General features: G+C 41.4%; 2 protein-coding genes, 1 non-coding gene and 1 pseudogene across 7 annotated transcripts; 2 read left to right on the plus strand and 2 right to left on the minus strand.

Moving 5' to 3' along the window:
* Window positions 1-6,019: 6,019 nt before the first annotated feature.
* On the plus strand, window positions 6,020-44,993 carry RASSF4 (Ras association domain family member 4). Of its 4 annotated transcripts, none has more exons than XM_016137614.2 (11): window positions 6,020-6,134; window positions 17,239-17,332; window positions 19,171-19,246; window positions 29,882-30,024; window positions 31,371-31,465; window positions 32,152-32,309; window positions 35,934-36,035; window positions 36,330-36,381; window positions 36,992-37,113; window positions 37,878-37,975; window positions 41,304-44,993. In XM_016137614.2, the coding sequence occupies exons 2-11, from the start codon at window positions 17,271-17,273 to the stop codon at window positions 41,602-41,604; spliced, it is 1,209 nt and encodes a 402-aa protein (XP_015993100.2). In that variant the 5' UTR covers window positions 6,020-6,134; window positions 17,239-17,270; the 3' UTR covers window positions 41,605-44,993. The 4 variants fall into 4 exon arrangements, with proteins under 4 accessions (XP_015993100.2, XP_015993101.2, XP_015993102.2 ...); XM_016137615.2 differs by lacking the exon at window positions 41,304-44,993 and adding an exon at window positions 39,312-40,816; XM_016137616.2 differs by lacking the exon at window positions 37,878-37,975 and having other exon boundaries at window positions 41,304-41,531.
* On the minus strand, window positions 20,578-26,287 carry DEPP1 (DEPP1 autophagy regulator). 2 transcript variants are annotated; one of them, XM_016137620.2, is made up of 2 exons: window positions 26,107-26,287; window positions 20,578-25,496 (listed from the first exon to the last, which is right to left on the minus strand). In XM_016137620.2, exon 2 carries the CDS (start codon window positions 25,492-25,494, stop codon window positions 24,871-24,873), a length of 624 nt encoding a protein of 207 aa, XP_015993106.1. In that variant the 5' UTR covers window positions 25,495-25,496; window positions 26,107-26,287; the 3' UTR covers window positions 20,578-24,870. The 2 variants fall into 2 exon arrangements, with proteins under 2 accessions (XP_015993106.1, XP_015993104.1); XM_016137618.2 differs by having other exon boundaries at window positions 20,578-25,521.
* A 4,403-nt stretch (window positions 44,994-49,396) lies between the features above and the next one.
* On the plus strand, window positions 49,397-53,729 carry LOC107506759. The gene is made up of 2 exons (XR_004951502.1): window positions 49,397-49,659; window positions 51,343-53,729. It is a non-coding gene; the product is annotated as an uncharacterized LOC107506759 (transcript).
* Window positions 53,730-75,945: 22,216 nt separating this feature from the next.
* LOC118603920 lies at window positions 75,946-82,780 on the minus strand (annotated as a pseudogene).
* Between the last annotated feature and the right edge of the window lie 61,399 nt (window positions 82,781-144,179).

Here is a 144,179-nt window from a genome sequence, read left to right on the forward strand (position 1 = left end):
ATTCCTTAAGATATCTCTGTCTCTCTCTCTCTGTCTCTCTCTCTCTGTCTCTGTCTCTCTGTCTCTCTCTCTCCCTCTCTCCCTCTCTCTCCCGTCATTCTATCAGTTGATCTCAATAGGAAATATACCTATCTCCTATTAGTTCTATTTAGCTGGTGAACCCTAACACACTACTTATCCTAATTCTGTCCCAGCTTTAAGTGAACATCTAATTTGTTATACCAAGAATTTTCAAAGTGAATAGCCAGAGATGGTTCACAAGTGAATGCAAAATTTCTGAAGTTTGGTAATTATATGGCACTATCCTTACTTAAACACAAAGGTCCTTGGTTCACAGTTACAAAGGTTGGAAGGAAACTTGGGGATGGCTGCCCCTGTCACACCAGGGACTGAACAGGGGTGTCTTTGATGACAGGTTTGGAGGTGAGGTCAATTCAGCTGCAACATCTTTTTAAATACAGGGTTAACAGGTCAACTCTGGCGGGCTTGCCCTTTCCCCATTGGGGATGTCTTACATTCCTTGGGAAGCTGCATGCTTGGAAAAAAGGGGTAGAGGGTGCTGCTCTCCCCTCCAGGACATAGCAGCAGCCACATTCTCTAGCTGGCAAGTCTCCCCAGAGTGCCCTGAGGCTGACCTGTTTTGAAATACACAGCCCAGGAGCTGGACAAACGGCCCTTGTTTGTGCAAATGCTCTGTGCACTCAAGGTTTCTTCTTTTTCATCTGGAAGTTTTCCACTTCCTTCAGCCGTTTAACATCCTGGCTTGAGGGAAGGTCTTAATTGCTCTCAGCTTTGAATGTCAGTATCTTGCTATTCATAGAAATTCTGGCTCCCAAGCAACACCAGACTCTTTGTGGAGATAAATCCTTAGTTAAGACATTCTCTTCTGAGAGACACTGTCCTGTAGATCCTCCTGTCCTTGTACTGTTCATGCCTAGCTCCCTATGTCCAGCAAATAGTCTTGCTATGTTGTTCTATTATTAAAATTAGTTATATTGAAAATCCAGTTTGTTCAGGAGTATTGCATCACCATAATTATTTTCTTCTTATTTTTAAGACATTATCAACTCATGGCCATTATGACATCCATTCAAAATAATAGACTTTCTAGCAACCCCACATTGACAGCAACCTCTGGGAGTATAGCCAAGTTGAAGGTGGAAAGATTTATGAAGTGTGGATGAGTGGGGATGCAGGAAAGGCCTAAGAAAGAGAGTTATTCCTTCCCTAAGCTTCTGATTTGTAGTGTTGGATGAACTGCCCCCACCCCAAATTATATATGTCCAGTGTCAGGAAGATAGGAAGAGAGGGTGACAAAAAAGACCTTTGACTCATTGATAAGCCAGGCCTGTTTCTGCTGCCTATAGATGTTCATGCCCTCCTTATCTTTACCTAGGTTTTTGGAGCGGACCTCAGGACAGTCACACGCTTTACTCAGTACCTAGCGGAGAAAGAGCTTGAGCCAAGTAGTTATTTTTTCACAAAAAGACATTTCAGCTGCAAGTTTTACCTTTAAAAGCAACTTCTCTTCCTCCTAGGAAACCTGGCTGGCACTTATTAGTTCTGCAGGGTGGGATGCAAAAGCTTTTCCAAATCACAATCATAAAGGACAACTAATACGTAAAGTGTGTGTGTGTGTGTGTGTGTGTGTGTGTGTGTGTGTGTGTGTGTTTAATGAGAAGGCACCTGTGTGGTATATGCCATTAAAATTTATGTTCATCTGGAGAACAAATTCTCATCTGGTGAGGGTCGAGGAGTTCTGTATATTAACCTGAAGTTATTATTGATATGCTAACAAATGGAGTTCATGGAAATTTTCATATAGGAAAGGATAGGAAAGGAGGTATGCAGATTGTTTGAGAAATCACCTGAAAACTGATGGAAAATCCTTCTGTATGTTAAGATCACACAACGGGATGACCTCACTATGCAAGGATTCCACCAAAGCAAATGGTACAAGAAGCATTCTGTAAGTGGTCTCTTCCTGCTAGTAGGTTTCATAAAACGGAGCCCATTAAAAGCAAAGACAAGCTGCTTGGTTTAAACTGGATCTTACAGATCTCAATCAAGTGCAATTTTCAATTGTGTTCTAAAGAAATACATTTGGAATCATGCAGACTTTTGAAAACGTGCTTTAAAAAGTCACTTGTTCTGAATCTTATGTCAGAGACGACGAAAGAAAAAAAATCAAAGCCATCGATAAAAGGCCTTAAGCAATTGACTAGTAATTTTAATTCAAACTCCTCTTTACCATTTTAAGGAAATGGCCTTAAAAATGATCATCATTATTGTTATTTACATTAAGATATATAAACCTATTTTTCAAAACTCAGAAAAATCTAAATTGCACCTCAATAACATGTGATTATACCCAGACATTTTCATGACTTGCTTCTAGAAGCACCAGAAGGAAGAAGGTAATTTCTGTTTTCTTGGCCCTGATGCCAAGAAGCCTCAAGCAAAAGTTAAGAACACCCTGCCTAGTGGCAACCTTACCTGGCTTAAGACATCACGTATGTTTTATAAACTATTAGGCTCCTTTAAGTTTCCCCGCTTGCAAATCAAATATAAATTCACTCTGCATGATTCTTTCTTGACTAAAAATGTTGAAACATAAGTGTTTTCATTTGGCTTTTTATGGATCTTACAAGTCAGTCTGGACTACTCACAAAATAATGGCTTTTTAAAGACTTTCTGATTCAAGAATGCTATAAAAAATGAGACTGCCCAAGATGAACAGGATAATGCCTGATTCCCTTAATGGATTCCCAGAGGTCTCCTTTATTGGGATGATGCCCTAGAGCAAGGAGTCTTGTAGAAACTTCTGTGTGGCCTCAGCTCCCCTGAGGCTTGATCTTCCGATGGAGGTAGAAGATGTTCTCTCCTCACTCCCCGATGGCACAAACCTGACTTCCTAGGGCCATAGGGTACAAATACAGATTCCACCACTTCACTTGCTGTGTCCCCTTGGATAGGGTAATGAACCTCCTTGAGTATATTTTCTTACCTGAATCCAACAGAAAGAAAAAAGAAAGTCAATTATAGACCAAACACTGATTAAACATCATGACATTCTAGGCAGAGTCCATATCTAAGGATACAGACACAGTCTCCCTCCCTCAAGGAGCTCATAGTAAAGAAGTGAAATATACAGCATGCCACAGAGTAGTACCTGTGGGCTAGGGAGGGGCATTTTAGTGAGGCAACCAGGAAAGACCTCAGAGAGAAGGCAATTTGTGAGTAAAGAGCTGAAGGAGGTGAAGGAGCAAGTCCTGTGGACATTTGGGGGACAAGTCTTCCAGGCTAAGGGAACAGCAAGTGCAGAGGCCCTGGGATGGAAATGGACTTACATGAGAAGCATGTTATCAGAGCAGGATAGGAAGTAAGAGGAGATGCAGTCAGAGAGGCAATAAAGGAAGCAGGATCATCGAGGTAAAGAGTTGGCAAACTACGGCCCATGGGTTACATGTAGTTGCCACCTGTTTTGAAAACAGTTTTATTGGAACCACAGCCATGCCCTTTGGTTTACATGTTGTCTATGGATGCTTTCAAACTACAACAGCAGAGCTGAGTAATTGCAACACAGACCTTTTGGCCCACAAAACCAAAAATATTTACTATCTGGCCCTTCACAGAAAAGACTTAACCTCTGGCCTAAACAAATACGAGTTTAATTTTCTCCATGGCAGAGTCTAGGGCAAGCAGACATGGTGCAGCAGCTCTATAATGTTAATAAAGACCCAGACTCCTTTTATCTTTATGCTTCACCAGCTTTAGCATGGGGACATGTTGTATCATGATTTCGAAATGACCTTCAGTCCTCAAACATGACACATTATATCCACATTTGAGACAAAAAACAGGGGGGAGGGGTATCTGTTCCTCCTACCAGAAAAGCAAAAGTTGTCTTCTCCTTTCCCCAATCCCTTTCCGCCACACATTTCCCCTTTTTGCCCAAAATTGGGTCATATGGCCACTTCCAGCTTCAAAGGAAGCTGAGAAAGCCATGAAAGGGACTGACTTAGACAGTGGCTTTCAAATATTTTTGACTGTGGTCCACAGTGAATAATACATTTTATATCACAACCTAATACATGCAACCAAAACATAAATAGTGCAAACAAAACATTTCATAAAATAATACTTACATTTATTATGTGCTGTACATTGATATTTTCTCTTTTTTAAAAAAAATACTAGTCACATCAATTACTAACTTAATTTCATGACCCACTATTGGGTTGTGAGTGCAGGATGAAAAATAAAAGTGATTGTGATAAATCACTAGTGATTATAATTCACACATTGCTGCTCTAAACAAGTTGCTCCATTCGCACATACACTCTCCCTCTCCTTCCTTTTCCTTTACTCTCCTTCTTTCCTTCATTCTTTTTTCCAAAGAAGAAAATAGATATTGGGTTGGCAACTAACAGTATCCACAACACCCATCGTAAGTGAGTTGAAGGCCAAATACCATTCCAGTGAATTAGTGAAGAGAAAGGTGATCGTCTTCCTGGAGGAACTGAGGACTCTGAAGATGGACACTTGTGTTCCATGTAAAATGCAGGTAGTTGCATCCGCTCCCCAGGAGTGTTGAGTAAATTGTGTGGGACCCCTGATGTAAAGCTCCTAACACAGTGCTGACACAGTGGGAATGCAGGACACATCAAGTTGCTGCCTCAAAGCCAATCCTTTCTCCTGGTCTTAGGGATAGCATCAACTGGATCAGAGAGAATGATTCACTTTCAAAGCTGGAGAGCACCTGGGAAATTGTATGTTACCTGGTGCTACGTTTATTTACCCTATTGAGCATGAATGAATTCTCACAGGTTGAGGGCTACATTGCATTTTACTCACTGTTAAAAAAAAAAAATAGAAGCACTTAATTATTGGCCTTAGCTTTGATGACCAGACCTTTGGACTGTGCAAGAGAAGAGGTCTACGACCCCAGGGATACCCTGACCTGGTAGACAATGGGTCATTTTCCATGAATTCACACAAAAGTATTGCTAAAGGATCCCTGGACTGGTCATCTTTAGCCCCCTCATTTTTTTCAAGTGGGGAAACTGAGCCCCAGGGGGTTGCAACATAGCAAGGTCACATAAAAGTAGATGGCACAGCCCAAACTCTTTACCCCAAATCCGGCAGTCCTAACAATGATTAGCACAGCCCCTCTTAAGTGGGGTCCAGGGCCCACAGCCTTAACGCAGCATATTTTTGCTTATGTGGGCACCTGCATTTTTCTAGAAGGTCCAAAATAGCCACATGACTATTCTATCTGTGGTTCCAGTAAGAACCACAGATAGAATAAAACTAAAACGATTTATGTTGGGGGTAGGGGAGAAAAAGTCCATCCGACGTCAGGACTGGGAATCACCAGATAAAACAGAAATTGCAAATGTTTCCATTAACTTTTTCACCCTGCCCTGCTATGCCCACACCCCAGAAACACCGAACTGTTCAGAGTTCCCCAAAAGGCTTTTTGTGGTCTTTCGTGCCCTCGCCTCCACGCAGGCAAATCCTCCGGGAGCAGGCGGTGACCAGAAGAGAAATTACCTTTTTTTCTTTATCATAGGGTCCTCTCCAAGAGGCTACGCCAAGCAAACGACAGGACTGCACACAGGTGCCCCTTGAGTAAAAATTAACAATGCTCAGGCTTTACTGATAAACTCCTCCCCCGCGACTGACACTCCAGTAATAGCGGCGCCCACGCAGTGGCCTTTGTTGGAAAACCCCCAAGGTTCCCGTACCCTCCCAGCCAAGTCGAGGCTGCTTCCTCCGCTAGTCTCCGGGCGTTCTGGTGGTGGTGGTGGTGGTGGGAGGAGGACATACCGCGGGCCCGACTCCCCGAACCTTCCGCGCAGGCCCTTGGGTACCACCTGGAGCCGACCCTGCCCTGTGCGGCCGGGACAAGGTGGTACCATTGGCTAGCGCGGGGAGAGAGGCGGGGAGGTGCGGGGCGGAGAGAGAAAGATGGGCGTCGTGATTGGCCGAAGAGGAGCGAGGGGCGGGGCGGGGAGATCTCGACGTGCCGGACACAGGAGGCGGTGGGCACCGGGTATCATAGACGCAACTGCGGGTGCCAGCGAGGCACAGCACTAACAGCGGCCTCTGGACTGTGCGATGAGTGGACGGTGAGTGATAGATGGGCAGGAGAGTTCGGGGGAGTCCAGGGAGCACGGACACCTCCGCCCCTGAGCCCGCCCCTGCCACAGGTTCTGGAGCCTGGGCATAGGGTTCTCTTGGCTGCAGTGCGCAAGGTCCCTCTCGCTGCCAGCCTGGCGCATCCCGAGCCTCAGGCCCAATGCTGAGTTGGGAGTGAGCACTGCGCCACGCACTTCCTCCAAGGGGAGGGCACCTTAGGGGCTAAAACCTGAGCACGATAGGTGACACAGCTACAGGCTGTACCTTTGCCCACATTGTCTCTCAGCCAGTTTCCTAGAAGCGTTTATCTGGGAATTGGGAAGAGAGGCTTGAAGCGCCTCTGGCACAACTCTCAGATTTCATAGATGGAAAACCAACGCCAAGGTGATAGCAGAGGGAGGAATTTGCCTCACAATCGCCGTTTTTAGAGAATTTGCCTTGTTCTCAAACTTGTGTTAAGGGCTTTTTATCACGATATGCTCTCTACTTCTTATAGTCCCAATAGTTTCATTATCCCTATTTTCAGATGAGAAAATTAAGGCTTAAAGAATTATGGAAGTGTCCAGTTTGCCCAGATGAGTCAATGGTGGAGTCAGGATTTGAATCCAGGGTTTTTTGTGCTAAGCTTCATTCATTTCATCCACTGAGAGCTCACCCTGATTTCTCCCATGCTCCTGACTCAGTCCTGCACTTTAGACTCAGACACCTCAGTGTTTTTATTAACCTGACACAGCCCTGTGGGAGGGAGGGCCTCCTCTCACACCAAGATGAGAGCCAGGCCAGTGCCAGTGCTGTCTCAAAATCCTGTAAAGAAAGCTTTAGTAACCCCACTTAACAAACGGGTTAAATAAGGTCACAGCCAATAAAGGATGGAAGTCTGTAATTTGAAGCAAAGCAGGCCAAAGCTGTGCATTTGCACTTGCAGAAGAGACCCTCACTGGCTACTCTGTAGTTCAACTGCCCACAACACAATCGAGACTTGTTGCCAGAAGCCATGATTTAAAAATAAAATAAAATTCTGTAAGTGAATTGGTAGAACTAACCGGTACATACAGATCTGCCTGCCTCCTGGTCCCCTGTGTAATTCCTGAGCTACTTACTGCCACCAGGATGGGAGGTGCTAGGGAGAGGGAGGGAGGAAGGAGAAGGTCGGGAGAAAGAGAAAGGAGGAGAAAATAGTGAGAAGATGGAACATGTTAAACTTAAGTCAAAAAATTGCTGACTGTAAGTGGTAATGGGGTGTGTTTCGGCACTTTCTCAGTGTTTGTTAAGTCTATTTTCTTTAGTTCTTGTCATAATTCTCTGTGTGTAGTGCCGGTAGTTCAGTACTTGACAGTGAAAGTGAGGTTGAAGCCACAGATGACAGCATCAGTGTAAAAGTCACTAAATTTGGGGTTGTATTTTCACCATGAAACTCCAGTGGGTAACCTGGAGGTCATGAACAGAGTGAAGGTCCAGGGTCCTCCTGGGTAAGGTCAGCTAGACAGTGAGTCATAACATTGAACATAGACAGAACTCAGGCATGTCACACTTTGGATCCTGTAAATGCAGTTTCAAAGAAGAGACTCTGGCTAGGGTGTCTACCAGAAAGCTCTCTAGACCAGGCATCTGGGTACTTGAGGCCTAGTTTTAACAGTCAGTTCAGACATATGTACTTGCTCAGAGTTGCCCCTGGTGGGAGGACTGTCATCCACTTTAAGTTCCACATTCGCATCCCGTTGCCCCGCTGTCTCTCCAGAGCCCCTGACTCCTATTATGACCTATAGCTGGAGTTTCTGTTTATTTTGTGTTCGCCCCATGTAAGGCACTCCTTACATGGCTTGTCATTCATCTTTACAGCTGTTAGTGATTCAACTAATGAGGAACCTGAGGTTCAGGGAGGGAAAGGGACTTGCCTAAGGTCACACAGCTAAAGAATCACAGCAGAGCTTTAAACCCAGGCTGAGTGGTTATTCTGTCACAGAATACATTGAAGAAAATACTTTGAAATTATTTTAAAGTACGTTAAAATAAAATAGGAAGTAGCTGCAGTTTTTTCCCAAAGCTTCTGCAGTTTTTTTCACTCTTGTTAAAGGGGAACTTGCTGTTTGCTCAGTTTCATCTTCTGGCTGGCTGACCTCCTTTCCCAGGATGCGCTGCTCAGGGAGAGATTTAGAATCCCCCCCCCCCCTTCTCTTTGCTTGACCTTGAGAGGTGGGGCGGAGGATGTCATACAGCCCCATAACTGCAGAACTCAAAAGAGCCCTGAAGGCACTCTAGACCAACTGACAGTACAATCCAGGCTAGACCAGGGTGAGAGTGATGGCACAATGTGCTAAAGTCACACACTAAGTTGCTACTCCAACAAAACTCACACCCAGACTTCTCTCCACAGTGCCTCTTGTCTCCTGTCTTTTGCTGTGACACATTTCAGCAGGAGTTCTTAACCTGGGATCTGGGGAGCCAGGGGTACATGATAACCCTGATAACCCTGCTGTTGTATGTAAATTCGGTGTGTGCGTACATACACACACACATACACACACACACACACACACACACATACATTTTTCTGGGGAGAGTGTATTAAGCTTTCAAGAGACTCCAAAGGGCTCCATGACCCAGAAGATTTGAAGGCACACCATGTCTCACAGGAAACCGCCTCCAGCTGCACATGGCACAGAGGACTGGTGCAGTACAGGTGGAGGCAGCTGTAGAGAACACCCAGTGTAGCCTGTTGCAGCTGGCCCCAAGCACTCAGAGGGGCTACACCACTGGCCCCCAGCCTCAGTGGTCATTCTGAGCACCTGTTTGGCCCAAAAAGCTTAGCTGAGAGGATTCCTATTTCCATAGACCCCTTCTTCCATAGAAGAAGTGAACCTAGTTTGGTGAGGAGGGTCCCACAGCGCCAGGGAGTGTACATGTGAGGGAGAGCCGGAGGATTGGAAACACCTTTCTTGCCCCAGGCTAATGTGCCCTGACTGAAAGCAAGGACAGATAGCAGAATGCAGCTGTAGAGGTCTGGGTGAGAACTGCTTCTGGGCTGGGGCTGTCAGGAAGCTGGGAGGAAGGGCCTCCTGCCTGGGCACAGAGGGCCCTCAGAGGAAGGGCAGCAGTGTCTGGGAGGCCCGGGTGCCAGAATGGGCTCAGGAAGAACTGTCAGTGGGATCCCAGGACTGCAGGTGTGAAGGAGACATAGTAAAGGCAAGCTGCGGTCATGGGGTCAGCCCAGGGAAAGGAAAAGAATGGAGGTAGCCAATGACTCTATGGAGCACAGTGTCATCCCAAGGCTTCCTAGCCATCAGTACTGGGGCAGGGAGGTGTGTGGCTGAGCCAGAGAGATGTGATGGTGGCATTGGGAGGAGGGGGGAGGACAGCAGTTTGGAAGGGGGCAGGATCTGCAGCTGCCTTTGTCATGCACATCCCAACAGTTGGCTCTCTCAGCAAAAACTGTGTTGCTGAGGAACGGCCTGTGTCTAGCCAGACCCCCTCTTGGAGGCAGCTGGTACCAGTACTGCAGCTTCTTTCCTAGCCAAGGTCTTGCCATTTGCTGGTTAACGGGTGCCAGGGAGGGCCTCTTTAAAGGTGCCTTGTTTTCTGTACCTTCCTGCTGGCCCTGGCTGGCATTTGAAAGCTGTAGCCTCTGGTTGTGGAGCAGGGAAGTCAGGCTTCCCAGGAATGCTTGGCGGTGTCACCAGCACCTGCCCTCTCCCTTGGAACCTCCTACTTCCTTTTAACGGGAACAGACTGGGCGGGAACAGACTGGGCGGAGAGGCTCCCAGCTGTGCCCCACATGCTCTCTCCGCCTTTTGCTTCTCCTGTCACTTTCTTTATATATTAGATTTTAATCATGCCTAAATAAGAAAATGAGAACCATAATTTTATAAAATGTTAGAACAGAGGTTACCAAGCCCTCAGATGTCCCAGAAATTCTCATAGTATTTTATTTTGAATACTGACATATTTTCCATTTTGCCAAGTAAGGACAATAATGACCATCCTTTTTTTGCCATTATTTATGAAAGAGAGAGCATTGGAAGACTAAAAAGCAGGCGGCGCACAGCCTTGAAATAAAAGGCTTTCAAATGCACTCAATTTAGCTTCAAGAAAATTCCATTTCATTAGCCTTCTTTTTCTCCTGCCTTTGGCCAGTAGGAGTTGCGCTGTACTGGTAACCTGAAAAACTACAGAGCTACCTTCTTCTATGATAACCGGCTTCATGACCACAAAAGAGGAAAGCTGAGTCACAGGCTAACACTTGTAAAGCCTCCATTGTCCAAACCAAAAGCCAGGGACAATAACGAGGGCAGGCTACAGTGCAGGCTGTCTTCAGGCGCCCCTCCCCAGGGCTGGCAGAGCAGCCCCTGAAGTGGAAAGTGAAAACAATTCACTGCTCATGCACTAGGGACAGGTTACCAGGGCTGGCATGCCACCCTGGGGCTCCTCCTCTGGGGCATAAGGAGCCCTGGCTACACCTGAGCCCTCTGGTTGAGAACAGAGCTTCCTCTGAGAAGCAAGCCTGGAGGCCTGAGCTATGTGCCCTGGGGCTGGGGGTGGGGAGCAGGCCAGGACAAAGGCTGGACTCCCAGGGATGCAGGGCTTGGCCTGCCTAGCTACCTGTCTCTTTGTGGTTTTTAGAGTGTGCCTGGGTGGCAGGCCATCCCCCGCCCATCTTTTCCCCAACTCCTGCTTCAACCAAGGCAGCCCCACTTTAATTCGTTTGTGTATTTGTTGTGGCGTGTTTAAATCTGAGACCCACGGAGCCAATTGAGATTAATTATGAGCCTTTATTAGCCGGCCAGCGACTGACTCTCCCCACTAGAGAATCAGCCCCGAGCTTCCAGAGGAGGTAGCTCATAAAACCTAAAACTGCATCAAACAAGCAAGCAAGTTTACAGAAGCAGAAGTTAGCTATTAGCATATCTTTGCACAGAATATCTCCTAGAACTACACCGTGGTTAAACATTAAGCAAGCAGAAGTTGGATATTTGAAAATTTTCCCCCCTTAGCATATTGACCTTCTGCCTAGTGTTTTAATTAAAGATAAGATTGTGCTTTTTATTGAAGATTTAAAAACACTCCATTAGTTTACCTAATGTGCAAGAAGAGTGAATGTTTAAAGGGCAGTTTCGGGAACATACTCCAAATGAAGAGAAATTTCCATTCACTTTCTTGCTGGGGTTTTCACATTCATATTCTCATTCATTCATTCTCTCTCTCTCTCTCTCTCTCTCTCTCTCTCTCTCTGTCTCTGTCTCTCTGTCTCTGTCTCTCTGTCTCTGTCTGTCTGTCTGTCTCTCTCTCTCTCTCTCTCTCTCTCTTTCAAATTATCTCTAGGACATCCCTTAAGTACATGTGTAGCTTAACTCAGAATTAAATAGGACACTGGGATTATCAGAATGAATGAAAATCCTCTCAACCTACAGTCTGATAAAAGAGACACAAATGCAGTGTTCAAATTTGGAGTGGAATTCTGTGAGTGACCCCAGAGATCAGGGCTAGAGCTCAAGGAGATGGCAGTGTTGCTTACTTGGGGTGGAAGGATGGAACATGTAGGGGCCAGAAAGACCACGTGATGTGCTTAGGCCCACATAGATGATGAGTGCCCGAGGACCCAGAAAAATATGTGTTCCTCTCAAAGGAGAGGCTGTTCTTCTTGTGGGTCCAAGATTCCCACCCTATAAGGCTGGAGTCCCAGCCAGGCAAGTTGGAAGAATCTGCCTTTGCTGAGGTTGGCCCTTTATTACCTCCCCTCAGCCTTCCTCACCTGAGATGGCATGCCCCATTCTTTGTCCCTCCAAGCTAAGCTGTTTTCCCTTTGACCCACATTTCCCTTTCTTCACTCATTTGCCATCTGCAATCCAGGACCTGCTTCTCTTTCCTCCTGATTCCCTCCTCTGTGCAACCTCCCAGCTGATGCCACCCAGCTGCAGCTGGAGACACTCAGCATCTTGTTTATGGTCTTTGAATTATCAAGCTCTCGAGCAAAACACTCCTGAAGGCCAGTGTGGTGAAGATCTCATGTGTTGCTCAGCACAGTACTTTGCAAATAGTATTTGAAGCTCTAGACAAAGCTCTGGTTGGGGCTCCCCACTACCCACCTCACTGTCAACCAAACTTGCCCCCATCAAAAGCCAATATTCCCATTGTGTAGATGGGAAAATTAAAGTGCAGAGAGGAAAAAGCATACAACTGAAGCCACGCAAGTCTTTAGCAGCTCCCAGCCCATTGCTCTTTAGGAAGCATCTTCTATTAATAACTAATCACTCTTTGACTTATAGAGAAGTCCACTTATAAGTGTTCCTGCTACATAGAATAAAATGGGCATATTCCCCACATGCTATAGGAGAATGAAAATATTGTAAGCTGAGTCATATTATAAGTCAGAAGTCACAAACTAGAGCCCCACTAAGGGCATCTGTCTTACAACTGTGCTTCATCTGGCTATATTTTATTTCTCTCTCTCTCTCTCTCTCTCTCTCTCTCTCTCTCTCTCTCTCTCTCTCTATATATATATATATATATATATATATATATATATATATATAATTGGAATTATTGGAATTATTTACTGTATTATCCACTGGAATTATTTACTACAGTAGTCAGGATAGTCTAAGTTATGTAATACTAACAAATCCCTAAAAACACCAGGGGCTTATCACAGCAAAGGTTGGTTTCTCCTTCCCAGTCCATATTCACTGTGGGTTGGCAGAGGTTTGTAATTCACAAAGGCATTCAGGGTCCCAGACTGACCATTAGGAATCTACACCAATTGGGACATGCGACTTTCAAGGTCACCATGGAAGGGGACAGGAAAGCTACAAGGTTGTAGTGGCTTAAATGAGCTGGCCTATTTGCAGTTAGTCACATGGCAAAGGGCTGGAGACTGAGCCATCAGTGGTTATTCCAGGGACAGTAAGTGTCTCTGCCACAATCACTCAACTTTAAACAGTGAAATATGGCCCATAAAAATCCAGATTTCTGACTTCTCATGAAAGACCAGAAGAGCTGCCTTTCTAGAGAAGGAATGTGTCCCCCAGTTCCCCCATGGACTCCACTGACCAGTGTCTCTCAGTCCTTGGTCCCTGGAGACTTTTATTTCAGTTATATATGTACAACTCTGAGGAAGTTGACTTTCAGGGACCTGTGAGGTTTCTTGTCTTCATCCACCAATTTAACAGCCATTTATGGGCTTCCTGCAATGTGCCAGGCTTGTATTTGGTGCTGGAAGCAAGCGGTAAGGCGGTAAACCAACATCTCTGGTCTCTACCACACCACACGCCTCTTTTCCTGTGGGAGTCAAAACAAGACCCTGCAGGGTCCGGCAGAGTGGGAAGCAGGTAGCAGGAGCAGGACAGGAGAGGAGCTGCTCCTGATACTGGAGGAGGGGGCTCCTCTGGCAAGAGGCTTCTCTGGCAAGGGCCTCCTGGAGGAGCTAACATTGGGAAATGGACAGGGAGGAGGCTGTGTTATGAGCAGAAAACAGCATAGTAAAAGCCCAGAAGGAGGAAAAGGCACAAAGTCCATTAGGGGACCTGTGAGCAGATCAGGAAGGCTGGAGCTCAGCAGGAAATGGGGAGGAGCGAGAGAGAAGCTGGGTACAGAGGAAGGCAAGAGAAAAGCAACCTCCTGCACTGGGTAAATGCAGCCCTTTCTATAATAAGGTTGCTAAAGCAAGACATCCTTGAGCCGTGGGCCCACAGAAACAGTGTTGAATGAGAACTCCAGACACACAACCTTAAAGTTCCTGAAACTAGCTGCTGTTTGGGGAGTGTTTGAGGAACTACCCTGAGGCAAAGCCTGGCAGACCACTTTTTCCACAGGAGAGCAGAGTTGCTGAGGAACTGAAACCCTATTTTGAAATAGGCAGTAGGAGTTCCCTACACCAGGCCCCATTGTTCCCTACCTTGTGCCCCATGGAGGTAGGTCCTTCTACTGGCTACAGCTAGGGGCTTGTCCTGCAGAGGAGCCTGACGTCTACCCAGGCCACGATTTGCCTCACTCAAGACCAAGGCGAAGAGGAGGTATTTATAAGATGATTCTGAGGTCAGGAAGCCCACCTGTCTCAAATAATTCCACTTCTCCATACCAACTATGTTTTCCGTGCCTCTGGAATCAAGCACTCATGCCAATACAGAGGCAGGCTCGTCTTGTCTGTGCACAGTGTCAAGCAAGCAAGGAGAGAGTGGTCAGAGTCAGTGCTCAAGGAGACAGAGCACTCTGCAGTGACAGACTCCACTCCAAGAATATGAATAAGGCAGCAGTTGGGCCCACAGTAACATTTTTACACACACACAGGTCAGGAAGATGTGACTGAGCCAGGTTTATGTAAACAGATGTTGGCATTTTGTGAAGGGACTTACCTTTGTGGTGTGAAAGGTAGGCTGTGTACTCTGTCTGTGCCACCTCCCAGTGTAACTTAACCCCTAACATTCCTGGCTGCAACTTGGGAGAAGGGAGATGGAGGCAGGGTCAAGATTGGAGAGTGTGTGTGAAGCTGTGGCTCCCTGCTCACACACAAAGAGCCTTTATAAGAGAGAGTGTTCAGCCAGACTGATGTGAAGAGAGTTCAAGAGGGAATCTGTGCAGAAGATACCAACAAGATAGAGCAAGTGCTAGTGGATTTACCCTCCGTGAAAGAAACCTTGGAGCGTTTGAGAAGCTCTACAAACCTTTCAGGTTGTGAATGGGAAGTTTCCTGTGTGAATCCACTAACAATTTTGTAGGGCAGAGATTACCTCCATTGTACAGATGAGAAAAAGAAGGCTCAGGGGTGTCAAGCAAACTCAAAAAGAGTCTGGAAGCTTTGGTAAAAAGAAAAGAAAAAGAGAAAGGAAGGGAAGGGAAGGGGAGGGAAGGGGAGAGAAGAGAAGGGAGAAGGAAGGAAGGAAGGAAGGAAGGAAGGAAGGAAGGAAGGAAGGAAGGAAGGAAGGAAGGAAGGAAAGAGAGAAAGAAAGAAAGAAGAAAGAGAAGAAAGAAAGAAAGAAAGAAAGAAAGAAGAAAGAAAGGTCCTTCATTCCTATCGTACTTCCCGCCTAATCCCTCCCTACCTCTAAAGATCCTCCTCCTAAACTAACTCCATCACAGCACGCACCCTCAGCCCGCTCCTACCCATCCCCCTCCACTCCCTCACTCCCTCGACCCGCCCTCCTCCCTCCCGACGCTCACGAAATCAATGCCTAAGGAATCCCCTCTGGCAGGAATAACTATTTATTCATGTCTTGCATTTTGCAAGCTGGAAACATAGCTAGGCAAAAACCCAGAAGTGTTCCAAAGAAGAAAGGTTAAAAGTTCTTACAGCAAAAAGTACATTCTTAAAAATTATCAGTCCTGTGTTCTTAGCCCTAGGGTTGCTCCAGAACAGTTATCAGTGAGGTGACAGACAACCAAGATGATGGGCACCAGGAGGTCTGATCACATCCATAACGGGTGTCCACCTGAATTAGTCCTTCAGGGAGTAATTAGAGGGTTACCTGGAGGTCCAGATGTATATCCAGGCATTGATGCAGGACTGGAAAGTTCAAAAATGTTTGTTTCCAAGCTGTTTAGAACAAGAATGTTTCAACCTTGTTCATGCCTCAACCTTCATAATGTTGATAATTTTAGCAAAGTAACTCCATTTCACATATTCCCTATCCTTTTTGGGGAGGGAGTTAAGTTACTATCCAAGATCAATATAGAGAAGGGTTTAAGAACAAAATCTGGAGTCTAAACAATGGCCTTGCCACTTATTCACTGGGAATCTTGGACAAAGTGCTTCTGTCCCTGTTTTCTTACCAATAAAAGGGGGAAAGGATGGTACTTACTTCATAATATTGTTGTAAGGAGTTAGATGAAATACAGTAAGTCCTCACTTAACACCATCAGTAGGTTCTGTGACTTTAAGTTAAACGATATATAATAAAACCGGTTTTACAATAGGCTAATCAATATAGACAAGAGTAAAGTTCCTATAAGCATCTCATCAATAGTATAACAAAACAACATTGAACAAAATAATGTTATTCAAAGACCTGCTGTAATTCATAGAAAATGCTCAACACAGTTTCCAGCACATAGTAAACAGATGCCAATTAGCCCATCGCTAGGAGAGCTGGCCCAGGTGTGCTGACTCCAGTAACAGCAATGGGGTTCAGTCGGAGTAGAGGAGATAGGCCCAGGCTGCTTGGGAGGTTTGGAGGAGTAATCGAGATAGAAACCATTATTCAGGGTGTCCCAGCTGTCAGCGCCAAGCTTGTTAAGAAGTGAAGGTTTTGATGCTGAGACGCCTACTTTAAAGAACAAGGAGCCAACATGAAAATGAAATGGCATTGGGGGACCGCGTGGGCTAATATATGCCAGGGAACAATAGTGGCATTCTGCCACACATGCGTGATGCAACGAGCTGAATCATTCTTACTTAAGCTAGGCATAGGCACATTGCTACATTAATGTAACAGACTAAATCTGGGGTCCTATCCCTAGCTATGAGCCTGGATCACAGCCAGACCTGGAACCAGCCAGGAGAGGGAAGAAAACGTAGCCTGAAACATTTAGGACAGCGGCCCCCAATCTTTTTGCTATCAGGTACCAATGCTCCTTTGAGAATTTAATGCCGGATGATCTGAGATGGAGCTGAGGCAGTCATGCTAGCTCTGGGGAGCAGTTGCAAATACCAATGAAGCTTCATTACCCCACCCCCTGCACACCTCCTGCTATGCAGCCGGGTTCCTAACAGGCCACGGGCCAGGCCAGGCCGTGGCCCAGGAGTTGGGGACCCCTGATTTAGGAGACTGATCCTGATTCCTAGGAGTTATGAAGAGGTTCTGAGAGGGAGCTGATCAGGCTAACAGCTGCCTCAGCAGTTCTGACTTTGCTCCACCAGGTGGCACTTGACTGACACATGTGGATGAGGGGCCCCATTAAGTCCTCTGGGCCTAACCCTTCAGCTGTGGCTTGCCCTGTGCCAAAGAGTAAGCGTGGGTGGGAGACTGGAGAGTGAAGGATTGGGAGGGAGTGGGAGGTGGGAGGTGAGGCCAGGCTACTGGCCTCCATACCAGGGCTCTGGATGCTGTACTAGCTGGTGCTCCTCCTACTCACCTATCTGTGTGCCCTTCCTGGTCTTTCTGGCAGGTAACTTCAGAGTCTGCAAACAGGAAGAGAAGATGAAGGAAGATTGTCCACTCAGTTCTCACGTGGCCGTCAGTGACAGCAAGTCCATTCTAAAGTAAGCTTTTGTGTACAGAGACAGGTTCATGCCCACATCTCCTTGTGGCCACACACCCTCCCTCCATGGGCAGCGTTTGAATAAAGGGATTCTGGTTATTTTTCATAGATATGACGTATGCCTGTCCCTGGGACAGTGATAGAGATGCTTTTATTTTATTTTATTTTATTTTTGCCTGTGTTATTGGAGATTGAGGATCTCTTCAGGGTATGGGTTTGACCTCTGCTCTTCCCGCTTACAAAAACATGGAAAGCATAACGATGCCCTCTGCAACTCTGCAGAGATAATATTTAATTTATTTAAAAACTAGAGTAGTACCAACACTTATTGTGTTAAACAGTTAAGAGAAAAAACCCTCAAAACATATTTTAAGTTTTTACTGAAAAAGTGTGTTTTCTTGACATGATTTTTAACTTTGCTTATTTTTATTTTGTTTACTCTGTATGTTTAGAATACTTTTTCAAATTTATTTATGAAGAACAGAAAAGTATAGTTGCCATTTTATCTCACTTTTTGAGTCTTGAGTCTAAATATTTTCTAAATTTGGGAAACTCCTATCTGCCATCCTGCAAACAAGCCAGCCTCCTTGAAATGGACTAGCTTCTTTGCTGAGGACATGCCCCCTGGGGTCCTCCTATTAGAGACTGGGAGAAAACAGACAGCATTCCATTGTGTCATTTCACAATACTACCCTGATCATCATTTTTCTTGTTTAAATTTATAATGAGAACAACATTAAATCTCACTTTGGGAAAAGTAATCACCATAACATGAATAATTTCGTGTATATATCCTATTAAATTTGTTTCAGCATGTACACCCTCATAAGCACAGTGAACATGCAACATCGAGTCCTGCTTTGTTAATACCATGAAGTTGTAAATCACTTCCCCTGTCAGTCACCATCATTTCACATCACACATGGGTGTCACATTGGAGCATCAGAGCAGGTTTTGCTCATCTACAGTAAGAAGGTGGCAAACACTTCTTACAAACTAAAATAATGAGCAAGATCTCATTAACATTTTTATATAGATTACATGTTGGCATGATAATATTTTAAATATATGGAGTTCAATAAAATGTGTTATTAAAATTAATTTCACCTGTTTTCATTTTCCCTTGTATTGTGGCTACTAAAAGATTTAGCATTACATGTATAGCTTGCATTTCATGTCTGTTGGACAGTGCTGCCTTGAAGAGCCCAGCTTAAGTACAGGGAACTGTCCTTGTGCTCTTTGCCACACACCCACCAACACACAAGTGTGGCCTTCCCTTTGTTCTGGGGAGAAACCGTCTGGGCAGAGTGGCCTTCCTAGGTCCTTAAAGATCTCACTCTCACTGCTGTCACCTTCATCCCTTGACCATATAAGGCAGGTGCCACTCATGGTGCCCTCACGGCAGCCACACCAGGCCCTTGTAGGAAGTAACATGGGGAAAAACAGGAGTTTTTAAAATGCCAATAATCCAAGCCCCTGGGGATTTATTTAAGGAAGTGACTTATATGCAAAGTACATGGAGGCTATCAGGAACTCTTGTCTGCAATAGTGAAAGTGTGCAGACACCCTGGATGTACTATAATGTGGCCCATCTGTGATTTTCACTTCCATCTCAGCCCTAACTCTCTGCCTTCCATGAGGGCTGATATGTGAAATCCTTAAGACCAAAGGGCATGTGTCCAAGGGTAATCTGGTCTTTTAACTGATTATATGTGGCCAGTAAGACATGTACTATTACTCCCATTCTACAAGTGAAGAAACTTGAAGCCAGTGAAAACAAATGCCTTGTCCAAGGCCCAGACACACTCCAAGAGTATGTATGCATCTCCCCATTCTTAGGTCGGAGCTGTTAAGCCTTCTGAAAACCTACAACTGCTACCATGAGGGCAGAAGCTTTCAGCTGAGACACCGAGAGGTAAGGCCTGTTTCTCTTCTTTATTCATAGTCACCATTTGTCCTGGTTTGCAGAAGACTGTTCTGGTTTATACCTGTTATTCCAGGTAATTATTAAGACCATCCCTTTCACTCTCAGAAGTGTCCCCATTTGGATAGTGAATTATAAGGTCACCCATCCTCTGAGTTGGGAACAAGGGGACCAGTAACCAGGATCTCTCCTTTGAGGTCCCTGCAAGAGGTAGAGAGGGCCAGAACATCCCTATGAGAGTTCAGAGCAAGTGGAAATCACCTGTGGGCCTTCTCTTTCCAGCTGGGACTTTAGGTGCATTGCCAGAACATTGGTGTTTGAAATCTTTGAGACCACCCATCCCAGAGCACAGATAAAGAACTTAGCACAGGGCTCTGGCTTGCCCAAATTCACGTAGCAATCAAGGAAAGTCTCTATCAATCAGAATAAACATCAGAGGAAAGCCTTTAAATGGAGGAGAGCGTCCCAAAAGATGCTCAGGTGTCCCGGCAGAGTCACATATGAGAGGCAGGGGTCATATGTGGAGGAGAAGACAAAAGAGAGCATGGGTCCCATCTGCAGGCTGCCACTGCCCATCAAATCAATTTCATCACTGCTGTGCAGGAATGTGGGCTGGTATAGTCTGACCCTTTCCAATATTTCAAAAGAAACTAGATATCTGGAATTTCTTGTGGAATTTCCCAAACCTCAAAACCCCATGTGAGCTAAACAAAACATGTCTATAGGCCAAAAACATTCTGTGGCATTGGCTGGACTCCAGAGAATGGCCAGCAGGACCCAGGCTTGGGGAGCTGCTCACTGGGGAGATCAAGTAGAGGCCTGGTCTTGCCACTATCCAGAACCTTTATACCTCTCACATGGGAACCCAGGTCAGGGCATTGGGCCCCCATATTGGTCTAACTCAATTTATTTGTAAAGCCTACTAAGGAATCTTATTGTAGTAAGGTTTTATTTGTGAGGGAGGGGGGGGAAGTCCAAGGTTAAGGTCAGGATGGCTCCTAGACTTTCTCTGGCCTGTCAGTGTCTGATGAGAGCCAGTGGCTTCTGAGTTCCCCTTCAGTTGTTAAATATAAGAATTGACCCTTGTCAACCCACAGACCCTTCATCCAAGTAGAAACCACTCTGCTCTGCTCACTAATCCTCTCTTCCTTTAGTTATTCAAATAGGCACACATCCTGCAGTTCCCAGAACAGAGGATGAGCCCCAATGTCTGGGAAGCTCTGGGAAGCTGGCAGGGGGGGTGTCACCTGTCAGTGACACGTGCCAGTGGCATGAAGGAGAGCCAACCAGAACCCACCTGCCAGACCACACTAATCAGCTACCTAGGATACCCACTCAGCCAGGCCAAGTGTTCAGGAGCCTAGACAGGAGAGAAGCTGCTGGCTCCTGGTCCACACAGTGCTAAGGCTTCCTGTGATGACAGGGCACAAATCTCATGCTCTACCTCTACCTGCCCACCCTGCACAGGGCCTGCAGCCACTCCTTTGTGCTGCCACATGCTTCTTAGCTCTGTCCTTCCCTCTGCAGAGAGGCAGCCCCATTTGACAGGGTCAGTCAGACTGTACCAGCCTACATTCCTAGCTTGTTACTACTGCGGAAGGGCCCTGATCCTACTGTCCTGTTATCTCTGGTTTTACTGTCTCTTTTCTTACTTTAGTGTAAGCCCCCAGAGCTGGGCCCAAGTGCCCACCTGGGTCCACATCCCCTGGGCCAGGCACAGTGTGGTCGTGGGCACAGAAGCTGGATAACTAGGCAGCAAGCCTGGAGGAGTTGGGCTGAATCCTGAGCTCCAGTGTTCTGGGCAGTTTTGATCTGTGCTGCTAAGTGAGGAGTTGGGGCCCACTTCAGTTCTTTGCTGAAAGCATGGGCTGGGGTCATCTGGCTGGGCCCTGCTCTTCATCCCTGGGCCATTCAGGGATTGATCTAAGACCATGGTAGCTCTTAACATGCAGTCCCCAGACCCACAGTTTCAGCGTCACCTGAGAACTGGTTAGAACTACGATTCTATCACCCTCCTCCCCCCAATCCTGCTGGATCAGAAACTCTCCATAGTCCCATCTGTTAACAGGCCTCCAGGGGATCCTGAGGAAGGCCAGGAAGAACTGCTGGTCTAAGAGCACTTGGAGTTCCCTCTGACAATCCCCTCTGTAAGAGCAGCTGTGTGGGCTAGGAAGTCCCAAAACTCTGCCGTGTTTGTATGTGATGGGACAGTCCACACGGAGAAGTGAGGAATTCCACAATGGGAAGAGGTATTCCTGACAGATCGCAGTAGTAGGAGGTAACATCCCACAGGCAGGGATTTTTATGTACCTAACACTAAAAAAAGCTGTGAGGCTCTGATGTGATCTCTCTGGAGCCAGAAAACTCCTTTCAAGAACCTTCTGCAGTCTTAATAGCCAAAGGGTGCCAGCCTGAGGGAGTGTATCTTTTCGGAAATGACAGCCACCATAAAGTTGGGCTACAGCTGTGGGAAGTGTGGAGTTCTGACACTGAAATGTATGACTGGTTCCTGGGACACCAAGTTTTTCCCATAACCCACCCACAACCCAACATCCAGGCCTCTGCAGTTTCTCAGAATGCAGACCTGGGGCCTCCTGGGCTTTGAGGAACTCACCGTTCCAAGCATTTCCTACAGTGCCACCTCAGGCCATCCCCTCTTTGGGCACTGCAGTCCGTGAAGGCACGGCAGACAGATATCAAGCACTTTGCCTCCATTTTATTTTTGTAATACAAAAACTTTGCAACATAGGAGCCATCATCTCCCCCCAAAAAAGAGACTGAGGCTCTCAGAGTTTAAGCCTTCAAGCAAGGTGACACTGCAGTAAGTGAAAAATGCTGGTGTAGCTTCAAGGCCTGAGCACAATGTTTATAATACATCAACACTATCACCAGCATTAAGCAAGGACACCTAAGCTAAGGTGCCCTCAGGCTGCCGAGGGTCTCAGCACCAAGTGTGCCCTCACAGAGCCATGTGAGGCCCTTGAAGAGAACCGCACCCCCAGTTGTCCCTGGGCCTTCACTGGAGCAACTGCAACCTGGCTGCTACAATTTAGGGGCAACTTCTTCCCTACTGTCTCATCCAGGGTCCATAGAACTTGGAGAAATGAAGTGTGTCAAGGGGCAGAAGCCTCTCCTGGGGTATTTTTCCCTGTGAACTTACCTCCAGCTTCCAAAGGGCTAGGTGCAGGGATCCCTGCCCAGAAGACCAAGGCACTAGCTTCTTCTATTGTGAATTTTGCCTTTGGGATAACTTTGCGTATATTACAATGAAAAACTGAGCAACTAGGAGCAATCTGTACCTTTTAAAGACAGCAGAGCGTCTTAACCAGGCTGGCAGGTATCTCAAGAGAAAAAAATGGACCACCTGAAATACCAGTGGGTAAATACATTGCTAATTACTAATTGCGTGAGCAGGAGGCAGGGATAGTGTTGTGTTCTGGTGTGTACATACTTGGCCCTCTAAGGCAGGCCTGCTGCCCAGCCTTGCGCTCATCTCTCAGTGGACTCAAAGCGCCCCCTGGTGGCCTGAGCGACACTGTACCAAGTCCCCATCCTCAGCCCCAGGACCATGCTCATCCTAAGGTGATGATGTCCAGTTGACAGACCACTGGCCCCTGGGTGAGTGCTGAAGTAGTGGACATGTTTCCTGGGACCCCTAAGTCGTCTCGGCTTGCCTCCCACCCGCCATCCCCCGGGCGGGTGGGACATTGTGTCTTTTTCTACTCTAGTGGTGTGTGGGAGGAGAGAGAGACTGCTCTGTATATTCTCTCTCCCTTGGAACAGAAGCCCCTTCCACCAGCCCCTCCTTGAATTTTTTGGAACCTTATGAAGGTTCCATTAACTTCTTTCACATTGAGAGGTGTTAGCAGAGGAGCCCAGAGCCCTCACCCCTGTCTAACCTCCCCAAATACAGCAGTGTGATTCCTGAGCTTGCAAGGAATTGGCCAAGTGACCCTAGTTCCCTCCACCTGACCCAGTTTCAAGCTGCCTCACAGAAAGGGCTGCATTGAGGCTGGGCCCTGGGAACCTGCCCATCGGTCATCGGCCAGGCACCCGACTAAGGTAGGTAGGTCAGCCCAACCCTACCTTCTCCTAAGAACATTCTGTCTGAAGGCTGCACATTTTTAAATTTTTTTTTAAATTTTAATTATTATTATTATTATTATTATTATTGTTTTTTGCTGGAGAAGGTTAGGAACCTGCAGCTTGGAGCTGGTTAGAGACACAGCAGGTTGTGACAGATGCAAACATTGTATGAAGTACTTATAACTCCATCTTCAAGTTCTTTAGTCCAATTTTCCCAACTCCTATAAGATATGTAGAATAGACATCCGTGTCCCTGTTTTAAAGATAAAGAAACTGTGTAAATTTCTGAAACTTTTTCTTTTGAATTTATGGTTTACATTCTGCCTCCCCACAAAACACGTATAAAAGAAGACAGATAACATTTTTAAAATCCAAGGAAATTTAAAAATAGCTGAGAGGGAAAGGAGGAGGGAAGGGCAGGGCGGGTTAAGTTAGGTCGATAGCCCACAGAGCAAGGTGATGGAGGAAGCCGAAGCTGGTGTGAGCTTGGCTGAGGCTCCAGCTCTATCCTCCTCCTCTCCTCTCTGTCCCCTCCACCCTGACCAGGGTCATCCAGCTCTGGCCCAGCCCCAAGAAACAGGGTGACAATCTCAGGCCTGATTCTTTTGAGTTCTCTGATGTTTCACTTGTATCTTGAAGGAAGGAAATCCTTCCTCTACCCTAATCCTCACCCTCACCTTACCAGTCTCTGGGGCACTTAGAACTGGCCCAGGCTGGCCTGGGCCATAGGATATTTGGCTCCTGGACTTGTCTGAGAACAGAGTGACTGGACAACATTCTGTACTTCATTCCACAGCGGAGGTCCCCTGGGTGGAGGCAGGTAGGGGTGGGGATGGGCAGAGATAGGGCTACCTGGGCCAATCATTTGGCACCCTGCAGACTGAGCTGGTACAGGTTCTGTCTTGACCCTTAGCTTGGGAAAAGCTCTCCTGATGACACAAGACTTTTTAGCTGGAGCCATTGAGGTACTCCCTGGTACCATAGTGACAGGTCCCCCTGAAACAGAGTAAGGGCATTTGCTGAGACCTCATGTTTTCTCCTGGGCATCACGGAACATAGGTTCTGAAAGTAGGGGTCCAGGGGCTTAGAAACACCCTGGGTCTTGCTCTGAAACCTCTCAGAGTCTGAGACCTTGTTTCTCCCCTTCCTGCAATCTCGTTTCCCCACATAGACAACAGCTACAGGTGCCCCATGATGTGTGTCGACTTTATCGCATTTACTTGTCATAACAGCTTAGGAGGCAGGTCCCATCAGTTATCCCCATTTTACCCATGAAAAAACTGAGAGAGAATAATTTGCCTTAGGTGGTCAACCAGCAAGAAGCAATGCAAATGGGATCAGTAATATACCATGTGAGATAAGCTGTTCTCACTATTCAGAGGTCTCACTATGAATTTTCAAAGCAGGCCTCCCATTCAAAAAGGCGTTTTCCTCCCAGAAACCTGCCTGCAGCAGTGCCCACCTCAGGGGAGGGAGAGTGGAGACATGAAGCAGACCAGCTTGCTCCAGAAGCTTTTATTAGGGAGGGGTCAGAGTTCATGGATCACTGGGAGGTGCAGATGGAGAGTCCTGAGGACACTGCTAGGGCAGCAGCTTGTGGGGAAGGCTGCAGCCTGGTCGTGTTGCCCGGAAGCCCAGGAGCCCAGGTGCCAGTCCCTTGATGGTCTCTCCAGAGAGTGCCCCTGTACCCTGGCATCACATAGCCTCGTTCTGTGGACCCCCTGGGCCTTCCTGCTGTCCATCTGTCTATGTAGACCCCAAGGGTCAGCAGAAGAGCCAGTCCTCGACGTGTCCCTCCAACTGGGCTTTTTTTCCTGGGACTTCCCAAAGAGCCAGTCCAGAGGGTCAGCAGTGCCAGCCTCAGGCAGTGTGGGATGTTGGGTGCTGGAGTGGGTAGTGATATCATATGGGGACCTGGTGGGAGAGCTCTCCTCAGAGGCCCAGGCTGGCCAGTGGGGTCTTCTCAGTCGGTCCTTGGCTGCAGGCTTGTCCAGTACTGAGGTGGGCTGCACCAGCTGACAGATGGACCTCACATAGTCATCCAGGCTGGGGGATGTTGGGGGTTCCTGCCTAAAACCCCCAAGCAGCATCTCCTCCTGGCTCTCCCGGATTGTGGGCAGGTGGGCCACAGAAATCAGAAGCTGGGACCTCATGGCTGCTGGCAAAAGGGAAGCAGCAACCTGTTGGTTGACAGAGAACTGGGAGTGAGGAGCTGCTGTGCCACCCCTCCTATGCTCCTCTTCCCCAGCCGAGGCTGCCCATGTGAATCGTGCCCCTGAAAATGGTTTGAAGTCTGCGGATCCAAGACCAGGCTCAAACAACTGGGCCCCTCCTTCCCGCTAACATTAAAAGCCCACGTACTTAAGACTGTGTCATTACTATTGTTTAAAAACCTGTACAAATAAGAGAACCCAGTCTAATGGACTGGAGTCAGAGGAAACCTGGATTTAAAGCCAGGCTCTGCCACTTCCTGACCTGGGGACCTTTGGCAAGGTCACCTCTCAAAGTCTCCACTTACACCTCTATAAAACAGGATTGTAGATACCCGCCTCACAGGGGTGTTGTGAGAAACACATATAATGACACCTCATGTAAAATCCTTTTATAATATAAAGCCCTCTGCAGCTACTATCACTGCTATTAACTGTACCCCCAGCCTCTAACCCACAGTGAGGCTGTGCAAGTCCTAGGCTGAGAACTGTCTTTGAAGGTAGACAAAGCCTTTTTGTTTTGTCCCAGGCCAGAGGGCAGTTGCTCTCTCTTACCTGTAGCTGAGGGAGTCTAGTAGTAGCTGGGATGCTGGATGAGCAAGGACAGTCTGCAGGAAACCCCCAGGAAGCTTGAGGCAGAAGGATGGGGGTCCAGCAGTCAGAGCCTGAGTGTCTCGTATCAGATTGCTGGGAGGATGGTGAGGACGTTGTGCCACTGTCCAGGGCAGAATCCTCCCCAAGCTGTCTGGCAAACCTTGAGGCCCAGTAGCTGCTTTTATACTTTTCCACCAGCAATCAATTACTGTCAGGAAGGCCTAAAATAGCTGCTCAGGAAGGCTCTCAGAGGAAAACAGCTTGGAGGGCGGGGCCGGCCCAACTGCCAGCCTGAAGCAAGTGTTTGTGCCTGTGGGAGGCACTGGAAATGTTTACTCTGCAGGGTGGGTAGGGGTGAGCACAACTCCTGGTCACCTCAGGCCCAGGCCACTGGGAGAGATAGGAGTCTCCACAGGGCTCCCAGAGGGAGCCCTAGGGTCTGCCACCGTCACCTAGAAGTGTTCCTCACCAGCACTCTGCAATCCAAGCAAGGAACTCGGCCTAGTGCTAGTTCTGGCAGGGCACTGGGCAGACAACTGGGAGGAGGCCTGGCCAGACACGGCAATGCAGGGCTCAGCCTGGAGAAGGCTGAGACCAAGCTCCTTGGGCCTGCTCCAAGGTGAGACATGCCCACTTTGGTGTGAGACCAATGGCAGAGTGCAGGATCCTGGTTTTACTACTTCCCAGATGTGATGCTTTCAAATGAGAACTTGCTTATTTCCTTGTTCCCAGGTATCTATCTAGTTCAAGCTTCTGTGCACAGTAACTGCCCAAGGTACAGGGAGCATAGCAGTGAGCAAAGTAACTGCATCCTAGAGCTTTCCTTCTAGTAAGAGAGACAATCAGGTGACCAGTGGATAGGTGCTGTCATTTCGCATACTGATAATAGGTGCAAAGAAAAGTACAGCCGCTGCTGTGGCAGGGTGGTCTAAGAGAGAATACTTCCCATGTGGGAAGAAATCATTGGACCTTGGTGTGAACACTAGGTTTCCTTTTGAGGCGATGGAGGGACACTGCAGGGTTTGAGGAAGGAAGCAACTGTTTTGGCTTCTGTTTTGAAGGATTGATTTAGCCGCTATGCATGGGCTAAAGGAGCAACTAACAAGGAGACCAGGAAGTACCTGGGCAGTGTTAAAAGCCACATGCTTTAGGGGTGAGCATGCCAGCACAGGAGGCAGCTGAGGACCAGGTGGGTGACTTTTGGTAAAGAGCTGAACCATGTACTTCTCAGGCTTCAGATCTGCTTCTCAGCCATGGGCCCATGGTGGGGTACAGAAAAGTCACTGAGACAGCAGCTTAAACCTGAGGTCTGATTGTTGAACAGACCCCAGACTCCCAAGGCAAGCAGGAGGGGCTGGCAATCCCAAGATCTTGCACTCTGGATGGAGTATTCCTGATGGGCAAAGGCATGGAAAGGTGCCGAGAGGTGGGATGTGAGGTTATCAAGATTTCAGTTAGATATGGCAATTCCCACCTTGAAGCTCTTCTGTCTGGTTGCTCATGTAGGCCCTTGTTTCTCAGGCTCTCTTCTAATTCATTAGCAATTAGTAAATTAGCCAATAGGCTGAACTACGGAGGTAAGTATTGACTGGGACACAGAATTAAAAGGCCCAGAATGACTTCTTAGTCTGTAGAAATTTGAGACTCTGGGACCTGAGTTCTGGTCCCTCCATAGGCAATGTACTTGCCACCCATATGTTGTGGGCTGTCCAACAGCTAGGAGGTCCATCTGCTCCGGCCTTGGGGTTCTGATTTGTCTAGAGACAGTTGCAAGCTGACAGGGCCACCCCTCCATTCTCATGGGGCCAGCTAAAGGGCGATGGAATAGTGAGAAGGGTCTAGTTGAGGGCATAAATGCTGCCTGCACATGGACACCAGACCTGAGTCACCAGTCCCCAACACAGCTAATCTCTGACCTCAGAAGCAGCAGCTTTGCCTCAGCCCTTTGCTCCCAGTCCCAGAGAAATTCTTCCTGCCTCCTCCTCCTCCACTGCAAAGTTCTAGAGGCTTCCTATGGTGTCTTTGATGAAGGCCTGGCCTCAGTGTGTCCAGTCACATTGCCCCTGCCCCATCTGTGCCCTCTTTTCCTCCTCCTGGAGCACTTAATGGTCTCCTGAGCCCCCTCACGGCCACAGCCACATCTGCTTATCTCTCCACCCAGGGTCGTGCGTGGGGCTGGTTGGTCTCTATGTGAACATTACAAAATATTCCAGGGGAAGCAGGGCCTCTCTCCAGCAGTGGTTGACATCTGACAGAGACATCTGAAGCCAAGGCAGAAAGCAAAGAACTGAACTCATCCTTAGGTTTCCTTACTATTCTTATGAGACCTTTACCCACTGTGGATCAATCTAGCTTTTCCTTTACAGGGAGGGTTAGTTATCTGTGCCTATATAACATCAGTGGTTATTAAAAATAGTTCTGTTTTATTGTTGTTTGTTTTCTTTTTTAGCAAATCATGTAAGGCAATTCCAAAAGCTGTGTGTATTTTTGATAACCTCGAACAGAGTAGAACTATTTTCTCTGGATGGCAGGATGTTTTAAACTTGCTAAGTAACCATAAAAATGACGCTGTCAGGACACCTTTGGAAGTGCTGCCACAGATGTGGAATTCTCCACGAGGTCTCTGAAAAAAAATGGAATTTGTGAATATAAAACAGTGATTGAAATAGCAATGAGAGAATGGTGTTTAAGGTTAACTGCCAGAAGACTAGTACTGAGCAGATGAGGAGCGGGTAGCTGGGAGGACCTTTTGGGGAAGGGTGAGGCTGAGAAGTTTCTGGTAGGTGCTCTGAGGGTGCAAATAAGGCAGCCTGTCTGGGCATACACATGAGGGCAGTTGCCCTGGGCACAAAGAGCCTGGAGGTGGACACACAGACAGGAACCTAAAAAGGGTCAAAGAAACAGAATCAAGGGCCTGAAGGGTGCGAGTAGGAGCTGGCGGAGGTGCCTCTTGAGGATTTGATCATTAAGACCGCAGAGTTTGGTGGCAAGGGAATAGCCGTGCCATCTGCAGATATAATCAAGGATGGTTGGAGACATGGATGAGAGCTGTTGTAGATATTCTGAGTGTGCGTACCCATGTGGGATGTCGGGCTGGCCATGTCCCAAGTGGTGAGAAGCAAGATTGGATTTCAGGAAAGAAACCAACTTGAAAGTATGAGAGTGGGTTCAGCCCACTAAGGGGAACAGTATGGGGAGAAGGGTGAGGCTGAGACGCAGCTCCAAGGAGCCGCCAGCTCTGCTCTGATGGGCATGGAATCCAGCACCCTCAACATATGCCCAGTAGGACCTGGTGACCATGAGACCCTGACCCAGGAACAGTGTGGGCAGAGAAGCACCCTGCGTTGTCTTGGTATTGGTGTAGCCATGCTTGCCTAGACTATGTTGCCTTGGCGCTGTGTGGACGAGCTTGCGAGATAGCCAGCAGCTAGGTTCCCATGAGACTTAGCAGCTCTATCTCCAGCCATGACCCTGGCTAGGCAAGGGCTGAGCAGTGGAAGGACATGCCTCTGGCTTCCCTGGCTTGGACCCATGGCCTCGAGTCTTGGAGCATGTAGAAGTTCATGGGTTTTCCCCCACGGGAAGACAGAACTGCAAGGAGGAGAGTTTGCATTTAGGGACTCGAGGAGTCTGATGTTCAAGAAATTGAGCCCTAAGATAGCTCAGGGAGGGTTGTCAGTAACTGCTAAGAGAGGCCACTCAGGGGGAAGAGACTGACCTTTGTGGGTCCCCACAGGAAGAAGGAGCTCTGATCATCGAGGGACTCCTCAACATTGCCTGGGGACTGAGGAGGCCCATCAGGCTCCAGATGCAGGATGATAGGGAGCGAGTGCATCTCTCCTCTGCCTCCTGGATGCCCGGACGGCCCAGCTGTCACTCGTGAGTGCTGGGTTGGGTGGGGCGAAGCCAGGTTGCCTCCATGACACTTGTTCAACCTGAGCTTATTGTTTGGAGTTTTGGAAGGGGGTAGTTTCTTCAGCCTCAGGGCAAAACCCCTGCTCCTGTATGAAGCACAAGCATGGGAGCATAACCCAGCCTCATCCTTGCCACCTCATGACTGCCTCAGCCCACAGCCTCACCTGCCAATTTGCAGCCTCACCTCAGGGTGGTCTTTCCAGATGACAACCAAATCACTTCCCTCCTGGAGAATTTTCTGGGATCCCATCACCTCCAGTAGTGTTTCTCAAATATTCATATGAGCCACCTGTGCAAGAAGAGAAGGCTATAGACAGGGGAGATCCCTTTGTAAGATAAACATTTCTCAGCATATCTGTTCCACCTTAAAAATGCTCATGGATTAAGCCTCTACTGCTCTGCATTTATTTAAATATCAAATTTATTTTATTATCACAAGATTATTTCAATCGGCATAAATGGTTCCCTGTCTTATTTAATGTTTGCCCCCACCAGCCCCCAACCCCAATAAAGAACATTGAGCCGAGTTTTACTTGTTTCTACATGTAATAAATTCTTCTATGCAGCAGAAGTTCAAAACTTTTTCCTCTTCAAGTAGTCAAGCAAAGTTGCTGCTCTGAGGACCTTTAACACTAGGTGCCTCCACAGGTGTCCCTGGTCACTGGCCATGAATTTTGAGCCACATAGGCTTAAAGCATAAAGTTCACTCAGATGGGCTTCTTAGCAAGGCTGCAGCTGTGATTTGTTTCGCACTCCCCAGAATTAAAGCTGTCATACATGTAGTCACAGACAGCAGGACATTCAGAGGCCTCTCAGCATGGATTCGGCTATTTTATCTGTCCCTCCTTTGCTCCCTTGGACTATGGGGCTAATTTCCATTAATCCAATTCCTTCTTTAGCCTGGGGGTCCAGAAGTTGGCCCCCTCAAAGTGTCCACTGTCTGGCTTTCCTCCAGGCCTGAGGGATTCCAGAGCCCACTCAGAATGAGGCCATAGGCACTGGCTTGCCTCAGCCTGGTGCTCAGGCTCACACAGGCATTGTTGTGTCCATGTGTCTTTGCAATGTGGCCAAGTACAGACCACTCAGGTCTATAGAGCTGGCACCCCCACCTTCCAGCAGAAATTGTGGTGACCTGTGCTTTTCTTTTTGTATTTTATATTGACTCTCTTGGTGTGAAATCCCAGCCTCAACTCAGCCTGCCCTGCTCCTCACCTGTGTCCTGTCCACAGGGGCAGCTGGCCTCTTCTCTTTGGCCTGAGATACTTTGGTCTGCCAGTATCCCTCTTAACATTATGATTATCTCTTTTCAGAAGGGAGCGACCTCTTCAGGATGGCAATGTAACTGCCCTGGAGCCAAACATTCAGTCCACCAAGCGCAGGGCTGAGAATTCCAGAGACAGCTCAGGTAAGCAGTACTGTGAGCTGCCCTGAACCCTATCTCACTCATCCCAGATAGGAGAGGAGGGGCTTGGCTCATGACCACCATCTCTGAAGAACAGCCCTGTGGAGTGGCGTCATTTGTCTTCAGGAGCAATACGAAGCATTCTCACTGACCCCTCACTTACAGAAAAGGAAGCAGAGGCTTGCAGATGATGTAGATTGTTAGTGGGCTGAGTCTATGCTGTGTAACAGAAAGGGGGGAATGTCAGCAGAGAGTGTGGAGCCCTCCTAATCTCAGAGGCCTCCAGGACCTCTTTCTTACTCTCTGGAATTCATAACTGTTTGTCCTCATTGTGTCCTCCCCTCACACTCAGTGAAGGACCTGTCCCAGAGTGGATGCTCACAGGACAGGGCTGAGCTGCCAAAGACCTGCCCTAGGTACCTGAAGATGGAGGTTCACAGACTTAGGGTAGTGTGATGTAGTAACACAGATTATCATATGTTGGTGTCACCTTTCCTCTCTTCAAACTAGGCATCACCCAAGCTGGACCCAGCCTCTGTCACAGAAAAAGCATTCATATTATTATCTGCTGCAGTGGGGTGCTACCACGGGGCCAGCCCCAAACACAGCACAACTGCTGGAGCATGGCAGTTCTCTGTCACAGTCACTCCACCTGGACTTGCCTCCCCCCCATCCATTTCTTACTGCAGAAGCCCTCGAGGAGGACGAGGAGACCCCACAGCTGATGCGGACCAAGAGTGATGCAGCCTGTGAGATCCAGAGAAGGCCCAGACGCCGCACATCTGGAGAGGCCCAGAGAGTCCGGCGACACCGGTTCTCCATCAATGGGCACTTTTATAACCACAAGGTGATGTCCCATCCTTGCCTCACACCTGGGCCCTAAAGCTAAGGCTGCAGGGAACCAGCCCCGAGCATGGGCACAGCAATTGGGTCTTCTTCAGGACAGGCCCCATGATAGCAGAGTTAAGAGTTCACCCTCAGCACAGCCCTGTGTACAGGTGTGGTTGTCCCCATGTCCTCATAGAGAAAGGGAGCTCAGGGGGAAAAACATCTTGCCCAAAGTCACATCAAAATTATATTCTAGTTTACGACCCAGAAGCCTGTATTTTTTCTACCGCAGAGTGACTGTTAACCCATTCTCATAAGTTTGTGGATTCTTGGTGAGTCTATCTTTAGTCAATGTCCTGTTTATCTGGTAGTTAGACAATTTCCTATGAGGTTTTTACCTGAGCTCAGCTGGAAGTTTTGTGGGAACACCACATACCCCACTGGCATCCTTCCTGGGTAGACTGAGCCCAGTAGGTGAAGATGTGCCCAGGGGCACGTGTTTCCGCGTCCAGAGAACCTTCACTGCTCCTGATTCCTAGCATTCAGCCTTTTGTCCAAGTATGCACTGTACTGATCTCAGGAAAAGATCTCCTTCCCCAGATGGCATCATTCTATAAACAAACTGAACTGTAAAGGAGGAGTTTGTCCTTACTATAAATGGCAGGAGTGGCAGTTTGAGTGCAGCCCTGGATGGAGTGTCCTGTGACGGGGTCATATCCTATAGGGCTGGGAAATGGAAGCAGAGGCTCTCCGTTTCAGCAGCAGCCCTTCTTGACAGGCCATGGCTAATCAGAGGGGAAAGGTCTCCAAATCAGACCTGAAGAACAGATGAGGCCTGCCAGGAGCATTCCAGCAACTCCTGGGGTGCCCTGGACTTCAGGGTGTGCATGAAAGGTGGATGGGACACAGCTTTATTATGAGGACCTCCCAGCCACTCCCTGCTGAGTTTGCAGTGAGTGTTGATGAGTGGCAACAGGTCATCTTTGCTCAGTCCAGGAAAACCCAGGACTATTTGAGATTAGTTTTCCAAAAGAGTAAAGGGGTAGCCAGGCCCAAAGTTGAGCACAAGTTAAGAATAGTGATAGGATTGTATGTAGTAAATCCTTCTGAGAATTTGGGTGTTCTTTAAATCTCGTTCCAAAGGGGGTTAGTCTGTAAAGTGTTAAGTAAGCACCTGTTAAGCATTAAATAAGTCTGCTGAGTGTTAAATATTTGAATACATAGTGATATATTATCTTAAGGTGTTATTCTATATATATATGCACGCATAGGTTTAGGGTCATTCTGGTTCTACGTTTCTAAAAAAAGGAGGCTTTTGCTCTATGACTCAAGGTACTGAACAGCGTGGTTTATCTTTGGTATGTTTACCCCTCCTCTAAGGGACTCATATCTGAGAGGTATATCTGGCACATTAAACCTTATTTTAGCCATTATGGATGTCACAGGGCCATGAAGATGTCTGAGCGCTCTGTAGCCTTTGAAATACACAAAAATGAGTAGGGAGGACTCTCATCATAGTCTTCCATGGCCATCGGAGCCACCATGCCAAGAATGGCTCTTCAGCCAGCCAACCCAGCACTCGACACACTAGTTTATAACCCAGTCAGGATGTCTAGCTTTCTCTCCTAGTAACAAATTTACCTGCAGAATGTGGGTCTGTTATTCCAGGCAAATTGACTACATTCCAGGACATGAACTAGTATCTCAGGTATGTTGGACAATTGATTCATATCTCCTGGGTGAGTAAGGGGCTCCCAAGGAGAAAGCCCATACAAAGTCCTCTTTCTCACTTTGCTCTACATCCATTCAGAATTAGTATCCTTAGAAATCAGGCAGCAGTTGGTATTTGAGTCACAGGCAACACTGGTTTTTTTTGTTTTGTTTTGTTTTTTAATTTCTAGAATTGACTTCATGGGGTTGTTATTCCAGGCTTTATTTCTTAGAACCAAGCATTATTATTTTACTCAATCATTTTCCAAAGCTGTTCCTGATTCACAATAATGTTGGTTTTATTTCCAGACTGGGTAAAAGTTTACCCTTCCCCCTGCTTTGTGCTGGCCTGTCAGATTCAAATGTGTTTGATGAGAAAGCATTGTGTTTAGATATGGAAAAGCAGCCCCAGGACCCTTCTTCCCATTTGGCACTGGTTGGTATCATCCTGAGAAAAGGCTTCAGGCAGAAGAAACACTAGCAATGTCTTGTGACGAGACCTTTCTTTTCTTTGAAATGGCCTGGCTCCTCTATGAATTCTGTATTTACTGGGATCTAAAAGCCTAGTCTGACCTTCTGTATAACCCAGAGTCATTCTACGTCTCAACTGTGTAGAGAGCAGGTCCAGATTTGAGTCTGGTTCTGGTACTTGGGGACCAGCTGGGGACAATGAGCAAGACTTTCATGCACCCCGGGTCCCAGTTACCTTCTAAGACAAGTGAACTTGGGCCATACAGAAGGATATGGAAATTTGAATTTGGTTTTGGAAAGCAAAGAGGAGCTCACCTACAGGGGAGTCAGATACACAGGGAGGCCCCAGAAATACTGGGGGAAAGCATGGGGCTTTGAATGGCTCTGCCCTTTCTATAGGAGACTCCAACAAGTTACTTAACCTCTCCAAGCCCCCATGTCCTCTCTAAGAAAAAGGACAAGTGACAGGTACTTCAAAGAGCCATTGTGAAGATCAAGTCAAAGATGATATGTTAAGTAGTTAGTAGGTTTACCGCCTGACCAGTGTTCATTGAGGACTTAAGCTTTAGGCAGTGCCCTGGTTTGCTTCATATACATTGTCTCATAGACAAAGGTGATACCTGCAAGAATATAATGTAACCCTATGCTGTGAAGAAGCCATGTGGGTAGAGCACAGGGTGCTTAGGAAGAAATCATCATATCACACGAGTATAATACTAAGAGGAGCCACAATGGCATTGTGTAGGCAGTGGGAAGCCTTCAATACTTTTACCTAGAACTGTACTTTAAGACAATGCTTTTCAAACTGTACTGTATACATATCATTGCCTTGGTTTCTCCTCAAAATGCAGGTTCTGATTCAGGGGGGCCTGAGGCTGAACACTGATGCAGCTGGTCCAGAACACACTTTGATTTGCAAGGTTTTCAAAAGGTTGTTCCTTTGGGTAGCAGTGTGGTGAACAGATGGAAAGGGCTGAGCTTGGAGGAGGAAAAGTTGAGAAACTATTTGTGAATTGAGGACCTCTACTCAGGCACCACTGGGAGAATGGAGAGGAGTAAACAGATTTGAGAACTTTCAGCCTTAGAGTCAACAGGCTCTTGGTGATATGATGGATACAAAGAGTGAGGGAGAGACTTGTCCCCCTCCACCCCTGTGAATTGCTTCTATAGCAGTGGTTCCTAAGCTCAGAGAGCTGGCCCTTAGAGCTTAGCAGGCATCTTTTTTACAATCAGTTCTCAGTAAGATGTGAGATGTTGTAACTACCCCTAGTGTATCCAGATCTGTGCATGGCTTGCATGTGGATCTGTGTGAATGGACAGGCACAGGTATTCCCAGAGCCCAGGTTTGCCTTCTGCTTGGGTTTCCTCAGTACCCTCTAGCTGGTAATATGCCTGGCCCCTGCATGATGTCAGCTCTGTGCCCCCTCCAGCCTTGCCTTGAACTTCCCTTCTCCCTGTGCAGACCTCCGTGTTTACCCCTGCATATGGGTCCGTTACCAACGTGAGGGTCAACAGCACCATGACTACCCTTCAGGTGCTTACCCTGCTGCTGAACAAGTTCCGAGTAAGTCTGTCCATGAGCAGCATTGTCCCTGTGATGGTGGTTTGGTGTTTTATTGGGTCAGGGAGTGGGGGAAGGCTGGGGGAAGCTGCCTCAGGCACCTGGGTAGAAGGTCTAGCAGGGTTTCCTCTGATGAGCTAGAATCTCTGGGATTTGTAAGAGAAACTGATAGGGAGTTGGAGGGGGAAGGCTTGGGAACTTGTGTCTGTGGCACTGGGTGTGTGGTTACTGCTAGGGATTGCTTTCTTTCTCTCTTGTCTCAAAAAGCCATGGTCTGACTTCCTATCTCTGCTGCAGGTGGAAAATGGCCCCAGTGAGTTTGCACTCTATATCGTACATGAGTCTGGAGGTAAGTGTCTGCCTTTGCCTCTAGATCATAAAAACAAAAGACTGACAGTTTGGCAGGCTCACCAACCATGTTCCTTCTTTGAAGGACATGCCAGCTTGTGAGGCAGGCACAGAGCAGCTCGCCCTCCTGGCCTTAGAACCTCCTGTGCCCCCACCACAAATGCCTCTCCTCAGCCCAAACCTAGGCACACTTGTCATCCATTTCAGAATCCCACCACAAGCACATGGGAAGCCACCATCTCCAGCCTCACAGCTGGGAGGAGTAGACAGGGATTGAAGTCTACGAGGTGGAGCTGAGGCCCCTCGCCCACTGAGAATTACTGTTGCAGAACCTGTATGTCCTTCTCTGCAGCACTCACGTGGCAGAGTCTGGTGACTGGGCAGGCCTGGCCTCCCCATGTGACTGCTCCTCTCCTGGCTGGGCTTTTGCCACATGACATGAACTCACATCATCCATGGCAATGTTCTCAGCGAGTTCTGGAGAAGGTTCACTGGAATGCCTGGATATTGTCTTTCATGTTACTATCCTGGAATAAAGAAAGGCAATCCTAATGCCCCCCGCCCCAAATTTTGTAAACCACCTTTTTTTCTCGCCCCCTCCCCCCCTCCAGAAAGGACAAAATTAAAAGACTGTGAGTACCCACTGGTTTCCAGAATCCTGCACGGGCCATGTGAGAAGATTGCCAGAATATTCCTGATGGAGGCCGACTTGGGCGAGGAAGTTCCCCATGATGTGAGTAGGGGCTGAGGGTTCGGAGGCCTACTCCTGAGGTAGGGCTGGCTGACAGTATGGGAGATTCTCAGGCACTCCGAAGATGACCTTGGCCAGAGACCTCTCAGGTGCTGTCTCCAGGGACAACACAGCTGTCTTAAAGGACCCGAAGCCCGACATAGTGATGGCTCCAACCCTCCCTCTGCCTGCCAGCCACCACCAGCTCCATCAACTGGCTTATGACCTCTGCTTTTCTCCTCCTTGGCAGGATGAACCTTTTCCTTCATTGCAATGTGTTCTGTTGTCATTGTGTTAAAGACTCACATGAGGACTCCTTAACTAAGGCCTAACTAGGTCCTATAGAAGATAGCCAGGCATCTAAGTCCCCTCACAGGAAAAAGCCCATAAGGTTTGAACTCCAAGGAGAAGGTCCAGTGACCCTATGTCCCATGGGCCAGTGCAGTCTCATTCCATTATTAGAAACAATGGTGTTCCCACCACTCCCCACCTCCACCCCAGGGAACGCCCAGTGTGACTCTGCTCACTATTGAATGCTTTTCCTAATATTTCCTCCCAGGGATAATAGTTGCTTTTGAGGCAAGAATGAGCTCCATCTTCCTGTCCTGATACCCACAGAGCAGTGTTAGGGGTGGGTGGAAAGAGGGGCAGCTACTTCCATGTGTATAAGACATTGCTGAATTGGCCACTATGGAAGCCATGACGAAAAGAAAACATGTTTTTGGCTTTTAATTTAAAACACATTAAAATGTTCTTGGATTTTCTAGGTCGCTCAGTACATTAAGTTTGAAATGCCGGTGCTGGACAGTTTTGTTGAAAAATTAAAAGAAGAGGAGGAAAGAGAAATAATCAAACTGACAATAAAGTAAGCAGCACTTAATGGGCCAGTCATGGGCCCTGACCATCAGGACAGGTCTGCAGGGTAGAGTATCCAGGTCAGGGGCTGGGAGAGTTCTGTCCTCCAGGTGTGCCAGGTGTCATTGTCTGGCTCAGGGAGGCCTGACCATCTGGCCCCTTGCTTAGTATTGACACCAAGCTTGGGGACAGCCTGTCAAAGCGGCAGGATGCAGCCCAGACTGCCCATCCAGCCTTAGCACTTCACCAGCACGGGATGGACACAGCTGCTGCAAACGGGGCAGTAAAATCAGGCAGGAGCTTGAGTGGACACCAGACCAGGGTTGTGAGTTCTGCTGGTGACATAGTTCTGGAGTAGCAACTGAGGAGATGGCCTGCTTCCTACACAGTCAGCCTGGTCTGGGCCTTTCATGCTAGTAGGAATCTGACCCTGCCAAAAAGGAGTGGTTGTTGGAACTCCCTGCATCAGCTGATATTTTCAAGTGCAAGGGACCAGTTCAGTGGAAAGGTGAGCAGGTGTCACCTCCCAGCTGCTGGAGAAGCTGCATGAGGTTAGCCAGAAGCTGCATGGCCCAGCTGTATGAGGTTAGCCAGGTTGCACATCCCAATGATTTGTCTCTCCCTCTGCAGAGTGAAGCATGGAAAGGATATGTGGAAGGTACTCAGCCAGGGCTGGGGTCAAAGTCTCTCTTAGGTAGGGAAAGAGGGAAGCTGTTCACTGCTAGGGCCCACAGCTGGGGACTAGCTCAGATTCTGGCTTCTAGCTGAATGATCCTTGGAAAGCCACAGCCCCACCCCCCACCCATGTCCCTCTGTGCGGTCAGGCTCCATGTAGGCAGGCAACAGAGACCCCATTCAGAGGGAACAGTCTGCCATGCAGTCAGCAGTGTCACGGTAGGATTTTGGAGCTGGAAGGAACCTGGAGGTACCTGGTCAGTCTGTTAAGGGTACAGAGAGGAAACAGAGACCCAGGATGAGGAAACTTGCAGCACAGGTTATTTCAAAGTCCAGGCTTGAATGCAGGCCCCCTGATACCTGCTCTGTACCCTACCCACTCCAGCATGCTCCTGTGGGTACTAGTCTTTGGAATAGAAATAGCAGCACTCGGCTTTGAAACAGCAGGATCTGCAGCCCTATTTGACTGCTTCTAGCAGCCAGTGGTCCTGCAGGGTATGGGACTGGCTCTTCCCTGTTCCCTCTCATTGGCAGAAGACAGATGGTAGCACTAATCAGCCAGTCAAGAGCTGTGTGTCTCCTGGCCCAGGCATCTGTGGCTCCCTTGCTTTGCTCCCCACTCCCTGTCCCCTGCAGGGTCAGTGAGTCTACTTGGCTGTGTCTCCCTCCAGGTTCCAAACCCTGCGTCTGACAATGCTGCAGCGCCTCGAGCAGCTGGTAGAGGCCAAGTAGCCAGCCAGTGCCTGCTTCTTCCAAAGCCACAAGCAGCCAGTATATAATGAATGTCGGTGGCCGGGCCCTGATTAGTCATACCGATTGATGACCACTGCCTGAGGAATTCAGCACCCATGTTTCCACATGTCTACCTGTCTATGTACCATGAGACTCATGCCCCTGGTTCTTGGCTCCATAGTGAGCGTTCACAGGACCCAGACACAGAACTAAATAGTAGGAATTTGCTGGGTGGGGTCTGCATGAGCAGCTGGTCTGGGCAGTAAGCAGCCCTGAAGATGGCACCAGCCACATTCTGTGGCTGGATGGCATGGTCTGTCCTGTTCATGCCACACTTCCGCTTGAAATAGCAGTACCTAACCAAGCACCTGGGTACGTCCTCGATTTGCTTTCCCAGTGCCTAACTCAGAGCTCATGCAAGGCCACAGCTTGTTTCCTCATCATCCACATGAACCACAAGAACTCTGTCTACCTTTACCTTGTGCTGCCATTCAAGAACTCTGCTAGGAAAAACAGGGGATACCAGCAGCTATGGGATGTGTCCTGCTCCCAACCATCACTTCACCATGGTATCCCTGGTCCCTGGCCTTTACGTCTCTGATGTCACCCCATAAGTCTCACACGGCCCAGTGCCCCAGGGCCAGAAATCATACTGGGAATAAGACTTAAGGGCATCTCATCTTCAATCTGAGCACTAAGTCTGAACTTCCTCAGCAAGACCTGAGGAATTCTTATAAAGAGCTTGCTGCAAAAACATGCCAATTTGATCACATGGAGGAAGTGGCCCACATGACATTGGAAGAATGACACCGCACATAAGCAAGATTCCAGGATCCAGGGTCTGTTGAATAGTGGCTCGTGAAGGCAGTACTCAGTTACCATCTCCACTGTCCCTCTCTGGGCTTCTGTCCCTTTATTCTCAATGTTTCCCACAAGAAAGGGGTTAGATAAAGAGAAATGTCAGTTTGAGGAGAAAGGGCTTTGAAATCCCTGGGGCCAGATACTAAATTATTTGGATTTGTCAGCTGGGAGAGAATTTCTGGAATGAATAAGAGGGCTTTTGCAAAACTATGCAACAGTTTACATCAGTCATGTCTAGTGTTTGTCAGCAAGCTGAAGACCAAATTCTTCTCCCTCTGGGGCCTGCAGATGGCAGCCTTAAAGGGAAGAACCATAAAGGCTTCCAAATATAGGTGAGAGTTCATCTCCCCTTCATGCAGTGGGTCCTCACCAGTGCACATAAAGAGCAGAGCTTGGGAGCAGCCATGCCATGCAGACTCACTTTTGGGGGTGAACTTCATACCAGGATGTCCCCCATATAGCTTCATGGTCACAGAGGCACCCAGAAGGGTGCCCAGGGGTGACCCACTGCAGTTTCTGTTGACTGTTGTCCTTTAGCAGCAGTTTCCTAGGTGCTCAATAAAGGTGTACTATACCAAACCAAGAGAGTCAAGACCAAGCTTTCTTTCTATTTAGGTGTATCCTCCCTGCCCCCACCCCCCCCCACCCACCACCGCCCTAACTTCTAAAACTCTTATCCTACAGTGTGTGTGGCCAAGTTTGGCAAAAGAACCCCAGAGGTCCTGATGCCAACATGACTCTTTCATTTCCATGCATACCCTGGGTATTGATGTGGGGCCTGAGAACAGAGGTGGCCACAGGTCACAGAGGAGGAGTCAGTGGTGAGGGTCTGTGGGCGGCCTCGGCAATGATTAATAGGATCACCCAAAATCACAGACTCTCAGGATCAGGATAACCTCAGGGATCTTCTAGACAGGGGCTCAGGTGGGATGGCAGCAAGGCCTAGGAGAGGGTGGAAAACAAGTAGGACCCCCTGGATCATTTTACTCCCCGGCCCATATTTCCAACTTCAGGTCTAGGACAACAGCTATTCATTGTTCAGCAGTAATTGAGTGACTGCCTTGTGCCAGGTCTCTACTTATCCCTGGAGGGATGAAGACAGCCACAGTCCACCCCAGATTCCGGGGTCTCCTCATCAGGAGAAGCAGGCTAGATGCCTGGCAGGTCAGAGGACCAACTGAGCAGAGAGCCAGTGGAAGTCCCTGGAGAGACACCTTAGTCCCTGGAGAGACAGTGTGTGTGGCATTCCAGCCCAGGAGACGCTTGCCAACCCAGGAGCAGGACAGAGAATGGCACACAAGAAGCCATGGGATCAGGAGCCTCTCTATAAGCACTCATTGGTTTTGGGTATTTTGGGAAGTGGAGGTTTGAGGGTTTTTTGTTGTTGTTGTTTTGCTTTGTTTTTGCAGTTGTTAAAATATTATTTGATTTAAGGCCTGTCTAGATAAGTGTCAGTGTTAAAATAGACATTATCAAAACTAACCTCTGAATATCATAGCTAAAATAAATCACTAGCACAGAAAAAAAGAAAAATGCAGGACAGAGGAAAATGTACACTTCTACAATCATCTCTAAGGGGTTATCAATCAATCTTTATCAATGCTGTATTTGCTTTTCGGGGGCAACTTGAAAAGCTGCTCAATTCAGCTTACTGTGATCCAATAATTTCAGACTTTCTCTGCTAGGCTCTGTGATTTCCTGCTGGTTTATGTTAGAGCTCCACGTTCCTCTTTCCACAGACCGAATAGTATATCTCAGATGCTCCTTCACTAACTAGTATCTCAGGTAGTAAATGTATCCAAAGACAAATGAAGAGTCCTGTGAGAGAGAGAATGTCATCTCCTAAAACAGGACTGTCTTTCCAGGCCAAGGCTCAGGAACCAGAGAAAATGATAAACAGAGGACGAAATCAACAAGATTGCAAAAGAACAACTGGACTCAGGAAAACAGGGTGATTTGGCCAGAACAAATTACCAGAATGAGTAGAAAAACAACTTGTTTTTCCTGTGGTGACAACCATGACAACCATATGCCACCTGTTTGGGATGTTTACCAGAAAATGAATTAAAGACCTTCCCATGGTCAAAATAGAATAAAGTAATGTGTTCACCCAGGATACATCTGGCCCTTTAGTCCCAGGGAAACAGCTTGGGACTTATCCAGTCTGATGGAGCTCAGGAGCCCGCAATGCCCAATATTCCCAGTGTGGACTGGACAGAGGCATCCTGCAGCTGCAGAGCAGGAGCAAGAAATCCTTGTCAGGTGCCCTGGTGGGCAGCAGACCGCCCCCCACCTTCAGTCCCTCACCATGATCAGATAGGAAGCACAGAGCCAAGTTGTTCAAAGTGTAAAAACAGCTAAACACACATGGTGTATTTAGACCCCAGGAGTTATGATCGTCTGGAAGAAAGCCAACTGTTGACCTGCCCCTAGACTCACAGCGTTTGGGGTGGGGCTCCACTCTTCTGGCTGGGCTTTTAACAGAGATGTTTTCTGCAAACCAAAGAATGGGAATTCCCTGAGTTTCCTTTCCCAGAGAACTCAAAGGAAACAAAGCAAAGCCTCAGACTTGGTGAACAGAATTGTTCAGGGTCCCTTCTCGGAAGTTGGACCACTCTTGTTACTGCACTTGGGCCACAGGTGTGACCAGCATCCTTCCCATCGCTGCCAAATGCAGACCCAAGGCAGCAGCACTTCCTGTTGAGACAATGCCTTTCTGTATGAGTGTTCTATGTGTGTTCATGCAAGTGTATGCATGAGCATGTGCATGCAAAGAAGTGGAGATGTAGGGGCCAAAGACATAGTAAAAGGAAGCTGTCTTGCCAGGACTTTTCTCAGCCCAGAAGCCTCTTCTTCCTAGAATGAGCCCTTCAAAAACCACAGTGCTAAGGGGCACACTGCTGGGTGTCAATTGCAGAGGAGCCCTAGATATTAAACGTTCTGGTCTATAGGCCCAGTTTCTCTAGAAAGATGTACTATTAGGAGGAGGTGGTGGCATAGACTCTTAACTGCCCTGACTGTCTAACCCTCTACTCTCTCCCCGTTTCTTCTTTGTGCTTCTTAAATGTCATGTGTGCCCATTTTTGATAATTTAATTTGTTTAAAAATAATCTGGGACCCCATTTGAGAGATACTATTATGTAGAGGTTGAAAGCATAGGCTCTGGAGCCAGTCTGTCTAATTCTGAAGCCTGGCTCTGCCACTTACAAATGTGTAACCTTAGGCAAGTTACTTGCCTCAATTTTCTTATCTATAAAATGAGGACAATAAAAGTTCCTATCTTTTAAGGTTGTGGGAGGTATATTAGTCAGTTTTGCTGTAGTAACGAATAACACCAAACATTTCAGTGGCTACAACCAAAACATTTACTTCTCTCACATTTCACATGGGTGGCCACAGGTGGGCATATGTGTCTCTACTCCATGTGTCTTCTCTCCTGCATCCTAGATTGCATGAAGGAACAGCCCGTACTTGGAGCACAGTATTCTCAAGGCAGAGGGAAAGAACAGAGTGGTAGCAGAAACAGTGATTCAGAGCTACTTCTGAGACATGATATACTTTGTGTCCACTCATGTGCAGTTGGTCAATGCTAGTCACATGTAAAGTCAACATCAGTAGGATGGGATTTTGTTCACTAAGAGGCACTGAAAGTCATAGAGCAATAGGCAGGGATGTAAAATCCAGGAAGGGCAAAGCAAATCATACCTTGGGAATATTGAATGAGGTACTGCAAGTGCTCCACACCAGTTCCTGGCACATAATAAGCACTAAGACTATTATACTATTAGAGGGTGTAAAACCCTGTCTGTTTTCTCTCCCTCTCTTTCTCTTTTTCCCCTTATCCTTCCTCCTCCTCCTCCTCACCTAATATCCTTGTCTGTCTCTTGCCTCTCTCTATCCTTACCTCCTACTCTGTCAACTCTTGGCCATGCACACCCTTTTATATCCTGACTTTTATCTCTCTCCTTTTAAAAAATTCATCTTTCTTTACCCAAAATCTACCTTTCTAATCTACACATCTTTGGGCCTTCTGTAGTTGGCCCAATTGTTTTCAGGTACAAGAAAAAGGGATAATCTACTATTAAGTGGGACATGGAAAGAGTTAGTTTTAATTAATGGCTGTCTCACTAATAAAATGTTTTTGAATAAGTTTTGTCTTATTGTGTTAGTGTACATAGAGCAAACAGTCCCAGAAATTCATTTGGCTCTTGAAACTGTTCCTAAACAATCTCTGGCCATTGCCTCTTAGCCTCTTCCCCTCCAACTACCAGTATCATCAACTTGTAATAAAAATTTAATAATGAAAGTAATAGCAATGCCTCACATTTTCTTGTGTGTTATGCATTGTGTTAATTAAGTGCCTTGCATTGTCTTATTTAATCTTTACAACAGTCTAGCTATTTCAGATTATTGAGTTGGCATTCCTTGTACAGATCTTAGTCTCATGCTTTGTCACCTGCAGAACAGAAAGCTTGAGCTTCAGCTAGTTTGGCCTCTGTCATCAACTTGCTATGTTACTTCAAGCAAGTTTCCCTCCCTCAACCTCATTTTATTGATCTGTAAGACAGATATAATGATCCCTGCATCATGAGACTATAGTAAAGGTGAATGACCGGAGAATAGATATAAAAGGAGATTGTGAACAATTAGGCCTCTTATAAATTCATTCGTTGACTAAATACTTGCTGAGTGCCTGCTACCTGCTGAACACTGTCCTTGGCACTGCAGACACAACAAAGAACGAGAAATAGATTTTCAAAAATGGTGTAGATGATAGTGGTTTTGTTCATCTGCTCTTGCAACCACATAGAAGTTGTGATGGAAACATGCAGCAAAGGCCAAACAGAGTCACCTGAGGTCTAGATAAATACACTCTACAACTAGGGAGAGAGATAAGAAATCACTCTGCGAGGGTTGGAGGTAGGAGGGGGTGAAGACACGAGGCTGACAATTCTGGAGTGACTGAGTGGGACAAAGTCTACAGCAGTGGTAGCCAGCAGCTTCAGAAGCCTCTTAAAGGGGCCATGTCTGCAACTTGACTTTCGCAGTGACGAACTCATTTACTCTGAGCACCAGCTCCCAGTTGGCTGTTGTGGGGTGGGGGTAGAAGCACCAGGGACTTACAGGGGACACTGAGTTGTCGGAGCTAGGGCCAGAGGTGAGGCTCTCTCATCGACAGAAGTGCTGGCAGGATCCATTGTTCATTTGTTGAGCCACCCCCCTTCCAGTGTGTGGGCATAGCACTGCCATTGCTGAAACATCATCAAACTGGATAACAGACATTGCTCCACCCAGGGGATTCCCTGAAACTCTGCCTCCCCTAACTCACAGCCCCACCTAAGCCACATCCAGTTGTGTTGTCTGTGAGCCCTGAGCAAGCTCCAAGGGCCACACTAGTTGCTGCTGACCTGGGTTTCTGGAGTATCTTCTTGAGGCAACTATAAGCACAGCATCTGTGGATTGCTTGCTGAATCTTAACAAGTGACTCTGGAGGGACACAAGATGGGGCTAAAATTGGCCTGCTGCTGAATCCCTCTCAGGACTGTATTACTGGACATTTACAACACAAAGCCATGCTAATAAGACTGGGATACTTAGGAGCTTTTCTTAGAAACAGACACAGAAGGACAGCCAAAATGGGAAGACAAAGAAGCAAAAACTATATAAGAGAACAGAAAAGAGATCCAGGAATAATAGGAGCCAAGCAATCTAACAGATGCAGAGTTCAAAACACTGGTCATAAAGATGCTCAATAAACTTAAGGTAAGTGTAGATGAATTCAGTGAGAACTTTAACAAAGAGATAAAAAAAATAATGGAAATGGAAATTATAAAAGGGAACCAGTTAGAAATGAAAAATACAATATCTGAGATGAAGAGTATATTAGAGGAAATTAACAGAATGGATGAAGAAGAGGATTGAATCACCACTATAGAGGATGGGGAAACCAAGGACACCCAATCAGAACAGCAAGAAAAAAGAAACCAACAATATAACAATAATTTAAGGAGTCTTTGGCATGAAATTACATGTAAAAAAATCTGTGTAATAGGTATATCTGAAGGAGGAGAGGGAGAACAAAAGTTGAAAAGCTATTCGAAGAAATAATGATGGAAAACTTCCCTCACCTGGTGAAGGAAATAGGCATACAACCCCAGGAAGCGCAGAGCATCCCACAGAAGATAAACCCAAAGAAGCCCACACCAAGACACATCATAATTCAAATGCCAAAGGTTAAGTACGAAGAGAGAATCTTAAAAGCAGCAAGAGAAAAGCAGTTAGTTACCTACAAAAGAGCACCCATAAGATTGGCAACTAATTTCTCAACAGAAACTTTGCAGGACAGAAGGGCTTGGCACAAAATATTGATATGATGAAAACCTGGGATCTATAACCAAGACTACTTTATCCAGCAAAGCTTTCATTTTGAGTGAAGGACACAGATGAAGAGCTTCCCAGACAAAAATAAGCTAAAGGAATTCACCATCACCAAGCCACTATTACAGGAAATGTTGGAGGAACTTCTTTAAGGAGAAAAAATATGTACCAAAAACAGAAATAAAGAATGGTAATAACTACATATCTATCAATGAGTACCTTGAATGGAAAAAAATAAGTGTTCCAACTAATGGATAAGGTGGCAGAATGGATAAGAAAATAAGCCCCCTACATATGCTTCCTACAAGAGACTAACTTTAGATTAAAAAACACACACAGACTAAAGGAAAGGAGATGGAAAAAGATATTGCCTTGATGGACTGATGGACCTAGTTGGTATTGCACTGAATTAAGTAAGTCAGATAGAGAAAGACAAATACCACATGATTTCATGTACATGTGGCATCTAAAGAACAAAATAGACAACAATAACAACAAACACAGAAAAAAATTCATAGATACAGAGAATATTTTGAGGGCTACTAGACAAGAGGGGGAGTTGGGGAAGATGGTGTAAAAGGGAAAAGGAGTTAAGAAATACAAATGAATAGTTACAAAATAGTCATGAAGATATAAAATATAGCATAGGGAAAATAGTCAATGATGTTGGAATAAATATGTAAGAGGGAAGAGGAGTACTAGATTTATTGGGGTGGTCACTTGAGCTCAAATCACTATGCTATACAACTGAAACTGATATATTATTGTATGCCATTTATAATTGAAAAAAATCTCATTGAATTGTACAACATAGATATGGGCAACTAATTGTCTATTATATTTCAATAAAGCTGAGGGGAAAAAATAAGCCAGACAGAGAAAGGCAAATACCATATGATCTCACTTATATGTAGAATCTAAAGAATAAACTAAACTAAACCAAAAACAGATTCATAGATATAGAAAACAAAATGTTGATTCTCAGATGGGAGGCGTATTGGGGCGCTGGGTGAAAAAAAGTGAAGAGATTAAGAAATACAAATGGATAGTTACAAAACAGTCACAGAGTTTGAAGTACAGCATAGGGAATACAGTCAATAATATTGTAATAACTATACATAGTACCAGGTGGATACTAGACCGGGGGATCACTCCAAAAATTATATAAATGTCTAACCACTATACTATACACCTGAAACTAATTAAAATGATATTGAATGTCAACTGTAATTGAAAAATCAAAAAGTGGGTGGAGGTGAAGAGGAATAAGTTTCAAACTTTCAGGTATAAAACAAGTCATGGGGATGTAGTGTACAGCATAGGTAATATATTCAATAATATTGTGATAATATTCCATGGTGTTAGATGGTTTCTAGACTTATGGTGATCACTTCTTTAGGTATGAATGTTGAATAACTATGATGTGGACCTGAACCTAATGTAATATTGTATGTTAGCTATATTTTAATAAAAAGTCTTTAACAAGAAAAAAGAAAGAAACAGATCATGATAGCTCTGTTGGCCACTGTGAAGTCGGGGGCTTTGGTTCTAATGATATAAGAAATCTATGAAGGTTTTGAACAAAATGAATGACTTCAGTTTTAAGTGGATCCCTCTGGGGCTGTGAGTAGACTGTGGGGAGAACAGTGAGGAAACCAATGCAATAATGCAGGCAGGAGATGACAGCAGCTTGCTGGAGGTTATAGCAGTGGAGGTGTTGAAAGTAGCTCAGTTCTGGATATATATTGAAGATAGAACTAACAGAATTGTGATGGATTGGATTTGGGTTTAGGGTGAAAGAGAGTCAACAATGACATCAAGATTTTTGACCTGATCAACTGGAAAGATAGACTTGTCGTCAGTTGCTGGAATGAAGACTGTTAAAGGAACAAGTTAGGTGAATATCAGAAGTTCCTTTGGGGGTGTGTTAAGTTGACGTGCCCATCACACATGCAAATGATGCTGAGTAATCAGCTGAATATAAAAGCTGGATATCAATAATATTACATCTCAGGGTTGAACTGGAGTTACCAATTTGGAAGTCTTCAGCACATGAGGATAGTATTTGAAGCCATGAAGTTGGGGAGTTCCACAGGGGAATAAGGGCACTTAGAGGAGCTTGGCTGAGGGGGAGGATCTTGCAAGTTAAGAGAGATCATTAACTCATTTCCTGTTTGCCCCAAGAATACTTACAGGTGGCACTTTTGGCTGCAGCATTTAGCCCTAGATAACTTGCAGGATAGAGTCCTAACCTTACCCCCAAAGTTTGCCATGAAATACTTTGCTTTCATTATTACTTTCGCATCACTCTAGTCTATAGATAGTCTTTGGAAACAAATGACATCGTTCTATTCACAGCATTATTTTGAGTAGTGTACTTCTCAATTGCTGAAAATGTCAAATCCTAGAAAACAACATTCTTATAGGTGATGGTAACATCATTCTCAAATAGTTACCAGAAGATTTATTTGATAAATCCGATGTATGTATATATTTCTGCTACATTAGGGTTAGAGACAAGTTCTGTTTAGAAATAACTCCAGAACCATTTTTATACTTTATTTTCACATTGAAAAACTGTCAGATTTGCTTCAATCTCAAAGAGCGCGTTTACATAAAATTAATGCTGGCAGCGAGCTGTACTTCTTCTCCTAAACAGGAAACGGGTTAAAAAGAGATGGGGATGGGAGTGGAGGGTAAAGTGCCTCTTTAAAATTAGTAAGTGATCGATATTTGTAGAAAGAATTAAGTCTCCAGTTGGGGAGGCTGGTGTTGCAGTCCAAAAGTCCTGATGGACACTGGCTGCGGTTGGCAGCCCCTTAGGCCTCTCCTCCGCCACCAAGGGAGGGGGCCACAGGACGCCTTCTGAGAGGCTGGTGTAGAAAACCACCAACGAAATTTCTTTCCTCCAGGGGGCTCAGGATCATAGAGGCTCTCTCCGCCATGTTCCTAGAGCGACCGATGCGGCGCGGACAACCGGCGCGGCCCCTACTTCCGGCGACGCGAGGCTCCCCGAGCGAGGGAGCCAGGTCGGCGACCCACGGCGCGGTGAGTAGTCGGCCCGGGTTATTGGGCCAAGTGCTCAGAAGCCAGACTGCGCGAGCTGGCGGTAAAGGGGCAACCCAGACCCTGGCGTCGAGATGGTGGGTGTGGCCTCGGCCTCCGCTACCCCTGCCGCTCGGAGGGCGATGGGCTGGGCCTGAGGGCTATGGCGGTGGGAGCGGCGGGACCCGGCCCGTGAAGAGCAGCCGTTGGAGGCCTAGGGATGGCAGAGGCCTTAAGGGGAGCCCCAGCAGTTGGTGCAAGAGGCGGACGGGTCGGGCCGTGCGCTGCTCCTTATGCCTTCCGGTGGCGCATTTTGAGACTAAGCATTTAACAAACGCTGTTTGTTAACAAACAGATGTTGACTCATTTAAACTTCTAATCCCTGATGATGGAGTATCTTTATTGTCATCCAATTTTATGTATGAAAAACATACACGTTCCTGTTACCCATGTTCGCATGACAAGCGGCTCCTAGCCCTCAAGTTTACTTTGATAACAGCACCTGCGTGTATTGATGCTGGGCATTGGGCTCAGAGCTGGACTTGGCGTTGGAAGTTGTGTCACATCAGTTCTGCCACTAAGAGATTAGGCTCTGGGGTCAGGTTGCTAGGGGTTGGGAACCTGGCCGAAGTATGTCTGCCTTTTCTTAGCCGTAAAAATTGAGATAATTTCCAACTCTGTTAATGAGAATCAAAATAGCACGGCGTCTAGCATACAAGCTATCTGTTGGTATGATTTCCTCATTTGTAGTGTTCTAGGTGGATTAGATAGTTTCTGCGTTTCTTACTAGATCTGACTTATACTTTAAAAAAAATAAATGTTTTTTCAGTGTGTAAGTACTATTATAATAAGTACTATTACAGCTATTTTTTTTGAACACGAGCACTATAGACCTAACAAATGTTTACTTTTGATACTTTTGATAAATGTTCTGTAAATATTTACTAAAGTTAAGGAATTTTGTAGTGTAAGCAGTGTGCTCTTTCTGATACCATAATTATAGCAGATATAATTATTCAGTATCCACATTAATTCCTCAGCACTGTCAGGCCTGACGTTTCGGTTATACAGGAAGATAAAGAAATGGCAAACAAAGATGTAATTTGTGTTTTCAGTTATTTGCTTTATAAGCTTGTATGCAGAGACCCAGAGTAATTATTCCCATTTTAAGGTCTACTTCTGACAAATAATGTGGAAAATAGTTCCAATAATTTTATTATTTTTATAACCCAGCTTCTATGTTTTCACCTATTTAGAGTTTGCGATTTGTTTCTTTGTTTATAGCCACTATTTTAGATAACATATGTAAGTAAATGAAATTAATATATTTTAAATTTTGAATTTTTGCAGCATTTGGATATTTTAAAAAATTCTAGCCTATTTTTGCATGTAAACTTAATGTCTCCCGTTTATTGTGTGTTCTACTTGCCACCTTTGTTTTTTTAATTCAGTTTCAGAAGTTTAACATGGGAGTAGATATTAAAACATAATAATGTTTATTTGATATTTATTAAGTTTAAACTCTGGAATTAGAATTATTTTGCAAACATTTTTCCTCAGAATTATCTGTTTTCATACGTATTGAATATATGTTTAATTTCGGCATGGATGCAATTTTGATAAATCTAAAGAGTTATAAAGTTGAATAGTTAACAAATCACTTATAATTTTTTTTTCTACACCCAGAAAATTTTGAGCTGTGTAGCTCTAAGAAACAAAACATTCGTTCATAAGAAAAGAATAGACTCAACATTTGGCTGTTAACCATGCGGTTAGGAAAACCTAAAGGAGGTATTTCTCGGAGCTCCAGCCAAGGAAGAACCTCTGAGAACCAGCGCAAAACAAGCCGGCAGCGGCAGAAATGGGGAATGACCATTCGGTTTGACTCAAGCTTGAGTAGACTGAGAAGAAGCTTGGATGAGAAGCCCTATAAATGTACTGAATGTGAAAAGAGTTTCAGTCAGAGCTCAACTCTTTTTCAACACCAGAAGATCCATACTGGAAAGAAATCCCATAAATGTGTTGATTGTGGGAAAAGTTTCTTTCAGAGTTCTAATCTCATTCAGCATCGGCGTATCCATACTGGGGAAAAGCCCTATAAATGTGATGAATGTGGAGAAAGGTTTAAACAGAGTTCAAATCTCATTCAGCACCAGAGAATTCATACTGGAGAAAAGCCCTATCAGTGTGATGAATGTGGCCGATGTTTCAGCCAGAGTTCCCACCTTATTCAACATCAGAGAACCCACACTGGAGAGAAGCCCTACCAGTGCAGTGAATGTGGCAAATGCTTCAGCCAGAGTTCTCATCTTAGGCAGCACATGAAGGTGCACAAAGAAGAGAAGCCTCACAGAACCCGGGGCAAAAATATTAGGGCAAAAACTCATTTAGTATCGTCTTGGAAAGCTGGTACAGGAAGGAAGTCAGTGGCTGGTCTCCGCTAAGTAAAGGGCGCTGCTTCAGTCTTCTTTTGTAAAAGCAAAAGCTGTTTCTTTTACAGCTGGAGATAACTTTATAATAGAGCACTTAAATACTGTATCCTTTCCTAGCATGGAGACTTTGGGAGTTTATTGCCATCGGGCTGAAAGAAATTACATGAGTCCAGCTGTCCTCATTTCTTTTTTATGTAACCTGGAGTACAAAGAACTAAAAATATGTTTTGAGAAAATATAAGAGCCTTCACTTCATTTGAAATAGCTTCTTACATCATTTTGACAAAAACAATTTTGTTTGATGACATGTGTACAAGTGCAGGAATCCCAATGACTACTCGGTTTTACGACTTTCTGTTGAAGGAGTAAATAAAAGGAAAAGGAATTCCATTGGTTTTGGAGTTATATGATAGATGAAATTTTATGTGTGTAAAGTTTTATAGTATAGTAATCATTGATTTGTAAGTATGATTCAAGGTTCAGCATATTAAAATGTATTCATGTTAACAGATTTTTAATCAAGACCGATAACTACATTAGCTTTCTTTTGTTTCTTTCCTTCTGTTTATAGACATTTGTTAATTAAAGGAGTAGAATTTCCATATTTCACCGAGTTCTTAGAGATACTCTAGAAGTCAAAGTGAAAACTGAATTAGACCACGTCTGTTCCTGCGAGTACTGTTCTTTGTTATGGTATTACACTTTCCAGAAGTTGGGATGGGTTTATGTTGATCCATCCCCATGTCTTTGACTGCTTTTGGCATTCTCTTATGCTCTGATAAACTGGCTAGACTATTAGCTGTACATGAATAAATAATTAAACCATATTTTACCAAAACATCTCAACTTGCTAATTAAAAATCTACAATTTACATACCTCCCTGACTCCCACTTTGAGAGCTTTAAGTAACCCTGGTTGTGTTAAATGTTTGGCAATGGCAAAAGTCACTTAACCTTTTTTGAGTTATATGAATTATTTACAAAGTCTAGCAAACATATTTCTTAGCTTCTATCAGAACAGTTTTTTGTCAGACATTCTGACAAGCTTTCAGCTCAGGTTTTGATTTCTATTGAATACTAACATTCTGATTATTTTGTATTTTTTATAATTATACTAGTTTCTGTTGTATTAATGACAGTTATTCATAAAAATTAAAAAATGGAATATTCTGTTTATTTTTTTCCTGGAAAATTGTTTTAATGATTTAGGCAGCATCTAAAATTACAGCTTTGGAAAAATCACTTGTTTTTCCTGTTTTTCATTTCCTCATACTTGAACTTTGCTCCCTCCTGGCCTTGTACTGAGTGCAGGGTCACAGAAGATGGCTTTGTTGACAACAGTTTCATCCAGCAGGATATCCAGAAAGTGTTTTTTGAGTATGAGGCAATTGTGATTATCTTTTACAAAAGACTTCATATTTGACCATGTAGCAAGTGTCCTGTTAAAGCCAAATCACTTTGTAGCAAGGGCGTGGCTGTGGGCCATTTTGAAGATATTTATAGCAATTTTGTGTCTGGAGTAACTTCTAACCAAGAACAATACCACTTTCTTAAATTTGATGAGTTTTTCAATTTTGACAGCAACCACAGGGTCCTGAATAGACTTCTGTGTTCTCTATAAAAATAAAGCATATACTCTTTAGATTTTGATGTATTCCCAGTTTGACTGTGGTATGCTTTTCTTAGAGCCCTAAAACTGGGAGTAACGTGGTAGCCTGTGGTAACATATAGCACTGCAGCTTTATGCTCCTTTATGAGCATCTTTGGAGATAGAAAAATCACAGCTGCTTTAAATTAATGAATTAATGGAAATGTTCCACTACTAGAGATTGAGTAATAGTAGATTGTGAGTCTGGTAGGTTCTGCTTCTTCGAGTATACTTTTGTATGAAAATATGCTGACCCTCAATATTCTGCTGAATTTCTACCATAACTCAGGTTTACCAAACTGAATCCTTTTGTTTTTCTTACACAATCTCTGGATGTTTAATAAGAGGAGCTCCAGGGTCTTCTTTTTTTTAAGTACTGATAAAATTTCTTCCCCCCTACACCAATGAGTAAGATATGTTGTTAAAAAATCCTTGAAACTGATCAAGGCAGCCTTAGCTTAAAGGGACTTAGGTTAAGTGGGTAGTCAAGTAGAGGAATTGGAAAACTATAAACAAATGAGAGTACAGAGGGACCTTTGACCCAGTGTTTTTCAATTTCAGCTTGCATCGGAATCACCTGGAAGGCTTGTTAAAACTGCTTTCTGAGCCCACTCTTGTAATTGCTTATTCAATAGATCTGTCTGGGCTGTAGCCAGATAATTTACATTTCTAACAAGTTCCTAGGTAATGGTGATATGCTGGTCCAGGACATAACTTTGAGAACCACTGCTGCAATGATGTGCTTACATAAAGTGGTGTCTAAATCAGATACATATGTAATATTAATCTTTGATAAGGGTAGACAGGATTTAATGATAAAGATTTTGGGCTCTTTGGTCTATCTACTTAGGTTTGCATCTTGATTACCTAGCAACTGGGCAACTCGAAATTTTGTTCTTCGCTAAATTGGAGAAGATAGCTATGGTTGAGTTGTGGAGGGGCTTGAATGAAGAAATTAATGCAGGTAGTGAGCTTAGCAATAGAGCCTGGGACATTGTTCAGAATTTACTGATTAAGTTGCCAGAGGCAGAGACACTATTGAATAAAATCTGAAATTGTCAGTAGCAAAATTGTTATTCCCATAAATTTAAAGGTAAGTTCTTTTGGAGAGAAAGGGGTACCTATAAAGGGAGGAGCCATCTAATAAGTTTCTAAGTGAAATTTAAGAACCCGTATGAACTATTTTGAAAGGTAATGGGACTACCTCTTTAAAGTGGAAGTACATAGCCACAAACTAACTATTCCCCACATTAGGAAGGCAAAGTGATTTTATTTTGCTGAGGAAGTAAATAGCTATTGAGCACTGGCTATGTATAAAAAACTGGTAGAAAAAAAAAGCTAAATTACATTTTTAAAACAATTTTAAAACACGTGACGAATATATAGTGTGATTTTCAAATTGGAAGAATTTACATCTGGTATAATGAAGAAAAAAGGTGTCTTGAAAGGGATGACATTTATACTAGAAACCCAAAAGGTTGTAGAGGGCAGGTAGTCAATGTAAATGAGTGAAATGTGCTGTAAGCTGGAGTGTCCCTGCCCATCTAAAAGGATAACCCTGACTCAGTTTTAGCCAGTTGTCACGCAGAGATTCAGACCCAGATATGCCAGCTCTTAATTTTTCAAGAGAAACCAGAAATCTAAATTTAAAAGGCACAACCCTTCTTATCAGCTTGCTACACCTGGACTAGATTTTTAAGGATGTAAAGGTTCTGTAACTGGTGGGAAAGGAGAGTGGAGGAAGAAAGGAGAGGAGAGGCAGAGCTACATAATAAAATAGAAGCTGCAAAGGGCAGAAGAATCTCAGAACTGCAACAAGTAGTTGCCTTATTGACATTCCAGTTTTATCTAAGAGAGTTGTGGAATATAAGGCTGGAATGGGCCTCCACGAGAGCCCTAAATATCAACCTTAAGGAACAGTTTGATAAGATAGGATGCACGAAGGTTTTTAAAGCACAGGTTAAAAGATAATTATCCAGTGAGAACCATGTTGCTAGAAGAAAAACTACACTAGAATAGAGCCAATTGGCTAATTGGATTTAAAAAGTTTCATCTTCTGCCTTGGGTCTCGAATCTTCTCTCCTGGTCCCACACTGACAGCAGCTCCAAACTGCTCTGTAACTGCTCATTCTGCTTTGACCAATATCTGTTCTGAGAGGCCTCCAAGAAGTTGACCTTGAAATTGAAAAATGTTGCTGCTGAAAGATGGGAAAATATAACTACAGAAACACAATTCTTAGTTGCATTTCTTGTAGTAAAACCAAGTATAAGTGGCACTGTTGCCTAGAATCATTACAATTTTGTTTAAAGGAAGAGCATCTAAGGAAGTGACTGTATGGATGTTGGGGTTGTCTTCCCTGGAGGGAAAATGAGTATGTTATATGTGGAAGAAAGAGATGTCCAGTGAACAAAAGATCCAAGTGCTCCCCTACATTTCCCAGCACTGTTGTAATCAGGTGAGAAGCAAAGAGTTCTGGTCATTTGTAAGCAAAAGTGATGCCTCTAACAGCTGTTGTGTGATTATGCTTCCACTTCCCATAGTGGAAAGGTTGGATAGTTTCTGAACCTCTTGCCAACCTGCACAAAATTGATATTTTAAAAAATGTATGTATGTGTTAAAAGCTTGCAAAATTCTTAATATGATCCAGGTTTGAAGGGGAAAACAGTTTGGGATCATTTAAAAGTTGGAAATGGCATTAGTTTTCTAAAACCATATACACTGTGTATGTATTTTAGAATTCAAAGAGCATAAAAGAATTGGGGTCATTAAAAAACAGTCATATAATTTAGAGGGGAGAGAGATAAGTATCCTTTCAGTCCTTTCAAACCATGAGAATCTGATTCCTTAAAGTTTGATATCATTTTGCACATTTGTTCTTTCATTAATTACTTAATTCTTTCAACATACATGTGTATCATGTGCAAGACTAAATAAATTCTGCAATGAGCAAGGACCTCCAAGAGAATAGAAAAGATTGAATGTGCTACTGTGCTTCCTAATTTGTCAAGAGAACTCTAAGACATATATATTTTTTTTAATTTAGGAATTTGAGACAGTCATACTGATTTAAATGAAGCTTTCGAGATTAATATCTTTCTTAGGTTCCATAGAGCAACCCTCCTCTCCAGTTATATTCTTATGTTCAAAGCAATCTAAACAGGTTACCTTGGACAGCAGTCCCCAGCCTTTTTGGCACCAGGGATCAGTGCTCCTATGAGAATCCAATGCCTAGTGGGTGATCTGAGGTGGACCTGAGGCACTGGGAAGCGGCTGCAAATCAGATGAAACTTCACTCACTCATCTGCCACTCACCTCCTTTGTGTAGCCCCATTCCTAACAGAGCATGGACCAGTACCAATCTGCAGCCCAGCGTTTGGGAACCCCTGCCTTAGGACATAAGAATCCAGCTATTCAGTGGGATTAAAAGGCTAAATGACAGAATTTGAACAGATGAGTCCAATCGGGGCCAATACGATGATTTGGGGGCAAACAATCATGGAGAGAAGTTAGGGTTCAGTTAGAAAACCAAAGTTTATATATCCCAAAATATGAGATGTTTTAATATAGTTAATTAGACTTACTATCTCTGACACGCCATATCGTTTTGTTTTTGTGGGGTTTTTTTTCTTTCTTTTTTCTTTTTTCTTTTTTTTTCCTATTTCGTCCATAAACTAAATACTGGTAAAATGTGTTTAACATTTTACCAGTATTTAGTTTACTCTATTAAAATAATTGGTCTGCTTTTTCTTCTCCTAGCTGGACCTTGACTGAAACAATAATAATGAGAAGTAAAGTAAAAGCACAAGGATCTATGGTTTCTTACCAATCAGAATATTATCCAAAAGTATAAACCCTACTCAGTAGGCAATGTTGTGGAGAACCAGCTCATACATTGCTGTTGGGAATACAAAAATATTGGAACTTCTACAGAGGATAATTCAGCATTATCTAATATATATATATATTATATATAATATATATATATATGCATTTAATTTTTGACCTAGAAATTAAGCTAAGAATTGGTCCCAAAGATATAATACCAAAAATATGAAATAATGTACGCACATGTCAGCACATTTTCACAGAAAAGACTTGTTCATTACAGTAAGACATTGACCTACAATGTAAACATATCATGCTTTTTTTTTTTCAGTGATGGATTTATTTTTCATGATGTCCTCATGGCTTTTTGCCTTACTGTAGTTGGGTCAGATTTTCATTTTCAGTGATCAGATTCCCTCACTTTGTGCAGGATCCAGAAGCATATTTACTAAGTGCTTTTTAGGAAGTTAAGTGTCGACACTGATGCAGATCAGCAGATTAAGTCCCTAGGCTCAATAAGAAATACTCTAACCCAATGAGGGCACTTTGTGGACAAAGGAAATTGAAGTACTCAGTCACACAAGAATTCATTGTTCTGGGACACTGGGCTTGTTTCACTTCTTTACATTACTTAAAATTGTCACTAGATGGCAGCAAAGGAGATATAATGGAAACCAGCATGTCATTTACATTTACCTTGAAACTTTGAAAATACCATACTCAAAATGTTAAAAGCTTGAGGCTACTCTTTACAGTCAGATAGGATTTAGTAAACTGTCTTTAAAGGTGCAGGCTTAATTTGCTTTAAATTGAGTATATTTTAGTCAAATTACTTGAATGTTCTTTTCATTTCCACTGTAACTTAGATATCAAATAATTTATAAGATACAGGGGGATAAATAAATCCTTTTCTTATCCTGGTAGAAAAAGAAATCATCTAGGGTGTTTGCTAAACAAATCATAGTTATTTTCTCTGCACCTCTCTTTCTTTGTTCTCTCCTACTACCAACTCATTGAAATATTTGTCTATTCTTCCTCTCCTTTCCTGGCATGCGCCCCTCAGTTCATTCCCATCACCTTTTATCCACCCATCTGCTCAGAAATAATCTTTCCAAGGATTTTCCATGAATATTAGTGCAGAACAGTGGCATGGGCTCTTGACAGGAAAGCTCAAAAGAAAGGCTAGAACTCTAGGGACACGGAAAACAGAGGTAGAGACAGATGTCAGAGCATTAGAGTTGGGAGAAAAGCTTGTTGCTTTCCATAGTTTGAACTTCTTATCATGTGCATGCATTACATTTATATTTAAAATATAAACTCAAAGCCAATTACATTCTTTAGTAAAACAGATTGGGAACAGGCTGGAGAACAGGAGCTGGGTTCCCAGAGCAATGCCTAGGTACTTTATCTCCTTTGCCTGATGGGTGAGAAGTCCTACGTAGCACCGCATTTCATAAACTTGCCATCTTAGCTGGTACTGATTTCTCTAATCAGTCTTTTCAATTTCCTCTCCTTGACCACTTTGTGATGCTGAGAGTATGTTATTCTAAATGATACCACTTGACAATCATAAATTATTTTATTCCCTTTCTGAGATCAAAGGGAAATTGATTAGTTTATGCCTGTCCTTTCTGAAACCAGCCTTTTAAACCTGCAAAGCCCCATAGCCAAAGTTTATACAATGTATTGAAGGACTTTCTTACCTTCTGTCAATATTTATTACCTTGATAATTAATTACTTAATACCTCACCTGGTTCTAGAAAAGATTTGCAGTAGGTTTTAAAAATATGCATTAAAAATAATGATAGAATGATCATGCTACATTACAGTGTCTAGTGGGTTTTTCTAACCTCCCACTGAAATCTTCATGAACACACAGGTGAAGATAAAAAACCCACAATCTCAAGAGGACCTCAGAATGATAGACAGTCCATTAGCATATAAGGCTGGATTAGGAAAAATACATCCCAGGCTTTACTTAATGGAATGCTAAGGCTTTGATTTATGAAACAAAGACCACCTACCTATACGGAGCAGAAAGACACTTAAGTCCCATATTAGTTTCCTAGGGCTTTTGTAACCAAGTACCACAAACTAGGTGGCTTTTAACAATAGAAATTTATTCTTTCACAATTCTAAGGGCTAGATTTCTGAAATGAAGATGTAGACAGGTTTGTGCTCTCTCTCTCTCAGGGTTTTAGGGGAGCATCTTGTTCCATGCCTTTCTCTAAGGTTTTGATACTGCTAGAAATCTTTGGTGTTCCTTGGCTTGTGGACGTTTCACTCCAAACTCTGCCTTTCTCTTCACATGGCACTTTCTCATGTTTCTGTGTCTGTCTCTTCTCGTCTTATAGGGACACCAATCATGGTGGATTAAGGGTCCACTTTATTTCCATATGATGCCATCTTAACTAATTATATCCACAATGATCTCATTTCCAAATAAGGGCATATCCTGAGGTTCTGAGGAGGATATAAGTTTGGGAGAACTGTTCAACTGAGTACAGGTTTTATCTCCTAGCCTGCTCCTATGATGCATAACCAGTGAGAAAGCCAGGTACCACAAATTTAGTGGCTGAAAACAACACAGTTCTGTTGGTCGAAAGTCTGGGTGGTAAGAGCTAGATTTTCTGCTTAGGGTCTCACAAGACCAAAAGGAAAGTGTCATTCAGGCTGGACTATTATGTGGAATGTCTAGGCAAAAAATTGCTTCAAAGACATTCAAATTATTGGCAAATTCTTCAGAGTAATAGACTAGAAACTCTCTCCTGGTATTAAAAAGGGAAAATAAACTTGGCTTGAAATACCACTAAAAGCAGAGTCTAAGCAAGAATGTGCATATAGGTAATTCACTTGAAGAAAATCTCAGAGTAGAAAGGAGTCCCCTGGGAAAGTTGCTGTAGACTGAATGTTTGCATTCCCCCAAAATTCATATACTGAATCCTAATCAATGACGGAGGTAAGATGATTAGGGTATAGGTTGGTGCACTCATGAATGGGATTAGTGCCCTTATAAAAGAGACCACACAGAGCACTCTGGTCACTTCTACCATGTGAGAATACAACTAGAAGATGGCCATCTATGAACCAGGAAGTGAATGCTCCCCAGATGCTGAATCTGCCATCACCTTGAGCCTAAAATCCTCAGCCTCCAGAACTATGAGAAATAAATATTTGTCATTTAAGCCACCAAGTCTGTGTTAGTTTGTTATAGCAGCCCAAATAGACTTAAGCCAAGAATGATAAAAGAAGGAAAGGCTGAAGACAACTGGAACCTGATCCTATGAAAGGGGCCTGTAGAATGTTTCTCCCAGTTGTCTCTCCGAAGGCCCCCAGGAGAGGTCATTACCCATTGGTCCTGATAGAGCTGCTGTCTGGGGCACTTCCAGATTGTGATGGTGCCTGTGTACTAGAGCAGCTAGACAGTGGGCTGCAATCTATGATGTCAGGGAAACCCCAAAATAGAGGGCAAAAAATGTGCAGGGCATGTTTGGGAAAAAATGTTCTAAGTATGATGTGAGTCAAAGTTCACACTGAGTTGTTTGCTATAGTCACAGCTATCATCAGAAAGTAGACTGAGAGGGTGGGAGTTTAGCACCAAACAATCTGCTATAATGCTTTTGAAAGTTATATTCTGAAACTCGGGAAAATGCTTCTCATCCTCACAAATATGGAAGAAGGCATAGTACAGAAAGCAAAAAGACAAAATGAGATGTATAAGGAAATAGGTGGATTAGGAAAGATTTCAAAGAATCTAAAATTGAAATTCAGCAATTGAATTTCACACTATAAGCAGCAGAGACAAATACAGATATTATACACAATAGAGCTATTTAAATGAAAACTTGAGAAACAACTCCAAATTGTAGAGAAAAAGAACAAATTTCTCACTTTTATATGAGAAAAAATGTGGTGGACAGAGAACCAGTTTGTGAATCATCGGATACACATGGTGGTTTGCAATCAAGGAAAAGAAATATTTCAAACTGTAATTATCAGAAATTTTCTGAATTCATAGTCTGTATTAGTTATCTATTGCTGCAAAACAAGTAACCACAAATTTATTAGCTTAGAATAACACATACTTATTATCTCAGTTTCTCTGGCCACAGCTTATCAGGGCTTTCTGCTTCATAGTCTGTCACCAGGCTGCAATTTCATCTGTCACAGACGGATCTACTTCCAAGGTCATGTGGTTATTGGCAGAATTTAGTTCCGTATGGGTCATTGGACTGAGGGCCTTAATTTCTTGCTGGCTGTTGGTCTCGGTTCCTTACTATGTGGGCCACTCCATATAGCTGCTCACAATATACTAGTTTCCTCCATCAAAGCCAAGAGATAGTTGGCTGGCAAGAGAGAAGTTACAGTCTTATGTAACAAATAATAGAAGTGATATAGCATCACCGCTGCCACATTCTATTGGTTATAATAAATTCAAAGGATGCTTCAGATGTTTCCATGTCTTGGCCACAGTGAATAATACTACAATGAACATTGAGGTGCATATATCTTTACAGATAAATGTTTTTAAATTTGGGGGCTAGATACCCAGAAGAGAGATTGCTGGGTCATATGGCAATTCTATTCTTATTTTTTTTGAGAAAACTTTATACTGTTTTCCGTAGTGGCTGTGCTAATTTACAACCCCACCAACTGTGTATGAGAGTTCCTTTTCCCCGCAACCACTCCAACACTTGTTATTATTTCTCCTGTTGATAGCCATTCGAACAAATGTGAGGTAGTAAGCATCTCACTGTGGTTTTGATTTGAATTTTCCTAATAGCTAGTGAAGTTGAGCATCTTTTCATATGTCTGTTGGTGTTTACATGTCTTGGGAGAAGTGTTTGTTCGGGTCCTCTGACCATTTTTTAAATAGGATTATTCATTATTATTGTTGAGTTGTATGAGTTCTTTGTGTATTTTGGATATTAGGCCGTTAGCAGAGGTATTATTTGCAAATATCTTCTCCCATTCAGTTGATTGCCTTTTTATTTGGTTGATGGTTTCTTTTGCTGTGCAGACTCTATCTATCTATCTATCTATCTATCTATCTATCTATCTATCTATCTATCTATCTTATATCTATCTATCTATCTATCTATCTATCTATCTATCTATCTATCTATATTCCAAATTGTTTATTTTTGCTTTTACTTCCTTGTCCTTTGAGGTCAAATTCATAAAATCTTATCTAAAACCAAGGTCTATGAGTTTAGTATCTATGTTTTCTTTGATAAAATTTATTGTTTAAGTCGTATTTATGTCTTTGATCCATTTTGAGTAAATTTTGCAAAGTCTTTTTTCTTCACTTTTGAAAAATAGTTTCCTTGAATATAAAATTCAAGGTTTGTTTTTGTTTGTTTGTTTGGTTGGTTTTGGTTATTCATTGTCTTAAATATTTAAATCCACTCTCTTGCTTGCATGGATTTTGACAAGAAGTCAGCTGTAATTTTTCTCATTCCTTATTCCAATACTTACATTCTTGCTCCTCTTTAATTAAAGAATTTTCTCCCTCTGAATTCTTTCCAGAGTTTTTGTTAAATTTTTTACATTTTAAATATGATATTGTAGTTGTTGCTTTTTTTTTGTATTTATCGTGCTTAATGATTTCTGAGATTCCTGCATATGTGTTTTATTGTCATTGATTTTTGAAAGATATTAACCATTATTACTTCAACAATTTCTTCTGCTTCATTCTCTTTTTTTTCTTCTAGTATTTTAATTATGCATATGTTACAGCTTTTGAAATTGTCTCACAATGAATTCTTCAATGTCTTTTTCTGTTTGGGGTTTTCTTTTTCATTCTTTTATTTTTCCTCTTTGCATTTCAGTTTAGGAAGTTTCTACTAACCTAATCTCACTGATTTCTCAACTGTGTCACCTCTGCTGATGAGCTCATCAAAGACATTTTTATTTGTTTGTTTCAGGGTTTTTTAAAAATATTTTTCAATTGTTTAAGTTTTTGTTGGTGTTCAACATTATATTATCTATATTAGTTTCAGTTGTACAATATAGTGATTTTACACTTTATACCTTACAATGTGGTCACCTCACTAATTCTAGAAATCATCTGCCACCATGCAAACTTATCCCAATGTTATTTACTGTATTCCCCTTCACATTTTTTACCCATCCCCCTACTCCCTTCCTTCTGGCAACTATCTCTTTGGTCTCTGTTTCTATAAGTCTGGTTCTTTTTTGTTTCGTTTTATTTGTTTTGCTTTGTTTAGAGTCCACATATAAGGAAAACCATATAGCATTTGTCTTTCTCTGACTTTTTTCACTTAGCATAAACCCTCTAGGTTCATCCATGTTGTCGCAAATGACAAGATTTCATTCTTTTTAATTGCTGCATGTCTATAGGTACATCTTTATCTGCTCTATCAATGGACACTTAATTTGTTTCCATATCTTGGCTATTGTAAATAATACTATAGTGAACATAGAGGTGCATATATCTTTTTGAATTAGTGTTTTTGAATTAGTGAGTCACAAGTAAATGTTAAAAATAAAAAAGCACGTCTTAATAGTGACATTTTCTTGTGACACTTTCTTGGAGTGTTCCTCTCCCTGTTTATTTTACTCATATGTTTTTGTATGCTGTCTACTTTTTCCATTAGAGCCCTAAACATATTAATCATATTAATTTTAAATTCCCTGTCTGATAATGTCAATAACTGTCATATCTGAGCCTGGTTCTGATTATTGCTTTATCTCTTAAAATTGTTTTTTTCCTTGCTGTTTTAGAATTTCTTATAAATTTTTTTGTTGTTGAAAGCTGGATATGTTTTATCAGAAAACAGGAACTGAAGAAAATATGCCTTTATAGTGAGGAGTTATGTTAGTACAGCTTGGATTGGGGCTATGTTTGATGTTTGCTGCAGATATAGATATCAGATTATTCAAATTATTGTAGTTTTCTTGTTTTTTTTTTCTCTCCTCTTGGCTTCTCATTTCCCTAAGTACTGCTCTTCAGATCTCCTTCACCTGTAATTCACTGTTACTATATTTGAGCCATGTCAGTGTTGTGATAAGGTGTGGGGGAGAGGGACATTCTATAATCTTCTTATTATATCTGAATATTTTAGTTGGTCTATGCCTTAAGCCTGTGATATTCACAAATGTTTCTCCAGTGGTGTTTTCCCCCTACCTCTCTATTCTTCTCCTGAGCTACAGTTTCCCCAACGTATTCCCTTGAAGCTCTGGGCCATTATTTTGGAGTTTTCCCACTTACCTGAAACAGGAAGGATAGACAAGAGCTGGAGTGTGAGGATTGTCCCTCCACTTAGAGGTATTTTCTGGCAGGTTTTTCCCCTATACTATGGGCTTCTTTATAAAGAAAGCACTGTGTATATTTCAGAATGGTTACTCTATCCCAGCTCCCACAGAGACATCAGATCTTCTCTGAGATTTTCATTTTGAGTACTTGTTAGGATCCCTGGAGATAAAGCCCACAAAAGTGTTGAGTGCTGGACCCAACCTGCAATCCCAAATAGTTTCTCACTCTCATACTAGTCCAGACTCAGCCACCAGCAATTGGTCAGATCGACTAAGTGTTTCTACCAATTTATAATTCCAGAGGCTTCTGCTCCAGGTAATCAGATCTCAGCCCGGTCTCTCTAGATGAGCCTTGCTCCAGCTTTTGGGGTGGCAGTTTGTCTTGCAACCTTGTTCTCTGATGGAGCCAAAGAAAATTGTTGATTTTCAAGGGTTTTTCAACACTTTCTTCCTGTAAGAATGAGAGTAACGACCTTTAAGACCTTTACATCTTAGAAGTATATTGGAAGTCTTTTAACTATGAATTCTATTACTTTAATAATTATAAACCTATCCAGGTTATCTATTTCATCTTAGGTGAATTTTGAGGGTTTTGACATTCAAGGAAATAGTCGATTTCATTAAGTTGTTGAAATTATGTCTATAGAGTTGTTCATAATATTTCACAATAATATTCATAATGTCTGATCTGTAGTGATGTCCAGTCTTTCATTCCTGATATTGGTAAATTCTATCTTTTTTCTTGTAATCTTACTAAAGGATTATCAATTTTCAAATATCAGATTTTTTTGGTCTATTTTTTTCTCTTTTTGATATCATCATTTAATGCTCTCACTTTTATTGTTTTCTTCCTTCTGCATACTTAGGATTTATTTTACCCTTTTTCTTCAATTTCTTATTATAGAATCTTAGATTTTTGACTTGAGGCTCTTTTTTTCCCTAATATAATCATTTAATACTAAAAATTTCCCAAGAAACACTGCTTTAGCTCCATCTCACAAATTTTGATATATTTTCATTTTTCATTTAATTCAAAGCATGAAAATATTTGCCTTAATATTTCCTATTGGTAAGCATATTTTTTATCTGATCAAGAAGTTATTTTGAAATATATTATTTAATTTCCAAGTATTTGGGTATTTCCTAGTTATCTTTCTGTGACTAATTTCTAGTTTCATAATTATGTTCAGAGATGATATCTTGTATGATTTAAATTATTTTAAATTTGTAAAGATATGTGTTATGTCACATAAAATGTCTGTCTTAGTGAATGTTCCATGTGTACTTGAAAATAATGTATGTTATGCTTTTGCTCAGTAAAGCTCTATAATTTTCAATTATATCTATTTAGTTAGTGATGGTGTTCAATTCTTTGACTACTTCCTAACTTTCTTTCTCCTAGTTAAATCCGTTACAATAGAGGAGTATTGAAATCACCATTTGTATTTATGGATTTGTTTGTTTCTCCTTAATTCTGCTCTTTTTTATTCCAGGTATTTTGAATCTCTTTTGTTAGGTATACATACATTTAGGAATTTTGTGTCTTCTTGGTAAACTGACAATTTTATCATTATTAATGTTCCTCTTTATTCTTTTATTCTTTACTTTGAAGTTTATCCACTCCAGCATAATTTTGATTACTGTTTCCATGCTATATCATTTTTCATCCTTTTACTTATAACTACCTATATCATTCTAATTGAAATTACTTTCTTATAAACCACATATAGTTTGGTCATGTTTCATGTGTTTATTTAAATCTTTATATAAGTGGAATCTTGCAGTATTTGTTGTGACAATTTTCATCTTTTAGTTGGTTAGTTTAGGCCATTTCCATTTAAAGTAATTACTGGTATATCTGAATTTTGGTTTACCATTGTATTATTTGTTGTATATGTTTTGTCCTCTGCTTTTCCTTACTGCGTTTTTCCAAATCTCATCTCTGAGTTATTTGAATATTTTTATATTTCTATTTTAATTGACCAAGTATATATTTTTTTACTACACCTCTTTAAATACATTGGTTTAGGTGATTACTTTGAAAATTATAGTTTATATATTTAAATTTTTACAGTCCAATTAAAATCAATACTTTACCACCTAAGTGAAATTTAGAAATCTTATAACCATATGGATCCTTTTGCCCTACCCCACATTATGTCATAGTTTTCTCATATACTACATGTATATACATTGAAAAAACCTTGGACACAATGCAATTGTTTTTGCTTTCGACCTTAAAGAACTCAAGAGGAGAGTAGCCTATTACATGTACCGAGATATTTACTATTTATCTTGCTTATTATCCCTGATGTGCCACTTTCTTCTGGTATCATTTCCCTGCTGATAAGAAAGTACAAAGAACTTACTTTAGCATTCCTTTATAGCAGATCAGCCAGTAACAAATTTCCTTAGTTTTCCTCCACCTGAGAACACCTTCATTTACCTTTATTTCTAACAGTCCTTTCCACTAAATGTAAAATTTCAAACTGACAGTTCTTTTCTTTTCTTTAGTAATTGAAAAATATGCCACTTGCCTCTATAGTTCCTGGTTAGAAATTCACAGTCATTAAAATTGTTCTTCCCCTACACGTATGTGCCATTTTATTTTGTTGATTTCAACATTTTTCTTTGTCTTTCATTTTCTTTTTTTTTTAATTAAGTTTATTGGGGTAACATTGGTTAATACAATTATATCATTTTCAGGTGTACATTATCATTTGACATCTGTATATTCTATTGTGTATTTACCACCAAAGTCTAATTTCCTTCAGCTACCATTTATTTGATCCCCTTTACCCACTTCACCCTCCCCCTCAACCCTATATTTGACCCCCTTTACCCTGTCTGCTTTCCCCCTCGCCCACCTCACTAGTAACCACTAGTCTATAGTCCTCTGGTAAACACAAGCCTATAGTGCATGTACATGAGTCTCTGTTTGTGTGTCCTCATTTGTTGCTTTTAGGTTTATATCCCACATATATCATGTGATTAACTTTGTCTGGCATATTTCACTTAGCATGATTATCTCAAGGTCCATCCAGGTTGTCACAAATGGTAGTAAGGCTGAGTAATATACCATTGTATATATGTACCATAGCTTCTTTAGCCAATCATCTGTGGTAGGACACATTGGTTGCTTCCATGTCTGGCCACTGTGAATAGTGCTTCTATGAACATCGGTTCGCAAATATCTTTTTGGATCTGGTTTTCAAGTCTTTGGGGTAAATACCCAGGAGAGAGATTGCTGGATCATATAGTAGATCAATTCTTAGTTTTGTGAGGAACCTCCATACTTTTTTCCATAGTGGCTGTACCAATTTGCAGTCCCACCAGCAGTGTAAGAAGGTTCCTTTTTCTCATCTTCTCCAACATTCGTTATTACTTGTCCTGTTGATTATAGCTATTCTAACAGGTGTAAGATGGCATCTCATTGTGGTTTTGATTTGCATTTCCCTAATAGCTAGCGATGTTGAACATCTTTTCATATATTTGTTGGCCATTTGTATGTCCTATAGGGAGAAGTATCTGTTCAGGTCTTCTGCTCATTTTTTGATTAGATCATTTGTTTTTTGTTGTTTTTGTTGTTGTTGTTGTTGTTGTTGTTGTCGTTGTTTAGTCGTATGAGTTCTTTGTATATTCTGGATATTAGGCCCTTATCAAAGGTGTTGCTTGTAAATATATTTTCCTATTTGGATGGTTGTCTCTTTAGCTTGTTGATGATTTCTTTTGCTGAACAGAAGCTATTTAGTTTTTGATGTAGTTCCATTCATTTATTTTAGCTTTTACTTTCCTTACTTTTGGGACCAAATTCATAAAATCCCCTTTAAGTCCAAGGTTCTTGAGTTTATTTCTTATTTTTCTTCTATGCATTTTATTGTTTCAGGTCTTATATTTAGGTCCTTAGTCTATTTTAAGTTAATTTTTGTGTGTGATAATAGACAAGAGTCTAGTTTCATTCTTTTGCAGGTGGCCTTCCAGTTTTCCAAGCACCATTTATTAAAGAGGCTTTCTTTTCTCCACTGTATGTTTTTGGCTTCTTTGTCAAAAATTATTTGCCCCTATAAATATGGGTTTACTTCTGGACTCTCAATTCTGTTCCACTGGTCCTTGTATCTGTTTAGCCAATATCATGCTGTTTTGATTATGGTTGCTTTGTAGTATAATTTGAAGTTGGGCAGAGTGATGCCTCCGGCCTCGTTCTTTTTTCTCAGGATGGCTTTGGCACTTTGGGGTCTTTTGTGCTTTCATACAAATCTGATGATTTTTTGTTCTATTTCTTTAAAAAATGCTGATGAGATTTTGATGGAGATTGCATTAAATCTGTATAATGCTTTAAGTAATATGGTCATTTTAACTATATTGATTCTTCCAATACAAGAACACAGAATATCTTTCCATTTCTTTGTATCTTCTTCGATTTCTTTTAATAGGGTCTTATAGTTTTCATTATATAGGTCCTTCAGTTGTTTTGTATTTTATTCTTTTTGTTGCAATTGCAAAAGGAATAATTTTTTCCACTTCTTTTTCTGATGCTTCATGATTAGAGTACAGGAAAGCTATAGATTTTTGAATGTTAATTTTGTATCCAGAGACTTTACTGTATTTGCTTATTGTTTCTAGTAGTGTTCTTGTGGAGCCTTTAGGAATTTCTATATAGAGAATCATGTCACCTGCAAATAGCGACAGTATGACTTTTTCACTTCCTATTTGGATGCCTTTTATATCTTTCTTTTGTCTGATTGCACTCTAGAACCTCCAAAGATATTGAATAACAGTGGTGATAGTGGGCAGCCTGGCCTTGTTCCTGATCTTAGAGGGAAGGTTTTTAGTTTTTCACCATTAAGTATAATGTTGGCTGAGGGTTTGTTGTATATGGCCTTCATTATGTTATGGTACTTTCCTTCTATACCTATTTTGTTAAGTGTTTTGATCATAAATAGATGCTGTATCATGTCAAAGGCTTTTTCTGCATTTATTGATCTGACATATGATTCTTATTTTTTAACTTGTTTATATGGGCATATTACATTAATTGATTTGCATATGTTGAACCATCCCTATGCCTCTGGGATGAAGCCCACTTGATCCTGGCGTATAATCTTTTTAATATGTTGCTGTATTCGGTTTGCTAGTATCTTATTTAGGACTTTTGCATTTGTGTTCATGAGAGATATTGGTCTGTAGTTTTTTTTTTTGGGGGGGGCGGTATCAGAGTAATATTGGCCTCATAAAATGTGTTCGGAAGTATTGCCTCCTCTTTAATTTTTTTGGAAGAGTTTGAGGAGCATAGGTATTAAATGTTTTTTGAATGTTTGGTAGAATTCACTGGTTAAGCCATCTAGTCCTGGACTTTTACTTTTTGGTAGGATTTTGATGATTGTTTCAATTTCAGTACTGCTGATCAGTCTATTTAGATTTTTCAGTCCTTCTTGATTCAGTCTAGGAAGGTTGTATTTTTCTAAGTATTGATCCATTTCTTCTAGATTATTAAATTAGGTGTTATATACTTTTTCATAGTATTCTTGAATGATCCTTTGTAATTCTGTGGTGTCTGTTGTAATTTCCTCTCTTTCATCTCTGTATTTGTTTATTTGTGCCCTTTCTCTTTTTTCTTTAGTGAGGCTAGCAAGGAGTTTGTCAATTTTATTAAACTTCTCAAAGAAACACCTTTTTGTTGCATTTATTTTTTCTATTGTTTGTTTTTCATTTCACTTATTTCTTCTTTAATTTTGATTATTTCTTTTTTTATGCTGACTTTAGGCTTCATTTGTTCTTCCTTTTCTAGTTTTTTAAGATGAGTGTTAGGATGTTTATTTGGGCTAGTTCTAGTTTTTGGAGGTAGGCCTGTAATGATATGAACTTTCCTCTTATGACCGCTTTTGCCATGTCTCAAAAGTTTTGATATGTTTTACTTCATTATCATTTGTTTCTATGTATCTCTTGATCTCTCTTTTTATTTCTTCTCTGACCCAATTCTTCTTCAGTAGCATGTTGTTTATATCCATGTATTTGTGGTTCTTCCTAATTTCTTTCTGCAGTTGATCTCAAGTTTCAAAGCATTATGATCAGAGAATATGGTTGGTATGATTTCAACCCTCTTAAATTTGTTGAGGCTATCTCTGTGTCTCAGTATGTGTTCAATTCTTGCGAACATTCCGTGTGCACTAGAGAAGAATGTATAAGCACCTGTTTTGGGATGGAAGGTTCTGTAAATGTCAATTATGTCTAGTTAGTCTAAGTGTCGTTTAAGGATGTTATTTCCTTATTGATTTTCTGTTTAGATGATCTGTCCATATCTGAAAGTGGGGTATTTAGGTCCCCTAATACGATAGTGTTTTGGTCTGTTTCTCTCTTTAGTTTTAATAGTAATCATGTTACATATTTTGGGGCTCCCTGATTGGGAGCAAAGATATTAATAAATAAGTGTTATGTCTTCTTGGTGCATGATTCCCTTTATCGTTATGAAGTGTCACTCAGTATCTTTATTTACCTTTTTTTATTTTTAAGTCTATTTTGTCTGACATCAGTACCACTACTCTCACTTTTCTCTGAATGCCATTTGCTTGATATAACGTTTTCTATCCCTTCGCTTTGAGTCTGTATTTGTCTTTGGAGCTGAGATGTGTCTCCTGGAGGCAGCATATGCTTGGGTTTTGTTGTTGTTGTTGTTGTTGTTGTTGTTCCATTCTGCAACTCTGCACCTTTTTATTGGTGTATTTAGTCCATTTACATTTAGGGTGATTATTGAAATATGAGGTCTTCTTACAGCCCTTTTATCTTTTGCTTTCTGGTAGCTCAGTGTTTCCATTGCTTCCTTGTCCTTGTGTTTCTGTTTTCTTTATTTTGGTTGGCTTTTATGTGTTTTCCCTGTGGTTCTTCTGTTTTATGTTATATACTTCAGTTCCGAATCTTCTGTGTGTGGTTACCACTACAAATAGATAAAGGATAGTTATATGTATACAATTAACCCTTTTTTCCTGCACTTGCCTTATCTCCTTTCCCCTTTGTGAATCTGAATCTTTGAATCCTCTTTTTTTCAGTCATTGTTATGTCACTTTTTCCCTATGTATGCTGAACTTTCATTACTGTCTGCTATAGCAATTTTCTTATTATTTATGCTAATAACACCCCATTCTTAGTAAGGATTGCATTCCTCTGCTTCTATTTGCATGATACTCCTAATTATGTATATATTTTTTGTCTTTTTGTTTTAGGTGTGCTTACCCCTTTCAGTATTTCCTGTAGTACAGGACTTGTAGTGGAGAATTCCCTCAATTTTTGTATGTCTGGAATGGTCTTAATTTCTCCTTCATATCTAAAGGAGAGCTTAGCAGGATACATTATTTTAGGCTGGTGGTTTCTTTTACTTAATAATTTAAATATTTGATTCCATTCCTTCTGTCTTGTAAGGTTTGCGCTGAAAAGTCTGAGGATAATCTAATGGAGTTTCCCTTATAGATTACCATTCACTTCTCTCTGGCTGCTCTGAGAATTCTTCATCTTTGATTTTTGATAATTTTAATACACTGTGTCTCAGTGAAGGCCTTTTTGAATTGAGATAATTGGGTGTTCTGCTGATGTCTTAAATTCCAAGCTCCCACTCATTCCTTAGATTTGGGAAACTCTCATCAACTATTTGCCTGAAAATACTTTCTAGTCCCTGCATTATTCTTATGTTTCCTCTCCTGATGGAATTAGCTAGTTTTGAATTTCTCTTTCATTATTTTTCATTCTTTGGTTTCTCTTTTCTTCCTTCTGATTTATTTCTAGATTTCTATCTTTGATATCACTGATTCTTTGTTGAGGAGATGGTTAGAAAGAAGAGTCGGAGTCTGGAAATGCATTAACTAACGTGGATAAGGGAGAGGGGATCAATGGTAATGCTAGCTTCCCCAGCCCTGTCTTCATGGCTTTTTATTCTCTCTCTCACAAAGCTGGCTTTTGTTATTATTATTAGTTACAATCAAATTAGTAATTACAGATTACAGTCAACTCCCAAATTCAGCCTCAAGGCCATCACCGTGTTATCAGCTACTCCCTCTTCTTATCCTTGTGCCTAGAGCAAGAAGTCCCAGAATAGGTTAAGGCATGTGCGCTCTCCCTGTAGTGTGACCTTGTTGCTCCAAGCACCAGGCATCCTCCCATGACTGCAAGCATCTCACAACATATCCCCCTTTTCTTTTTGCTGAATTTTATTCAGCATAACTGAGAACACAGCAGCCTGAGTCTTTCTTAATCTTTGGCTTCTTGAGAATCTCTTCCAGATTTAGGATGGAGAAAATTAAGATGGTCTTATTTTTAGTGGGTCCTCTGTCTGACACAGGGTCCATTGTTCTGATGTCTGTGGTGTGTTATGGGTGGACAATTTTCCAGTAAGCCAGTATTAAATATTTACTTCTGATTCTGTTAACCAGGGTGTGGTAATCTGATCAAGGAGATGCTGTTAACCAGGGTAATCTGATCAAGGATATGCTAATGAATGGCCAACTGTTAACCAGGGTGTGGTGATCTGCTCAGGGATGTGCTGATGGCCATATAAACTGCCTCTTTGGGAGCTTGGGGCTGATCTCCTCTAATCCTGCGTAGTAGAGAGTCAGTCGCCAGCCGGCTAATAAAGGCTCACAATTCATCTCAATTGGCTCCATGGGTCTTGGATTTGATTGCACCACAACAGGTGGAGGCGTAGCCTTGATTCTGGTATAGTGAATCCAATGATGGTGTCCAGCTACCTTGATCACGGTGGGTGTTGTGAGAATGACAGGGAAAGGTCCATCCCAGCAGGGCTCAAGAGAAGCAGGCTGTACCTTTCTCACCCAGATCCAATCACCTGGAGCGTGGTTGTATGGCTGGACAGGAGACTGAGAAGTTGTTCTGGTGGCAGAGACCAGTTGGTGGGCCTCTTGCCATGCAAGAGAGAGAGAGAGCTTGCAAAGACTTTAAGCAGTGACCAAACATTATTTCATAAGATGTGATTATCTTACAATAGGGTGTGATTCCCTTACAGTAGGGGTGCACCATGCCCTTAATAGGGTGAAGTGAAGGAGGCTTACCTGGTTTTTGCCAGTTTCCAGTTTGAACTTAGTTAAGGTCTTTTTTAAGGTTCTATTCATTCTTTCTACTTGCTCTGAACTCTGAGGCCTATAAATGCAATGTAATTTCCAATTGATCCTTAACACCTTTGCTAGAGATTGGCTGGTCTGGGCGATAAACGCCAGGCTGTTGCCAGACCCCAGTGTTATGGGCAGGCCAAATCGAGGCACTATTTCTAAGACTAATTTCTTTGCTACTATCTTAGTGGTCTCCTGCTTGGTGGGGAAGGCTTCAGTCCATCCTAAGTAGATGTTAACAGTCTTGTTTTCACCCCACCGCTGAGCTTGAGTCACTGCTACCAGTTCAGCCTGCTGAGCTGAAGTTCCATGGCTTAGGGCTTAGTGCCCAGATGACAGTTTCAGTGGTAACCACTGCAGCCCTGGTATACTTGACTCCTTCTGAGACGAAGCTACTTTCATCTGTGAATAAAGTAGCATTCAGATTCAGCCAAGGGCTGTCTGTCAGGTCTGGTGCAGTTGACGTTCTTTAGAACCTCAAAGCAGTCATGCAGGGTTTGACGAGGGTCATCATCAGGCAGTAGGGTAGCTGGATTGAGTGCAGCAGTTTTCAGAAACTCCTCATTCTGCATCCTCGAAGAGGGTGAGGTGGGCCTTCTTTTGAGGTCTTGTCCTTTTTTAGGGCACTCATTCTTCCAATGTCCCCCTTTTTTGCAATACGTGCATTGGTCCTTCTCTAACCTGACTCTTTGGGGCCATTGTTCACCCTGGGTGCCTGTTCTTGGCCTCTACCTTTTCCTGGCAGTACCTTTGGCTGGGCTTCTTGGATGGTTGCAAGCAGGACCTTGGTCATCTTCTTAGTCTGTGTTATATCTACCTCATAACATTCATTGGGCTATCTCGACCAGTGTTTCCTTCAAACACTTCTATCCTCTGCAGTTTCTTTCTAATATCTGGAGCCGACTGACTGACAAAGGCTAAATTCACAGCCCTCCTATTATTAAGGTCCTCTGGGTCAATAGGGGTATATAACCAGTACGATTCTAAGAGTCGTTCCAGGAATGCTCCTGGTGACTCATCTTTAAGTTAGTGGGTTGTCGGGCGGCAGACTGGAGGTCCTGGAGTAAAAGCTGGAGATATTGTTTGAGAGCCTCCTTATCTTGTTTGGTGTTGGGGTCCCAGGGTAGATGGGTATTCAGAAGGACATGATGGATATGGGTAGGATTGGCAGTGGGCTGCCCATTCAGCTCTAACACAGCCTTGGCAGCTTCTCGGAGGATCCACTCTTGTTCCTCTGAGGTAAAAAGGATCTGGAGGAGCTGCTGGCAGTAAAAACAGGCAAGAATAGAGAAAATCCCCACAAAAGCCAAGTAAACCAGGGCTAGGATCAGCTGCTGACCCAGAGTCTAGTCGGATGGGGCCACGGAGGCCAGACCTAAGAAAAACAGTACATTTGACTGGTCTGGACAGACAGACACAATATAGACAGACAAAAATCAGTCCAGACAGACAGACACAATACAGAACACAAAACGCTAGCGTACGCAAAAACCTGTAGTCCAGTCTGACATCTCAGACCATGACCGAACTAGGGAAGTATTGCTTGCTGCGTCCAGCCTTCCACTAGTTCCCCGACAGATACCCAGAAACCTGGATACCTGTAGTGCAGTTTGACTCACCGGTGAAGCTGCTCCAGATGGCTCGTGCCCAATTGTTACAGAATTGTACCTTTTGTCAACCTGGGATCTGGAGCTGAGGAACGTCTCTCAGTGGCTGTCCCCTAGACGGGGCAGGTCCTTGCCCAAGGTGGCAGGGGTCGTGGGTCTAGGAGATCTCTCCCTTAGAAGAAAGCTCGCTGGGGCCTCTAAATGTTGTGGTTTGTTCAAATCTAAGACCCATGGAGCCAATTGAGATAAATTGTGAGCCTGTATTAGCTGGCCGTTGACTGACTCTCTACCATGCAGGATTAGAGGAGATCAGCCCCAAGCTCCCAAAAGAAGCAGTTTATAAAGCCTAGAACCACACCCTGGTTAAAACAGAATCATAGTAAATCCTTAATGGCGGCTTACGGGAAAATTTTCCACCCTTAACATAGGGTTGCTGAATATAGGCTCAAGCAAAGTGGGTAACAAAAACAAGTGATCTACCCCAGCATTCTGTTCAGAAGTCTGCAAAATAGTCAACCACACTTGAGCACCCAGCTGTAAACAGTGCTCTCCAGTTCCCATGCAAATTGGCATCCTTTCCGTTCCCACTGTATAGTTCTCAATCACTCTCCCTTCTTCAGGCCCGAGAGGCCCTCTAGTATCATAAGGTCCAGGCATCCAATTAGAATCATTAACATAAACTATTACTGAAGCATCTCCCCATTCCACTGCCTTATTTAAAGAGAGATTTGGCATATACCCCCAATATGAATAATTTCCTGTCTCAGCTTGTACCCCACTTACATGTGCCATAATCAGGGCTGTTATTGCAAGGAATAGGGAAGTTGGAGTTATCTCCTGACCTGACTCACCGCTACTTTTTGCTCCCGGAGCCTGATATTCTTGGCTGGGACCCAAAGCTTCTCTGTTCCTGTAGAGATATATGCAAAACCTTGGCCCCATTTCAGTACCTCGGCAGGCACCCAATCCCCTTTCAGATTCTTGTAGTATACTGGCTGCTGCAAAGGCTCGTTGGCCTGTTTCACCCAATGACAATGAGCTGCTGTGCTGCCCTGTTCATCTTGATTTAAAAAATTTAAAGTATATAATGCTCTATAAAGCCTTTGTCTTGGGGTATTCCATATTCCCCCTTTTTGTTTTATAAGCATCTCCTTGAGTGTGCAATTAGCACGTTCTACAATAGCTTGGCCAGTGGAATTATAAGGAATACCAGTAGTATGAGCAATAGAATATGTAGCAAGAAAATTCTGGAATTTACTAGAAATATATGCAGATCCATTATATCAGTTTCTAGCTGAACTGGTTGTCCCATAACACTAATAGCTTCTAATAGATGGGTGATAGCAGCATCAGCCTTTTCAGAACTTAAAGCAATAGGCCAAGTGAAGCCTGAAAAGGTGTCAATTGAATGATGGACAAATTTCAATTTACCAAATTCAGGATAATGTGTTACATCATCTGCCATAACATATTAGCTGCTGTTCCTTGGGGATTGACTCCAAGAGGCAGTGAGGGCATAACAAAAGGAGAACAGGTGTGACACTCCTTTATAATCTGTTTAGCTTGTTGCCAAGTTAACTGATGATGCTCTTTAAGAGCCTTAGCATTAGAATGATGAAGGGTGTGCTCTTTTTGAGCAGTGATAACAGGCTGAATTAACAATTGATCAATTTTCCGATTACCTGCTGTCACAGGGACAGGCAACAAGGTAGGACCCCTCACATGAGTAATGAATAAAGGCCGTTGCCTTAGTAATATTAAATTCTGTAATTGTGTAAATAACTCAATGAGTTCATCTGGAGAAGGGGGTATAGGCCTCCTCTATATGTTGCACAGTGTATTCAACATACTGGGAATCAGTAATTGTATTCAATGCCTCTGCATGGTGAGTAAGCAAAAGAATAATAGCATGTAATTCGGCCTTTTGCACCGAAGTGTAAAGTGTTTGAATTACCTTGGTATCGGCATCTCCTGTGAACCCAGCAAGACCTTTCTTATTAGCATCTGTGAAAAAAGTCGGGCCTTCCATGGTTTAGATTGAACCACCTGATGTAAAATCACAGGAGTATGCAAAAGAAATGTAAAGTTTTAAGCTTAGGATATTTACAATGAATTAATCCAACAAAGCAAGCAAAAGCATTCTGCCAATCCTCATTCAATTGATAGAAAGATTTTATTTGTGATTCCTTATAAGGAACAATAATCTCTGCAGGATCTTGTCCAGTGAGTTGCCTGAGGTGAAGCCAACCCCTCATGACTAAATCACAAACCTTACTGATATAAGCCTCTAATTTTCTCTTAGGCTTATGACCTAAGAATATCCACTCAATAATATTAGTGTCCTGCATAAGGATGGCAGTAGGAGAATGAGGAGAATGACAAATGACCAATAATAATTTGTCAAAAGATTCAATGCGATCTAACTGGGCCTGTCATAAGGCCTCATCAATTTTCTGCAATTCCTTTTCTGCCAATGGCATTAGTTCCCAAGGACTATCCAATGCCGTGGGCCCTTCTAAAATAGAGAACAAGTTAGTTAAGTATATGTGGGGATACCGAGGGAAGGATGGAGCCAATTAATATTGCCCAATAATTTTTGAAAATCATTAAGAGTATTGAGAGCATCTCACCTAATTTCTATTTTTGAGGAGTAATTTTCTGTTGCAAAATTTTATATCCTAAATATTGATAAGGAACAGAATCTTGTATTTTCTCAGGAACTATCTTGAGCCCATACTTTTCCAGAGCAGTTTTTCCAAATGAAAACATATTTTCTAATATTTCTTTCTTTTCATGCCCCAAAAGAATATTATCCATGTAGTGATACACAAGTCCGTGAGGGAACTTTTCCCTTACTTCTTGCAAAGGCATATTCACAAATGCTTGGCACATGGTAAGACTATTAAGCATGCCTTGTGGTCATACTTTCCATTGATATCGCTGAGTAGGCTGAGCATTGTTTACAGTAAGAATCGTAAATGCAAACTTTTCTCTATCCTGAAGCTGTAAAGGAATATTATAAAAACAATCTTTTAAATCTATAATCTTTAAAAACCAATTTTGGGGAATTAAGGTGGAGTTAGGGAGCCCAGCTTGCAAAGTCCCCATAGGCTGAATGACAGCATTAATCCTTCATAAATCTGTTAACATTCTCCATTTTCCTGATTTCCTTTTTATAACAAATACTGGTGAATTCCATGGAGAAGAGGAAGGTTCAATATGATTACTTGCCAATTGTTCGTCTACTAGTTGCTGTAATGCTTCTAATTTTTCTTTTGTCAGAGGCCACTGCTCAACCCAGACAGACTGTTCACTGAGCCATTTAATCGGAAGGGCAAAGCACTGAGCAGTGGCCTCTACTCTAAATTTGGAAACTCCAAACCATGTTTGTTAAATTTTGGAGATGTGGACAAGGGAGCTACTATGCCTTCTTCTGATTTACCTAGACCCTTGAACATGATATTTCGAGTAGACTGTGATAAGGTAGGAATGTTTAAAGAAGCTCCCCATTGTTGCAATAAATCTCTTCCCCATAAACTCACTACAATGCTAGCAACATAAGGCTTAAAATAAGCTACTTGCCCCTCAGGGCCACGACAAGTCAGTAAGTTAACACTTTGAAAAACTTCTGTAAGATGTCCAATTCCCATGAAATGAGCTTGCACGGGTTTATATAACCATTGAGATGGCCAAGATAGCAGAGAAATAATAGAAACATCTGCTCTGGTGTCTAGCAAGCCTTCACTTTCTATACCATTAATAGATATCTTTAATTTGGGATGCTGTTCACCAATCATGGTTTGCCAGAATATCTGTTTCCCTGTACTCCCAAATCCTCCAGTTCTTTTAACTGGAGCAGCTTTCCCTTGAACATGAGGTAATAATAATATTTGAGAAAATCTTTCTCCTGGTGCAATTTGGGTGGTCATGCTCACACCAACCATAACCTTTATCTCTCCTTCAAAATCTTCATCAATCACTCCAGTGTGAACAAAAATTCCTTTGGAAGTATAGCTACTTCGTCCTACGATTAAGCCCACTGTTCCTTCAGGCAAAGGGTCAAAAATATTTTTTGATAATTTGTACACACCTCCGGCAGGAATTAAAGTAAAATGCTGAGGTGCAGGAATGTCCAAGGCAGCGCTTTTTGCAGCTGTATGAATTAGATCTTGAATATACTGCCTGGTGGATTCTGACTCTGCATCATTTGATGGGGAAGACCTGAGCTGACGGGAGACTGCAATCCCAAATTTTTTTTCTCTGGGCCCCGGGGTCAAGGGCCCTGCTTCCCATTTCCCAACAACCAGTTTCCATTTCTGTTTCTTTGAGATCGATATTTATTAGTCCAATGAAGTTCTTTCCCACACCTCTGACAGGGTTCAGTAGGAGTCTGTCTCCTGCTAGGAGGTTTTGTATACACTACTTTTCCTTCTCCCTTTTTCCCTCTCCTGCGGTCTTTTCGAAAGTGCCCCAGTTTCCCATATTGATAATATTTCATTTGAGAACCTTTAAACCCTTTGAATTTTCATAAGCAAGAGATTCTAGGAGTAATTTTTGGACTTCTGGAAGAGCCACCACGCTGACAATGGCCGTATGTAGCCGAGACAAAAAATCAGTGTATCTCACCCTAGGACTCTGTATAATTTTAGTGAACGACTGAGGATGCTTCCCAGGTGGCTTGACTCGAGAACAAGCTCTTAACACTATTAATTTCACTTGTAACAAGGTTTCCTGTTGAATGACATTGCTGCTCAATAGTAGTAAAGTTTCCTGTACCTGTCAGCTCTTCAAGAGTAGCCCCTGGAGGATTTTGTGCAGTGTTTCTATGAGCCACCTGTTGGGCTTCCTCTCTCCACCAGGTTTTCATTTGCAAATAAGGACCTGGTTCTAACACAGTTTTTATAATAGCTTCCCAATCTGATGCTAACAAATGTTGTTCCCTGGCTATACTGTTTAAAAGACCTGTCACATATCATATTGATTGATAGATTCTTTAAGTATTCTCAGGAATTTATGCTCCAAAGGCATATAATTCACATTGATACCCCCCTGAGGAAATTGAGCATTGGGGGTAAATGTCTGTCTCACTATAGGGAACCCCATCAGCTGAGGAGTAGCTGTCTGTCTAGGAAGATTTTCTGGACTACTCTCTTCATCGATTATTTCCTTAGTCAAATCAGGTGAAAGGGGAAAAGTAAATGAAACAGGACCAGCAACTGAAGGCTCTGGCCCAAATAAAGTATTTAAAGGTGGGGCAGAGGGCTTTTTTGGTTCTTGAAAAATCCTCCAGTTGGCCCCAATTGCAGTTGCTTCGACTTCTGATTTATTGCGTTTACTTGGGTCAAAAGAATCTGATAAGATTTTTACTAGGAGAAATGCGGCCTGCACAATCCTCTTTAAATGACTCAGTATATTCCTCTCACTCATTACCAGACTCTGTTTCTATAGGATTTTCATAAATGGGTTCAGGTTCTTCTTGGCATGCTGCCAAATCAATTGCAGTGCCCTCAGAGTCAGATTGTATAGGCTGTAAAGCCTGAGACCAAAAATTCCCCATGCTAGAACTATGCCTAAAGTATTGCTTACTCATGAGTAAACTTATCCCTTTTGGTTTCCAGTGTAATCTGGAAATGAGCTAAAAAAAACTATGCTGAAGGTATCGCTTACCACGAGCAGACTTACCCCTTTGGTTTCCAGTGTAGTTTCGCACCCTCTTCTTCGTGCCCCACGTTGGGCGCCAATTGTTGCGGAGATGGTTAGAAAGAAGAGTCGGAGTCTGGAAATGCATTAACTAACGTGGATAAGGGAGAGGGGATCAATGGCAATGCTAGCTTCCCCAGCCCTGTCTTCATGGCTTTTTATTCTCTCTCTCACAAGCTGGCTTTTGTTATTATTATTAGTTACAATCAAATTAGTAATTACAGATTACAGTCAACTCCCAAATTCAGCCTCAAGGCCACTACCATGTTATCAGCTACTCCCTCTTCTTATCCTTGTGCCTAGAGCAAGAAGTCCCAGAATAGGTAAGGCATGTGCGCTCTCCCTGTAGTGTGATCTTGTTGCTCCAAGCACCAGGCATCCTGCCATGACTGCAGGCGTTTCTCACATCCTCTATTTGATCACTCTATTTCCCAAGCTTGCTATTTCTTTTTTAAACTTTTGCAATGTGTTTTTTTTTAACCTCCAGAAGATCTATTCTGTTCTTTTTGAGGATTTCAATCTTCTTGCTCTTCTCATTTAGTTGTTTTTTTCAATTCCTGAAATTTTAGATTTGAGTTGTTTTAGATCTCATTGAGTTTTTTCAGAAGTACCATCCTGAATTCTCTATCATTTAAGTCACATATTTCTATGTCTGTAAGCTTATTTCCTGGAGATTTTTCTCTTTTTTTTTTTCTGAGCTGCCTTGTCACCTTGGTTGTTCATGGTGTTTAGTGGACTATTTCTTCACCTGGGCATTAATGGAAATGTATTCTGTTGTTTTTCCAGAAAGATTTATTATATAAAGGTCTCTCTTTAGCCTGCTTCAAAGAAAGTACTTTTCTTTTTGTTTCCAGTAGTTGCCATCTAAGCCTCTTGGATACCTGCCTTTTATAAAGCCTTAAAAATGCCTTTTTATTTTCTTATAGATATTTAACCACACTCACTACCCTCAGTTTCAATCCCTGTTAGTGTTAGCAACAGTCTCGGTAGCATTTGTTCCAATTCCCCTGGGGCTCTGTGGTGTTAGGTCTCCGATGGTATGGAGGGAGGGGCCATCTGGATTGGGGGTTGGGGGCTACAGTTTAGCCTCGATTTTGCAACCTTAGCCAGTAAAAATCAACTGTTGTTTTTCTGCCATCCCATTTCTCTACCTTCTGCCCTGATGATTGGGCTCAGCCACTGGTAGCTCCCAGCTTTCTCAGGCAGGGCTGTTCAGGGAACTCGCTGCTCCTTCTCTCCTCCTCCTCCTCCTCCTCCTCCTCCTCCTCCTCCTCCTCCCTCTCCTCCTTCCTCCTCCTTCTCCTCCTCCTCCAGGTAGCTCTGGTGGCTGTGGAAGGCAGCTTCTTTGTTTCTCTCAGTCCACCACCTGATACCTGGGGTTCTCACCTATGGTAGCTCTTATGTGCAGATTCCATGCTCAGATGTTCTGGTGTGCAGTTGGGTGATTTTTTGTTGAGTTTTAGATGTTCAGCTTATTGTTGTATCAAGGGGAGAGATCTGAGGATGTCTCTCACTCCACCATGTTACCGAAGATCTCAACCATAATTTTTAAACCACTTCATTGAAGTTTGGCACATAAAAAGCTGTAGATAGCTAATGTATGCAACTTCACATTTTGGTGATCATGTAAATTTGTGAAATCATGATCACTATCAATGCCATAAAAGTTCCTATCAGCTCCAAAAGTTTCTCCTTGACCCATTTGTTGTTGGAATTTTTTTCTTATATGGTAACAGCACTTATTATACTATGTACCTCTTAGTAAAATTTGAAGTACACAAGAGAGTATGGTTAATCATAGGCTCCATGTTTTATGGTTCTCCAGAACATTTTTATTTTATGTAACTGAAACTTTTCGCCTTGATTAACATCTCCCTAATTCTCCTCAACCCCTTGCAACCACCATTCTATTCTCTGCTTCTATAGGTTTGATTAGATTCCACATATAAATCAATGTTTGTCTTTCTGTGTCTGGCTTGTTTTACTTAGAATAGTGTCCTCAAATTATATCTATGTTGTTGCAATAGGCAGAATTTTCTTCATTTTAAAAGCTGAAAAATATTCCATTATACACATATACCATATATTTTTATCCATTCTTTTGCAGATGGATATTTCAGTTATTTCCACATCTTAGCTATTGTGAAAAATGCCTCGGTGAACATGGGAGTATAGATATATCTTTCAGATCTATATTTTAATTCCTTTTGATATATACCCAGAAGTGGGATTGCTAGATAATAGGGTAATTCTATTTTGAATTTTTTGAGGAACACCATATTGTTTACATAGTGACTCATCAATTTACATTTTTATCAATAGTACACAAGAGTTCTATTTTCTCTAAATCCTAGCAAACCCTTCTTGTCCTTTGCTTGTTGGTTTGTTGTTAATAGGCATCCCATCCAAAGAAGTGTGAGGTGATATCTCCTTGTGGTTTTGGTTTGCATTTCCTTTAGTGATGTTTGCATTTCCATTAGTGATGCTGAGCATCTTTTCAACAGATGCTGAGCCTCTACTGGCCATTTGTATGTCTTCTTTGAAAAATTGTCTATTCAGTTCTTCTGCTTAATTTTTAATTGTTTGGGGTTTTTTGGTCATTGAGTATATAAGTTATTTGTATATTTTGGAGATTTCATAGAAAAAGTGACTTTAAAAGACAATAGGAATTTTCCTTTTGGACAATTCAATTGGGCTTTTCAAGTTGATCAACAGCATTTGTAAAATTGTGCAGCGGATTTCCATATGCTCACAGATGATGGTGAAGTGAAAAATAGAAAAAGATAAGCTGAAGACATAGTGAAAGTCTAAGTTATAAGTGATGTCAAATATCATGTGCAGGAAGAGAGTTTTTCAATAGTTGAATAGAAATAAATAGACTTTTGGGGACCAAAAGAGGAAGATAATGTATGTGCTATTTTAATCTTATACTGAGGACAACAGGACACAAATATAAAGTGTTAAAGCTATGGAATGGCATGGTTAGATTAGCAAGGTCACTATGGCTTCAGTGGGGATGTGAGCATCATTCTGAGTAAATGGAATCTACAGTTGTATAAAATATTTTTAAATAAAATTTATTAGAGCGATGTTAGTTAATAAAATCAAATAGGTTTCAAGCATACAATTCAATAATATATCATATGTATATTGCATTGTGCGTTCAGCACCTAAAGTTAAATTTCCTTTCATATTTGACTCCCTTTACCTTTATCTATCTCTCTCCTTTTCTCTTTTCCTCTGGTAATCACTAAACTGTTGTCTGTGTCTAAAAATCTCTGTTTGCCACATTCATTTGTTGCTTTCGATTTTATATCTCACATATAATTGAAATCATATGTTTCTCAACGTTTTCTGTCTGACTTATTTCGCTTAGCATAATAAGCAAATTCCATCTATGTTGTCACAAATGGCAGTATTTCATCTTTTCTTGTGGCTGAGTAATACTCCATTGTATATATGTACCACATCTTCTTTATTCAATCATCTATCAAAGGGCACTTTGGTTGTTTCTATGTCTTGGCCATTATGAATAATGCTGCAATGAACATCAGGGAATATATATCTTTACAGATAAATGTTTTCAAAGTTTGAGAGTAAATACCTAAAAGAGAAGTTGCAGGAGCATATGGTAATTTTATTCTTAATTTTTTTAGGAACTTCCATACTGTTTTTCATAGTGATTGTACCAGTTTCCACACCCACCAGCACTGTATGAGGGTTCTTTTTTCCCCAAAACCTCTCCAACTCTTGTTATTACTTGTCCTGTTGATATCAGCCATTCTAACAGATGTGAAGTGGTATCTCACTGTGATTTTTTAATTTAATTTAATTTAATTTAATTTAATTTAATTTAATTTAATTTAATTTTTAGTTTCAAATATACTGTATATTGGTTAGACATTTATAGTTTATAAAATTATCCAGCTAATTGCTCTTTCTCTCCTCTGGCTCTCCACCTAGCTGTTACATTATGCTAACTGCATTCCCTATGCCATCTCCCCATTCCAGGAATCATCTTCCAACTACTAATTTGTACTTCTTTAACCCTTCATCCAATTCTCCCTGCCCCCCAACCCCTCCCCTCTGGCCATCCCCAGATAGTCCTCTATATTTGTGAGTCTGTTTTGATCAGTTTGTTCTTTTTGTTCCTTAGATTCCACATATAAGTGAAATCATGTAGTATTTATCTTTCTCTGTCTGACTTATTTCACTCAGTATAATACCATCTAGTTCCATCTATGTCATTGCGAATGGTAGGATTTCATTTTTTTTAATGGCTGCCTGAGTAATATTCCATTGTGTACGAACCATAACTTTTTTATTCAGTCATTTGTTGATGGGTATTTAGGTTGCTTCTATATCTTGGCTTTGTAATTTGTGCTGCCATGAACATAGGGATGTATAGATCTTTAGAAATTATTGTCTTGGTTCTCTTTGGGTAAATACAAAGAAGTACAATTGTTGGGTCAAAAAGTAGATCCATTTTTAATTTTTGAGAAATCTCCAGGCTGTTTTCCATAGTTCCTGTAGTGTCTGGCTTGTTTTCCATAGTGCACAATTCATAATCCTACCAACAGTACATGAGAGTTCCCTTTTCTCCACATCCTCGCCAACACTTGTTTATCTTTGATTTATTGATGATAGCAGTTCTTATACACCGAAGGTGATATCTCATTGTGTTTTAACTTGAATTTCTCTGATGATTAGTGACCTTGAGCATCTTTTTATATGCCTATTGGCTGTCTGAATTTCCTCTTTTGAGAAATATCTATTCAGGTCTGTTGTTGATTTATACGAGTTCTTGATCTATTTTAGATATTAACCTCTTATCAGATGTATCTTCTCCCAATCAATCAGTTGTCTTTTTGTTTTGTTGATGGTTTCCTTTGCTGTATAAAAATTTTCAGTTTAATTACTCCCATTTGTTTATTTTTTTCTTTTGTTTACCTTGCTAGAGGAGATATTTCTAAAAAGAAATTACTATTAGCAATATCAAAGAATTCACTGCCTATATTTTCTTCTAAAAGTTTTATGATTTCAGGTCTTACATTTAAGTCCTTAATCCATTTAGAGTCTATTCTTATATACAGTGTAAGAAAGTGGTTCAGTTTCTTTTTTTAACTTTTTTTTGGCATGCATACGTCCAATTTTTTCAGCACCATTTACTGAAGAGACTATCTTTACCCCATTGTATATTCTTGCCTCCTTTATCATATATTAAATGATAATATATGACTCTCTATTCTGTCTCATTGATCAATGCATCTGTTTTTATGCCAGTACCATGCTGTTTTAATTACTATAGCCTTGTAGTATAGTTTCATATCAAATAGTGTGATATCTCCAACTTTGTTCTTTCTCAAGATTGCTGTGGCTATTCATGTCTTTTTTCTATATTGATATTTGGATTATTTGTTCTAGCTCTCTAAAAAATGTCATTGGTATTTTGATAGGGATCGCATCGAATCTATAGATTGGTTTGGGTAGTTATGACCATTTTAATGGTGTTGATTCTTCCTACCCATGAGTATGGTATATGCTTCCATTTACTTGTATCCTCCTCAATTTCTTTTTTCGATGACATAATTTTCAGAGAACAGGTCTTTTACTCCTTGGTTAATTTGATTCCCAGGTTTTGATTGTTTTCAATGCAGTTGTAAATGGGATTGCTTTCCTAATTTCTCTTAATGAAAATTCATCATAAGTTTATAAAAATGCCACTGGCTTCCAAATATTAATTTTTCATCCTGCTACTTTACTGAATTCATCGATCAATTCTAATAGTTATCTTTGGTGGAATCTTTAGGGTTCTCTCTCTATAGTATCATGCCATCAGAAAATAATGAGAATTTTACTTCTTTCTTTCCAATTCCAATACACTTTATTTCTCTTTCTTATCTTACTGCTATGGCTAAGATGTCCAATACAATGTTAAAGAGGAGTGGTGAAAGCAGGCATCCTTGTCTTGTTCCTGATCTTAAGGAAAATGTTTATAGCCTTTCCCCATTGAATATGTCTTTTATTATGTTGAGGTATGTTCCTTCTATTACCACTTTGCTGAGAGTTTTTATCATAAATGGAAGCTGGATTTTGCCAAACACTTTGTCTGAATTTATTGATATGATAATATGATTTTTATCTTTTGATTTGTTAATGTGGTGTATCACCTTAATTGAATCGGGGTTATTGTACCAACCCTGCACCCCAGGATTAAATCCAACTTGATCATGGTGTATAATATTTTTTTATATATTGATGAATTCAATTTTCTAATATTTCATCGAGGATTTTTGCATCAAGGTTTATAAGAGATATTGGCCTATAGTTTTCTTTTTTATAATATCTTTGCTTGGTTTTTCAATCAAGGTAATGGTGGCCTCAAAAAAGGAGTTAAGGAGTCTTACCTTTTCTTGAAGTTTTTGGAAGAGTTTAAGAAGAATAGGTGTTAATTCTTCTTTGAATGTTTGGTAAAATTCACCTATGAAACCATCTGGTCCAGGACTTTTGTTTTTGAGGAGGATTTTGATTACTGATTTGCTTTCATTGGTGAAAATCAGTCAGTTCAGACTTTCTGTTTCTTCTTGGCTCAGTCTTGGAAAATTGTATTTTTCTAGGAATGTATCCATGTCTTCCAGATTGTCCAATTTGTTGGTGTTTAATTGTTCATAGTATATTCATAAGATAATTTATATTTCTGTGGAATCAGTAGTTATTTCTCCTCTTTCATTTCTGTTGTTTATTTGAGTCCTCTCTCTTTTTATCTTGATGAGTCTGGCTAAGGGTCAGTCAATTTTGTTTATCCTTCCAAAGAACCAACTCTTAGTTTCATTAATCTTTTGTATTGTTTTTCTAGACTATTTTGTTTATTTCTGCTTTGAAATTTATTATTTCCTTTCTTATATTCTCTTTGGGCTTTGTTTACCATTCTTTTTCTAGTTCTTTCAAGTGTAAGGTTAAATTGTTTATTTGAGCTTTTTCTTGTTTCTTGAGGTAGGCCAGTATTGCTATGAATTTCCCTCTTAGGGCTGCTTTCACTGTATCCCACAGATTTTGAGTCATTGTGTTTTCATATTCCTTTGTCTCTAGGTATGTTTTGATCTCTTCCTTGATCTCATTAATAACCCATTCATTGTTTTGTAGCATGTTGTCTAGCCTCAATGTGTTTGTGTATCTTCCAGTTTTTTCCTTGTAGTTGATTTCTAGTTTCATACCATTGTGGTTCAAGAAAGTAGTTAATATGACTTCAGTCTTCTTAAATTTATTGAGACTTGTTTTGTGTCCTAACATGTGGTCTATCCCAGAAAATGTTCCATGTGCACTTGAGATCATGTAATATATTTTGAGTAAAAATCTACTTTGTCTTAATATTCCTATAACTACCTCACCATTTTTGTTTGTAAGGTGTACATGTATTTTTTTCTTTTACTTACAACTTTCTATGTTCTTATCTATCAGGTGTGTCTCCTTTGAGCAGTGCAAATTTTGGTTTATTTATTTTATGTCTAATCTGACAATCATTTTCCTATTATAATTGAGGTGTTTAGCATATTTTCATTTAATTCATTACTAGGTTAACTCCTAAGTTCTTACCATTTTTTTTTGTACTTATCTCTTCTATCCTTTTGTTTTCTCATTTAGTCTCCTTTTTTAATTTAAATATAGTTGGTATACAACATTGTATTTGTTACATTAGTTTCTGGCCTCAACACTTCTGTACCTTACAGCATAATCACCCCATTAGTTCTAGTAACCATCTATCACTGTAAAAACAATCACAATATTATTGATTATATTCCTCCTACCCTCTCCACTCTGGTAAACACTCCTTTGGTCTTTGTTTCTATTATTCTGTTTTTGTTTTGTTTTGTGGATTAATTTTGTTTTGTTTAAGATTCAACATATAAGTGAAATCTGTATGGCATTTGTCTTTCTCTCTCTGACTAATTTCCCATAGAATACCCTCTAGTTCTATCCATGTTGTTGCAAATGAAAAGATTTTATTCTCTTTTATGGTTGCATAATATTACCTTGTGTATATGTACCACATATCTCATGCCTGTTTGCCTTTCCATGGACACCTAAGTTGCTTCTGTACCTTTACTATTTTAAATAATGCTACAATAAACATAGGGGGGCATATAGCTTTTCAAATTGGTGTTTTCATTTTCTTCGGATAGATAGCCGGAAGTGGAACCACTGAGTTGTGTGGTAGTTCTGGTTTTAGTTTTTTGAGGTAACTTCACACTGTTTTCCATAGTGGCTGGAGGTATCTCATTGTGGTTTTGATTTGCGTTTCACTAATGATTAGTAATGTTGAGCACCTTGTCATATTCAGTTGGCCATCTATACATATTCTTTAGACAGATGTCATTTAATGTCCTCTGCCTATTTTTTCATTGAATCGTTTAATTTTTTTATTGAGTTGTATGAGTTCCTCATATATTTTGGATATTAACCCTTTACAGATATATCATTTGCAAATATAAAAGTAGGATGGCCTTTTGTTTCATTGATGTTTTCTTCACTATGCAGATTTTTAGTTTGACGAAGTCCCATTTGTTTATTTTTCCTTTTGTTTCTTTTGCTCAAGGGGACATATCCTAAAAGATATTACGAAGACTGATGTCCAATAATTTATTACCTATGTTTTCTTCTAGAAGTTTTATGGATCCAGAGCTTACGTTTTAATTTTAATCCATTTAAATTTATTTTTGTATATGGTATATGGGAGTTGTTCAGTTTCATTTTTTTTTTTTTTTGCATTTATATATCCAGTTTCTCAACACCAACTTGAGCAGACTGCCATCTTTCCATTGTATATTCTTGCCTCCTTTATCATAGATTAATTGACCATATTAGCCACAGTTTCTTTCTGGGCTCTATATTCTGTTCCATTGATCTATGAGTCTATTTTTATACCAGAACCATACCGTTTTGATCATCATAGCTTTGTAGTAGAGTTTGAAATCAGGGAGTATATTACCCCCAACTTAGTTCTTCTTTCTAAAGATTGCTTTGTCTATTTGTGGTCTTTTGTGGTTCCTTATAAATTTTAAAATTATTTGTTCTAGTTCTGAGAAGAATGTCATTGTTGTTTTGATGGGGATTGTAAATAATCCATAGATTGCTTTGGGTAGTATGGTCATTTTAATAATATTAATCTTTTTCCAATTCAGGAGCACAGTATATCCTTCTATTTCTTTGTGTCCTATTCCAATTATTTCTTCAATGTATTATAATTTTCAGAGTACAGGTCTTTCACATCCTTGGTTAAATATATGCAATGTATTTTATTATTTTTGATGCAATTGTAACTGGGATTATTTTCCTAATTTCTCCTTCTGACTGTTTGTTATTAGTGTATAGGAATGTGATGAATTTCTGTATATTAGGGTTGTGCTTTGCTACTTGATTGAATTCTTTTTTTAATTCTTAAATTTTGGTAGATTATTTAGAGTTTTCTATGTATTGTATTATATCATCTACAAATAGTGGCCATTTTACTTTTTCCTTTTAAATTTGAATGCCTTTTTTTTTTTCTTGTCTGATGCTGTGACTAGGACTTTCAACACTATATTGAATAATAGTGACAAGAGTAGGCATTCTTGTTTTGGTCCTGCACTTAGATAAAAAGGTTTCAGCTTTTTACCATTGAGTTACAATGTTCAGCTGTGGGCTGATCATATATAGTCGTTATCAAGTTGAGGTAAGTTCCTTTTGTAATGTCTTTGCTGAGAGTTTTTATCATAAATAGATGTTGAATTTTATCACATGATTTTTCTAAATCTATTAAGATAATCATATGATTTTGTCCTTGTTTTTGCTGATGTGGGGTATCATGTTAATTGATACATGAGTATTGAACTATCTTTGCATCCCTAGTATGAACCCCACTTGATAACAGTGTATAATCTTTTCAATGTATTGTTGAACTTGGTTCGATAGTATAATCTTGAGAATTTTTGCATATATTTTTAAAAGAGATACTGGCCTATAATTTTCTTTTTCCATCATATCTTTGTCTGGTTTTAGAATTAGAAAAATAATGGCCTCATAAAATGGGCTTGAGAGCCATCCCTCCTCTTGAGTTTTTTGGAATAGCTTGAAAAGAATAGGTGTTAATTCTTTTTTGAATGTTTAGTAAAATTCACCTGTGAAGTCATTCAGTCCAGCACTTGTATTTGATGGAAGATTTTTGAATGCTGAATTGATTTCATTAGTACTAATTGGTTGATTCAGAGATTTTGTTCCTTCTTGACTCAGTTTTGGAAGATTGTATGTTTCTAGGAATGTATCCATTTTTTTCATATTGTCCAATTTAGTAACATATAATTGCTTATTTTATTTTTTTATAATTCTAGATATTATATCAGATATATAGAAGTGTATGTGTGGAGGGCACACTCTGCAAACTGAGGCCAGCTTCCAGCGGTTCCTGGCCTTCAGCTGCTCAGCAAGAAGCACAGAGCGTAGCAAGGCCATCTCCCACCTGCCTGTGTCCTGGAATGTTGAGAGTTTCTAGGAATGTTTGCAGTGAGGGTTAAGGTCTGCCGCCTATGAGAAATAACTGCTGAAACTGGCTTGGGTGATATGCAAGTTTGTTGGGTCAAGGTCTTAGAAAGCTGACAGGGTAAGAAGTAATGGTGTTCACCAGGGTAATGCAGTTTAAGATTTGGCACCAGTGCCAGGCCTGGGACCACTCAGTGAGAGGCATAGGACATGCTGTGGCCTGCTACTGCCTGCCTGAAGACTGTGAACACATGAGAGATATTAGAAAAGTTTGCAACATGGGCTGAAACTAGCTTGTTATGAGAAACAGCCCCTGAAAGAGGCTCAGGCTGGTGTACAAGTTGGATGGGGCAGGGTTTTACCCAGTCAACAGAGTGGAGTGAGTGGTATTCAGCAGTTTAATGCAGATTCAGATTTGGTGCCTGCAGCTGTGTGTGTGAAGGGCTAAACATAGAAACTAATTTTCACAGCCAGATATTCTGAGGACTCCTCTCCCTAACACCAGTGTTCTGGGTCAGGGAGTTTGGTGTGGGGCTGGGATCCCTTGCTATTCAGTGGGGACCGCCACAGCGAAGATACATTTCCTGATTTTCAGCAATGATATGTGGATGTGGGATCAGCTTATTTCACATCCTAGCCTCTCCTATCAGTCTTGAAGTGATGTTTTATATACTATTATAGGAGTCTATTTGGCTAGTCTTCAGATGGTACTACGGCGTGATTGCTCTATATTTTAATTGTAATTTTGGTACGATTTTGGGTGAAGGTGAGCACAACATTTTTCTATTCTGCCATCTTGACTGGAAATCAAAATATATTTTAATCATATGTCATTTTACCGAGTTTCCAAAGTCTAAATCTAAAGCTCAGATCCTTACTATCTTCTGATGAGACATATTTTACAGGGGAAAAAATGTAGAAGATTTTTAGTCTAATGTAGTCTCACTTGTTGATGTTTGCTAATGTTATTTATGATGTTGATGTCATATCCAAAAAGTCATTGCCAAGGCAATGTCAAAGAGCATTTCCCCTCTATTTTTTTTCCTGAGAGTTTTACAGTTTCAGGTATTAAATTTAAGTCTTTAATATTCAGTTGATTTTTGTACATGGTTGTAAGATCGGAGTTTAATTTTATTCCTTTACACATAAATATCTTGTTTACCTGACATAATTTGTGGAAGAAACTATTCTTTCTCTATTGAGTATTCTTGGGTCCCTTGTTCAAATATTAGTTAACCAGATAGGCAAAGGTTCTAAGCCCTCAATTCTGTTCCAATTGCCTATGAGTCTGTTTTTTTGTTGTACCATACCATTTTGATTATTATAGCTTTATAGTATAGCTTGAAATCAGGAAGTGTGATACATCCAGCTTTGTTTAATCTTCAGATAATTTAGCTATTAAGGGGCACTATACACATTTTGGAATTTTTTTTCTATTTCTGTGAAAAATGCTTTTGTGATTTTGATAGGAATTGTATTTGCATTTATAGATGCCTTTTGGTGATATGGACATTTCAACAATATTAATTCCTCTGACACATGAATAAGGGATATCTTTCTACGTATTTATGTCTTCTTCAATTTCTGTTGTAAATGTTTTACAGTTTTTAGTGTAGAGATCTTCCACTTCCTTGGTCAAATGTATTATTAAATATTTTATCATTTTTAATGCTATGTAAGTAGCATTGTTTTCCTTATTTGTCAGATAGTTGGTGTATAGGAACACAACTGATTTTTTATATTCTGCAACTTTAATGAAATCATTAATTAGTTCTGACGAGTTTGTTCTGGAGTCTATAGAATTTTCTATATGTAAAATATGTCATCAGCAAACAGGAAATTTTAATGTTTCTTTCTGATTTGAATGACTTTCATTTCTTTTTCTTGTCCAATTGCTCTGGCTGTGACTTCCAGTACTACACTGAATAGGAGAGGTAAAAGTGGGCAACTTGTCTGTTTCTGATCTTAGAGGAAATGCTTTTAACCTTTTCCTATTGAGTATAATGTTAGTTGTTGGATTGTCATATATGCCTTCTATCATGTTAGCTTATATCCCTACTATACAAATGTGTTGAGGATTTTCACAAAAATGTGTTGAATTTTGTCAAATGCTTTTTCCATCTATTGAGATGATTATGTAATTTTTATCTTTTATTCTATTAATGTGGTACATCACATTCATTGATTCGTGTACGTTGAACCATTCTTGCATCCAATGGATAACTTCTAGTTGATCATGGTGTATGATCCTTTTAATATGCTGTCTGCAAGTATTTTTTGGATAATTTTTGTTTCTGTATCAGGTATATTGATCTATACTATTGGTCATTCAACAACATGGGGTAAGGTGCTAAAAACCCTTATGTAGTCAAAAATTTGTGTATAATTTAAGTTGGCCCTCTAAATATGTGAATTCACAAACATGGATTTAAAATACAGTTAACACTTGAACAATACAGATTTGTACTGAGCATGCCCACTTGTACACTAATTTAAATTTCAATTTTTTATAGTGCCCTTATCTAGCTTTGGTATCAGTGTAAAACCGACCTCATAAAGTTGGGAGGGTTCCATCTTCTTAACTTTATGAAAGAGTTTGAGAAGACTTGGCATTAATCCTTCTTTAAATGTTTGGTAAAATTCGTATGTGCAACAATCTGGTTCTAGGATTTTCATTTTTAAAAGATATTTGATTAATTATCAATCTCCTTACTCATTACCAATCTGTTCATATTTTCTATTTCTTCATGATTCAGTCGCAGTAGGTTGTATGGTTCTAGCAAGTTAATTCTTCTATGTTGTCTAATTTATTGGTGTATAATTATTCATTTTAGTCTCACAATCCTTTATATTTCTGTGGCATTATTTGTAATATCTCCTTTTGCATTTATGTTTTTAAATTGTGTCCTCTGTTTTTCTTGGTCAGTGAGGTAGTTGTTACTTTTGTTTATATTTTCAAAGAACCATCTTTTAGTTTCATCGATATTTTTCTATTGTTTTCCTGTTCTCTATTTCATTTATTTCTTCTCTAATCTTTATTTCTTTCTTTTTGCTTACTCTGGGTTTTGTTTATTCTTCTTATTCTAGCTCTTTGAAATGTAATGTTAGGTTGTTATGTAAGAGCATCCTTTTTTCTTAATATAGGAGATTATCACTCTAAATGTCCCTCTGAAAACTGTTTTTGTTGCATCTCCAAGTTTCGGTATGTTTTCTTTCCATTTTTATCTGATTCAAGGTAATTTTTGATTTAGCTTTTGATTTATTTTATTCTATATTGGTTTTTCAAGAGCATGTTGTTTAATTTCAAGTTATTTGTTAATATCTAATTTTCCTTTTGTTCTTAATTTTTGTTTTTATACCATTGTGGTTGGAAAATTTATGTGATATAATTTTTATCTTCCTAAATTGGTCGAGTCATCTCTTATGCCATAACATTGTGATCTATCCTAGAGAATGTCCTGTGCGCACTTGAGAAGAATATGTGTTCTGTTGCTGTTGGATAGAATGTTCTGTATTTCTGTTAGTTTTATTTGGTTTATAGTACTGTTCCAATTCAATTTCCTTATTGATTTGCTATCCAATGTTGAGAGTGGTATTTTTGTTGTACTGTTTATTTCTTCTTCTAGTTCTGTTAATATTTCTTTATGTATCTAGATGCTCTGATGTTGGGTGCATAAATATTTATGTGTGTAATAGTTTATTGATGAATTGACCCTTTATCATAATTCAGGGAAATTTTTTGTCTCTTATGACCATTTTAATCTTAACTATATTTTTATATAAATATAGCTACACCTACTCTGTTTTGGTTATCTTTTGTTTGGAATATTTTTTTCTATTCTTTCAATTTCAGCCTATATGTGTCCTTAAAGTAAAGGAGTCTGGTACAGGAAGCATATTGTTAAATGTTTTTTTTTTAATCTGTTTCCCATTTTATGTCTATTCATTAGTTAAATCAATCCACTTAGACATATGTTAATTATCAATAGGTGAGGGAGGATTTACTATTGACATTTTATTAGTTGTGTTCTTACCATTTTATTGTTCCTTAGTTCCTCTTGTCCTCATGTGTTATATTCCTTTATGATTTGATGAATTTTTGTGGTAATATGCTTAGGTTTCTTTTCTAAACATTTTGTGCATGTGCTATAAGTTTTTTATGTTCCCATAAGGTTTACCAAATATTATCTTACAGTTGTAATGTCCTATTTTATGCTGATAACTTAATTTTGATTGCATACATAAACTCTAGTTTTATTTTTCCCTCCCTAGCAGTTTGATGTTACAGTTTATATCTTTTAATCTGTGTACCAATGACAAATTATTGTAAAGTTATTTTTAATACTTAAAGAACTTTTGCACTAGTTGAATATGATTTACCCACCACCATTACAATATTAAAGACTCTGAGTTTGAGTATATATTTACCTTCACTGGTAAATTTTACACAGTTAATTAGCATCCTCTCATTTCAGCTTGAAGAGCTGTAATGCAGTTCTAATGTGATAAATTCCCTCAGCCTTTGTTCATTTAGAAAAGTGTTTATCTCTCCTTTTCTCTAAAAGGATAATCTTGCTGGTACAGTATTCTTTGTTGGCAATTTTTTCTTTTAATAATTTGAATATATCATTTTAATCTCTCCTTCCTTCAATGTTTCTGCCAAGAAATATGCTTATAGTCTTATTGAAGCTCCCTTGTATGTGATGAGTCACTTTTCTGTTGATGCTGTCAAAATTCTTCCTTTGTCTTTGAGTTTTGAGGTTTTAATTATAATGTGCCTTAGTGTAACCTTTTTCATATTCAACCTTTGGAGAACATTGGGCCTCATGAAATTTGAATGTCCATTTTTCTACCAACATTTGGGGAGTTTTCAGCTATTATTTCTTTAAATATGGGTTCTGTCACTTTCTTAGCCATCTAGGATTCCTATAATGAGTATATTTTGTATCCTGAAGATTTCCCATATGTTCTATAGGCTTTCTTCAGTCTTTTATATTATTTTTTCTTTTTGTTCCTCTGAATAATTTCAAGTGATCTGTGTTAAACATCACTGATTCTTCCTTCTACTTGTTCAATTCTGATATTGAAGTCTTTTGAATTCTTCAGTGCAATCATCATATTCTTTAGCTTTCGGATTTCTGGGATTTTTTTTGTTATAGTTTTTATTTCTTTATCAAACATCTCATTTTGTTTATATACTATGTTTCACATTTTATTTAATAGTCTACCTGTATGTTCTCTTAGCTTACTGAAACTTTTTAATAGAATTATTCTGAATTTTCTGTCAAACAGTTCATAGACCTTTATTAATTTAAAGTCAGTTTTGAAGCTTCACTGGTTTTCTTTGGTGGTGTCATGTTTATCTGATATTTTATGATCCTTATGTCTTTGCATTGCTATTTGTATATTTGAGGAAGTGGTCTCCTTTTCCAGATTTTACAAGTACAATTCGGCAAGAATAGATCTTCACCAGTTAGTTCCGCTTGGCATTTTCAATAGGTGAACTGATAGCATCTGTGAACAGGTTGGATTTGCTGTTGAGTTATCTATTTTGGCAAGGGAATTTTAGGTGTTCTGAGATTAAGATGGCTGCTGGCTGGGCTCTGTGGTTGGATGGGCTTGCTGACCAAGATTTTCGTACGCAAAAGGTCACTGGCTGGGTTCCCTGGTAAGGTGGGCCTGCTGGGTGTGTCCTACAGTCAAGTTGGAACAATAAGTGAGCTCTGAAATCACCTGTGATTGAGCAGAATCACAGCTATGTTCCATGTCTGGAAAGTACAACTGGTTAGATTCTGTGATTGTCAGAATTGCAAGGTAGGTGCCACACTTTCTCTTGATTAGGTGAGGCCACTAATGTGTTCCCTGGTGGATGCTGCTGCTGGCTGTATTCTGTATTCAGGCAGCATCACAAATTGGTTGAGGTCTCTGATTGTGCTCCACTGTCAAGCAGAATCCCAAGTTGAACAGGGCTGAATTCTATGTTCCAAAATTGGGATGGGTCGCTGTCCAGGATCTCTGTCTAAGTAGGGCCACGGGCTGTGCTCAGAAATGAGAAATGAACTCTGTGCTGAGACAGCCACAACACTTAGTTACACAGGACTCTCCTTTTCTAAGCATTTATGTGATTTTGACCACCTATGTACATGTATAAATCAAAAGTTAGCGCTACACCATCACCCCAATGTCTCACGATCTCCCTGTGATGCCCTCAGGCCAGACTCTTGATAGTCACGTGATACCTGCAGGACAGCCATAAGAATGCCATAAGATTCCCTAGTTCTTGCTATGAGATTTTCAGGTGAATTCCATCTCATTTTCTTCCACTGGGCTAAAACAAGAGTTTTCAGAAGAAGTTGAAGAAACTGCCTCAATGTCAATATCTCAGCTTTCTTTCTGTGGTTGTTAAGCCAGTCCCTCTAAGAATTTGTATTCTGAGGTTTGCTCCACAAGGAGTCTGAGGAAGTGACTTTTTCTACCATGAAAAGGTATCCTCACAATGACTCAGCATTTTTCCTCCAAGAGAGCAAAATGGTGGCTATTGTTTCCACCAATATCCAGTCACTTCCTCACAGCACACTCAGCCTCCACTTTTCAATGCAGGCAATGTGCGACCACCGCCTACACTGCCTTAAAGCTGGTTTTCTGACAACAGCCAAAACCTGAGGTGAATTAATGATCATTGTCTTGTCTGGCCGCATATACCGCTGACCTCAAAAATGTTTTGTAACGTGGAAACATTTGATTGGAGGTCAGTAAGGAGGCTGTCTTGGCCACATTCTGTTACACAAAGACTAATGTTTTCTTAGTGCTTATGTGAATTTTATTAACTGATACACACTCTTCATGCCAAATGGAGCAATATGTCAAAACTATCTGTCATACGATCTCCCTGTGTTTCATACAGGCCAGTATCTTGATGAACACTATAGCCTACTGTGCGGTCATGCGATCCTGTTGTGATTCCTATGAAGACATGCTTCCAAGGTCAAGACCATCTAATATTGAACAGACTAGGCTAAAGACCTACGCACATCACAAACAACCTAGACCTTTGACCAGAAAATAATGTGCAGTGCATGGCCCACAGATCATAGAATCTACTCTTACAGAAAAGAAAGGAGACCTCTTGTACCAGTACGGCCCTCCTTTTAAATGATGTAGACTGGAGACCAGGGCTCATGACACAAAGCTGGTTTCTTTCTAACACTAATCAACAGACACTTGGTTTGAAGCCACCAAGCCTGTCCTTGTTGAAAATTTGTAGGTTGGAGATCATAAACTGAAAGGCCAGTCTTTCCTCTGGTCACAATTTCTTTCTTGGAGGACTAAAACCTTGGCCCCAGGTCTGGACTTGCTGTTAGGAGTGAGAATGGTGACCTTGGCTTGCAGTTCCAATCCTTTCACCTATTAAAGGAGGTAGAGCTGAGATGACCCACTGAATTTATTCTGTCTTTTCCTACAAAGACTGAAGTGGTGGCCAGGACCTATGGTTCTAAGCTTGTCTTCCTTGAATGAATGTCAGGTAGAGTCCTAGGCCCACAGCAACAAGCCTGTCTTTATGCAAGGGAAACTAGAATGGAGACTTAATCCCATGACACCAAGCCTGGACTCTCCTTACAGGAACTAGAGTGCAGGCCCAGGCTTCCAAGGTCAAAACTGTCTAATTGATAACAGAATAAAGGAAACACCTACTCACAATGCAACCAATGTAGCTTCTGTGAACAGAAACTCATGTGGAGTGCATGGCCCACAAATAAAGCTGTCTTCTCTGAATAAAAGGAAAAATGGAGGCCTCCAATCATATCAGCACCACTGTCTTCCCTTGAAAGCATGTGGAGTGGTGATACAGGCTCAAGGCACAAATCCTGTCTTACCCTAACAATAAGTACAAGGGAAACTGGGACCCATAGCCCTAAACTGGTCCACTCCGAAAACTAGTAGATGGGAGACCTTAACCCAAAGGGCAAGCCTTCCTCAGGTAAGAGAATCTTAACTTGAGACCTATAACCTAGTTTCCTGCCTGGATTTCTAATCAAAAACTAGAGTGCTGACCTTGGTTTGCAGTTCCAATCTCTTCCCTAATTTCCAGGATATAGGCTGAGAAATTGACCCACAGCATTTCTTCTTTCTTTCCCTAATGTAAACCGAAGAGGTGGCCTAGATCCATGGTTATAAGCCTTTCCCCTATGAAATACATTGACTTCGTTCAGGCCCACAACAACAAGCCAGTTTTTATGGAAGGGAAACTAGATGGAGACTTAATATTGGGTCACCAAACTTGGACACTTCTCATAAGAATTAGAGTACATGCCCAGGGTCCCAAGCTCAAAATCATCTAATTTATAACAGACTAGTTGAAACACCTATTCACACTATGCCCATGTAGCTTCTGTGGAAAAAAAAAAACTTATTTGGAGTGTATGGCCCACAACAAAGCTGTCTTCTCTGAACATATGAAGAAAGGAGGCCTCCTTTCATACCAGCAGCACCAGCTTCCCTTGAAAATATGTGAAGTGGTGACACGGGCTCAAGGCAAAAGTCTGTCTTTTCCTGACAATAAGTACAAGAGAGACTGGGACCCAAGGCTAAACTTTTCCTCTCTGAAAACTAGTTGATAGGAGAACTTACACCACAGGGCAACCCTTTCCTTAGGTCAGAGAATCTGAACTCGTATCCTAGGACCTTGTCTCCAGCCTGGATTTCTAATCAGGATCCAGAGTTCTGACCTTGGTTTGCAGTTCCAATACCTTCCCCTATTTCCTTAAATTAGAGCTGAGATATTTACCCAAAGCATTTATTATGTCTTTCCTTAAGAGAGACTGAAGGGCTGGCTTGGGTCCAAAATTAAAAGTCTGTACTCTCTGAACGAATGTCACCTGGGTTGTAGTTATAAAGAAACAAGGCTTCATTATGGAAGAGAAATTAGAATGGATACAATGGACATTGGCCTCAAGCCTGGACCTCCTCAAAGGAACAAGTTGGCTTCCCATGGCTCACAAGGTCAAGATCATCTAATTGGTAACACATTCCAGTTTGAAGACCTAGGGCCACAATACAATAAGCCTGGCCCCTGCTACCAGAAACTCTTGGGGAGACATTGGCACAAAGAACCAAGGTGTCATCTCCCAGGATTAGGAAGAGCTAAGTACTTAGTTTATGGCACCAACACTGTCCTCCCTTTAAAGCATGTATGTTAGAAATTTGGACTAATGACACCAAACTTGCTTCATCCTAACAGTCCATTCAGCAAAACCTGGTCCCATGACTCCAGTTTTCCCTTTAGCCAATTCTTAAAAGTTGATCATAACCTTATAACACCAAGCCTTTCCCCTGGTAATAGAAGGTAGTATGGGCACTTAGAACATTTACACAAAGCCTGGACTATTCTTTCAGGAATTCAATTGTAGAGCTAGAAGCAGAGCCAAGCCCATGGCCCACAAAATTGGGTCTAAGTTTTCTTAATGTAAACTTCAACGGACATCTTGGAACCAGGTAACATCACCATTATGGTAAAAGAAAAATCCTAATATAAATATATTGCCCATTACCCTGTCCTCTGGACTGAGTAGGTGAAGTAGTTGGATTTTGGTAAACAGAACACAATACTGTTTTCATTTTCTAGGTAAACTTGAATGGGAAATGATTCCCATGCACTCAAGCCTGGTTCATTCTAAGAAGTAGAATGAAATCTGTGCATACAGCAACAAGACTAGTCATCTGGTCGACAAAACATTCCTGCGGGGTCTTTCTTTACCCATATGTAAATCTGTGAGGTGTCCAAGTGACCCCCGTATGATTCCCTGGTAATTGTTAAGTGATTATCTCCTGATTTCTCCCTTATTCCTATTCCCCTATAGTCAAACAAGTGTTTTCAAACATGACTCGCAAACTCTTCATTTTCAGTATTTCAGCATTGATGCATTCTCCATAAACAATTTCTTCTCAACAGCAGTGGCCTAAGGTTTGCATTCAAGAATGGTGAGGGAGTCTAACCTGAAGCCATTAAGATTTATGAACACAATGAGTCAGCATTTTTGCTACAATATAGCAGAACTGCAGCTGCCTTTCCACTGCTCTAAAGTAGCTTCATCAAGCAAACTCAGCCTTTAAGTTACAACATGGTTGATGTGGAACTGCTGCTCCCATTGCCTTTATGCAGGTTGCCTGACCACAGATGAAAACTCAGGCTTGTTAACTAATGATTATTATCTTGTAGCCTACGCTGCTTTCCTCAAGTTAGTATTCTGATGCAGACATTACCATTCAATTGAAGGGCAATGAGGTGGCTATCTCAGTTATGCTCTGTTACACATGGGCTCTCCTTTTCACAGGGTTTATATGAATTTTACCAAGGAGTGTAGAGGATATCTCAAAAGTGAGTGCCACTTATTACCCAAGGTCACATGATCTCTCTGTGATATTCTCAGGTCAGTCTCTTGATGGTCACATGATTCTACGCAGAGCAGCCACGTGAATATCGTGAGATACCCTAGTCCTTGCTACTAGATGTTAAAGTGACTTCCACCTCAATTTCATCTGCTGGCCTAAACCAAGGGTTTTCAGAATATGTTGAGAAACTTTATCAATGTCAATATCTCAGTTTTCTTTTCATAGTCATTGAGCCAGTCCCTCTTAGGATTTGTTGTCTGAGATTTGGTATAGAGGAATTCTGAGACAGCCATTTTTCTGCCATGAAGACATATCCTCACAATGACTCATTGTTATACCTACAATACAGCAAAATGAGGGCTTATGTTTTTACCGCTATCCAATCTCTTTCTCACAGGACAAGAGCCTCTGGTTTTCAATGCAGCCGATGTGCAACTGGGGCCTCCCATGTAATAATGCGAGTTTCCTGAAAACAGACAAAACCTGAGGTGAATTAAGGATTCCTATCCAGCTGCATATACCATTGACCTCACATAAGACTTGTAATGTGAGCAGGAGATTCAATTGAAGTCACAAGGCTGTCTCAACCACCCTCTGCTACACAGGGACTAATATTTTTCAGCGTTTATGTAAATTTTATCAAGTGATATGCTCTTGTTTTTCCAAAGGTGCCACTACATCATCCCCATCTATCACATGATCTCCCTTATTTCATACTAGCCATTCTTTTGACAGGCATGTGACGGGCAGTCACGATATATGTTGAAATTCCACATGGCCTGGCCCTGCAGTTATCATTGTGGACCTTAATTGTGAAAAAATTACAAAAATTACAAAAATTACAAAATTACAAAAATTCCTACTCACACTACCAACATCCTAGTTCCTGTGACAGAAAGTAAAGTGCAATGTGTGGCCCACAGACCAAAGCTGTCTACTCTAACAGAAAAAAGGACACCTCCATTCATGGTAATAGTAGTATCTTCTCCTCAAATGATGTACACTGGAGACTCAAGCCCATGACAAAAAGTTAAGTCTCTTTCTAACACTAATACAAAGAAGCCATTGTTTAGAGACAACGCATCTGTTCTTGTTAAAAATTGGTAGATTGGAGACTTTGAACTGCATAGCCCGTCTTTCCTCTTGAAAGAATTTCTTTCTTGGAGAACTAGAACTTTGTATCCAGTTCACAAATTTCTCTTAGATCGAGAAAATTAACATTGACCTGCAGTTGAAATGCCTTCACCTTTTACAGGAGGTATATGTGGAAGAGTACCTTTAGAAACCCATTGTCATTGAGCTTACACTCTGTTCTCATTACATTGGTAGGCCATCACATAGTGGCAGCTTTTTTGTCATATCTATAGCTGTTCCCTGACACTTCTCAGACACAGTGTTCCTCTGTTGTGGAGAACTATAATCACAGTTTCCTCTAAAAGGTAGGATTAAAAATCGTGAGTGGTAAAGTCTCTTGTTTTTATTGCAACCTGTGTTCTCTGCAAGGCCAATGCACAGCTGAGCAGTCAATGTGATTAAGATTTCATAGTAACTTCAGAGACCTCACACTAAGACACCAAGACATTTCAGGGGAGGCACTGCCGCATTGGTGGAGCCTTAATGCTGGGTGAGAAAACATGCTTTATGTACAAGTTAGATCACTCTGACCAATAATATTTGAGGAAAATAGTTTGAATTTCAAAAACTTATGTTCCGCAGGCTTTTGTGTCCACAGGTATCTCCAGTTCCATCCCGTATGCTCATTCTAGGGACATGACTTGAATTCCTGGCAGTGGAGTTCAGAGAGGCGACTTGAACATTCCCCTTAGGGCAGCAAACTTCTCCTCTTTTAGCATCTACAATTCACAAAAGAGATTTTGGAAAACGGGCAGTTTTCTGGAGGTAAATTTGTATGAAGATTAGGCAGGAAACCTTGGAAGGTGGGTTGTAAACCAAACAGACTTCAAACTTTGTTTCCCTTACTCTGGGACTCTGTTTCAACATCTAGGAAGTCACTCTCCATTTGAGATCGTTTGCTAGAACTGGCTATGTAACAAGTTTTAGAATTCCTCTGTTCTGTAACCAAGAGGTCCTATGAACGTATTCATCCTGCTATTAATATGTGCTATGAAGGCCCTGGCTGTCTTTGTAAGGGGATGTGCAAAGGGTGGCTGCCCTAGTCTGGATTTTATGCCGTACCTTTTAGATTGAATCACATATTTTCCCCCACTGTTCTAGACCCCAGGAAACTAAAACCGATTCTGTCATGCATGTAGCTCTTTTTTATTGAGATATATGTCAAGACAAGAGAAGAGGGTTGGGAGTACCTTGGGGAAATCCATCATCATTGAGCGTACACTCATACTCATTACATAGGCAGGCCATAAAACAGAGGCTGCTTCCTTGTCATTTCTAAAGTGGTGAACTGACACTCACCAGGCACAGTGTTCCTTTATCATGGAAAACCAAAATCACACTTTCCTGTAAAGGGTATGATTAAAAACCGTGAAGGGTAAAGTTTTTCACACGCTTTCCTTGCAACTTGTATTCTTGGCAATGCCAATGGGCAATGGAACAGTCAATGTGGTTAAGAACTCATAGGAAGTCCATCTTCCTAAGACGTTACAGGTGAGCCACTGCCACATTGGTGGAGCCTTTAAGCTGGGTAATAATATGTCCTAAATGAACAAGTTCGATCACTCTGACCAATAATAGCTGAGGTAAAGTGTTCGAATATAAAACACTTGTATTCCATAGTATTCTGTGTCGACAAGATGTTCCAGTTTTCTCCTGTATAACTTCTTCTAGGTAGATGACTTATTCCAGGGAGTGCAAAAATCTACTTTCACTAGAATTCAGAGAGGCAGTTAAACTTTCCCCTTAGTGCAGCGAACTTCTACTCTTTAAACATCTACAATGTATAAAAGAGACTTGGGAAGACAGGCCGTTTTCTGGAGGTAAATTTGTACGACGCGGGATTAGGCAGGATACCTTGGAAGACAGGGTTTATTCAGATAGGACTTCAAATCTGCCTTTTCATGACTATGAGCATGTGTTTAAATCAAAAGGAAATTGCCATCCATTAGAGACTTTCTGTTGCAAACAGCGATGAAAGAATCTTCCGAAAGCCTGTGTTCTATAACCCAGAAGACCCAAAAATGTTTTGGGTTGTATTGATACACACTTTGAAGTCTGAGACCCCACTCGGAATGATATGTACCCAGTGATAAAATCATACCATGCAGTTCCTGCCTTACATTTTGGGTTTAAGGACCATGGAACACGAAAGTGTACCTCCAACCATGGTCTCCGGGACTCTGTTTCAACATGAGCATGCTCTTTTTCCCATTGCTCTATTCCACAGTTAATCTAAAATATGTCCTGTCATGAATGTAGCTCTCTTTATGATGTGATTTGTTGTCAGTCTTGGAGACCACAGTTGGAGGTACATTTTCGTGTTCCATGGTCCTTAAAGTACAACTCTGTCCTCACTGCATAGGCAGGTCCTAACACAGTGGCAAATTCCTTTTCATTTCCAAAGTGGTTCTTTGAAACATCTGGCACAGGATTCCTATATTGTGGAGGACTGCAAACACAGTGTCCTGCTTTTGGACTGATTAGGACCCTTGATGGGTAATGTTTCTCTTGAGCTTGCTGGCAACATGTGTTCTCAGTAATGTTTATCCACTAATGAACATTAATTGTCGTTAGTACTTAAGAAGAAATTTCAGGGCCATCTCTCTAAGACTTTTCATAGGAGGCAGGGCCATCCTAATGGTGTCTTAAATCGGGTTTATAAAATGTGCTTAATGAACAATTTAGGTCTTTCTGGCCAAGAGTATTTGAGGCAAACAGTTTGCATCTACACACTGAGATTCCACAGGCTTCTGCGCCAGCAGGGTGCTTTAGTTTCATCATATATGCTTGTACCTGGTAGATGACTTGAATTACTTGCAGGTGAGTTCAGAGCACTGACTTAAGCATTCCCCTTAGTGCAGTGAGCTTCTACTCTTTCAACCTCTAATGCATCAGAGAGATTGGAGAAAACTGGCAGTTTTCTGGAGGTAATTTTGTACAAAGCGGGATTCGACAGCAAATCTTGGAAGACAGGCTATATGTTGAATAGACTTTAAAATTTTCTTTTCCTTCCTATGATACTCTGTTTCAACTCACAGGAAATCACTATCCATTAGAGACAGTCTGCTATAATTGCCTATGAAACACTTTTTAGAGTGCCTTCATTCTGTAACCAAGAGGTCCTATGAATGTTCTTGTCCCGGTGTTGATACATACTGTAACGTCAAGAGATGCACTTACAAGGATACATAGGAAGTGTGGCTGCCCTACTCTGGGTTTCATGTCGTACATTTTAGATTCAATCATGTTCTTTTCCCTTCTGTTCTAGATTTCAGTAAAAGTAAAACCAATTCTTTCATGAATGTAGCTCTCATTCTATGGAGATATATTTCAGTACCAGAAAAGAGAGTTGGGAGTACCCTGTAGAAACCCATCATCATTGAGCTTACACTCTGTTCTCATTACATAGGCAGGCCATAAAACAGTGGCAGGTTTTTTTTGTCATTTTTATAGCAGTTCACTGACACTTTTCAGGGATAGTATTCCTTATTAGTGGAGAACTGAAATCACAGTTTTTTGTAATGGGTCTGATTTTGATTAAAAACTATGAGGGGTAGTTTCTCTTGCTGTTTTCTTGCAACCTATGTTATCAGCAAGACCGATGCACAGCTTAACAGTCAATGTGATTAAGATTTCATAGTAATTTAGGGACCTCACCCTTAGACGTTTCAGAGGAGGAACTGCTGCATTGCTGGCACTTTAATGCTGGATAATAAAATGTGCTTAATAAGCAAGTTAGCTCACTGAGACCAATAATATATGAGGCAAAAAGTTTTAACCAAATACTGATATTCCACGGCCATCTGTGTTGGCAGGGTACTCTAATTGCAACCTGTATGCTTATTCAGAGAGTTGACTTAAACTTTCTCCATAGTTTGTGAGCTTTTACTCTTTCAACATCCTCTACACATAAAATATATTTGGGAAAGCTGACTGTTTCTGAGGTAAATTTCTATGAAGCAGGATTTGTCAGCAAACCTTGGAAGATAGGGTATATGCTGAAGAGACTTCAAATATTTTTTTCATTATATTTTTTCTCTGATTAGCCATACACAATGTCACTATCCATTAGAGACAGTTTTCTGGAAATGGCAATGAAACACTTTTTAGAATGCCTCCATTCTGTAACCAAGAAGTTCCATGAATGTTTTGGTTCCTGGTATTGACACACGCTTTTATGTCTTTGGCTGCATTTAGAAGGATATATATGAAGTGTGGATGCCCTACTCTGGATTTCATGACATATATTTTAGATTAAATCTTGTTCTTCTCCCCACTGTTTTAGAACCAATTGAAACTAAAACCGATTCTGTCATGAATGTAGCTGTCTTTATGATAAGATATTTTTCAGTACCAGAGAAGAAAAGTGGGAGTATCTTTTGGAGACCCAGGGTCATTGAACTTATACTCTGTATTAATTGCATTGGTGGGCCGTAAAACAGGGGCAGCTTCCTTGTCCTTTCTAATGTGGTACACTGACACTTATGGGGCATAGTGATCCTTTATCGTGGAGAACTGAAAGCACAGTTTCCTGTATTGGGTATGATTAAGATCCATGAGGGGTAATGTTTCTCTTGATTTTTTCTTTTAACCTGTGTTCTCAGGAACGCCAATGCACAAATAAACAGAAAATGCAATCAAGAATTTATATTTACTGTATTGTAGCATAAATGTTGAGCAATTTTGAGCATAAGTCTTAACAGCTTCAGGTGCGACTCCCACATTATTCTTTTTTGCTTGTATACTGACCTTTGGCCACTATTGTCAAGAGGAAATTGCTTAATTGACATTATATCGATGCCAAAATATTGAAAAAGAAGAGTTTATAGGTTATGTATGGAAAACTGTTAGAGGATAGGGGAAAAGGAATAAGGTGAAAGTCAACTGAAAATCAAGTAGTAATCACTAGGGAATCATGTGACGGTCATATAAACACCTCAAGGGATTCTCGTGGATTCCAAGGAAGACCCCATGGGTCTCTGCTGTCTACCAGGTAATGAGTCTTGTTGATGTGGTGTAGGTTTTTACTTTATTTCTTAGAATGAATCAAGCTTGAGTGTTTGAAATGTTTTCTATTCGAGTTTATCTTGTAAATGAGACTGGCCTGGTATTTTTTCAAATATCCACTCTACTTACCCTAATCTGGACAGAGTACTGGTACAGAGCCATGGACTTCTATCACATTATTTTTTAACCGAAAAGATCTTGTTACAGCGTGCCAAGTCCTCCACCTAAGGTTATGTTAAGTAAAGTTAGGCTAGATTTGTGGGACAAGGTATCCACTCTACTTCCTTGAAATACGAGCAATGCTTGGCTGTACTTCCGGCTCCGCAATCCAGTTCCTGGAAGAAAAGTCCAGGCTTTGTGCCAGGTTTCCTAGTGTTCACAGTACCTTCTCTTGCCAGGGGAAAGTCTTAGTGCTGTAATGGTCACCATTCAATAATTGTCAAAAGGGAAAACAGGTGACCTGGGACCAGGGTGTGCTGAATGTACTGATAACAAGTCACAAGGTTGGTGCCAACTGCCCAAATTTCTATTGCAAATGCTTTAAAGGGAGTAGAGTCTTGAAGCTGTGAACCAAGTTCTCCATTCTTCCTCCTCCTAGGAGATGACAGCTTGGTTCTGTAGGCCAAGGTCTCCACAAGAATTTCTGTTATCAAGGGCCAGGGGGGATGTTGTGGGCCTAGGTCTTCAGTCTGGACTTTGTTACCAAGATGATGGTATTGACGTTGTGGGCCTGGCGTTTCCACCTGTTTATTTCAGATCATCCAGGCTTGATGCAGATTTCCACAGTCTCTGTTCTAGTTTCTCTTTCATAAGTAAGGCTTTTGCTGTAAGCCTAGGACTCCAGGTGACCTTTGATCACAGAGAACAGACTTGGAACTGAGAATAATGCCACCCCTTCGGTCTCTGTTCAGGGAAAGAAAAAAGAAATATTGTGGACCAGTTTCTCATCTCTAACCTTTTCAAATAGGGGATGCAATCTTAACTGAAAATGTAGGCAGCACTCTGGTTCATGATTAGAAATCCAGGCAGGAGATAAGGTCCTAAGTCTGGATATATGATTCTCTTACCTGAGGGCAGGATTGACCCGACCTGTGAGTTAAGTTCTCTGATCCTTTTCAGAGAGGATAGGCTAAGTGCCTTGGGTCCCAGGCTCCCTTGTACTTTTTGTTAGGAATCACAAGTATTGTGCCTTGAGCCCATGTCTCCACTCCACATCCTCTCAAGGGAAGACAGTATTGTTAGTACTAATGGTGGTCTCCATTCTTCTTTTGTTCTGAGGAGACAGCTTTGTTTGCGGGCCATACACTCCACATGAGATTCTGTTCACAGGTGATACCTTGGGTGTATTGTGAGTAGTTGCTTCCTCTAATGTCTGTTATAAATTGGATGATCTTGAACTTGGGAGTGTGGGCCTGCACTCTAATTCCTGTTAGGAGAGTTTAGGCTTGGTGAAACAGGCCTAAGTCTTGATTCTATTTTCCCTTGCATACTGAAAAGTTTATGGCTGTGTCCCTAGGACACCACTTGACATTCGTTCAGGGAGGAGGGGCTTAGAAGCATAAGTCCAGGCTCTGTCTTCATTCTCTGTTAGGAAAAGACAGAAGAAATGCTATGGCCCATAGTCTCAGCTTGACATATTGGAATACGTGAAGAATTGGTACTGCAAACCAAAGTCACCTCTATTATATCTAACAGAAAGTCCAGGCCAGGAGCCAAGTTTCTAGTTCTTCAAAAATATATTCTTACCAGAGTAAAGGCTGGCCTAGCAGTTTAAGGTCTCTAATATCTAATTTTCAATGATGACACTCATTTTGACTTCAGACCACGGCTCCATTGTATTAGTGTTAGGAAGAAACTGGCTTTGTGTCATGGGCTTGGGTTGCCAGTCTACACCATTTGAAGAAAGGACAGTACTGTTACCTGTACAGAGGTCTCCTTTTTTTTTGGAAGAATTGACAGCTTTGATCAGTGGGCCATCAACTGGACATTAGTTTCTATCAGAAGATTGAGGGGGATGGCAATGTGAGTAGGTCCTTAGCATAGTCTGTTCAATACTCTTCTACATTCCTTGGTAAAATTCACATAAACAAGGAAGGAGAGTTCATGTGTAACAGAGCCAACTAACATCCCTTCAATGGACAGGTCATGTCTGCATGAGAAGACTTGCTTGAGGACAATGGCACAGGCTACCAGAGAGTTGTCATTATTTCAGTGGGCTGAAATAATGTTTGCCATCGGGCAACTGCTTGAAGGCAATGGGAGTGGTGATCGCACATTAACTGCATTGACATTTGGAGGCTGAGTCTGCTGGATGAAGCTACTTGAGATCGGTGGAAATATTTGGCGTGATTTGCTGTATTGTAGTATAAATGTTGAGTCATTTTGAGCATACCTCTAAACGGCTTCACGTGGGACACCCACATTTTCTTATATGCTGACCTTAGGCATATATTGTCGAGAGGGAATTGCTTAGCAGACAATACATCAATGCTGAAATATTGAAAATAAGAGTTTATGAGACAAGTTTTGAAAACATATGGATGAGGATAAGGAAAGAGGAATTATGAGGAAATTATTAAAAAATCAACTAGCAACCACTAGAGAATCACACTGCAGTCATATGAACACCTCGCAGGATTCTGTTGGGAGACAAAGACAACCCTGCAAGACTCTGGTGACTACCAGGTGATGAGTCTTGTTGCTGTGGGTGTAGGTTTTCAGTTTACTTCTTAGAATGAACCAGGCTTGAGTATTTGAAATATTTTCCACTCGAGTTTACCTTGTAAATGTGATCAACTTGCTGTTGTGTCAAGCATCCACTCTACTTACCCTAGTCTGGGTATAGGACTGGGTCCTGGGCCATGGACTTCCAACAACTTTTTTTTCCTTCCAAGAAGTTCTTGTTACCATGTGCCAAGTTCTCCATCTAAGGTTCTTATAAGTAAGCTTAGGCTTGATTTGCGGGCCAATGACTCCACTCTAGTTCCTAGAAGTAGTAGCAATACTTGGGCATGCTTCCAAGCTCTCCAATCAATTTCTTGAAAGAACAGTCCAGGCTTTGCCAGGTTTTTTTAGTGCCCACACATTACCTTCTCTTGCCAGAGGAATGGCTTGGTGCTGTAAGTTATGGTCACCATTCAATAATTGCCAAAAGGGAAAATAGGTGACCTGAGATCAGGTTTTGCTGTATGTACTGTTAACTTGACACAAGTTTGGTGCCAATGATCCAAATTTCTATCATAAATGCCTTAAAGGGAGGACAACTTTGGAGCCATGAACTGAGTCCTTCATTTTTCCTCCTATTAGGAGATCACAGCTTGGTTCTGTAGGCCAAAATCTCCACAAGAGTTTCTGTTAGCAAGAGCCGGGCTGGGTGTTTTGGACATAGGTCTTCAGCCTGGAATTTGTTACCAATAAGAGGATATTGACCTTGTGAGCCTGGGACTGCCTAAAAGTTTCTTTTAGGAGGTCAAGATTGATGCAGATTTCCACAGTTTCCATTCTAGTTTCTCTTCCATAAAAAGGCTTTTGCTGTGATCCTAGGACTCCAGGTGGCATTTGTTTACAGAAGACAGGCTAGGAACTGTGGGCTAACACCAGCCCTTGAGTCTTTGTTAGGGAAAGAGAGAAGAAATGTTGTGGACCAATTTGTCAGCTCTACCCTTTTGAAATAGGGGATGAGATCTTAACTGAAAACCTAGGTCAGCACTCTGGTTTCTGATTAAAAATCCAGGCAAGAGATAAGGTTCTAGGTCTTGAGATAATATTCTCTTACCTGAAGATAGGCTTTCCTTGTGCGTGAAGTTCCTCTGTCTACTAGTTTTCAGAGAGGACAGGCTTAGTGCCTTGGGTCCCAGTCTCCTTTGTACAGGCATAGTGACTTGGGTCCCAGTCTCCTTTGTACAGGCATAGTGACTTGGGCATGTGTCACCGCTCTACATCCTCTCAAGAGAAGACAAGGTTGCCGGCATTAAAGGTGGCTTCCATTATTCTTTTGTTCTGAGGAGACAGCTAAGATTTTTGGCCATACACTTCACATGAGATTCTTTTCACAGATGATACCTTGGGTGTAGTAGTTGCGTTGTCTTGTCTGTTGTAAATGGGATGATCATGAACTTGGGAGCCTGGGCCTGCACTCTAATTCTTGTGAGGAGAGTCTGGGCTTGGTGAAACAGGCCTAAGTCTCCATTCTAATTTTCCTTGGGAAAAAATAGGTTTCTTACTGTGGCCTTAGGACACCACACAACATTTGTTCAGGGAAGACAGGCTTAAAAGCATGAGTCCAGGCCATCAATTCATTCTCTGTCAGGAAAAGGCATAAGGAATACTGCAGCTCATGCTCTCAGCTTGACATCCTGAAATAGGTGAAGAATTGGTACTTCGAGCCAAAGTCACCACTCTCACTCCTAACAGAAAATTCAAGCCTATAGCCAAAGTTCTAGTTCTCCAAAAAGATATTCTTACCAGAGGAAAGGTTGGTCTTATGATTTAAGGTCTGTAATATTCTAATTTTCCACGACTTCAGGCTTTTTGGCTTTAGACCAGGGTTTCATTGTAATAGTGTTAGGAAGAAACTGGCTTTGTGTAATGGGCCTGGGAGTCCAGTTTACATCATTTGAAGAAAGGACAGTACCATTACCTGAACAGAAGTATGCTGTCTTTTGTGTAAGAGTCAACAGCTTTGATCATGGGCCAGATACTGCACATAAGTTTCAGCGGAAACTCAGGTGGAGAACTTGGTACAAGGTAACAAGACTTTCTTGTGACAAACAAAAAAAGTCAATAGAAGTCCATGGCACAGGACCCAGTTCTCAGCTGGACAAGGGTAAGTAGGGTGGATGCTTGAAAACATAACAGCCTGCTGGTGTCATTTATGTGACAAACTAAGTGGGAAATGTTTTACACACTGATGCTTGGGTCATTCTAAGAAGTAAATTGAAAACCCATACCAACAGCAACAAATCTAGTCAGTTGCTAGACACCAGACTTCTCGTGGGGTCTTCATTGATCCCCACATGAATCCTGTGAGGTGTTCACCTATCCCCTGAGTGATTCTCTAGTGATTACTATGTGATGTTCAGGTGATTTATACCGTAATCCTCTTCTCCTATACCCAACCAAGTCTTTTCAAAACATGTCTCATAAACTCATTTTCAATATTTCTACATTTTTAATTGGCCGTTATGTAATTCCCTTTCGACAGTAGTGGTCTAAGGCCCACATACAAGAATATTGAGTCTCACCTGAAGCTATTAAGAGTTATGCTCATAATGACTCAATATTTTTGCTACAGTACAGCAAAATGGTGCCTACTGTTTCCATCATCTAAACTAGCTTCTTCAAGCAGGCTCAACCTCCTAATTTTAAGTCAGTTAATGTACAACAGCCATTGCCATTGCCTTCAAGCTGGTTGCATGACCACAGTCAAAACCTCAGGCCACTTAACTAAAGACCATTGTCTGGGAGCCTACATCTCTGTCCTCAAGTAAGTCATGAAAGTCTTAAAACCTTTCATTTGAAGGGCCATTTGGTGGCTCTTTTACACATGGACTCTCATTTTCTCAGTGTTTATGTGAATTTTCCTAAGGAATGGAGAAGGATGACTAAAAATGAGCGCCACACTGTTACCTTAATTTCACGTTATCACCCTGTGATGCCCTCGGGCCAGTCTCTTGACAGTCATGTGAATTCCACAGGAAACTCTCACGAATATCGAGAGATTCCCTAATTCTTGTTACATGATTTCCCAATGACTTCCACATCATTTTCCTCTGCTAGGCTAAAACAAGCCTTTTCAGAACGCGTTGATGGAACAGCCTCAATGTTAACGTCTCAGTTTTCTTTCCAAGGTGGATAAGTCAGACCCTCTCAGAATTTGTAGTCTCAGGTTTGCTTTAGAGAATTTCTGAGAGAGTCATTCCCTACACCATGAAGTGGAATCCTCACAATGACTCAGCATTTTTCCTACAATACAGCAAAATTGAGGCTGTTGTTTCCTCCGCTGTTCAGTTGTATCCTCACAGCACACTCAAAGTCCAATTATCAACCTGGCCAATGTACTACTGTGGTCTAAACTGCCATAAAGCAGTTTTGCTGACAAACGGAGAAAATTAGAGGCTAATTAAAGATCATTGACTGCCCGCATGTACCACTGACCTCAAGTAAGATTTATAATGTGCACATGACATTCAATTGGAGGACAGTTAGGAGGCTGTCTCGTCCATTTTCTGCTCCATGCAGACTAATGATTTTTTGGTGTTCATGTGAATTTCCTCAAGTGATATGCACTCATAGTTAAAAGAGAGCATTACATCATCCCCACCTGTCACATGATCTCCCTGGGTTTTTTACAGTCCAGTATTTTGATGTGCACCTGGTTTCCACAGGCAGTTACGTGATCCTGTTGGGAGTCATTCAGGCTCATACTCCCAAGGTTAACACCATCTAATTTTGAACAGACCAGGCTAAGGACCTACTCACACTACAAACATCCTAAACCCTGTGACAGAAACTGATGTGCAGTGCATGGCCCACATACTGTATGCCTTTAAAACTGGATCATAGGCCCATGACACAACGTGAGTTTCTTTCTAACACCAATACAATGAAGCCCTGGTCTAAAGCTAAAAACTCTATCCTTGTTGGAAATTGGTATATTGGAGATCTTAAACAGCAAGGCCTGCTACTCCTCCGGTAAGATTATCTTTCTTGAAAAACTAGAACCTTTGCTCCAGGCCTGGACATTCTGTTAGGAGCGACAGTGGTGGCTTGGCTTGCTAGTCCAATTCTTCACCTATTCCAGGATGTTGAACTGAGACCTCAAGTCATGGGATTTCTTCTGTCTTTTCCTAACACAGACAGCAGTGGTTGACTGGGCTCATGATTCTAAGCTTGTCCTCCCTGAATGAATGTAAGTTGTTCCCTAGGCCCACAGCAACAAGCATGTCTTTACAAAAGAAAACTAGAATGTAGACTTAGACCTGTGACATCATGCCTGGACTTTCTTCATAAGACTTAGAGTGTTGGCCCAGGTACCGAAGTTCATAACTATCCAATTTATAACAGTCTGAAGAAGCAACTACTCACACTACATGCAAGGAAGCCACTGTGAACAGAAACACATGTGGAATGTATGATCCACAAACAAGTTGACATCTCAGAACAAAAGAAGAATGGAGGCTGCTGTTCATACCAACAACACTGTCTTCCCTTGTGAGGACATGGAGTGGTGACACAAAGCTTGTCTGTTTGTAACAAAAAGTAGAAGGGAGACTAGGATCCAAGGCACTAAGCCCGTTTTCCCAGTCTCTGTTTTATTTCTTCTTCCACAGAAAAGTTTTTGCTTTGAGACTAGTATTGCAGGCAACATTAGTTCACAGAGAATGGGCTTGAAATGTTGCTTACACCAATATTTGATTGTATGTTGGAGCATGTCAGAAGAAATGCTCTGGGCTAATTTCTTAGATATACTTCCTGGAAATAGAGATAGGGATTGCAACTGCAAACCAAGGACAGCACACTGGATCCCAATAGGAAATGCAGGCAGAAGAGAAGGTCCTAGGTTTTGAGATAAGACTGAAATTATGAGGACAGGCTTGCCCTTTGGGTTAAGTTCTTCTATCTTCTAGTTTTCAGAAAGGACAGGGTAATTCCTTGGGTCCCAGGCTCCTTTCTTCTTTTAGTTAGGAAAAGACAAGCCTTGTGCCTGGGCCCATGTTACCAATCTACTTCCCTATAAGGGAAGATGATGTAGTTTTTCCTTTGATGTGACGAGTGCATATCACTGAGAAAATTCACATCAACACTGAGAAATCATTTGTATGCATGGAGACAGACTCTGTACTGACCTCCAATCGAATGTTATGTCCACATTACAAATCTTAATTGAGGTCTACAGTATATGTGGGCAGTAAATAATCTTTAATTTACCTCTGGTTTTGTCCATTTGTCAGAAAAACTACCTTATGTACATGGAAGCAGCAGTTTCACATTGATGGCATTGATAATTGAGCCTGAGTGTGCTGTTACGAAGCAACTGGATAGTGATGGAAACAATAGCCCTCATTTTGCTGTATTGTAAGAAAACTGCTGAGTCATTGTGAGAATATTTCTTAATGGCAGAAAGTAAGGCTGCCTCAGAATTTCTCTATAGGAAAACTCAGACTATAAATTCTGCGAGAGATTGGCTGTACCAACAAGGAAAGAAAACTGAAATATTGACATTGAGTTTGTCCCATCAGTGCGCTCTGAAAATAATTGTTTTAGTCTAGCAGAGGAAAATGAGGTGAAAGTCACCTGGAAATCTTGTAATAAGAATTAGAGAATCTTGCAATATGAGGCTTTCTGCGTGACTCACGTGACAGTCAAGAGACAGGCCTTAGTGTACAACAGGGAGATCACATGAAATTGGATTAATGGTTTAGGACTCACTTTTGTGTTACTTATCTACATTTCTTGTTAAAATTCACATAAGCACTGAGAAAATGAGGGTACCTGTGTAACATAGCCACCTAACAGCCCTTTAGTTGAAAGGTCATGTCTGCATGAGAAGATTTCCTTGAGGACAGCCAGGTAGGCTGACAGACAATCATTGTTAGTTACCTGGCCTTAGGATTCATCTGTGGTCAGGTAACCTTCTTGAATGCAATGGGAATAGCTGTGGAACTTTAACCATGTTGATATTTGGAGGCTGAGTTTGTTTGACAAAGCTACTTTAGATTGGTTGAAATTGTAGGTGGCATTTTGCTGTATTGTAGTTAAAATAATGAGTCAGTGTAAGTATAACTCTTAACTGCTTCATTTGAGACTGCCACACTATTCTTGTATGTGGACCTTAGACCACTACTGTCAAAAAGGAATTGCTTAACAGCCAATGCATCAATGCTGAAATATTGAAAATAAGAGTTTATGAGATGAGTTTTGAAAAGACTTGTTTGAGGATAGGGGAAGAGGAATAAGGTGGAAGTCACCTGAAAATCACTTAGAAATCACTAGGGAATCACAAGAAGATCAAGTGAACACTTCGAGGGATTCATGTGAGGCTCAAGGAAGACCCAGTAGGTACCTTGTGTCTACCAGATGACTAGTCTTATTGCTGTGGCCATAGGTTTTCACTTTACTTTGTAGAGTGGACTAAATTTCAGCACTTAAAACATTTTACAAGTGAGTTTACCTTGCAAATGAGACCAGCATATTGTGTTTAGAAACATCCACCCAACTTATCCTAGTTCCAGTAGAGGACTGCTCCTAGGCCATAGACTTTCATCAACTTTTTCCTTTTTTTATGAAGAAGGTCTTGTTACTATTTGTCAAGTCCTCCACCTAAAGATTTGTTATGTAAAGTTAGGCTAGATTCTGTTGGCCAAGGATTTCACACTACTTCCTGGAAATAGGAGTAATGCTGGGTCATCATTCCAAGCTCCGCAACCAAGATTTTAAAGAACAGTCTAATCTTTGTGCCAGGATTCTTAGTGCCCACACTGCTTTCTCTTACCAGGGCAAAGGCTTGATGCTGTATAGTATGGTCACCTTTCAGTAATTTTTGAAAAGGAAATTGGTGATGTGGAAACAGGTTGTGCTGAATGTACTGTTAAGATGACAAAGGGTTGGTGCCATCAGCCCAAATTTTTATCAAAAATGCTTTAAAGAGAGGACAACCTTGGAGTCATGTACCGAGTCCTCCATTATTCCTCCTTCTAAGAGATGACAGCTAGTTTCTGTCAGCCAAGATCTGCACAAGAATTTTTGGTAGCAAGGGCCAGTGTTTGTGAGCCTAGGTTTTCAGTCTGTAATTTGTTACCAATTGAATGATCTTGAAGTTGTGGGGCTGGAGCTGTCAGTTAGTTTCTTTTAGGAAGTCCCAAGCTTAGGACAGAATTCGACAGTCTCTATTCTTGTTTCCCTTCCATTAAGACTTTTGCTGTGAGCCTAGGACTTCAGGTGATATCTGTTCACAGACACAGGCTTGGAACTGTGGGAACAGTCTCTCTCTGGGAAAGATAGAAGATATCTTTTGGACAAATTTATTAGCTCTAATTCTTGAAATAGAAGAAGGGATTGGAACTGCAAGCTAAGGTCAGCACTCTGGTGCCTGATTAGAAATGAAGGCAGGAGACAAGGTCCTAGGTCTCAAGATAAGAATCTCTTTCTTTAGAAAAGGCATGCCCTGTGGGTTAAGTTCTCCTATTTACTTGTTGTCAGAGAGCACAGGCTTAGTGCCTTGTGTGCCAGCCTCTCTTTTTATTTTTTTGAGAAAAGACAGACTTTGGGCCTTGGGCCCTTGTCACCATGACACATTCTAACAAGGGAAAATAGTTTTGCTGGTATGAATAGCAGCCTCTATTCTTCTTTTGTTCTGAGATGTTGGCTTTATTTGAGGATCATACACTCCACATGAGTTTCTGTTCTCAGAGGATAACTTGGGTTTAGTGTGAGTAGTTGTTTTTCTAGGCTGTTATAAATTGGAAGGTCTTAAACTTTTGCACCTAGGTCCGTACTCTAATTCCTGTGAGGAGAGTCCAGGTATTCTGTCACAGGCCTAAGTCTCCATTCTAATTTCCCTTCTGTAAAGAGATGCTTGTTCCTGTGGGCCTAGGACAACCCTCAACATTCTTTCAGACAGGCAGGGCAGACAGGCTTAGTACTTACCATGAGTCCAGGCCACCACTTCAGTGTCTGTTAGGAAAAGGCAGAAGAAATGCTGTGACTCGAGTTCTTAGCTCAACTTCCTGGAATAATAGAAGAATTCAACCATCAAGCCAAGTTACCACTGTCGCTTTTAACAGAATGTAAATGCTTGGAGCCAAGGTTCTAGTTCCTCAAGAAAGATATTATTACCAGAGGAGAGGCTGGTCTTGCAGTTTAAGAGTCTCCGATATACTAATTTTCAACTAGGGCAGCTTTTTTGGCTGTAGACCAGGGCTCTGTTGTATTAGTGTTAGGAAGATACTGGCTTTGTGTCATGAGCCCAGGATCCAGCCAACACCATTCGAAGGGAGGATAGTACTTTTACCTAAACATGGTCTACTTTTTTTTTTTAAATGTCCATGGCTTAGATCTGTGTGCCATTCACTGCACATTAGTGTCTGTCACAGGGTCTAGGATGTTAGTCATGTGCATATACCTTTAGACTAGTCTGTTCAAAATTGGACAATGTTAAACTTGGGAGTATGAGTCAGAGGGAGTCACCACAGGTTCACGTGACCACCCATGGGAAACTGGTGTCCATCAAGAGACTGTATTCTATGAAACACAAGGAGATCATGTGATGGATGGAGATGATGCAATGTTCCCTTTTTATGACGAATGGATATCACTTGAGTAAGTTCACATAAATACTGAGAAGTCTTAGTCTACATGGAGCAGAAAGTGGCTGAGACAGCCTCCTAACTCTCCTTCAATTGAATGCTGTGTCCACATTATAAATGTAATTTGAAATCAATGGTATACGCAGGCAGGCAATAAACTTTAATTCATCCCTGGTTTTGACTGTTTGTTAGGAAAACTGTTTCATGGCAGTGTTGGTGGTGGTTACATATTGGCGGCATTGATAATTGGAGGCTGAGTGTGCTGTGAAGAAGCGATTGGACAGTAGTTGAAACAATATCTACTATTTTGCTCTATTATAAAAAAATGCTGAGTCATTGTGAGGATACATCTTTATCTATTAAAAAAAAATGGCTCCCTAAGAATTCTTCTATAGCAAATCACAGACTAAAAATTCTGTGAGGTAAAGACTTAATCAACATGGAAAGAAAGCAGAGGTAGTGCCACTGAGGCCATTTCTTCAAATTGTTCTGAAAAGGCTTGTTTTAGACTAGCAGAGGTAAATAGGTAGAAGTCACCTGGAGTTTTCATAAGATGAATGAGGGAATCTCATGGTATTCATGAGGCTTTTCAGCCAGATTCATGTGACAACAGGAGACTGGCCTGAGGGCAACACATGGAAATCACATGAAATATGGATGATGGTGTGGTGCTCACTTTTGTGTTACCATTCTACATTTCTTGGTAAAATTCACATAAGCACTGAGAAAATGAAAGTACCTGGGTAACATAGCCACCTAATAACCTTTGAATTGAAAATTCATGAGAAGACTTGCTGAGGACAGTGGCATAGGGTAATATACATTTGTCATTAGATAACTACCCTGAGGTTCCTTCTGTGGTGAGACAACTCGCTTGTACTCAATGGGAGCAATAGTCACACATTAACCTTGTTGAAATTTCAAGGTTTAGTCTGAATTACAAAGCCACTTTAAAGAGGTAGAAACTTTAAGAGCCCCTTTGCTGTATTGTAGCATAAATTCTGAGTCATCGAGAGCATAACCCTTGACAGTTCCAGTGGGTGACCTGTTCTATTCTTGTAGGCAGACCTTAGGCCACTTCTGTGAGAGAAATTTCTTAAAGGCCAATGACTCGATGCTGAAATATTGAAAAGAAGAGTTTATGAGACGTATTTTGAAAACGGCTTTTTTGAGGACAGAGGAAGATGAATAAGGTGGAAGTAACCTGAAAATCAGGTAGCTACCACCAGGGAATCACGTGGAGGTCAAGTGAACACCTGGTGGGATTCACATGGGTATCAAGGTAGACCCCGCAGGAATCTGGTGTCTACCAGGTTACTAGTCTTGTTACTGTGCCTGTAGGTTTTCACCTTACCTATTAAAGGGTATCAGGCCTCAGTCTGCGAAATGTTTTGCACTCAAGTGTACCTTGTAAATGAGATGGGCATGGTGTTGTGTCTTCATACATCCACATGTCTTACCTTAGTTCCAGCAGAGAACTGTGTTGTGGGCTATGGACTTCCCTGGGCTTTTTTTTTCTTTTCCTACCAAGAAGGTCTTGCGACCATGTGCCAAGTCCGTTACCTAAGGATCCATTACATAAAGTCAGGCTAAATTCTCTGGGCTAAGCCCTCCACTCTAATTCCTGGAAGTAAGAGTAAAAATTGCTGTGATTCCAGGCTCTCCAATCGAGATCCTTACAAAACAGTTCAGACTTTGTGCCAGATTTTTTAGTGCTCAAACTATATTCTCTTAATAGGGGAAAGGCTTGGTTCTTTAAGGTATGCTCAACTTGGTAATGTGGGAACTGGATAGGCTGAATATACTGCTATGATGACACAGGGTTGGTGTCATCGGCCCAATTTCTATCATAAATGATTTAAAGAGAGGACAGTATTGGAGCTGTGTACCGGGTCTTCTATTATTTCTCCTCCTAGGTTTTGTAGGCCAAGGTGTCCACAACAGTTTCAGGTAATACAGGCCAAGCTGGATGTTTGTGGGCCTAGGTCTTCAGACTGGATATTGTTACTAATTGGATGGTCTTGACTTTATGGGCCTAGGCTTTAACTACTTCTTTTTAGATGGCCCAGGATTGGTTCAGATTTCCTCAGCCTTCATTATATTTTTTCCTTAACGTAGAAGGCTTTTGCTTTGAACCTAGATTCCAGGAAACATTTGTATACAGAGAACGGGCTTGGAACTTTGGGGTTATGCCACCCTTTCAGACTATGTCATAGAATGTTGGAAGAAATGCTCTGGGCTAATTTCACAGATCTACATCCTAGAAATAGGGGTAGGGATTGGAACTGCAAACCAAGGTCAGTACAGTGGTTCCTAATAGGAAATGCAGGTAGGAGTCAAGTTTTTAGGTTTCGGATAAGTCTCAAATTACATGAGAACAGGCTTGCCCTATGGATTAAGTTCTCCTATCTACTTGTTTTCAGAGAGGACAGGCTTTGTGCCTTGGTTCCAAGTCTTCCTTCTATTTTTTGTTAGCAAAAATCAGGCCCTGTGTCTTGGACCCAAGTCACCAATCCACATCCTTACAAGGGAAGTTGATATAGTGCTCACTTTGTAGTAACAAGTACATATCACTGAGAAAATTCACATCAACACTGAGAAATCATTAGTATACATGGAACAGAAAGTGGCTGAGACAGACATTGTGCCTACCTGCAATCTAATTTCATGTCTACATTACAAATTTTACTTGAGGTCTACAATATATGCGAGTCAATGATCTTCAATTCACCTCTAGTTTTGTCTGTTTGTCAGGAAAACTGCCTTATGTCTGTGGAGGCAGCAGTTTCACATTTGTGGTGTTGATAATTGAGCCCAAGTGTGCTGTGAGGAAGAAACTAGATAGTGGTAGAAACAATAGCCAACATTTTGCTACAGTGTAGGAAAAATGCTGAGTCATTGTGAAGATAACTCTTGACCTCAGAAAGAACCAATGCCTCAGAGTTTCTCTATAGCAAACTGCAGACTACAGATTCTGAGAGTGATTGGATTAACCACCAAGAAAAGAAACTGAGATATTAACACTGAGGCTGTTCCATAACCTGTTCTGAAAAAGCTGGTTTTAGGCTACCAGAGGAAAATGAGGTGAACGTCACCTGAAAATCTTGTAACAAGAATTAGGGAATCTCGCGATACTCAAGAGGTTTTCTGTGATATTCACATGACTGTCAATAGACAGGCCTGATGGCATTACAGAGAGATCACATGAGCATGACATTGTGTTGATGGTATGGCACTCACTTTTGAGTTACCTTTCTACATACCTTTGTAAAATTCACATAAGCACTGAGAAAATGCGAGTACCTGTGTAACATAGCCACCTAATGGTGCTTCAATCAAAAGGTCATACCTGCATGAGAAGATTCGCTTGAGTATGGCGGCATAGGGAAATGTAAAATTGTTGTTCATTAACTGCCTTAGGTTTCTCTTCAGTCAGGAAATCTGGTTGAACGCAATGTGAGCGGCTGAAGAACATTAACCTCGTTGATATTTGGAGGCTCAGTCTGAAGGACAAAGCTACTTTAGAGCAGTGGAAATGTTAGGAACCAATTCGCTATATTGTAACAAAAATTCGGAGTCATTGTAAGCATAACTCTGAACAGCTTCATGTTAAACTTTACCACTATTCTTGTATGTGGACCTTAATCCACTTCTGCTGAGAGAGAATTGCTTAACAACCAATGCCTCAATGCTGAAACATTGCAAATAAGAGTTTATGAGACAAGTTTTTAAAACACTTGTTTGAAGATAGAGGAAGAGAAATAAGGTGGTAGTCAGCTAAAAATTACTTAGAAATCAACTAGGGAATCATGAGGAGATCAAGTGAACACCTCGCGGATTTACATGAGCTCAAGGAAGACCCCACAAGAATCTGGTGTCTACCAGGTGACTAGTCTTGTTACTGTGCTGTAGGATTTCACCTTACCTCTTAATATGAATCAGACTTCAGTCTATGAAAAGTTTTTCACTCAAGTGTACCTTGTAAATGAGTCCCTTGTGGTGCCATATCTTCAAATGTCCACACAATCTATCCTAGTTCCAGCAGAGGACTGGGTTGTGGGCCATGGACTTCTATCAACTTTTTTTTTTCCTACCAAGAAGGTCTTGTGACCATGTGCCAAGTCCTCCACCCAAGGATCTGTTATGAAAAGTTAGGCTAGATTCTGTGGGCTAAGGTCTCCACTGATTCCTGGATGTAAAAGTAAAACTTGGCCAGGCTTCCAGGCTCTCCAACTGAGATCCTTACAAAACTCCTTGGGCTTTGTGACAGGTTTCTTAGTGCTCAGACTATATTCTCTTAACAGGGGAAAGGCTTAGTTCTGTAAGGTATGTTCACCTTTAAATAATTGTGTAAAAGAAAAATTGGTGATGTGGGGCTAGGTTGTGCTGAATGTGCTGTTAAGATGACACATTGTTAGTGCCATTGGCTCAATTTCTATCGTAAATGCTTTAAAGAGAGGATAGTCTTGGAGCCATGTACTGAGTCCTCCATTCTTCCTCCACCGAGGAGATGATAGCTTGGTTCTGTAGGCCGAGGTGTCCACCAGAGTTCAGATAGTATGGGCCAGGTTGGATGTTTGTGGGCCTAAGTCTTCAGACTAGACATTGTTACCAATTAGATGGTCTTAACATTGTAGGCCTGGGTTGTCAGCTAGTTCCTTTTAGGAAGTCCAGAGTTGATGCACATTTCCACAGTCTCTGTTCTTGTTTCCCTCCCATAAAGAAGGCTTTTGCTGTGAGCCTAGGATTTTAGGTGACATCTGTTCACAGAGGACCAGCTTGGAACCCCTTTAACCTCTGTCTGGGAAAAATAGAAGATATCTTTTGGGCCAATTTCTCAGCTCTAATTCTTGAAAATAGGAGAAGGGACTGGAACTTCAAACCATGGTAAGCACTCTGGTTCCTAATTAGAAATGCAAGCAGGAGACAAGGTCCTAGATCTCAAAATAAGATTCTCTTCCTTTCGAACAGGCTTGCCTTGTGTGTTAAGTTTTTCTATCTACAAGTTTTCAGAGAGGACAGGTTTAGTGACTTGGATCCTAGTCTCTTCTGTTTGTTGTTGTTGTTGGGAAAAGACAGTTTATATGCCATGGGCCCATGTCACTACAACACATCCTAACAAAGGAAGGCAGTTTTGTGCTATGAACAGCAGTCTCCGTTCTTCTTTTGTTCTGAGATGTCAGCTTTGTTTGAGGGTCATACACTGCACATGAATTTCTGTTCTTAGAAGATACCTTGGTTTAGTGTGAGTAGTTGTTAATCTAGTCTGTTATAAACTGGATGGTTTTGAACTTCTGTACCTGGGCCTGCACTATAATTTCTGTGAGGAGAATCCAGGCTTGATGTCACAGGCCTAAGTCTCCATTCTTGTTTCTTTTCTGTAAAGACTTGCTTGTTGCTGTGGGCTTAGGACAACACTTGACATTATTTCAAGGAATTACTCCTGGAACCATGGCCCTGTTTATCACTTCGTTGTTTGTTATGAAATGCTGTGACTCAAGGACTCAGCTCGACCTACTGGAATATAGGAAGAATTGGACCAACAAGCCAAGTCACCACTGTCTCTCCTGACAGAATGTCCAAGCTGGAGCCAAGGTTCTAGCTTCTCAAGAAAGATATTCTTATCAGAGGAGAGGCTGGCCTTACGATATAAGTTCTCCAATAAAGTAATTTTCAATGAAGACAGGCTTTTTGGCTGTAGACCAAGGCTTTGCTGTATTAGTGTTAGGAAGAAATTGGCTTTGTGTCATGAGCTCGGGATCCAGCCTACATCATTTGAAGGTAGGACAGTAGTTTTACCTGAACAGAGGTCTCCTTTCTTTTCTGTAGTAGTCCATGGCTTTGATCTGTGTTCCATACACTGCATATTATTTTCTGTCACAGGGTCTAGGATGTTGGTAATGTATGTCCTTAGACTACTAGTCTGTTTAAAATTAGACAGCATTAATTAAGAATATGGCTCAGAGGGAGTCATTACAGGTTCACATGACTACCCTCGGGAAACTGGTGCCTATCAAGAGACTGGATAGTATAAAACACAAGGAGATCATGTGAAAGATGGGGATTAAGCAATGTTCTCTTTTAAAGACGAGTGCATATCACTTTAGAAAATTCACATGAATGCTGAAGTGTCCTTAGTTTATATATGGAGCATAAGGTGACCGATAGGGCCTGCTAACTGTCCTCCATTCAAATGTCGTATCAACATTACAAATCTAATTTGAAGTCAATGGTATATGCAGGCCGTCAATTAACTTTAATTCACTTCTGGTTTTGAATGTTTGTCAGAAAACCTGCTCTATGGCAGTGGTGGCAGTCATACATAGAGAGTGTTGATAACTGGAGGCTGAGTGTGCTGTGAAGAAGACTGGATAGCATTGGAACCAATAGATGCCATTTTGCTCTATTGTACAAAAAATGCTAAGTCATTGTTAGGATACTTCTTTATTACAAAAAAAAATGGCTGCTTAAGAATTTCACTATAGCAAACCACAGACTGAAAATTCTGTGAAGGACTGGCTTTAAACAATGTGGAAGAAAGCTGAGATACAGACATTGAGGCAGTTTCTTCAATGTGTTCTGAAAAGGCTTGTTTTAGCCTGGAAGAGGCAATGAGGTGGAAGTTGCCTGGAAATCTCATCACAACCATTAAGGAATCTTGCAATAGTCATGAGATTTTCCCACGTGATTCATGTGAACAGCAAGAGATTGGCCTGCGGGCAACACACGGAAATCACGTGAAATTGGAGTGATGCTGTGGCACTCACTTTTGAGTTACTTTTCTATATACCTTTGTAAAATTTCCATAAGCACTGAGAAAATGAGAGTACGTGTGAAACATAGCCATCTAACAGCCCTTCGATCAAAAGATCATGTGTACATGAGAAGATTTGCTTGAGGAAAGCGGCATAGGCTAACACACACTGGTGGTTAGGTAACTGCCTTAAGGTTTCATCTATGGTCAGGCAACCTGCTTGTAATCAATGGGAGAAGCGGTTGTACAATTACCACATTGAAATTTGGAAGCTGACTCTGAGTAACGAAGCTACTTTAGAGCGGTGGAAACTCTAAGTGCCATTATGCTGTATTGTAGCAGAAGTGCTGAATCATTTTGAGCATAACCCTTAATATTTTTGGTGGGAGATCTATGCTATTGTTGCAGGCAGACCTTAGGCCACTACCGTTGATAGGAAATTGCTTAACGGCTAATGACTCAATGCTGAAATATTGAAAATAAGAGTTTATGTGACTTGTTTTGAAAACACATGTTTGAGGCTAGAGGAAGGGGAATAAGGTGGAAGTCAGCTGAAAATCACTAGGTAATCACTAGGGAATGACTTGGAGATCAAGTGAACACCTTGCGGGATTCACATGAGGCCCAAGGAAGACCCTGCAGGAATCTGGTCTCTACCTGGTGAATTGGCTTGTCACTGTGGCTGTAAGTTTTTGCTTTACCTCAAGAATGAACCAGGCTTCAGAGCCTGAAACATTTTGCTCTTGAGAGTACCCTTTAAATGAGACTTGCATGATGTTTTATTTTCAAATGTCCATACAACTTACAGCAGATCCAGAAGGGGATGGGTCCTGGGCCATGGATTTCCATCGACTTTTTTTCTACCAAGAAGGTCTTGTCACTGTGTGCCAAGTCCTCCATCTAAGGCTTGTTATGTAAAGTTAAGCTAGATTCTGTAGGCCAAGGTCTTTGCTGTACTTCCTGGAAATAGGAGCAATGCGTGGTCATGATTCCAAGGTCTCCAATTGAGATTTTAAAGAATAATACAGGCTTTGTGCCAGGTTTTTTAGTTCCCATACTACCTACTCATACCAGGGAAAATATTGATTCCATAAGGTATAGTCATTTTTCTATAATGGTCTAAAAGAAAAATTGGGGATGTAGGACCAGATTGTGCTGAATGTACTGTTATGATGACACAGGGTTTGTGCCATCGGCTCAATTTCTATCATAAATACTTTAAAAATATGACAGTCTTGGAGCCATGCACTGAGTCCTCCATTTTTTCTCCTCCTAGGAGATGACAGCTTGGTTCTGTAAGCAAAGGTGTCCACAGGATTTTTAGATAGCAGGGGTCAAGCTGGATGTTTGTCTGCCTATGTCTTCAGACTGTACATTGTTACCAATTGGATGGTCTTGACATTCGGAGGCCTTGGCATTAACTATTGTCTTTTAGGTGATCCAGGCTTGGTTCAGATTTCCACAGTCTCCGTTCTATTTTTTTTCTTCCATAAAGAAGGCTTTTGCTTTGAGCATAGGACTCCAGGAAACATTTGTTCACAGAACACAAGTTTTCAACTGTGGGCTTTTGCCACCCTTTCAGTCTTAGTCGGAGGTCAGAAGAAATGCTCTGGACTAATTTCTCATATCTATTTCCTGAAAATAGGGGTAGAGATTGGAACTGCAACCAAGGTCAGCACACTGGTTTCTAATAGGAAATGCAGGCAGGAGTCAAGGTTTTAGGTTTTGAGATAAGACTCAGATTACATGAGGACAGACTTGCCCTATGGATAAAGTTCTTCTATATACTAGTTTTCAGAGAGGACAGGCTTAGTGCCATGGTTTCCAGTCTCCATTCTACTTTATGTCAAGAAAAGATAGGCCTTGTGCCTTGGGCCTCTGTCATCAATCCAAATCCTCACGAGGGAAGATGATATGGTGCTCCCTTTTTAGTGACAGGTGCATATCACTGAGAAAATTCACATAAACACTGAGAAATCATTAGTATGCTTGGAACAGAAGGTGGTTGAGACAGACTCTGTACTGACCTCCAATCGAATATCATGTCCATATTGCAAATCTTACTTGAAGTCAACGGTATATGTGGCAGTCAATGATTTTGAATCTGCCTCTAGTTTTGTCACTTTGTCAGGAAAACTGTCTTATGTCTGTGGAGGTAGCAGCTGTATATTGGTAGTGCTGATTATTGAGCCTGAGTGTCCTGTGAGGAAGAGACTGGATAGCGGTGGAAATAATAGCTGCCGTTTTGATGTAATGTAGAAAAAAATGCTGAGTCATTATGAGGATACCAATTGACAGCAGAAAGAATAGCTGTCTCAGAATTTCTTTATAGCAAACCTCAGACTACAGATTCTGAGAGGGACTGGCTTAACTACCAAGGAGAGAAAACAGAGATATTGACATTGAGGCTATTTCGTCAATGTGTTCTGAAAAGGCTTGTTTTAGATTAGCAGAGGAAAATAAGATTGCGGGGGGTGAGGGGAAGGGTTACCTGGAAATCTTGTAACAAGAATTAGGGAATCTTGAGATAATCATGAGACTTTTGCAGGATTCACATTATGGTAACAAGACAGACCTGAGGACAACACAGAGAGATCATGTGGTATTGGATTGATTGTGTGGTGCTCACTTTTTAGTTACCCGTCTCTATTCCTTTGTAAAATTCAGATAAACACTAAGAAAATGAGAGTACCTGTGCAACATAGCCACTTAACAGACCTTCAATCGAAAGGTCATGTCCTCATAAGACAATTCTCTTAAGTACGGTGGCGTAGACTAACAGACAATTGTTAGTTTACTGGCCTTAGGTTTTGTCTGTGGTCATACAATCTGCTAGAAAGCAATGGAAGCAGCTGTCAAACATTACCACTTTGATGTTTGGAGACTGAATCTGCTTGATGAAGCTACTTTAGAGCAGTGGAAACTGTAGTCGCCATGTTTCTGTATTGTAGCAAAAATGCTGATTCATTGTGAGCATAACTCTTAATGGCTTCATGTGGGACTCCTGCACTATTCTTGGATGTAGACCTTAGGCCACTACTGTCGAGATGGCATTGCTTAATGGCTGGTGGCTCAATGCTAAAATATTGAAAATAAGAGTTTATAAGATGAGTTTTGAAAATAGATGTTTGAGGATAAAGGAAGAGGAATAAGGTGGCAGTCACCTGAATATCACTTAGAAATCACTGGGCAATCACTTGCAGATCAAGTGAACACCTCACAGGATTCACGTAGGGCTCAAGGAAGGTCCTGCAGTCATCTGGTGTTTACCAAGTGTCTAGTCTTGTTGCTGTAGCCGTAGGTTTTCACGTTCCTTTGTAGAATGAACCAGGCTTCAGACTGTGAAACCTTTTTCAAATGAGTTTAACTTGTAAATGAGACCAGTGTGGTGTTGGTTTTTCAAACATCCACCAAACTTATCCTATTTTGAGCAGAGGACTGAGTCCTAGGCCATGGACTTCCATTGACTTTTTTTTTTTCTACAAAGAAGGGTTTGTTGTCATGTGCTAAGACCTTTATCTAAAGATTCATTATGTAAAGTTAAGCTAAATTTTGTGAGCCAATGTCTTTACTCTGCTTCCTGAAAATAGGAGTAATGCTTGGCTGTGATTCCAAGCTCCCAATCGAGTTTTTTAAAGAATAGGCCAGGCTTTGTGCTAGGTTCCTTAGTGCCCACACTACCTTTTCTTGCCAGGCGAAAGGCTTGGTGCTTTAAGGTATTGTCACCTTTCAATATTTTTCGAAAAGGAAAATTGGTGATGTGGGACCAGGTTGTGCTGAATATACTGTTAAGATGACACAGGGTTGGTGCCATCGGCCCAAATTTCTATTTTAAGAAAGGCCAATGTTGGAGCTGTGAACTGAGTCTTCCATTCTTTCCCCATCTAGGAGATCTCAGCTAGGTTCTGTAGACCAAAGTATCCACAAGAGTTTTTGTTAGCAAGGGCTAGGCTAGATGTTTGTGGCCCTAGGTCTTCAGTCTGATATTTGTTACCAATTGAATGATCTTGATATTGTAGGTCTAGGGCTGTCATCAGATTCCTGTTAGGAAGCCTAGACTTGGTGCATTTTTCCCACAGTCTCTGTTCTTGTTTCTCTTCCATAAAGAAGGCTTTTACTGTGAGTGTAGCATGCCAGGCGACATCTGTTCACAGAGGACAGGCTTGGAAATGTAAACTTACCCACCCCTTCATCCTCTCTCTGAGAAAGATAGATGATATCTTTTTGGCCAGTTTTTTAGCTCTAATTCTTGGAAATAAGCAAAGGGACTGGAAGTACAAACCAAGGTTAGCATTCTCGTTCCTGATTAGAAATTCAGGCAGGAGACAAGGTCCTAGAACTTGAGATAAGATTCTCTTCCTTTAGGACAGGCATGCCCTGTGGGTTAAATTCTTCTATCTACTTATTTTCAGAGGGGATAGGCTTAGTGCCTTTGGTCCCAGTCTCACTTGTCCTTTTTGTGAGGAACATACAAGCTTTGTGCCTTGGGCTCTTGTCACAACACCACATCCTAACAAGGAAAGACAGATTTGCCGGTATGAACAGCGGCCTCCATTCTTCTTTGGTTCTGACATGTAAGCTTTGTTTGAGTGTTATACACTCCACATGGGTTTCTATTCTTAGTGAACAATTTGGGTTTAGTGGGAGTAGTTGTTTTTTTAGTTGTTATAAATTGACTGGTCTTGAACTTGTGTGCCTGGGCCTGCATTCTAATTCCTATGAGGAGAGTCCAGCCTTGAGATCACAGGCCTAAGTCTCTATTCTAATTTCACTTCTGTAAAGACATGCTGGTTGCTCTGGACCTAGGACAACACTCAACATTTTTTCAGGGAATGAGGCTTAGAACCATGACCCCAGGCCACTCCTTAAGTGCCTATTAGGAAAAGACAGAAGAAATGCTGTGACTCAAGTTCTCAGCTCAACCTCCTGGAATAGGTGAAGAATTGGACCAGCAAGTCAAGTCACCACTTTTACACCAAACAGAATATCCAGGCTTGGATCCAAGGTTCTAGTTCCTCAAGATAGATAGTTTTAGCAGAAGAGAGGCTGCCCTTGCCTTTAAGGTCTCCAAAATACTAATTTTCAAGAGGACAGGGTTTTTGCCTATAGACCAGGGCTCTGTTGTATTAGTGTTAGGAAGAAACTGGCTTTGCGTAATGGGCCAAGGATCCAGCCTATATCATTGGAAGAGAGAATAGTACTTTTATCTGAACAGAAGTCTCCTTTCTTTTCTGTAGGAGTCCATGGCTTGAACTGTGTGCCATGCAGTACACATTAGTTTCTGGGTCTTGGATGTTGGTAATGTAAGTATGTACTGAGACTAGTCTGTTCAAAATTAGACAGTGTTAAACTTGGGAGTATTGCTGAGAGGGAGTCACCACATATTTACATGACCACCTGAGGGAAACTAGTGTCCATTATAAACTGGACAGTATGAAACACAGAAAGATCATGTGACAAATGGGAATGATGCAGTGCTCCCTTTCAATGATAAATGCATCTGTTTTGAGAAAATTCACTTAAACACCATAAAGTCATTAGTCTACCTGGAGAAGAAGGTAGCTGAGAGAGCTCCTAAATGTGCTCCCATAGAATGTCATATCCACATTAAACTCTAATTTGAGTTCAACGATATATGCAGGAAAGCAATGATCTTTAATTCACCTCTAGTTTTGTCTATTCATCAGGAAAACTGCCTTATGTCCATGGAGGCAGCAGTAGCACATTGGCAGCATTGATAATTGAGCCTGAGTGTGCTGTGAGGAAGTGACTGGATAGCAGTGGAAACAATAGCCACCATTTTGCTGTATTGTAGGAAAAATGCTGAGTCATTGTGAGGATACCTGTTGATGGCAGAAAAACTAGCTGCCTCAGAATTTCTCTATAGTGAACTTTAGACTATATATTCTGAGAGGGACTGTCTTAACCATCCAGAAAAGAAAACTGACATATTGACATTGAGGCTTTTCCATCAATGTGTTCTAAAAAGTGTTGTTTTAGCCAAGCAGAGGAAAATAAGGTGGAAATCACCTGGATATCTTGTAATGAGAATTAGGGAATTCGCAAACTCAGGAGGCTTTCCACATGATTCACGTGACATTCAAGAGACAGAAATGAGGGCATCACAGGGAGATCAAGTGATATTGAGTTGATGGTGTGGCACTCAATTTTGAGTTACTCTTCTATATTCCTTGGTAAAATTTACATAAGCACTGAGAAAATGAGAGTACTTGTGTAACATTGCAAACTAATGACCCTACAATCGAAAGGTCATGTCTGCATGTTGCTTGAGGATGGCTATGTAAGCTAACAGACATTTGTTGTTAGTTAACTAGCTGTAGGTTTCATCTGAGGTCAGGCAATCTACATGAACACAATGGAAGCAGCTGTCGAACCTTAACCGCTTTGAAATTTGTAGGCTGAGTCTGCTTGACGAAGCTACTTTGGAGCGGTGAAATCTGTAAGCGCCATTTTGCTGTATTATAGCAAAAATATTGAGTCATTGTAAGTATAACTCTGAATCACTTTATGTGGGACTCCCACACTATTCTGTTATGTGGACCTTTGGCCACTACTGTCAACATGGAATTGCTTAAATGCCAATGACTCGATGCTACCTATTGAAAATAAGAGATTATGAGACGAGTTTTGAAAACATGTTTGAAAATAGAGGAAGAGGAATAAGATGGAAATCACATGAAAATAACTTAGAAATCACTAGGGAATTATGTGAAGATTAAGTAAACACCTGTTGAAATTCACATGGGGATGAAGGAATTCTCCACATTAATGTGGTATCTGCCAATTGACCAGTCTTGTTGCTGAGCCCGTAAGTTTTCACTTTACTTCATAGAATGAACCAGGCTTCAGAGCATGAATCATATTGCAAATGAGTTTACCTTATATATGAGATTGGCATTGTGTTGTGCTTTGAAATGTCCATGCGACTTAACCCAGTTCCAGCAGAGGACTGCCTCCTAGGCCATGGACTTCCAATGACTTTTCTTTGCCTACCAAGAATGTCTTGTCCGTATGCCAAGTCCTCTACTTAAAGATTCATTATGTAAAGTTAGGCTAGATTCTGTGGGCCAAGTCTCCACTCTACTTACTAGAAAGAGGAGCATTATTTGGTTGTGATTCCAAGCTACCCAATTGAGATTTTTAAAAAACAATCCAGGCTTTGGCCAGATTTCTTAGTGCCCACAGTACCTTCTCTTACCAGAAGAAAGGCTGGGTGCTGCAAAGCATGATGACCTTTCAATAACTGTCTAAAAGGAAAATTGGTGATGTGGGACCAGGTTGTGTTTAACGTCCTGTTATGATGACACAAGGTTGGTGCTATCGACCCAATTTCTATCTAAAATGCTTTAAAGGGATTACAGTGTTGGAGGCGTGCACCAACTCCTCCATTCTTCCTCCTCCTAGGTGATGACAGCTTGGTTCTACAGGTCAAGGTGTCCACAAAGTTTCAGGTAATAAGAAACAGTCTGGATGTTTGTGGGCCTATGTCTTGAGACTCGACATTGTTATCAATTGAATGGTCTTAACGTTGTGGGCCTCAGTTTTAACTGTGTCCTTTTAGGAGATCCACGCTTGGTTCAGATTTTTACAGTCTCCGTTTCATTTTTTCTTCCCTAAAGAAGGTTTTTGCTTTGAGACAAGGTCTTCGGGCAACATTTGTCCATAGAGAATAGGCTTGGAACTGTGGGATTATGCCAACCTTTCAGTCTATGTTGGAGAAAGTTGTTAGAAATTCTCTGGGCTAAATTCTCATCTCTACCTTCCGGAAATAGTGTTAGAGATTGTAACAGCAACCAAGGACAGCAACCTGGATCCCAATAAAAAAGGCGGGCAGGAGACAAGGTCCTAGGTTTTGAGATAAGACTCAAAGTACATGAGGAAAGTCTTGACTTGTGGTTTAAGTTATTTTATCTACAAGTGTTCAGAGAGAATATGCTTAGTGCCTTGGTTCCCAGTTTCCCTTCTACTTTTTGTTAGGAAAAGACAGGCCTTGTGCCTTGAGCCCATGTCACTAATCCACATCCTCACAAGGGAAGATGATGTAGTGCATTCTTTAAAGTGACGAGTGCATATAACTGAGAAAATTCACATCAACACTGAGAAATCATTAGTATGCATGGAACCGAAGGTGGCCAAGACAGACTTCGTACTGACCTCCAATCGAATGTCATATCCACATTACAAATCTTATGTGAGGCAATGGTATATGCGGGCAATTAATATCTTTAATTCATTTCTAATTTGTCTGTTAGGAAAACTGTCTATGTCAGTGGAGGCAGAAGTCACACATTGGCTGTGTGTACTGTGAGGCAGTGAATGGATAGCAGTTGAAACCATAGCTACTATATTGATTTATTGTAGAAAAATGGTGAATCATTGTGAGGATACCTCTTCTTTGCAAAAGAAAGGTTGCTTAAGAATTTCTCTATATCGAGTCACATACTAAAAATCTGCGAGAGACTGGTTTAACCAATATGGAAAAAAAGCTGAGATACTGACATTGAGGAATTTTCTTCAACATGTTCTGAAAAGGCTTGTATTACCCTAGAGAGGTAATGAGACGGAAGTCTCTTGGAAATGTCATACCAAGAATTAGGAAATCTCACGATACTCATTAGGCTTTCCCACAAACCAGGAAGAGAGTGGCCTTAGGACACACACGAAAATCACGTGAATTAGAGGTGATGGTGTGGCACTCACTTTAGTTTTACCCTTGTGCATTTCTTGGTAAAATTCACATAAATAATGAAAAAATAAGATCACCTGTGTAAAATAGCCACTTAACAGCCCTTCAATCAAAAGTTCATGTCTGCATGAGAAGACTTGCTTGAGGACAGTGGCATAGTCTAACACACACTTGTCATTAGGTAACTGTTCTAAGGTTTCATCTCTGGTCAGGCAACCTGCTTGTATACATTGGGAACAGCAGTCACACATTAACTTCATTGAAATTTAGAGGCTGAGTCTGAATGACGAAGCTACCTTTGAGTGGTGAGGACTCTATGCGCCATTTTGTCATATTGTAGCAGAAATGCTGAGTCATTGAGAGAATAACCCTTAATGGTTCTGGTGGGAGATCTGCACTATTTTTGAAGGTGATCCTTAGGCTACTACTGTTGAGAAGAAATTACTTAAGGGCCAATGACTCAATGCTGAGATATTGAAAATAAGAGTTTATGGGACATGTTTTGAAAACACTTGTTTGAGGATAGAAGAAGAGGAAATAAAGTGGAAGTCACCTGAAAATCACATAGTAATCCCCAGGGAATTAAATGGAGGTCAAGTGAATACCTGGAGGGATTCGCGTGATTATCAAGGAAGACAGTGCAGGAATCTTGTGTCTATCATGTGACTAGTGTTATTGCTGTGGATTTTCACCTTACCTCTTACAATGAATCAGACTTAGTCTGTGAAATGTTTTGCACTTGAGTGTACCCTGTATATAAAAATGGTGTGGCGTTGTGTATTCATATATTCACACAACTTACCCTAGTTCCAACAGAGGACTGGTTCCTGGAACATGGACTCCCATCAATAGTTTTCCTACTAAAAAGGTCATGACTGTGTGCCACATCCTCTATCCAAAGATCTGTTAAGTAAAATTAGCTAGACCCTATGTGCCAAGTTCTCCATTCTTCTTCCTGGAAATAAAAACAATGCTTGGCTGTGCTTCCAGGGTTTCCAGTCGAGTAACTTACAAAACATTTCAGGCTTCATCCAGGTTTCTTAGTGCCAAAACTATTTTCTATTATCAGTGGGAAGTCTTGGTGTTATAAGGTATGGCCAACTTCAATAATTGTAAAAAAAAAAAAATAGTGACATGGAACCAGTTTGTGCTGAATGTACTGTTATGATGAGATAGGTTGGTGTCTTCAGCCAAATTTATATCATAAATATTGTAAATGGAGGACAATCTTGGCATTGTGCATGAGTCATCCATTCTTCCTCATTCCAAGATATGACAGCTTGATTCTGTACACCAAGGTGTCCACAATAATTTCATGTAGCAGGGTCCTGGATATTTGTGGGCCTAGGTCTTCAGACTGCATATTGTTTCCAATTGGATGACCTTAACGTTGGGTCCCTAAGTTTAAGTGCTCCTTTAGGTGGTCTAGGCTTGCTTTAGATTTCCACAGTCTCTGTTTTATTTTTGGTTCCATAATGAAGGCTTTTCTTTGAGCCAGGGCTGCTGACAACATTTGTTCACAGAAAACAGGCTTTGAACTTGGTATTACTCCACCATTTCTGTCTATGTTGGAGAAAGACGAAAGAAATGCTATGGGCTAATTTCTCAGTTCTACTTCCTGAAAATAAGGGTAGGGATTGGAACTGCAAAACCAGGGATTAGAACTGCAAAACCAAAGTCAACACCCTGGTTCCTAATAAAAAATAGAGGCTGGAGACAAGGTTTCTAGATAAGACTCAAATTACATGAGGACAAGCTTGTCTTTTGTAGTAAGTTCTCCTATCTACAAGTTTTCAGAGAGGACAGACTTATTGTTTTGGGTCCCAGTTTCCATTCTAAATTTCGTTAGGAAAAGACAGGCCTAACAATCAATATTCTCACAAGGGAGGATGATGTAGTGCTCCCTTTGTAATGACAATAGTATATCACTGAGAAAAATCACATTTTTCTATATTGTAGGGAAAATCTTGAGTCATTGTGAGGTTACCACCTGATGGCAGAAAGAACGTCTGCCTCAAAATTTCTCTATACCAAACCTCAGATGATATATTCTGAGAGGGACTGGCTTAATGACTAAGGAAAGACAACTGAGATATTTACATTGAAGCTGTTCCATCAATGCATTCTGAAGAGGCTTATTTTAGCCTACTAAAGAAAAGTGAGGTGGAAATTGCCTGAATTGTCACAAGAATTAGGGAATCTCTCAGTATTCATGGGGATTCCAAGTCACGTGACCATCAAGAGACAAGCCTAAGGGCATCATAGGGAGTCACAAGATATTGGATTGATAATGTGGTACTCACTGTTGAGTTACCCTTCTCTATTCCTTGGTAAAATTTAGATAATCACTGAGAAATGATCGTGTCTGTGTAACATAACCAAATAATGGCCAATCATTCAAAAGGTATGTCTCAACAAAATGTTTTGCTTGAGGACGGTGGCATAGGATAACAGACTATAACTGGCCTTAGATTTCATTTGTGGTCAGACAATCAGCTTGAATGCAATAGAAGCCTCTGTCGAACATTAACTGCGTTAATATTTGGAGGCTGAGTCCACTTGACGAAGCTACTTTAGAGCAGTGTAAACTGCAAATGCATTTTTGCTGCAACATAGCAAAAATGCTGAGTCATTGTGAGTATAACTCTGGCTTCATGTGGACTCCCGCCCTATTCTGTTATGTGCAACTTTCTCCCTACCATCAACGTGGAATTCCTTAAAGGCCAATGACTCGATGCTGAATATTGAAAATAAGAGTTATAAGGCAAGTTTTGAAAGAACTTGTGTGAAAATAAAGCAAGAGAAATAAGGCGGAATTCACTTGAAAATCACTTAGAAATCACTAGGGAATCACGCGATCAAATAAACACCTGTTGCAATTCACACCAGGATCAAGGAATACCTCGCACCAATCTGGTGTCTATCAATTGATTAGGCTTGTTGCTGAGACTGTAAGTTTTCACTTCACTTCATAGAATGAACCAGGCTTCAGAGCATGAATCATATTGCAAATGAGTTTACCTTATATATGAGATTGACGTGCTGCTGTGTTTTCAAATGTCCACCCAATTTACCCCAGTTCCAGCAGAGGACGGCCTCCTAGGCCATAGACTTCCAATGACTTTTCTTTGCCTACCAAGAATGTCTTGTCCGTATGCCAAGTCCTCTACCCAAAGGTTCATTATGTAAAGTTCGGCTAGATTCTATGGGCCAAGTCTCCACTCTACTTACTAGAAAGAGAAGCAATACTTGGTTGTGATTCTAAGCTCCTCAATTGAGTTTTTCAAAAAACAATCCAGGCTTTGGCCAGGTTCCTTAATGCCCACAGTACCTTCTCTTACCAGAAGAAAGGCTTGGTGCTGCAAGGTATGGTCACCTTTCAGTAATTGTCTAAAAGAAAATTTGGTAATGTGGCTCTAGGTTGTGCTGAATGTACTGTTATGATGACACTGGGTTTTTGCCATCGGCACAATATCTATTTTAATGCTTTCAAGAGTGTACAGTCTTGGAGGAGTGCACCGAGTCCTCCATTTTTTCTCCTCCTAGGAGATGACAGCTTGATTATTTAGGCCAATGTGTCCATCAGAGTTTCAGGTAAGAAGGGACAGCCTGGATGTGTGTGGGCCTAGGTCTTGAGACTGGACATCATTATCAATTGAATGGTATTGACATTGGGGGCCTGTGCTTAAACTAAGTCCTTTTAGGAGGTTCAGGCTTCATTCAGATTTCCACAGTCTGTTTTATATTTCTTCCCTGAGGAAGGCTTTTGCTTTTAGCCAGGGTTCCAGGTGACATTTGTTCACAGAGAACAGTCTTGGAACTTTGGCTTACGCCACCATTTCAGTCTTTATCAGAGAAAGATGGAAGAAAAACTGGGATAATTTCTCAGTTCTGCTTCCTGGAAATTGATGTAGGGATTGTAATTGCAAAACTAAGGTCAACACACTGATTTTTAAAAGGAAATAGAGGCTGGAGATGGGGACCTAAGTTTCTAGATAAGACTAAAATTACATGAGGACAGGCTTACCCTTTGGATAAAGTTCTCCTATCTTCTAGTTCCCAGAGAGGACAGACCTAGTGACTTGGGTCCCAGTCTCCCTTCTACTATTTGTTAGGAGAAGACAGGCCTTGTGCCTTGGGCCCGTGTTACCAATCTGTATCCTCACAAGGGAGGATGATATAGTGCTCCCTTTGTGGTGACTAGTGCATATCACTGAGAAAATTCACATCAACACTAAAAAGCCATTAGTCTAAGGGGAGCAGAAGGTGGCTGCCATATCACTGGGAGTCACATGATATTAGGTTGAAGGTGTGGTGCTCACTTTTGAGTTGCCATTCTCAATATCTTGGCAAAATTTAGATAACCACTGAGAAAATGGTACTGTCTGTGTAATACAGCAACCTAATAACCCTTCAATCGAAAGGTCATGTCGGCATGAGAAGGCTTGCTTGAGGACGGTGGGTGGCATAGGTTAACAGACAACTGTTTTTAGATAACTAGCCTTAGATTCCATCTGTTGTCAGGCAACCTGCTTGAACAAATTGGAAGCTGCTATCAAACATTAACTGCATTGATATTTGGAGGCTAAGGCTGCTTGACGAAGCTACTTTAGAGCAATAGAAACTGGAAGCACCATTTTGCTGGAGTATAGCAAATATGCTGAGTCATTGAGTATAACTCTGAAAGGCTTCATGTGGAATCCCCACTATTTTTTTTATGTGGACCTTTGGCCACTATAGACAACAGGGAATATCTTAAAGTCCAGTGACTCCATAGTAGATATTGAAAATAAGAATTTGTGAGACAAGTTTTGAGAACACTTGCGTGAAAATAGGGGAAGAGGAATAAGGTGAAAATCACATGAGAATAGCTTAGAAATCACTAGGAAATCAAGCAGAGATAAAGGAAACACCTGTTGGAATGCAAATGGAGATCAAAGAATACCCTGCAGAAACCTGGTATCTACCAGGTGACCAGTTTTGTTGCTGTGGCCACAGGTTTTCACTTTACTTCGTAGAATGAACGAGGCTTCAGAGCATGAATTGTATTGCAAACGAGTTTACACACACACACACACACACACACACAAACTATTAGTGTGGTGCTGTATTTTCAAACATCTACCCACTTACCCAAGATCCAGCAGAAGACTGCCTCCTAGGTCATAGACTACCAATGGCTTTTCTTTTCCTACCAAAAATGTCTTATGACTATATGCTAAGTCCTCTACGTAAAAATTCATTATGTAAAGTAGGGCTAGATTCTGTGGGCCATGGTCTCCACTCTACTTCCTAGAAATAGGAGCAATACTTGGTTGTGATTCTAAGCTACCCAACTGAGTTTTTTAAACAACAGTCCAGGCTTAGGCCAAGTTTCTTAGTGCCCACAATTCCTTTACTTACTAGAAGAAAGGCTTAGTGCTGCAAGTTATGGTTACCTTTCAATAACTGTCTAAAAGAAAAATTGGTGACATGGGACTAGGTTGTGCTGAATGTACTGTTATGATGACACAAGGTTGATGCCATTGGCCCAATTTCTATTGTAAATGTTTTCAAGGGAGTACAGTCTTGGAGGTGTTCACCAAGTATGCCATTCTTCCTCCTCCTAGGAGATGACAGCTTGGTTGTATAGGGCTCGGTATCCAGAAGAGTTTCAAGTAACAAGGGCCAGGCTGAATGTTTGTGGGCCTACATCTTGAGACTGGACATTGTTACCAATTGGATGGTCTTGACATTGTGGGCTTTTTAAGTCCTTTTAGGAGGTCCAGGTTTGTTTCAGATTTCCACAGTTTCTGTTTTGCTTTTTACTTTTTTTAAAAAAGCTTTTGCTTTTAGGCAAGGACTTCAGGCAAAATTTTTTCATGGAGAACAGGCTTAGAACACTGTGCTTATGCCATCATTTCAGTCTATATCGGAGAAAGATGTAAGAAATGCTGTGGGCTGATTTCTCAGGTATACTTCCTAAAAATGAGGGTAGAGATTGTACAGCAAAACCAAGGTCAGCACCCTGGTTCCTATGGGTTTTCCTTGACCCACATATAAATTCTGCGAGGTGTTCACATGACTTCCACATTATCCCCTCTTGATTATATGTGATTTTCAGGTGACTTCCAACTTCCTCTTCCTCTATCATCAAACAAAGGTTTTCAAAACAAGTTTCAGAAACTTCATTGTCAATATATCAGCATCGATGCATTGGCCATAAAAAATAACCTCTTGACAGTAGTGACTTAAGGTCCACATCCAAGAATAGTGCAGGAGTCACACTGGAAGCCATTAAGAGTTAGAAACACAATGACTCAGCATTTTTTGCTACAATACAGCAAGATTATGTCTGCTTTTCCACCTCTAAAGTAGCTACATCAAGCAGACTCAGCCTTTAAATTATAGCATGGTTGATATGAAACAGCTGCTCCCATTGCCTTCAAGCAGATGAAAATTCAGGCCAGTTATAAAATAATCATTGTTTGGTAGCCTACACTGCTTTCCTCAAGTAAATATTCTCAGGCAGACATGACCATTCAATTGAAGGACAGTGAGGTGGCTGTCTCAGTTATGCTTTGTTAGAAATGGGCTCTCCTTTTCTTGGAGTTTATGAGAATTTTAATAGGAAACATAGAAGGGTAACTCTAAAATGAAAGCCACACCATCATCCAAGTCTCATGATCTCCCTGTGATGCGCTCAGGCCAGTCTCTTGATGATTACGTGATTGCCACGGGCCACCCCGTGAATACCGTGAGATTCTGTAGTCCATGCTACAAGATTTTGAAGTGACTTCCACCTCATTTTCTTCTGCTGTCCTAAACCAAGGGTTGTCATAGCACATTGAGGAACTCTCTCACTGTCAATATCTTAGCTTTCTATATATGGTCGTTAAGCCAGTCCCTCTCAGAAATTTTTGTCTGACGTTTACTATAGAGGAATTCTGAGAGAGCCACTCTATCCACCATGAAGACGTATCCTCACAATGACTCAAAATTTTACCTACAATACAGCAAAATGGGTGCTGTTGTTTTCATCACTATCCAGTCACTTCTTCACAAGACATTGAGTCTCCAGTTTCCAATGCGGCCATTGTGTGACCAGGGACTCCAGTGTAATTATGCAGATTTTCTCACAACAGACAAAACCTGAGATGAATTTATGATTTTGCTTGGCCGCGTATACCATTGACCTCACATAATTTGTAATGTGGACATGAGATTCAATTGGAAGTCACTTAGGAGGCTGTCTTAGCCACCCTCTGTTATATGGACTAATGTTTTCTTAGAGTTTACGTAAATTTTATCAAGAGACATGCCATTCCAAAGGTAACACTACATCAGCCTCATCTTTGACATTATCTTCCTATGTTTCATACTAGCCATTCTCTTGATGGGTATGTGACCCGACAGGGCAGTCACGATATCCTATTGAACCCTCCCGTGGCCTTGATCTGAGGTTAACATTGTCTACTTTTGAAAAAATTAAGAAAAAGGCCTACTCACACTACCAGCATCCTAGACTTTGTGACAGAAACTAATGTGCAGTGAATGGCCCAAAGACCAATGCTGTGTACTCTTACAGAAAAGAAAGGACTCCTTTGTTCATGAGAATAATAGTGTCCTCCCTTCAAGTGATGTATACTGAGACCAGGGCCCATTACAAAAAGCCAGTTTCTTCACCACATGAATACAATGGAGCCCTTGTCTAAAGCCAACACACCTGTCTTCATTGAAAATTAGTAGATTGGAGAATTTAAATCACAAGGCCTGTCTTTTCCCTGGAAAAAATATCTTTTTTGGAGTACTAGAACCTTGATTCCAGTTCAGGATTTTTCTTAGAGCAAGAATGATGACTTTACATTCCAATCCCTTCACCTTTTCCATGAGGTAGAGAGGAGACCTCATCCCACATCATTTCTTCTCTCATTTTACGTCAGAGACTGAAATAATGGCCAGGACTCATGGCACTGAGCCAGATCTTTCTGAACAAATGTCAAGTGGTGTACTAGACTCAGAGCAACAAGACATACTTTATGCAAAGGAAACTGGGATGAAGACTTAGGCCTGTGACACCAAGCTGGGACTCTCCACACCAGAACTAGAGTGCAGACCCAGTCTTTCAAGGTCAAGATCATCTGAATTCATAAAGATTAGAAGAGACAACTACTCACAGTACACCCAAGGTCACCCTTGCGAACAGAAACTCATGTGAAGTGTATGGCACACAAATAAAGCTGACTTCTCAGAACAAAAGGAAGAACAGAGGATTTCATTCATACCAGCAACATTGTCTTTCTTTGAGAGGATGTGGAGTGGTGAATCCAGTCGAGGACACAAAGTCTGTCTAATCACAACAATAATTACAAGGCAGACTGGAGTCCATGGCAATAAGCCTATCCTATTTGAAAACTAGCAGACAGGAGAACTTACCCCACAGAACGAGGCTGTGCTCAGGTCAGAGAATCTTAACTCATGTCTTAGGACCTTGTTTCCTGCCTGGATTTCTAATCAGAAACCAGAGTGCCTCCACAGGCTCCCAAGTGGGCCTAGTGACCACAGGGTGACCTGCTTTGCTCCTGGCCATGAAGCTGGGAGTGACACCCACAACCGTGCAGAGTAGGGGAAGAGGGGACCTGCCTCCAGTGTTGTGTTTCTTCCACATGTCGATCTGTAAGGACGAGGAGCTGAATTCATTCAAAGGAGGGGAGGGTCAAGGGCTTGAAATCCCTTGCTGAGACTGGGGGAAGGATTGAAATGTGTCTTGTGCCACCAGGATTTCCCCCACATACTGGTACAGGACAGCTCAGCCCCCATGCTCCACAGCACGGCACCTTCCGAAATGGCTGCTGCCTCACCGGCCACCTGCTCAGCTGTCCACAGACACAGGTGGCCAGCAAGTGGCCAGGTCAAAGGTATGAGCCCTCAGAACTGGGGCCAGGATACTGTGGGACACCCCACTCACTGGAGAAGGCCAATCCCTTCACCTGTTCTCAGGAAGTAGAGTTGAGCAATTGGCCCACAACATTACTTCTGTCTTTCCCTAATGAAGAATGAAGTGGTGGCCAGAGGTCAAGTTTCTAAGCCTGTCCTCTCTGAACAAATGTCACCTTTGGTCCTAGGCACATAA

Source organism: Rousettus aegyptiacus, unplaced genomic scaffold (genome assembly GCF_014176215.1).
Source record: "Rousettus aegyptiacus isolate mRouAeg1 unplaced genomic scaffold, mRouAeg1.p scaffold_m13_p_6, whole genome shotgun sequence".
NCBI lineage: Eukaryota > Metazoa > Chordata > Mammalia > Chiroptera > Pteropodidae > Rousettus > Rousettus aegyptiacus.

Coding starts and splice junctions, on each gene's coding strand:
- RASSF4 (XM_016137614.2), top strand. CDS start 17,271: ATGAAGGAAGATTGTCCACTCAGTTCTCACGTGGCCGTCAGTGACAGC. Junction 36,036..36,329: donor TGCTGCTGAACAAGTTCCGA/GTAAGTCTGTCC, acceptor TCTCTGCTGCAG/GTGGAAAATGGCCCCAGTGA. Junction 37,976..41,303: donor ATAATCAAACTGACAATAAA/GTAAGCAGCACT, acceptor GCCTTGTGCCAG/GTCTCTACTTATCCCTGGAG.
- DEPP1 (XM_016137620.2), bottom strand. CDS start 25,494: ATGAGGTCCCAGCTTCTGATTTCTGTGGCCCACCTGCCCACAATCCGG.